We start from the raw sequence: 144179 nt of genomic DNA, 5'->3' as shown, positions 1-144179 counted from the left end.
TGCCTGCACAACACCACGACCGCCTTGGGTGCGCGTGGATGGCGCTGGGACTTTCTTGGATGCGCTGGGACCGCCTTGGATGCGCCTGGACCACGCCGGGACCACGCCGGGACCACGCCCGCACCGCCTTAGTAGCTTCTGGAAGATGCCGGAATTGCCTTAGATTTGCTAGATGACACCGGGACCGCCTTAGCTGCGCCGTGACCGTCTTGGATGCGCCTTGGTTGCGCCTTGGTTGCGCCTGGACCACATTGAGACCGCCTTGGATGCACCTGGACGACACCCAGACCGCCTTGGGTGCCTGGACTACGCCGGGACCGCCTTGGATGTGCTTTGGATGCGCCTTGGATGTGCCCTGGATGCGCCAGTTCTGCCTTTTATGCGCCTGGACGAAGCCCGGACCGCCTTGGATGCGGCTGGACGAAGCCGTAACCGCTTTTGATGTGCCTGGATGACGCCGGGACTGCCTTGGATGCGCCTGGATGAAACCTGGACGACGCCGGGACCACCTTGGATGCGCCTTGGATTCGGTTTGGATGCGCCTGGATGTCGCCAGGATTCTCTTTGATGTCCCCTAGATGCGCCTGGATGACGGCCGGACCGCCTTGGATGTGTTTGGACGACGCCAGGACTGCCATGGATGCGCAGTGACCACCATGGATGCATCTGAGCAACGTCAGGACTGCCTTGGGTGCGCATGGAAAATGCTGGGACCTTCTAGGGCGCCTGGACGACGCCGGGGACTGCTTTAGATGCTCCTTGGATGCACTTGGACGATGCCTTGGATCCGCCTTGGATTCGCGTTGGATGCGCCTGGACGACGCCAAGACCGCCTTGGAAGTGCCTTGGATGCTCCTGGATGATGCTGGGACACTTGGATGTAACTGGACTATGTCGAGATTGCCTTGGGTGCCTAGACGATGCTGGCACTTCCTTGGATGCGCCTCGGTTGCACCTGGACAACACCGAGACTGCTTTGGGCGCCTGGACGACGCCGGGACCGCTTTGGATGTTCCTTGGATGCACCTTGGATGTGCCTTGGATGCGCCTGGATGACACTGGGACTACCTTGGATGCGCCTGTAAGATGATGGAACTTCCTTGGATGCGCTTGGACGACGCCGGGACCGCCTTGGGTGCGCCTGGATGATTCAGGGACTTCCCAGCGCGCCTGGACGATGCTTGGACCGTCTTGGATGCGCCTTGGATGCGCCTTGGATGCGCCTGGACGATGCCGGGACCACCTTGGATCGCTTTGGATGCGCTTTGGATGCGCCTTGAATGGGCCTGGACGACACCGGGACCACCTTAGATTCACCTGGACAATGCCGGGACCGCCTTGGTTGCCTGGACGATGCCGGGACCGTCTTGGATGTGCCTTGGATGCGCTTTTGATAAGCCTTGGATAAGCCTTTGATGCGCCTTGAATGCGCCTGGACGACGCCGGGACCGCATTGGATGCGTTTGGACGACACCTGGACTCCCATGGATGCGCCGGGACCGCCATGGACGCGCCAGGACGATGTCAGGAATGCTTACAATGCGCTGGGACGACGCCGGGGACTGCATTTGATGCGCCTTGGATGCACCTGGACGACGCCGGGACCGCCTTCAACGCGCCTTCAACGCGCCTTGGATGTGCCTGTATGACACCGGGACCGTCTTGGATGCGCCTGGCCGAAGCTGGGACTGCCTTAGGCTTCTGGACGGTGCCAGGGACCGTCTTGGATGCGCCTTGGATGTGCCTGGAAGATGCCAGGACCTCTTTGGATGTGCCTTGGATTTGTCTTGGATGTGCCTGGATGACACCGGGACCACCTTGGATGCACCTTAAATGCTCTTGCACGACGCCGGGACCGGCTTGGATGTAACTGAACGATGCCGGGATCGCCTCGGGCGCCTGGACGATAGGGGGACTGCCTTGGATGTGCTTTGGATGCGCCTTGGATGCGCCTGGACGACGCCGGGTCTGCCTTAGGCGCCTGGACGACGCCGGGACTGCCTTGAATGCGCCTTGGAGGCACCTTGAATGCACCTTGGATGCGCCTGGACCACGCTTGGACCGCTTAGGATGCGCCTTGGATGCGCCTGGACGACGCCGGGACCGCCTTGGATGCGCCTGGACAACGCTGGGACCGCCTTGGTTGCCTGGACAATGCCGGGACCGCCTTGGTTGCCTGGACGATGCCGGGACCGTCTTGGATGCGCTTTTGATAAGCCTTGGATGCGCTTTTGATGCGCCTTGAATGCGCCTGGACGACGCCGGGACCGCATTGGATGCGTTTGGACGACACCTGGACTCCCATGGATGCGCCGCGACCGCCATGGACGCGCCAGGACGACGCAGGAGACTACCTTGGATGTGCTTTGGATTTACCTGGACGACGCCAGGACCGCCTTCAATGCGCCTTGGATGCGCCTGGACGACACCGGGACCATCTTGGATGCGCCTGGCCGATGCTGGGACTGCCTTGACCGCCTGGACGATGCCGGGAATGCCTTGAATGCGCCTTGTATGCACCTTGGATGCGCCTTGGATTCTTCTTGCATGCGCCTTGAATGTGTGCCTGGATGATGCCGAGACCTCCTTGGATGCGCATTGGATTCGTTTTGGATGCGCCTTGCTGACGCCGGGACCGCCTTGGATGCGCCTTGGATGCGCCTTGGATGCGCCTTGGATGCGCCTTGGATGCGCCTTGGATGCGCCTTGGATGCGCCTTGGATGCGCCTTGGATGCGCCTTGGATGCGCCTTGGATGCGCCTTGGATGCGCCTGGACGACGCCTTGGATGCGCCTGAACGACGCCTTGGATGCGCCTGAACGACGCCTTGGATGCGCCTGAACGACGCCTTGGATGTGCCTGAACGACGCCGGGATCGCTTTGGGCGCCTGGACGATGATGGGACTGCCTTGGATGCGCCTTGGATGCGCCTTGGATGCGCCTTGGATACACCTTGGATGCACCTTGGATGCACCTTGGATGCACCTTGGATGCACCTTGGATGCGCATGGACGACGCCTAGACTGCCATGGGAGCCTGGAAGACGACTGGACCGCCTTGGATGCGCCCTAGATGCGCCCTGGATGTGTCTCGGATGCGCTTAGGATGCGCCTGGACGGCGTCAGGACTGCCTTGGATGCGCCTGGACCACGCTGAACCACCTTGGATGCGCCTGGACGACACTGGGACCGCTTTGGGTGCACCTGGACGATGCGGGGACCGCCTTGGTTGCGCCTGGACGATGCTGGGACTGCCTTGAATGCGCCTGGACGATGCCGGGACCGTCTTGGATGAGCCGCGACTGCCTTAAATGCGCCCGGACGACACTGGTACCGCCTTGGATGTGCCTGGACTACGCGGGAGTGCCTTGGTTGCGCCTGGACGATGTTGGGACCGCCTCGGATGCACCTGCACGATGCCGAGAACACCTTGGATTTGCCTTGGATGTGCCTCGGATGCGCCTGGACGACGCCTGGACCGCTTTGGGTGCGCATGGATAATGCCAGGACCGCCTTGGATGGGCCTGGACGATGCCGGGACCGCCTTGGATGCGCCTTGGATGCGCCTTGGATGCGCCAAGACGATGCTGAGACCGCTTTGGATGCGCCTGGACAACACCACGACTGCCTTGGATGCGCCTGGACGACGCCTGGACCGCTTTGGGTGCGCATGGATAATGCCAGGACCGCCTTGGATGGGCCTGGACGATGCCGGGACCGCCTTGGATGCGCCTTGGATGCGCCTTGGATGCGCCTTGGATGCGCCTTGGATGCGCCAAGACGATGCTGAGACCGCTTTGGATGCGCCTGGACAACACCACGACTGCCTTGGATGCGCCTGGACGACGCCTGGACCGCTTTGGGTGCGCATGGATAATGCCAGGACCGCCTTGGATGGGCCTGGAAGTTACCTGGACCGCCTTGGATGCGCCTTGGATGCGCCTTGGATGCGCCTGGGCGAAGCCGGGACTGCCTTAGGCGCCTGCACAATGCCGGGACCGCCTCAGAAGCACCTTGGATGCTCCTTGGATGGGCCTGGACGTTGCTGAGACCTCCTTGTACGTGCATGGACGACGCGGGGACGGCCTTGGTTGCGCCTGGACGCCCCCGGGACGGCCTTGTATGTGCCTGGACGACGTCGGGACCGCCTTGGATGGGCCGCGTTCGCCTTGGATGCGCCTGAACAACGTCAGGACTGCCTTACAAACGCCTGGACGACAAAGGGACTGCCTTGAGCGCCTGAACGAATGACGGGACTGCCATGGATGCGCCTTGGATGCATTTTGAATGTGCCTTGGATGCCCCTGTACGATGCCAGGACCGCCTTGGATGCGCCTTGCATGCGACTTGCATGCGCCTTGGATGCACCTGGACGATGCTGGCACCACCTTGGATGCGCCTAAATGACGCCGGGACCGCCTTGGATACGCCTGGACGACGCCAGGACCGCCTTAGATGCGCCTTGAATGCACCTTGAATGTCTCTGTATGACGCCTGGACCGCCTTGGGCGCCTGAAGGACGCCCGGACTGCCTCGGATGCGCCTCGGATGCGCCCCGGATGCACCTGGATGCTGCCAGGACAGCCTTGGATGCCCCTAGGATGCGACTTAGATTTGCCAGGACGACGCTAGCACCGCCTTGGATGCGCCTTGGTTGCGCCTGGACGATGCGGGGACCGCCTTGGATGCGTTTTTTATGTCTTGGATGTGCCTTGGATGCGCCCGGACGTCAATGAGACTGCCTTGGGCGCCTGGACGATACAGGGACAGTCTTGGATGCGCCTTGGATGCACCTGGATGACACCAGGGACGGCCTTGGATGTGCCTGGACGATGCCGCGACTGCCTCGGATGTGCCTGAACGATGTCAGGACTGCCTTGTGTGCGCCGGGACTGCCTTGGATGCGCCTTAGATGTGTCTTGGATGCCCCTGGATGACGCCGGGAACGCCTCAGATGAGTCATGTATGCGCGAAGGATGCGCGTTGGATGCTCCCGGACGACGCTGGGACCGCCTTGGATGCGCCTGAACGACGCTGGGATTGCCTTGGATGCGCCTTGGATGCGCCTTAGATGCGCCTGGACGACGCCGGGACCGCATTGGGCGCATGGACGACGCCGAGACCGCCTTGGATGCGCCTATGATGGGCCTTTGATGCGCCTTAGATGCGCCTGGATGACGCCATACTGGCTTGAATGTGCTTGGACGACGCCAGGACTGTCTTGGATGCACTGGGATCGCCTTGGATGTGCCTGGACATCAGGACTGCCTTGGATGCCCCGGGATGAGGTCGGGACCACATTGGGAACCTGGACGATGCTGGGATTGCCTTGGATGCACCTGGACAACGCAGGGACCGCCTTCAATGCGCCTTGGATGCGCTTGGAGAACGCCGTACCGCCTTTGATACGCCTGGATGGGGCTGGGACCTCCTTGTGTTCTAGATAATGCCGGGACCGCTTTGGATGCACCTTGGATGCACCTTGGATGCGCCTCGGATGCGCCTGGACGATGCCGTGACCAACTTTGATGCGCCTTGAATGCGCCTTGAATGCGCCTTGGATGCGCCTGGACGTTGCTGGGACCGCCTTGGATTTGCCTTGGATGCGCCTAGACGACGCGGGATCACCTTGGATGCGCCTTGTATGCACCTTGTATGCGTGCTGGATGACGCCGGGACCGCCTTGGGTGTGCCCGGACGACGTCTGGACCTCCTTGGATGCGCCTGGACGATGCTGGGACGGCCTTCAATGCGCCTTGGATGTGCCTTGGATGCGCCTTGGATGCACAAAGGACGACGTCGGGACTGCCCTGGATGCGCCTGGACCACGCTGAACCACCTTGGATGCGCCTGGATGGCGCCAGGACCGCCTTGGGTGCGTGTAGACGGCGCTGGGACCGCCTTGGATGCACCGGGACCTCCTTGGATGCGCCTTGGATGCGTCTTGGATGCGCCTGGACGCGCCTGGACGACGCTGGGACCGCCTTGGACGCGCCTTGAATGTGCCTTGCATGCGCCTTGACGACGCTGGGAGAATTTGGATGTGCCTGGACGACGCCGGGATTGCCTTGGATGCGCCCTGGATGCACCGGGAAGACGCCGGGACCGCCTTGGGTGCGCCTGGACGATGCTGGGACTGCCTTGGATGTGTCTTGAATGTGCTTGAGCTACACTGGGACTGCCTTAGATGTGCCTGGACCGCGCTGTACTACCTTGGATGCGTCTGGACGGCGCCAGGACCGCCTTGGGTGCGCGTGGATGGCGCTGGGACCGCCGTGGATGCACAGGGATTGCCGTGGATGCGCCTGGACGACGATTGGACCGCCTTATTTGCGCTTGGACGACGCCAGAACCGCCTTGTATGTGCCTGGACGACGCCGAGACGGCCTTGGGCGCCTGATTGATGCCGGGACAGCCTTGGATGCGCCTTGAATGCGCCTTGGATGCGCCCTGGATGCGCCTTGAATGCGCCTGGACTATCGCGGGACCACCTTGGATGCGCTTTGGATACGCCTGGATGATGCTGGGACCGCCTTGGCTGCGCCTGGACGCCGCCGCGACTCCCTTAGTTGCGCCTGGACGATGTTGCGACATGGATGTGCCTGGACGACATTGGGACCGCATTGGATGCGTGGGGACTGCCTTGGATGCCCCTGGACGACGTCGGGACCGCCTTGGATGCTGCTGGACAACGCTGGGACCACTATGGGCGCCTGGATGACGCCAGGACCGCCTTGGATGCACCTCGGATGCGCCTGGACGGCACCTGGCCCACCTTGGATGCGCCCTGGATGCGCCTTGAATGCGCCATGAATGCACCACGAATGTGCCTGGACGACGCCGGGATCGTATTGGGTGCGCCTGGACGACGCCGGGACTGCCTTAGTTGGGCCTGGACAACGTTGGGACCTCCATGATTCGTCACCTTACCGTGGTGGAGGGGTTTGTGTCCCAATGATCTGAGGAGCCATGTTGTCGGGGGCTTCATGCCCCTGGTAGGGTCACGCATGGCAAAAGGGTCCTAGGTGACGGAGTAGACAAAGCATGGCTCAAAAAACCCCATATGATGAAAAATATATAGACTCAGATTTCCCTCGCGGGTCACCGAGCCCCCCCCCTGTGGAGCCAGGCCTGGAGGTGGGGCTCGAAGGCGAGCGTCTGGTGGCCGGGCCTTCGTCCATGGGGCCCGGCCGGGCACATCCCGAAAAGGAAACGTGGGTCCCCCTTCCCATGGGCTCACCACCTGTGGGAGGTGCCAAAGGGGTCTGGTGCAATGTTAGCTGGGCAGCGGCCTAAGGCAGGGTCCTTGTAGGTCTGATCCCCGGCTGCAGAAGCTGGCTCTTGGAACATGGAATGTCACCTCTCTGGCTGGAAAGGAGACCGAGCTGGTCTGCGAGGAAAAAAGTTCCGACTACGCATAGTCGGACTTGCCTCCACGCACAGTTTGGGATCCGGTACAAGCCCTCTCGAGAGGGGCTGGACTCTCTTTCACTCTGGAGTTGCCCATGGTGAGAGGCGTCGAGCGGGGGTGGGTAGACTTATTGCCCCCCCAGTTGAACGCCTGCACATTGGGGTTCACCCCGGTGAACGAGAGGGTAGCCTCCCTCTGCCTTCGGGTGGGGGGACAGGTTCTGACTGGTGTTTGTGTCTATGCACCAAACTGCAGCTCAGAGTACCTACCCTTTTTTGAATTCCTTGGAAGAAGTGTTGGAGAGTGCTCCTTCTGGGGACTCCATCATTCTACTGGGTGACTTCAATGCTCACGTGGGGAATGACCTGGAAGGGCGTGATTGAGAGGAACGGCCTCCCCAATCTGAACCTAAGTGGTGTTCTATTATTGGATTTCTGTGCTCGACACGGATTGTCAATTATGAACACCATGTTCAAACACAAGGGTGTCCGTGTGTGCACTTGGCACCAGGACACCCTAGGCCGCAGATCGATGATCGACTTTGTAGTCGTTTCATCGGATTTGCGGCTGCATGTTTTGGATATTTGGGTGAAGAGAGGGGCGGAGCTGTCAACTTATCACCACCTAGGGGTGGGTTTGCTCCGATGGTGGGTGAAGATGCCGGTCCGACCTGGCAGGCCCAAATGTGCTGTGATGGTCTGCAGGGAACGTCTGGCAGAATCCCCTGTCAAGCTGAAGAAGGAGTCCTATCGGGCCATTTTGGCCTGCAGGACTCTGGTGGATGCCGACAGGTACCGGATGGCGAAGCAGAATGCAGCTTCGGCTGTTGCTGAGGCAAAAACCCGGGCGTTTGGCCAGGCCATGGCGAACAACTTTCGGATGGCTTAGAGAAAATTCTGGTCCACCATCCGGCGTCTCAGGAAGGGGAAGCAGTGCGCCGTCAACACTGTTTACAGTGGAGATGGCGTGCTGCTGACCTCGACTCGGGACGTCGTGAGTCGGTGGGGAGAATACTTTGAAGACCTCTTCAATTCCACCGACACGCCATCCATTGTGGAAGCAGGGCTTGGAGACTTTGAGGCAGACTCTCCAATCTCTGGGGTCAAAGTCACTGAGGTAGTTTAAAAACTCCTCAGGGGCAAGGCCCCAGGGGTGGATGAGATCCGCCCAGAGTTTTTAAAGGCTCTGGATGTTGTGGGGCTGTCATGGTTGACACGCCTCTGCAACATTGCGTGGAAATCGGGGACGGTGTCTCTGAATTGGAAGACTGGGGTGGTGGTTCCCCTCTTTAAGAAGGAGGACCGGAGGGTGTGTTCCAATTACAGGGGAATCACACTCCTCAGCCTCTCTGGTAAGGTCTATTCAGGGGTGCTGGAGAGGAGAGTCCGTCGGTAGGTTGAACTTCAGATTCAGGAGGAGCAATGTGGCTTTCGTTCTGGCTGTGGAACAGTGGACCAGCTCTACACCCTTGGCAGGATCCTCGAGGGGGCATGGGAGTTCGCTTAACCAGTCCACATGTGTTTCGTGGACTTGGAGAAGGCGTTCGACCGTGTTCCTCAGGAAGTTCTTTGGAGGGTGCTTCGGGAGTACGGGGTGCCGAGCCAACTGATAAAGGCGGTCTGGTCCCTGTATCACCGATGCCAGAGTTTGGTCCGCATTTCCGGCAGTAAGTCGGATTCATTCCCAGTAAGGGTTGGACTCCGCCAAGGCTGCCCTTTGTCACCGATTCTGTTCATAACTTTTATGGACAGAATTTCTAGGCGCAGCTGAGGCGTTGAGGGTGTCCGGTTTGGGGACCTCAGCATTGCTTCTCTGCTTTTTGCAGACGATGTGGTGCTGTTGGCTTCTTCAAGGCGTCATCTCCAGCTCTCACTGGAGCGGTTCGCAGCCAAGTTTGAAGCGGTCAGGATGAGGGTCAGCACCTCCAAATTAGAGTCCATGGTCCTCGGTCGGAAAAGGGTGGAATGCCCTCTCCGGATCGGGGACGAGATCCTGCCCAAAGTGGAGGAGTTGAAGTATTTTGGATTCTTGTTCATGAGTGAGGGCCGGATGGAGCGCGAGATCGACAGGCGGATCAAAGCAGCGTCGGCAGTAATGCGGACTCTGTACCAGTTCGTCGCGGTGAAGAGAGCTGAGCTAAAAGGCAAAGCTCTCAATTTACCAGTCAATCTACGCTCCTACCCTCTCCTATGGTCACGAGCTATAGGTCGTGAGCGAAAGAACAAGATTCTGGATACAAGCTGTGGAAATGAGTTTCCTCCGCAGGGTGTCCGAGCTCTCCCGTAGAGATAAGGTTAGAAGCTTGGTCATCCAGGAGAGACTCGGAGATGGCGTGCTGCTGACCTCGACTTGGGATGTCGTGAGTCGGTGGGGAGAATACTTTGAAGACCTCTTCAATTCCACCGACACGCCATCCATTGTGGAAGCAGGGCCTGGAGACTTTGAGGCAGACTCTCCAATCTCTGGGGTCAAAGTCACTGAGGTAGTTGAAAAACCCCTCAGGGGCAAGGCCCCAGGGGTGGATGAGATCCGCCCAGAGTTTTTAAAGGCTCTGGATGTTGTGGGGCTGTCATGGTTGACACGCCTCTGCAACATTGCGTGGAAATCGGGGACAGTGTCTCTGAATTGGCAGACTGGGGTGGTGGTTCCCCTCTTTAAGAAGGGGTACCAGAGGGTGTGTTCCAATTACAGGGGAATCACACTCCTCAGCCTCTCTGGTAAGGTCTATTCAGGGGTGCTGGAGAGGAGAGTCCGTCGGTAGGTTGAACTTCGGATTCAGGAGGAGCAATGTGGCTTTCGTTCTGGCTGTGGAACAGTGGACCAGCTCTACACCCTCGGCAGGATCCTCGAGTGGGCATGGGAGTTCGCTTAACCAGTCCACATGTGTTTTGTGGACTTGGAGAAGACGTTCGACCGTGTTCCTCAGGAAGTTCTTTGGAGGGTGCTTCGGGAGTACGGGGTAGCCGAGCCAACTGATAAAGGCGGTTTGGTCCCTGTATCACCGATGCCAGAGTTTGGTCCGCATTTCCGGCAGTAAGTCGGATTCATTCCCAGTGAGGGTTGGACTCCGCCAAGGCTGCCCTTTGTCACCGATTCTGTTCATAACTTTTATGGACAGAATTTCTAGGCGCAGCTGAGGCGATGATGGTGTCCGGTTTGGGGACCTCAGCATGGCTTCTCTGCTTTTTGCAGACGACGTGGTGCTGTTGGCTTCTTCAAGGCGTCATCTCCAGCTCTCACTGGAGCGGTTCGCAGCCAAGTGTGAAGCGGTCGGGATGAGGGTCAGCACCTCCAAATTAGAGTCCATGGTCCTCGGTCGGAAAAGGGTGGAATGCCCTCTCCGGATCGGGGACGAGATCCTGCCCAAAGTGGAGGAGTTAAGGTATTTTGGATTCTTGTTCATGAGTGAGGGCCGGATGGAGCGCGAGATCGACAGGTGGATCAAAGCAGCGTCGGCAGTAATGCGGACTCTGTACCAGTTCGTCGCAGTGAAGAGAGAGCTGAGCCAAAAGGCAAAGCTCTCAATTTACCAGTCAATCTACGCTCCTACCCTCTCCTATGGTCACGAGCTATAGGTTGTGAGCGAAAGAACGAGATTCTGGATACAAGCTGTGGAAATGAGTTTCCTCCGCAGGGTGTCTGGGCTCTCCCTTAGAGATAAGGTTAGAAGCTTGGTCATCCAGGAGAGACTTGGAGATGGCGTGCTGCTGACCTCGACTCGGGACGTTGTGAGTCGATGGGGAGAATACTTTGAAGACCTCTTCAATTCCACCGACACGCCATCCATTGTGGAAGCAGGGCCTGGAGACTTTGAGGCAGACTCTCCAATCTCTGGGGTCAAAGTCACTGAGGTAGTTGAAAAACTCGTCAGGGGCAAGGCCCCAGGGGTGGATGAGATCCGCCCAGAGTTTTTAAAGGCTCTGGATGTTGTGGGGTGTCATGGTTGACACGCCTCTGCAACATTGTGTGGACATCGGGGACAGTGTCTCTGAATTGGCAGACTGGGGTGGTGGTTCCCCTTTTTAAGAAGGGGGACCGGAGGGTGTGTTCCAATTACAGGGGAATCACACTCCTCAGCCTCTCTGGTAAGGTCTATTCAGGGGTGCTGGAGAGAAGAGTCCGTCGGTAGGTTGAACTTCGGATTCAGGAGGAGCAATGTGGCTTTCGTTCTGGCTGTGGAACAGTGGACCAGCTCTACACCCTCGGCAGGATCCTCGAGGGGGCATGGGAGTTCCCTTAACCAGTCCACATGTATTTTGTGGACTTGGAGGTGTTCGACCGTGTCCCTCAGGAAGTTCTTTGGAGGGTGCTTCGGGAGTACGGGGTGCCGAGCCAATTGATAAAGGCGGTTTGGTCCCTGTATAAGAGTTTGGTCCGCATTTCCGGCAGTAAGTCAGACTCGTTCCCAGTTAGGGTTGGACTCCGCCAAGGCTGCCCTTTGTAACCGATTCTGTTCATAACTTTTATGGACAGAATTTCTAGGCGCAGCTGAGGCGTTGAGGGTGTCCGGTTTGGGGACCTCAGCCTTGCTTCTCTGCTTTTTGCAGATGATGTGGTGCTGTTGGCTTCTTCAAGGCGTCATCTCTAGCTCTCACTGGAGCGGTTCGCAGCCAAGTGTGAAGCGGTCGGGATGAGGGTCAGCACCTCCAAATTAGAGTCCATGGTCCTCGGTCGGACAAAGGGTGGAATGCCCTCTCCGGATCGGGGACGAGATCCTGCCCCAAGTAGAGGAGTTGAAATATCTTGGATTCTTGTTCATGAGTGAGGGCAGGATGGAGCGCGAGATCGACAGGCGGATCAAAGCAGCGTCGGCAGTAATGCGGACTCTGTACCAGTTCGTCGCGGTGAAGAGAGAGCTGAGCCAAAAGGCAAAGCTCTCAATTTACCAGTCAATCTATGCTCCGACCCTCTCCTATGGTCATGAGCTATAGGTCGTGAGCGAAAGAACGAGATTCCGGATACAAGCTGTGGAAATGAGTTTCCTCCACAGGGTGTCCCGAGGCTCTCCCTTAGAGATAAGGTTAGGAGCTTGATCATCCAGGAAAGAGTAAAGCTGCTGCTCCTCCACATTGAGAGGAGCCAGATGAGGTGGCTCGGGCATTTCATCAGGATGCCTGATGGACACCTCCCTGGGAATATCCCACCAGTAAGAGACCCCGTAGACGGCCCAGGATGCGCTGGAGAGACTATGTCTCTCAGCTGGCCTGGGAATGCCTTGGGATCCCCCGGGACGAATGGGCTAAGTGGCTGGGGAGAGGGAAGTCTGGGAGTCCCTCCTAAAGCTGCTTGCCCTGCGACCCGCCCCTGGATAAGCGGAAGAAGATGAAGAATACGATGGGACCGCCTTGGATGCGCCTGGATGACGTTAGGACCGCCTTGGATGTACCGGGACTACCTTGGATGCGCCTGGACGACGTCAGGACCGCCCTGGATGCGCCTGGGCGACGCCGGGACTGCCTTAGGTGCGCCTGCACGATGCCAGGACCGCCTTGGATGCGGCTTGGATATGCCTTGGATGCGCCTGCACGACGGTGGGACCGCTTTGGAGTAACCTTGAATGCGCCTGGACGATGCCGGGACCGCTTTGGATGTGCCTGGATGACGCCGGGACCGCCTTGCATGCGCCTGGACATCGCCGGACCGCCTTAGGTGCGCCTGGATGATGCCATGACCACCTTGGATGCGCCTTGGATGCGGCTGCACGACTGTGGGACTGCTTTGGATGCGCCTGGACATTGCCAGGACTGCCTTGGATGCGCCTGGACGATGCCAGGACCGCCTTGGATGCGCCTGGACGACGCCAGAGCTGCCCTGGATGCGCCTGGATGATGCCGGGACCGCCTTGTTTGCGCCTGGACGACACCGGAATTCCTTGGATGCGCCTAGACGGCGGGACCGCCTTAGATGCGCCTTGGATGCGTCTTGGACAACACCGGGACCGCCTTTGATGCGCCTTTGATGCGCCTGGACGACGCTTGAACCGCCTTCTATGAGCCTGGATGTAGACGGGACTGCCTTAGATGTGCCTGGACGCCCCCGGGACCGCGTTGGATGCGCCTGGACGATGCTGGGACAGCCTTGGATGTGCCTCAACGACGCCGGGACCACCTTGGATGTGCCTTGGATGCGCTTTGGGTGCGCCTTGGTTGCGCCTGGACGACGCCGGGACCGCCTTGGATCCACCTGGATGACGCCGAGACCGCTTTGGATGCGCCTGGACAACGTCGGGACCGCCTTGGATGTGCCTGGACGACGCCCGGACCGCCTTGGATGCGCCTGGATGATGCTGGGACCGCCCTGGACGACGCCGGGGCGCGCCTTGGATGCGCCTTGGATTCGCCTTGGATGCGCCTTGGATTAGCCTTGGATTAGCCTTGGATGCGCCTGGACGACGCCGAGAGAGCCTTGGATGCGCCTGGACGACGCCGGGACGGCCTTGGATGCGCCTGGACGGCGCCTTGGATGCGCCTTGCCACTTGGTTGCGCCTGGACGGCGCCTTTGATGCGCTTTGGATGTGCCTTGGATGCCCCTTGGATGCGTCTGGACCAAGTCGGGACTGCCTTGGATGTGCCTGAATGACGTCGTGCCCTCTTTGGATGTGCCTGGACGAAGCCGAGACCGCCTTGGATACGCCTGGACAACGCCAGGACCAACTTAGATGCGCCCGGATGACACCGGGACCACCTTGGATGTGCTTGGATGACGCTGGGACCGCCTTGGATCCGCCCGGACAACGTCGGGACTGCCTTGGATGTGCCTGGACGACGCTGGGACTGCTTTGGATGCGCCTGGACGACGCCGGGATCGCCTTGGATGCGTCTTGTACATGTCCGGACAACGCCAGGACCGCCTTAGAAGCGCCCAGACGAAGCCAGGATCGCCTTGGATGCGCCTTGGATGCGCCTTGGATGCGCCTTGGATGCGCCTTGGATGCGCCTTGGATGCGCTTTGGATGCGCCTTGGATGCGCTTTGGATGCGCTTTGGATGCGCTTTGGATGCGCTTTGGATGCGCCTGGACAACACCAGGACTGCCTTGGATGTGCCTGGACGACGCCAGGACGGCCTTGGATGCGCCTGGACGGCGCCTTGGATGCGCCTTGCCACTTGGTTGCGCCTGGATCGCCTTGGATGCGTCTTGTACATGTCCGGACAACGCCAGGACCGCCTTAGAAGCGCCCAGACGAAGCCAGGATCGCCTTGGATGCGCCTTGGATCCGCCTTGGATGCGCTTTCGATGCGCCTTGGATCCGCCCGGACAACGTCGGGACTGCCTTGGATGTGCCTGGACGACGCTGGGACTGCTTTGGATGCACCTGGACGACGCCGGGATCGCCTTGGATGCGTCTTGTACATGTCCGGACAACGCCAGGACCGCCTTAGAAGCGCCCAGACGAAGCCAGGATCGCCTTGGATGCGCCTTGGATGCGCCTTGGATCCGCCTTGGATCCGCCTTGGATGCGCTTTGGATGCGCTTTGGATGCACCTGGACAACGCCAGGACTGCCTCAGATGCGCCTGGATGATGCCAGCACTACCTTGGACGCGCCTGGACGATGCTGGGACTGCCTCGAATTCACCTGGACGGCGCCAGGACTGCCTCGTATGCGCTTAGACGACAACAGGCCTGCCTGCCCGCCTGCCTGCCCGCCTGCCTGCCCGCCTGCCTGCCCGCCTGCCTGCCCGCCTGCCTGCCCGCCTGCCTGCCCGCCTGCCCGCCTGCCTGCCTGCCTGCCTGCCTGCCTGCCTTGGATGCGCCTGCCTGCCTGCCTGCCTGCCTGCCTGCCTGCCTGCCTGCCTGCCTGCCTGCCTGCCTGCCTGCCTGCCTGCCTGCCTGCCTACCTGCCTGCCTGCCCGCCTGCCTGCCTGCCTTGGATGCGCCTGCCTTCTTTGGATTCACCTGCCTGCCCGCCCGTAAGCCGTACTCTTGGATGAGACCGCGACCATCTACCCGCCTTTTTGCTTGGCCTGCACCTAGATAAAGAGGACTGCCTGGCCTGCATCGGGACGAAGTCATGACTGCCTGCCTTACCTGCATCTGGATGATGCAAGTCGTGACTGCCTGCCTGCCTGCCCGCCTGCCTGCCCGCCTGCCTGCCTGCCTGCCTGCCTGCCTGCCTTACCTGCATCTGGATGTTGCAAGCCGTGACTGCCTGCCTGCCTGCCTGCCTGCCTGCCTGCCTGCCTGCCTGCCTGCCTGCCTGCCTGCCTGCCTGCCTGCCCGCCTGCCTGCCTGCCTGCCCGCCTGCCTGCCTGCCTGCCTTACCTGCATCTGGATGATGCAAACCATGACTGCCTGCCTGCCAGCCTGCCTGCCTGCCTGCCTGGCCTAAACCTAGCCACGACTGCCTCGGATGTGCCTGGACAAAGCCATGACTGCCTCGGATGCGCCTGGACGAAGCCAAGACTACCTCGGATGCGCTTGGACAAAGACAGGACTGCCTCAAATGCGCCTGGATGAAGCCAGGACTGCCTCGGATGCGCCTGCACGAAGCCAGGACTGTCTCGGATGCGCCTGGGCAAAACCAGGACTACCTCGGATGCGCCTGGACGCCGCTAAGACTGCCTTGATTGCGCCTGTTCGATGCCAGGACTGCCTCAGATGCGCCTGGACGACGCCTGGACTGCCTCGGATGCGCCCGGACGACGCCAGGACTGCCTTGGATGTGCCTGGACGACACCAGGACTGCCTCAAAAGCGCATGGATGATGCCAGGCCTCCCTGCCTGCCTGCCTGCTTTGGATGTGCCTGCCCGCCCTCCTGCCTGCCTTGGATGCGCCTGCCTGCCTGCCTGCCTTGGATACGCCTGCCTGCCTGCCTTAGGTGCGCCTGCCTGCCTGCCCGCCCGCCTGCCTGCCCGCCCTCAAGCCGTACTCTTGGATGAGACCGCGACGGCCTACCCGCCTTCCTGCTTGGCCTGCACCTAGATGAAGAAGACTGCCTGGCCTGCATCGGGACAAAGTCATGACTGCCTGCCTTACCTGCATCTAGATGATGCAAGCCGTGACTGCCTGCCTGCCCGCCTGCCTGCCTGCCCGCCTGGCCTAAACCTAGCCAGGACTGCCTCGGATGTGCCTGGACAAAGCCAGGACTGCCTCGGATGCGCCTGGACGAAGCCAAGACTGCCTCGGATGCGCCTGGACGAAGCCAAGACTGCCTCGGATGCGCTTGGACGAAGCCAAGACTGTCTGGGATGCGCCTGGACAAAACCAGGACTACCTCGGATGTGCCTGGATGACGCCAGGACTGCCTCGGATGTGCCTGGACAACGCCAGGACTGCTTCGGATGTGCCTGGACAACGCCAGGACTGCCTCGAAAGCGCATGGATGACGCCAGGCCTCCCTGCCTGCCTGCCTGCCTGCCTGCCTGCCTGCCTGCCTGCCTTCCAGCCTGCCTGCCCTCCAGCCTGCCTGCCTGCCTGCCTGCCTGCCTGCCTGCCTGCCTGCCTGCCTTGGATGCACCTGCCTGCCTGCCCTCCTTGGATGCGCCTGCCTGCCTGCCTGCCTGCCTGCCTGCCTGCCTGCCTGCCTGCCTGCCTGCCTGCCTGCCTGCCTGCCTGCCTGCCTGCCTGCCTTGGAAGTGCCTGCCTGCCTGCCTGCCTGCCTGCCTGCCTGCCTGCCTGCCTGCCTGCCTGCCTGCCTGCCTGCCTGCCTGCCTGCCTGCCTGCCTGCCTGCCTGCTTTGGATGCACCTGCCTGCTTTGGATGCACCTGCCTGCCTGCCTTCCTGCCTTGGATGCGCCTGCCTACCCACCTGCAAGCCGTACTCTTGGATGAGACCGCGACCGCCTTCCTGCTTGGCCTGCACCTAGATGAAGAAGACTGCCTGGCCTGCATGGGGACGAAGTCATGACTGCCTGCCTTACCTGCATCTGGATGATGCAAGCAGTGACTGCCTGCCTGCCTGCCTGCCTATCCGCCTGCCTGCCCACCTGGCCTAAACCTGGATGAAGCCATGACTGCTTGCCCTCCTGGCCTGCGCCTGGATGATTACGTCAGCCATTATGATCTGAATACTTGAGGAGAACAGCAAACAAGTAAGTCATTACTTACAAAGGTCAAACTTTACAACAAGTATTTTAACACCTCCCGGATGTTTTAGTTTTGTCTGAGCTTCATACTAACATACTATGCCAAGAAACCTAGATCATTGTTGCAGTCGTTATAATTCCAATACAACACCAATATTTGAACACAAACTGTGCGGCAACAGTTGTAGGCAGAAAATATAACAATTCTCACGGGCATATATTACATATACTAAAAAGTGATTGAAGCTTAGTCTCATACAAGCCATACATGCCTTTGTGTTAGTTCCTGCCAGCCCTAACAAGACCCCCTAGGCTTTTCACATTTGCCATAACCGAGTCCCGATGTCCTCTCAAAAGTACAAAATTGTAAAAAAAATAAGCCTAAAACCGAGTTCATTACATCATTGCGTGGACACACTGCCCTGTTTGGTTTGAGGCTGTGATCGCAACGGCCTGCATTGGACATCTTGTGGTCCGGCAGCGCCACTCAGAGTTGCAGCAGAAAGATCGTCTCCATTGATTTCCTCATATCGCCGGCTGGAGATCAGCTGGTCCCAAGCAGAGGCAACAAGTTTCGGCTCATCTGCTTCTGTTCGTTAATCACAATACACATTCCACAGCAATCACAAATGTATAATAACAGATAATAAATAATAATGAAATATGATTCCAACTGTGTGTCCGACCCGATGGCAAGAATACAACAATCACTGTTACTTCTTCGGAAAGAAGTATCTGTACTGGAACGAAGGCTGAGAAATACAAGGGAGGCCACCTGGCGAGCATGAGGGACATACAGGAGCAGGTAACGCGACTCACTCACTCACTCACTCGCTTACTCACTCGCTCACTCACTCACTCACTCGCTTACTCACTCGCTCACTCACTCACTCACTCACTCACTCACTCACTTTTTGCCTTGCAGGAGTGGCTGGCGCAGCAAATACGGAACACTACTAATAGCTGGATTGGCCTGCGACGTGCGGCACCTGGGAGCACTGTGGCAGTGGACAGACGGAACACCTTTCTCCTACTCGTGAGTGTCAAGTGAGAAAGTGCGACAAGCTTGTTAGACGGCGAATCACTTGAAGTGTTACTCTTGCGCACTTGTTGCTTTAAATGATGATGATGACTCAACTTGATATATATGTATATATATTGTATATATGTATGTATATATATATTTAAATATATATATAATGGTAATATTCTGCTAAAGCATTGGTCCCTATGTTGTTAGTTGCTTCTTGATTATGTGTAGTCCCTTGGACAAAACCAGTTGCAAATCCGATTATAGTGTTATATAGCTACAGTTTATAATTCGCAAAAAAAGTGGATTTTCCACAATGTCTATAAGCAATGTGGTAATGGTCAAAATTTCACCCGTCAAGATGATGTAGTGGGATCCATGGTAAGGTGAGTCACCTAAAAAATGACAGAACGTGTAGAAATGTCACTGATGTTGCTTGCGATAATTTATCTGCAGCGAGGACTGAAATGGAGGCTGGGGCAACAGTTAAATGTCGTTTGTGCTATTATTACATATTTGTCGAACATTCACATCGAAACCAATTTTAATTATGATTCTGTTCAAATTCTCCGTCAAAATTAATTGACAATTTGAGAAAATGTACACAGTAATCCCTCATCTATTGCGGATAATTGGTTCCAAAAACCACCCATGATAAGTGAGATCCGCAAAGTAGGGTCACTCGCTCATCAGTACATTTTTTGTGCCAATAAATGTACACATATGAAACCATTTAAGTGCATATTTTATTATTAGAACATGAAATAATTGTTCCAAACATGTAAATAATACATTAATAGCAGGGCTGTGGACTCGGTCGGATTTTTGCACCGAGTCCGAGTCCGGCCTCTTGACCACGAGTCCGAGTCCGGCTGTCCATTTTTTCTGTTAATTCATGTGACTGCTTAGTCTTTATTCAAGGCTAATTTAGATCAAAATCTAAATAATTACAACAGTTTTGTGATGGCTTTGTCTTTATTATAAACATATAAACGAATACAATAAACAGATACTTTCAAGTTAGTTTAATCATTAATTACACCATTATAGCTCAGACATTTATCTAAACACAAATAATTAGTGACGACCCCACAACTATCGAAACACATCAATGATATAAGCTGGGTGACATAATCGTCCTTGACATTGGTACATAATGTAAACATTAGCCTAAGTGCAACTCAACGTGGCCGCATTGATCATAACTTACGCTCCGTTTCCCCCCCAAATCTAAAGGCAAAACATTGTTCTCTCGCTGCTCCCGGGTTCTTCCATCTTGGCTGCGCGCGGGGCATTGTGGGTCTTGTACGTGCACGCAGGCAGGCAGGCAGGCGCGGGCGCGCACGCAACAACTAAATTTGTCTTCATAACAAGCAAGCAGGGCTGTGGACAGTATTCCTACGCGCATTCTCAGCAGCATGATGAAAATAAAATTCAATAACGTCACTGAGGCATATTTTAACGAACTCCACTTCATTGTATGGCTTTTTAGCCCGTGCAATGTTCCAAGCCAGTTGAAACAATGCAAGTGTGACAGTTTCTGAGTACTTCGTAATTTTTTTGAAAAACTGTACCTATTTTTCTGCCTGACTTTTCAAAGTCTCCAAACTTGTGCTTGCGAAATTCAGTCCCTTTTGCAAAGTCCTTATCGATATTGGCATGAAGTGAGGTGAAGTGGCGCTGACCATCTGAAGCTTTTAAATGCGCCAATGACGTCCGACATATCAGGCAGAATGGCTTGCCATAGCGTTCAACAAAAAACAACTTTAACTCTGTTAAAAACGTCCTGTGTTCATCGTCATGTATTCGTTTAGCTGTGCATTTTTTCCTTGCCATTTTGGCAAGCGTCTTGTCAGCTTTTCTGGACCTAATGGGCCCCCGTAGTCACAGTCGCCATTCATTAAAAAGCCAGCAAAACCAATCGCTCTGTTTGTCCCTCCTCCTTTGCGGGATTTCCCCTCACGCGCATGCGCGTTTGACCGGTTGGCGAGGTGGCGGCCGACAAACGCCGGCGGCGCTCAATGCTGTCAAGTTCTTTTTCAAACTTGATCGTAAGCAGGGCTGTGGACAGTATTCCTACGCGCATTCTCAGCAGCATGATGAAAATAAAATTGAACGTATTTTTTTTATTGTCGGACTCGGTGGACTCGGTCAAAATCAGCACCGAGTCCGAGTCTGGCAAAAATGACCGAGTCCGACCGAGTGTCCGAGTCCGAGTCCACAGCCCTGATAGAAAATGTTTTATAAATATTGAAATTATAAATATTATACGTGTGCGTGTAACATGTCAACAAGAAGTACTGGGCAGGATAAGGAGTTTGCGGAAATATGCTAATTTGCGATCGTGCTAACACGCGAAAACGGACCTCTAAAGGAATGTAAACCAACATTTGGAGCAATACTACATTGTCCTAAAGGTTAAACATATGTGATCATTCATTTCTCTTGTTAGGAGACCCACTTACGTCGTCAATGACTGCTGTACCACTGTAACATGTATGTACGTACGTGAAGGTGAAACAGGGAGTGGTATCACCTGAAAATGGCCTTTAAAATAAAGCACCCTACCTCAAATCAAAGCACAACTGAATAACATAACATGGAGAATTCTTAACACATACTGTATATATCTTTAGAACAGCTTTTATTATAAAAATTTTTATAACAAGGTACAAGTGTACATACTGCAAATATGTTTTAGAAACACTTTTATTATTATAATATTTTTTCTATAACAAGGTACAACACTGTAAATATGTTTTTAGAACTCATTATTATAACAATTTTTTTATAAAAAAGTGTACACACAATTGTGTGGGCACTCTGCCTTCTGCTGGCGTGTGGGCAACCTTCGTGCCATAATTTCACAATTTAAAAGTTTTATTTTGAATTTTATTTGTTTTAGATTTTAGACAATCGGCGATGTAGTGAAATTGCGATAAACGAACCGCGATGTAGCGAGGGATTACTATATTTCTCTCTGAGGTAGCAAGCTGAAACGTATCCTTTTATTCTCTACTCAAATGCTGTTCTAATGTCAAATCCAACGTGATGCGACACTACCATCTAGAGGTTTATTTTAGTCATAACAGTAGTGGCAAAACATGAATTTCTTAAACAAGCGTGGGGAAGAGACCAGACCCTCTTTCATGTTTGTCCAGTGAAATTGTTGGATTTGAGCTGATAAACAGTGATGGCACGCCGATGAGTCATAAAAGTGTCAAAAGAGCAAAAGATCTGAAAGAATACAAAAAAGCTAAAGCTTCCTATGTGGGATATTGATGGGTAACCCCATGTTGTGTAACTTTAAATGTGTTTCCCACTCCCAAATTAAAGATGGGATGTGGATTTTACCATTTTCGGAAACTGCATGTGAAATGTATGCAAACAATGTAAAAATATGTAACATTTTGTTGTGATATTTTTCCACCAGTCATGTGCTTGCAGCCAGTGACATGCCAGTCCCTCCTCCTCCTTCCTTCTTTCCTTCCATCCTTCCTTCCGTTTTCTTCCTTGTCAGGCAGAGTGAGACGGGAGCGCAAAGAACACAGCTGCGGGAAGAAAAAGGGAATGTTCATTTCAATGATGGAGACAGACGGGACTTTCATCACCTAGCACTCGCCTACCTGTCGGAATGTCCTCCGTGCTCCATCCCTGAGAAGTTGGTTCTTTTTTGGTTGTCTTTTTTGTAAGAGTGTGTGTGTGTGCCCATGCCGGCACCCCGCAAATTCCTGCTAGCCTCCACGTCGCTGCCCCTGCAGCTGGACTGGGGCTGGAATGTGAGCGTGTACCTGGCCATGCTGCTGGGGCTGCTGGGGCTCCTCATGCTGTTGCTGTGGATGCTCATCAAACAGCTGCGTCACTCGGTGGGCAAAGCCACGCTGCAGCTGGCCAGATCTTTCCGACAGACCCCCGCCAACGCCACCAACGCCATCACCGCCTCCTCAGTTCAGGAGCTCCGCCATGTGCTCTGAACGAGATGTCCCCCCCACGACCACCTTCTACTCATGGATGGATGTAAGCGGAAAAAAAGAACAAATGTGATAGACTCCTATTGGCTTGCCCTCGAAGGACATCAATATTTTGCCCTTTGCTTTAGTTCACCAATGTTCTTCTCATTATTATTAAAACATCTTTTGCTACCTGTAAATGTGCCTTTTCTCATTTAATCCTTACAAAAACGCTTGATGATGACCATGGTGGTACCTTTTGGATATTATCTGGATTATTCATGTAATTGTACAGGTGGTGGAAAACTGCCCAAGGGTGAAAAGTTTGGATAGTTAAGCCCCCACCCACACACACCTTCCATTTCCCTTTAAGCTATTGTTTTTTTTAAATAGAACTGAGGATAAGCGGTTGATAAATGAATGAAGTGAATTTCTGTTACATCCATCCATCCATCCATGTTCTGTATTCTTGTATAAATATGAGAATTAAATAAATATAATGCAAAGGAAAATATCCAATAAAAGCCAGTCCCCCAATTTTTATTTGCAATTCAAAAGCCTAATTATATAGTGTAGTTACGCCTCCAAGCGGCCAAATTGGTAAATGCCACTCTCTTTACACCTTTCGATTGAACAATTGTCATAACTTGACCAATTATGATAAAAATACTATTTTTGGCCCAGCTTTAGATTTGTTAGGTTCCCCAACTTGCCCAATAAGCGCAAGACATTGAAATTGCGACCTCTGTTGGGCGCACAAAAAACAAGAAAATGAATTTGAATAAAATTAACAAGAGTGTAAACAAGGATTAATTAGGTGATAAATCAGTTGTGTTTGTTCATCAATCTGCTCCATAAGGTCATTTGTGATTAGCGGAAATTAATCCAGTAGGGTGTGATCAAGCTGCAAAACGATGAGGCTCAGGAGGCTTGATGATGGATAATGGGATTCAATTTACGTGAGTCAACAGGTTGACGAGTGATTGCGTCCATGGCTTGGAAATAGTGTCGCCAAGACACAGCCATCCTAGATCTCGAGTGTCACTCCTACTGCGTGAGTAAGAAGCCAACATTGGCGTACAGCAATACTTTGTCCTTTAACACAAGCAAGTATTGACAATGATTTTTTAGAAATGGATTTGTCTGGAGTTGGCTCATTGATTTCAAGACGATGCTAGATTGAATTAAGACAATTTTATCAAGCATTGGATATTGTTAGACCTTTGCAAACATTGGGTTGTATTTCATTTTCTCGTATTAAAACAATTCATTCTTAAGTTTGCATGATTTTTCATTGTAATTTACTCTTTAATTTTACATAAAACCATTAGATTACAAATAAATATTTAAATCAGAACTAATTGTCATAATTTTACTGAGTTCTTATTATGTTATGGTTAGATGTTAATAAATATACAAAAAAATATTTCCTGCATCCATGTTTATTCTCAACATTTTTTTTCCTCAGAAAATAAAACTATTCCTCACAATATTACACATTTATGGATGGATGGATGACATTTTGGAATATATTTTAACCCAGATAACTATAAAACTAACATACAATACTGTGGCATATTTTATACCATCTCGCATTTCAATGTGAAATGAAGCCACCCGGTGATAATTTTATGACTCTGCATGAAAGACAATGGCACATCGGGATGTGTCCCGCAGAGGATTGACAGAGTCTTTCTTGGATCTTCACTCAATCTGATCTGACTGTTATTAGTTGCCCAGTCGTCTTGTTTATTTGGGCTTGGAGGAAATTGGCTGCATGCTCGCCTGCATGAGCAGATGCTATTCACAAGTCGCTTTAATTAAGGTGCACTGATATGTGAGCTGTGTGTGCGTGTGTGTGTGTGTGTGTGTGTGTGTGTGTGTGTGTGTGTGTGTGTGTGTGTGTGTGTGTGTGTGTGTGTGTGTGTGTGTGTGTGTGTGTGTGTGTGTGTGTGAGCGTGTGTGCGTGGTGATAATGATGCCTATCGGGCCCATTCCTTCGAGAACATGCCTGAAAACTGCTGTCTTTGCATAGCAATTGAGCTGCAACACTAGTCTAGCAGCATGTGTTTAAAAATATATATCCACTCATCAATAAAACAAATGACAATGACAGATGGATGACATACAAGTGGTCAAACGGTAATTCAATTAGATTAAATTAGATTGTAATCAAAGTGTATGCTGCCTATGAAATTGAAAACAAAAATCCAAGGTGCCCCTTTACACAAAAATTAGTCTCAATGTTAGAACATTTTAAAAGTATGATATTGTTTTTTTCAAAAAAAATTCTAAATCTATTTTGACTTTATTCTCAATTTGTTCTACTTTTTGTACTGCAAGAATAAATTTGGAAGCTTGGGATACATTTTTTATGCAAAATTATAATTTTTCTAAAATAAAAAGAATTCATGAGGTATAATCGTTAAACTAACTTTTAAGAACTAATATTTGTCTCATTCAAATAAATATTTGTAATTTAACTTTTTTTTCAAATTGTCCCTAATACGCGTTTTTGGGGGGGAGATCATCATCATCATACAGACAGATTTTTTTTTCTGTAGCGAGTATGATTTTTTTGTTCTTAAAAAGACAATTATTTATACTTCAGTCTTGTAGTATTTACAGTACCTGTACAAGTAAATAAGTCTACCGGCACATTTAAACTTTACTGGGGTTAGAGGCATTTGAAATATGTGTGTGTCTAAACATCCAAAAACTACCACACCCCCAGTTATTTGACGGTGTGCACACTTATGCAACGACAGCATCTTGGTTGTTCCACACTTCCCCTCTCAAAAAATATATATATATTTTTTATAAATCTTAAATACGTTTTAAGTCACCAATGCTTTGAAATGATTGATATTTATCTAGTCCGAAATAAAGTACAGGTGCTCTGGCTTTGGCGAATAATTTATCTTGGTCTCATTTTTCTACTTCACAAAAAACTGGCATTTGAACAGGGGCGTCAAGACTTTTTATATCCACAATAAGTACAGAGTCAAAATAGTTTTGCTACTCCCTCGCATCTTTTTGCCAATTGTGGTAATAAAATATATGGACCTGGTCTAAAACACCGCTTCTCTCATAACTCTCTTAACTTGGTGCACATACCCATTTAATTTAAGGTGGCACAATGAATGAAGACTGTCCTGTGAGGTCATGGAGACGTGGTGAAAGATGACACCACAGGTGGACTGGCCTCGGGTTCGCTTTCTTCACCCGACTCGCTGCACAGATGCCACTTAATGAGCAGCCTGAACAAGAGCGGACACATCGCGGCAGGTAAGACTTTACAATGTCCTCCTTGTCTGTGACCACAACCACAGTACCAGTTTATGATAGATGTTTGCAGGAGAAATTGTTGCAGATTATTCTTATTGTTTTTATTGCATTGAACAGTACTTTACATAACCCAATTAGGCGTAGCAACTGATAGCATGTTGGTTAGGCTTTCAAAATGTACTTGTCAGAATCACGTTAGACATTTTAATCTGCAAGATTTTGGCAAAGAAGCATTCGAGCCTTCTTTGTTTTTAGACTATTCATTTCAGACTTTTCTACGTTTGTTTTTGCTTGTGATTCAAATGAACTTGATCTTGTCTCTTTCAGCTTTGTGCGATCGTTAGGAACAAACATGGTGAGTTCTTCCTTTGGATTTTGTCATGAAATCTTTGGTGTAAGGCATTCAATCACATAGTATCGATCGATCGATCGACTATCTGTCTGTCTGTCTGTCTGTCTGTCTGTCTGTCTGTCTGTCTGTCTGTCTGTCTGTCTGTCTGTCTATCTATCTATCTCTATATATATACATATACATATGTATAATACTTCCTCAGATTTGTTTTAGAAAGAATGTATATGCCAATTTTAAGAACATATCAAAGATGTTATTTCCTCCCTGAAGGCATATCGAGGGAGCGTCCAACCTTTTGTCAACTTTGATGCCAAGCATGACGCCGAGATTCTCCACCGAGCCATGAAAGGACTAGGTAAGCGCTCACCTCTTACACTTTGCTTAGTCGCCATTCCAAACATTAGTTCTCATTTTCATTGTGATTTATTTGCATTGCTAAAAAAGCAGAAGTGTTTGTTTTTAAAATGCTGTACAAATCCCTGTGTGTGAATGTTCTGTATGAATGGTATTGTCTCAAAGGCATGCGTCTAATTACTTCTCCCACTCAGCTCACTCTTTTTAGCATTAGTGTGCTATTGCTGTCAGTGTTCTGCAATACTCGATGCTTCGAAAACAGCAATAGTAGCAAATAGTAAAGATTCACAAGGAGTGGAAGCTAACCAAAAATGTTCTTTTGAACGAATCGTTCACTCACGAGCCAACACTATGGCAAACTGGCCGCCCCATGAAATGGAAAAAAAACAAAAAAACAGGTGAATTCTACTGTTTAACTCATATTCCATCAACGCAATATAAAATAGAATGACAGGTTTGGACTAATGGGGGCAGAAAGAACATTTTCAGCTTGATTTCTTGACTTCTTTGATCACGATTGAAATGTTGACAGCGTTACCTGCGACATTTGTTTTCAAAAACAAAAACGGTGAAACAATGAGTGACACTTTTTTCACAATGCAGCTACCTACTTTGTGATGGTACATATGTTCTAAGATTTTTCTATTGAAAAAACTGTGCCTTCGTCTTAACAAAGGTTGGGAAAGCCTGCTGCACTGCATTTGTACTGATCAATTATGTTGATGTCACTCTATAATGCGGGAGTATCAAATTCTAGTCCTTCTTTCTCAGTGACCCCTGTTGCTTTTTTTTTATCTAGCTAAACTCTTGTTGACTTTCACAAGCCAACACCACCTTCGCATGTTTTTCTCTGTGACCTTAATCACCTTTCTTCTTTCTTGTCGTTTGTCCTACAGGGACGGATGAAGACGTAGTCCTCATGCTACTGGCGGCGCGTAGCAACGATCAGAGGCAGCAAATAAATGAGGCGTACAAAACCGCCTACGGAAAGGTGAAGCTGGTTAATGGAAAGCCGAAGGACCGACGAAGGGAGAGGTGTTGGGGCGGTTTGGGGAGTGGACAAGTCTACGTTTTTCAAATGATATTACAAATGCTACAAAACCAACAAAACAAATTTGGATTCTTAAACTGATTATTTTTTATTTGTTAGGTACCCTTGTATATGTAGAACAGGGGTCACCAACTCCGGTCCTCAAGGGCGCCAATCCAGCCTGTTTTAGGTGCAGCCCTACAACAACACACCTGATTCAAATGATCAGCTCATCAGCAAGCTCTATTAAGGCTGATAGCGATCCTGATTATTTGAATCAGGTGTGTTGTTGTAGGGCTGCACCTTAAACAGGCTGGATTGGCGCCCTTGAGGACCGGAGTTGGTGACCCCTGATGTAGAACATAATATTGTCAAGAAAGTGTTTGACGTGACTTCTCCTTTAAGTTAGTGATGTTTCAAATAAAACACAATCCAGTTCGATCCAAATGCAATTATTTCCAAAACATCATCAATCGTTCTGTTCCCACAGGATTTGGTCAACGCTCTCAAGTCGGAGCTCGGGGGTCTGTTTGAGAGTCTCATCGTGGCCCTGATGACTCCCCCTGTCTTGTACGACGCCATGCTGCTGCACAAGGCCATCAAGGTAACTCTCAAGTCATCAATTTGAACTAGGGTGGGGGGAAAAATGGCAATTGCTAACAGATGACACACAAGTCTTCAAAATGCTCCCAAAATAAATGAACCGAGAACTATAAAGCTGATTTGATGACATCATAAACTTTACCTCTATTTTCAGAAACCAATGCATCAAAGGTAATTTTTTTTAATTTAATTTAATTTAGATTTTACCTTTAACATTTTGGGGGGGACTGATGACACATTTCACTTTCAATTTTTGTTGGTTCAATCTGTGCTGTAAGAAATGTAGCATTTCTTTTAGCAAACCAGCAATAGCGTGTCAACCACAGTGATCATCACGTTCTTCATCACCCAACAGCCAGTGAAAATAAATGCATTGCCAAAAAGCTTTCAAAAAAATGCTGTGCTAATGATGGTGAAATGCATAATAATAATAGCGAGGCTGACGCTGTCAGTTGGATATTTACACCTAATGAAACGTGCCAGTGACAAGTGGGAATATGCACACTTTGTTGTTTATGCTTGACATCGATTCAGAGTAAAAAGCACTCACTGAAAATGAGCAGTCAATAGATTAGCATTCTTTCAAAAGAGCAAGATGTTCTATTTGGGCTTTTTATAATCTGCCATTGAGCTAAAACACAATAAATTACTACTCATTACGACTCTGCCAGGAAGCTCCACATGTAAAATCAATATTATGCATATTACACACTTGTTGTATTTGTATCAAGATGTATAGTTATCAGATATTATTGTGTACTACTGTTGAGGCTAAGAGCTGCTACTTGGGCCCTGATTAATGCAAAGGGATTCCAGTTGTATACACACTGCTGAAATCCTACATTTGCTCAAATTACTTTCAATGATGTTATTATTGACAATTATCAACAAATATTGATCGCTATTATCAAGATGCAATGCTTTGTTTTTCAGGATTTCTACAAGTCTTTCCATTTTCCAATGATCACTTTCTACAGCATTCCTATATAATCACATATCGCACATTGAGAGAGAAAATAAAATGCAATTAAAATTCAAAATTGCCCAGCCCTAATATATGGGGTATTTACTCTACGCTTACTTTCTAGGCAGATGCGGATGTCTAGGGTTAACATCAAGCAGCCACACGACACATCATAACAGAGGCTTTGAGACGAGTGTGAAAAGAGTTAATTAAACACACAAAAGCTGTGATTGAGGGTGTTCCGGGTCGCCGTGGCAACCCGACTCGCTCACACAAAACGGGAAACCAACGAAAAATGTATTATCCTTTTCTTTTGTTTTAATAACGCTGGCGCCATAAAAACCACACCAATAGCTTCTTGATGATTCTTTCTTCTTGCACCGCAGGGCGTCGGGACTGATGACGACGTGTTGATTGAGATCTTGGCCTCCAGGAACAGTCAACGCCTTCGAGATATCGTTACGGTCTACGAGAAAGGTGAGTGGATCGATCAGCGTGTGCTTTTACCACCATTAGCGGTGAATTATTGAGCCATTGGGACATAAACCAACACCGAGCATGAAAAAAGATCACTAGTAGTAAAACATACAAAACACACAACGCCCGTCGATGAAATAAAAAAAAATTATTGATCATGTTACTTTCAAGGCATTTTTTTTCTGAACTGAGGCATGATCTACAAATGTAAGAAACATGACCAGCAAAAAAATAAACTGAATGTTGCGTAATGAGAATAAATTCAAAATACAATGAAATCCAACTATTTGCAGGATGGAAAGTGACCGAGTTCTTCCACAAATAGCAGAACTCCATTAAACATTTCTTTGTAATTGCCTATAGATGGAAACAAAGAACTCATTTTGTCTAAATAGAGCTGCTAAACTCATTTCAAATTGTTTCCTTGGCATCAAGATGCCACATTGTAAAGGAAAATGCAGAAAAAGAAGGATGATAAAATTACCAGGGGGAAAAGCTGTAATATAATATTATAATAATCTTATCTTGCAGAGTTTGGCAGCAAGCTGGAGAAGGACATCTGCAGTGACACGTCAGGATACTACCAGAGACTACTGGTCATCCTTCTGCAGGTAAAGTCCATTTGAAACATTCCAAAGACGTGAAGGTCGAAATGCGTTTTTATTCACATTTACGTGAGGTCGCAATATAAGAAAATACGGAATTTTCAAGTCAAGTCAAATAAAGAAAAAAAACTAAAATAAAATCAAGTTGTAGTTTTTTAACAAAAAGATTTTCTACTTTAAGTATTTTATGATGCTTGTTGCTTGTCTGTGGTTGTGCCAAAAAGGGAAGGCGAGAGGAGGGAGTCAACGAGCCAAACATCAGCAAAGACGCAAAGGTAGGAAGCAAAAATGATCATTATCTGTATTCCCCACGCACCCACGTACGCACACACACACATACACATACACACACAAGGCAGGCTATTGTACAAGGTGTTGCTGGCAGGCTCGCAGAAGCACGGTGTCCTGGGAAATGTTGTTCTTATGTGGCTGGAACATTCGCACTGTGGAAATTGTTTCCGTGGAATGGAGAGGAAAAAGTAAATGTAGTGAGGAAATAGGACATATGTGCTTAGCCCAATGTGTTTAGTCTACAATGATTTCAAACATTAATACCAATTTTTGAGAATTATTATCTAACACAGTGATGGGCTACTGAAACCACTCTCCGCAATTTTAATTTTTTACAAAATACTGGGGAATTTTTTAAAAATGAATTTGCATGAAGAATACTGATGAGCGCAATTGCGACAGGGCCTCAGCAAGACCTGCTGCTTTGTCATTAATAACTCAGAAGTTGTAATCACCAAAGCTGGTTTACCGTGACCACAGGACTTGTATGCAGCGGGCGAGGGCAAATTTGGCACAGATGAGGAGAAATTCATCAACATTCTTGGAAATAGAAGCGCAGAACATCTCTGTAAAGGTGAGAGCAGATTTATGGAATGACGGCTCAATGTTTAACTTGGAATCGCATTATTATTTTTGTAAAATAACTTCATTCATACTGAAAGCGAAATCCTCTTGAACCCTGCTTTTCATGCCTACAGAAAGCGATGGTAGAGATGCTATTAAAACATACCTAGGACATCTTGGATATGGTATTTGTACATCACAGATGAAGCTGGATAACTATTGTAAAAATGTGTTTGTACGTACAGTGTTTGACGCCTACAAGAAACTGTGCGGTTCAGACATCGAGAACAGCATTGAAGGCGAGACCACGGGAAATTTGGAGAACTTGCTGCTGGCTGTCGGTATGACATTTTTCATCTTTAATATTAATGACGTTTGCATGACTCACTAAAATACGTATTTGTTTTCCTCGACAGTGAAATGCACCCGCAGCATTCCCTCTTTTTTTGCTGAGTCGCTGTACAAATCAATGAGGGTAGGGTGTGTGTACTTTCTGTAATGTTATTGGTTTTTTTCCCCACGTAATTGCGCAGCAAAGCAATTCCAGCTGAATGGATTAATTGGAGGACGTGTTCCCCATGCTACTTTTAGTGGACAGATAACCCAACACTCGGGAATTTAGCTCAATTTCATTACTGACACATTTACTTAGCATCATTAGCGATCATGGCGCTAGGTGGAACGTTCACACACACTCGCTGGAAACTTCATTAGCAACATAACTGTACAAAGTAGGCTTTCAATGAATTATGCTCTATATTATATTCTTAAAGTGGCATTAAGGTTTATAATTAAGGTTTTAACCAGGGTTGCGATTTCAAAGTAAGGTTCAAGACAAGTATTATGCTGCCAAATTAGAGTTTCATGACTTGGTTGGGGCTTCAGTGTGGGGCACAAGCTAATGTAGATTTGATAGTGATAGATATAGATTAGACCAGTGTTTCCCAACCAGTGTGACGCGCACACTGGTGTGCCGTGAGAGATGTTCAGTTGTGCCGCGGGAAATTGTCCAACATTAAATACCGAGCGCATTGTAAACAGGATCGCCAAACCACAGGTCAGTTAGCGCAAGGCCTGGTCAGCCACTTGCTAATCGTGCATGCGTGGCAAATCGGAGAATCTTGAGATTTCATGTTGTGGCATCGGCACATACTCAGTTTATGTGTATGTTGCTGTTAGTGTTGGCTCTCATTTGAACACACCCGACAATGTCTTTGGGGACACAAAATGAGAAAAGGTGATACATATCCTGCTGGCAGGATCACCAGGCTGCAATGGACGCAGAGAGAGCACATAAAATACAGAATATAAAAAATCAACCCTGATCTTAAGCTCCCAAGAGGGCAAGGAAAAACTCAAAAAACCCATCCTAAAAAAAAGAAATAGTCGTATTATTTTATTTCATCGTATTTATATATTTATTATAAATGTATTATTTATTTATATAAATGTATTATTTATTCATATAAAGGCCGTCCGCGAAAATATTTCTGACACGTAACCGGTCCGTGGTGAAAAAAAGGTTGGGGGCCACTGCTCTTTGCTTGTGAGCTGCTCCATAAAACCATATATATTCCATGCAATATGAGTGAGGGTTCCATAGTGTAGTGGTTAGTACTCTGGACTCTCACCCGAGCAACCTGGGATCAAATCCCAGTGAGACCTAAGATATTTTATCATAGAAAAATTTGCAACACAGTTGCTCGTGTGCTGCCCCATATAGCCATTGTAACTATTTGCTTGTGAGCTGATCCATAAAACCATATACATTCCATGCAATGTGAGCGAGGGTTCCATAGTGTAGTGGTTAGTGCTCTGGACTCTTACCCCAGCGACCCTGGTTCAAATCCCAGTGAGACATAAGATATTTTATCATAGAAAAATTTGCAACACAGTTGCTCGTGTGCTACCCCATATAACCAACTATTTGCTTGTGAGCTGCTCCATAAAACCACGTAATGTAAGTCAGGGTTCCATAGTGTAGTGGTTAGTACTCTGGACTCTCACCCCAGCGACTCGGGTTCAAATCCCATTGGGACCTAAAATATTTTATCATAGAAACATTTGCAACACAGTTGCTCGTGTGCTGCCCCATATAACCATACACCTCCCTAAAGCTTAGGGCTAGGGCTGGAGTTAGTGCTAGGGTTAGGGTTAAGGTTTGAGCTAGGGTTAGGCTTAGAGCTAGGGTTAGGCTTAGAGCTAAGGTTAGGGTTAGAGCTAGGGTTAGGGTTAGACCTCTGGTTAGGGTTAGAGTTAGAGCTAGGGTCCATAAAACCATATATATTCCATGCAATGTGATCGAGGGTTCCATAGTGTAGTGGTTAGTGCTCTGGACTCTCACCCCAGCGACCGGGTTCAAATCCTACTGAGACCTAAAACATTTTATCATAGAAATATTTGCAACACAGTTGCTCGTGTGCTGCCCCATATAACCATTATAACTATTTGCTTGTGAGCTGCTCCATAAAACCATATATATTCCATGAAATGTGAGCTAGGGTTACATAGTGTAGTGGTTAGTGCTCTGGACTCTCACCCCAGTGACCTGGGTTCAAATCCCAGTGAGACCTAAAATATTTTATCATAGAAAGATTTGCAACACAGTTGGTCGTGTGCTGCCCCTTATAACCATTGTAACTATTTGCTTGTGAGCTGCTCCATAAAACCATATATATTCCATGTAATATGAGTGAGGGTTCCATAGTGTAGTGGTTAGTACTCTGGACTCTCGCCCCAGCAACCTGGGATCAAATCCCAGTGAGACCTCAAATATTTTATCATAGAAAGATTTGCAACACAGTTGCTCGTGTGCTCCCCCATATAACCATTAAAACTATTTGCTTGTGAGCTGCTCCATAAAACCATATATATTCCATGTAATGTGAGCGAGGGTTCCATAGTGTAGTAGTTAGTGCTCTGGACTCTCACCCCAGCAACCTGGGTTCAAATACCAGTAAGACCTAAAATATTTTATCACAGAAAGATTTGCAACACAGTTGTTCGTGTGCTGACCCATATAACCATTATAACTATTTGCTTGTGAGCTGCTCCATAAAACCATATATATTCCATGTAACGTAAGCGAGGGTTCCATAGGGTGGAGAGTCCGTGTGATTCCCTCGTTAAGTGCACCTGCGTGAAAAGTTTTAGGTCCTGCAGAACGTGAAAATGACCAAAATCTTTTCACGCAGGTGGACTTAACGAGGGAATCTTGGAAAACATGTTGGAACGCGGCCCCGAGGACTAGAGCTTGACAGCTGTGACCTTTGACCATGATATTTCCCTAATAAAGTGGCCTGTTATTAGGTACACTTGAAAATGGCGGTGTACCTAATGGAGTGTCCGTGTGATTCCCTCGTTAAGTGCACCTGTGTGAAAAGTTTTAGCTCCTGTAGAACGTGAAAATGACCAAAAACTTTTCACGCAGGTGCACTTAACGAGGGACTCTTGGAAAACATGTTGGAATGCGGCCCCGAGGACTAAAGCTTGACACCTGTGACCTTTGACCATGATATTTCCCTAATAAAGTGGCCTGTTATTAGGTACACTTGAAAATGGCGGTGTACCTAATGGAGTGTCCAAGTGACGTCACAGATCAAACAGACAATCAGGAGGTGGGGGTGAGGGGGTGTGTGGCACTTTTCACTTTCACTTAAGCTTTTTCCCTATTGAAGTAGCCTGTGATTAGGTACACCTCGTGGACACTACAATAGGTACACTACACGAGGTAAAAAAAAGAATAAATAAATAAGAAAGTGTAGTGAACGATTCGATGAACGATTCTTTTGAACAAATATTTTGAGTGAACCGATTCTAAAGATAGTTCACTTAAGAACTGGAATGCACACCACTAGTACAAAGCAGTGCACGGGCTTCCAGGTCGAAATAGCCTACTGGATAATGACACGGGCTCTTGCTCGGTAAGAACTTGGTTCGATCCCAGGTGTGAGAATGTACATAAAAGTGCTTTTATTGTGCAATTACCCTTTATTTATTTATTTTTTATTATCATTTTTTACCTCGTGTAGTGTACCTATTGAAGTGCCCATGAGGTGTACCTACACATATTGTCATATAAAGCAGTTAACCAAATGTCTGATTTTTATGTTTTAATTGGCGAATAAAAAAACAAGGAATAAAACACCAGACAAGTTTTAACATAAATGTTTATTTGAAAATAATAATAATATTAAAAGTAAATTTCAAACCAGCAATCTAATGTGAAATTGCAGTAGATAGATTGGATAACAATATTTAGGCGTATATATGCATACACGTTATTTAAAAACTACTACAAGTGTTATAAAATCAAGATTACCCAAAGAGAAGCATAATCTCCCCGTTGTTGCATAACGGCGCATCCCTTCATGTAATAAAGTTAGCCGTTAGCTTAGAGAAAACGTGCATAAAAGAAGTGAGTGGTTCTTTCTTTACTTGGCAAATCGTAAATCTACATTCTGGCTTACATAGTTCACGCCAGGAGACGCAACACGTTCACTGACTGATCCGTTGATGCACGGGAAGGCAGGATTCGTTCCCTCACTGATCCGTTCACCAACGAACGAATCTATGAGTGAACGAATCAGTGAGTGAGTGATTCGCATTTCCAGTTCACCGTGAGAACGGATCAGTGAGGGAACGAATCCTGGCTTTCCCATTCGCTAACGAATCAATAAGTGAACTGCCTTCCTGTGCATCAACGGATCAGTCAGTGGACGTGCTGCGTCTCCTGGCGTGAACTATGTAAACCAGAATGTAGATTTACGATTTACTTACAGTAGGTTTTAAATAACATGTATGCATATAGATGCCTAAATATTGTTATCCATACAGACAAAGAGAGAGAGAGAGAGAGAGAGAGAGAGAGAGAGAGACAGACAGACAGACAGACAGACAGACAGACAGACAGACAGACAGACAGACAGACAGACAGATAGAGATTGATCGATCGCTCTCGATCTTCTAAATGTGTGTGTGTTTGTATTTTCTGCAGCGTGCCGGGACGGATGACGACACCCTGATGAGAGTCCTGGTGTCCAGGAGCGAGGAAGACATGTTAGACATCGTAGCCTGTTTCAAGGAAAAGTATAGAGCCTCGCTCTACAACACTATTCAGGTACGGTATGCTTCTTGAACTATACATGTCTTGTGAAAAATTATACACACACACACCAAGCCAGGGTTGAGTTTTCAACTTAGGGTTTTTATTATTATTATTTTTTATATTTTTTTAATAATTTTTATTATAATTTTATACTTAATTAATTTATGGTTCCAAGGCAGGGTTATGGTTTCAGGTTAAGGTTTCAAATGAAGATTTCTCTTTGGTACAATTGCTCCAAATAAATCCAGACAGCATATACTGTGAGCATATCCATTTCGATAAACAAGCCCATACATATCCTGTAGATAAGTCCATAAAAGCAGAGTGATGACAAACATTCCTCTTCAGCAGCTCTGCTTAGGTTTAAGATGGAAACACACACACGCACTCACACACAGATTGCAAGAGAAAGTCAGAGAGAGAGTCAGAGAGAGAGAAGAAGAGACAGAGAGATGCAATTTGCGTAAACACTTTGCTCTAAGGATGAGCTGATTCTTTTCAAACATGGAGGAGCCCGACGTAATCCTCCGAGTGGAACATCCATCAGCAAAATCGGTGGGCTTATCACGTCCTCGCTGATGTTATGCTCTTCAAGCAGCAAATATATTTGTGTGTGGCAGCACGGCCGAAAGTGGCTTGTATGGCCGCCTCACAGCCTGGAGCTTTCGTTCCATTATCTTCTTCTGTGTGGAGTTTTTTCACTCTCAGGTACTCCAGTTTCCTCCCACATTGCAAAAAACCTCAAGTTAGGGTTTAAGACAAGTGGTATTGGGCCCATATTTTAAGGCATCGAGTACCACTGCACAACATTAAGTAGGAGCTATATTGTGGCTGTTTGATGGGATGATAGTTTCAAATTGGGGTTTCAAACCACGTTTAGGGTTTGAGATTAGGGTCTTGAAATTATGGTTTTAAAACTGGGTTGGTGTTTCAAATTAGGGTTTCCAGTTTCAAGTCAGGGTTCTGGTGACAAAAGTCAGAACAACCCAAAATTTTTGTTTACAGGTTTAGCCAATTCCAAGGTAAACATTTTGACTAAAATTGTATGTTTGTGTGTGTTTATGCGCCCGTGCATCCATGTGTGCATGTGTAGGAGGACACAACGGGCGCCTACCGGAAGTGTTTGCTGTACCTTTGTGGCTCCAGAGACTGAGCCGAGCTGGCTACCTGACCACAAAAACAAAATCATCAACAAAACACAAAGAAAACACTCCTGATTACTTCCCCACACACATTCACTGAGTTGGCTATTGTCTGACTTGGAGGGAGAAAAAGTTAATAAAGGTTTGTTGTGTGCGCTATTGTCTGACTTGGAGGGGGAAACCGTGATGAAAGCTTGTTGCGTGTGCTATTGTCTGACTTGGAGGGGGGGGAATTAATAAAAGTTTGTTGTGTTTGTGCTTGTGAGATTATTTTGTTGTTGTTGTGTTAAGTACAAGTTAGGGTTTCAGAACATGGAGGTTTTAAAATGGGTACTAGAGCGAGCGAGAGACAGATCGACCAACCAAAAATCGTAACTGTGGCGTTTAGTTGTCAGTTTTATTGAATTTTCCAGCCCAATGATTACAACGTTGTTGCTCAAAATCAGTGCTCCTCAGTGTCACTCAGATTGCTTTCATTAAGGCTCTTCCTGTGGGGTTGAACTGCCAGTGAGGAGGCCAGGTGTTTTTGATGCTTGTACGTTCCTTTAACAGGTTGTAATATTCTGCCACTTTCGGATAACGCTCTGGAGACAATCTGGAAAATGAATAGAAGATTGAAAAAACGTGTTTCTCAATTTTACCTAGTCAGTCGTTGACATACTTACCTATAATAGAAGAGAAAGGCAATAGATGGAAAAACACATACATCAGACAAGGAAAATGTCTTTCCTGACATGAAAGGTCCTGTTGACTGCAAGAGACAATAATTGTTACATACATATGTACAGTAAGTACTCAGTCCCGATTGACCGCTCGAGGCGCGGATGGAACTGACGCTAGCAGAGGCACATCAAGGCAAAGCACCCGTAAAACACGCCTGCGGTAGCCATTATGACATAAAGCCACACTACCCAGCTGGGAGAAGGTGCACAGACGCTACCATCGCCAGCAAATGCACACAGCCACCTACAAAGCAACTCAGCTGGAGAAAGACCAAAATAGGCAGAGCCCAATATGGAAAACAGATAAAGAGACCAATGCCATCTGCTAGGAGAAGACGCAGACGCAACCGTCGCTAGCGGAGGCACACGGCCGTCATACCACGCACAAACCGACAAAGCGAGATGAGCAGTGTTCATCTTCACCTCCTTCCTATATCTTTCCCACAGCTTGACCTCTTTGCGTAACTCCTCGTGGATTTCTCCCATTGCAGAGTCACATTCCTCTTTTTTAGGTACCTTGCACGAGTGGTGGATTATGGCTACTGTAGAATCATGTTAGGGATGTGAGAATTTGAGTCGTAGCTCCATAGAAGATGAAATGTACCGTAAATAGAATCAAGTCTGGCAGATGTCACAGACGAAAAAAACCCAAAACTAGCTTACTTGACTTCTGAAAGAGCACGGTGCCTTCCATCATGCGCTGATACATCATGGCCTGCTCCGCAGGGCAGGACGGGATCAACTTATTTCCTTGCTCCTTGAACTGGTTCTGTGATTAAAAGGACCAGCCCATGTTGGCCCATGCCAACAGTCTCAAATTTGTTGACTTGCGTGCAAAACATTTACCTCCAGGTACAAGCAGGCGCTTAAGGACTCGTTCAAGACTCGGTCTCCATGTCTGAAGGCAGGAACCTAGAGCAAACATAAGACTTTTAAAGTATACACTGTACACAGTTTCAAGTGAGATTTTAGGATAAGACCAGAATGCACTGTAATTTTAACAGCTTCGTTTGAGTAATTTCACCCTAACGTCTTCAAGCAAACAAGGCAGGTTCGCGTTGAAATTCGGTGAACATATATAGTCTGATCCCTCTTTAAACTGAAAGATGCAATTTTCTGAGTCTCCAGTTGCCCGTCCTCATGTTGTTGTATTTATATTAATGTGCATTAAAAATGCATTTTTGTTAGGTCGATATAATGAACTTACTTGTCCTCTGGGGTTAATTGCCATGAGCTCTGGGGTTCTGTGTGCCATATTGGTGACGGAGAGCCTTTTCTGGTGGTATCCATACAGGTTCTTCTCCGCGAGAGCGATCATCACCATCCAGCACGGAGGAGACCCGGAGCACCACAGCAGAGACATGTTTTTGGCCATGGCTTCACTCTGGAGTGTCAACGCTGACTAGTCTGTCACAGGTCAAAACTTGGTTAGCTTGTTTGTGTGATCAAACAAATGGCCCGCTTCATTTGTTATTCTATGATCTAGTTCTTTTGTGAAACAGGCTCAACATTATTTTTTTTTATTTGTTATAATAGTGAAAACGGGGTGCAGGTTAAAATTTAATAAATCAGTTCATCTTTGGCAATGGCGCAAAAAATTTACTTGCATCTCTTTCAAAAAACGAAGAAGAAAGGCACTCATCAACTTAAGACCTTTCCAGTTCTTATTAAACATTTGCTGTAAGCAAACATTTGTACTTACACAACATCACTTCAGGTGTGCCTGTGCTGTCAAAATCTCAAGTTCTTTTTAATTACAGGGAGCTTAAGACACACTGAAAACACGCCACGCTCCACTTTCAACTGTCACTCAAAAACCATTGTGGTTCTAGCTCAGGGATAGGCAACTAGCTTTTAATTGAAGCAAAAAAAAATGTATAGAAAAAAAATATACACACATACACTTATTGGACAAACTTCTTTCAGTCTATGAAACAGTATGTGTATACTCCATATGACCAGCTACATGTCTATTTACTTTCAGCTATAAGCTAAATATTAGTTCGGTATGTGCATTTGTGAGTTTACTCACTATTTTAGTCCCAGTTCAACTTGATAGCTCAATGTTTAGCCGATTCAGCCGATTTGGGTCCGGAGCCGCACCAGTTCAAAGGCTGATGATGACCAAAGCAGGCTGAATAGTCCTGGCTCCAGAGTGCAATTTGAGGCGGAGCGCAATGTGGGGTGGACCTAAACGTTTGAATCCACCCACACGGTTAATCACCTTTTTTTTCTTTACTATTCTTTTTTTGTTAGCTATTGAAAATTACATATGCTCACCAAAGTGTGTTCAGGGGTCATAGAAATCATGTCGCTATGTCTAACCATGAGTGTCTAACCATTGGGTTCAAAAGTTGTGTTCAAAAGATGACCTCCACATAGATATGAGTGTTATGGGTGTAGGGAAGTGAAGGTCAAATTAACCCTCACAGATTCAAATGTAAAATATAACGACCTACAAACAAGCTTACGTAAAGTGTTTGTTTGCGTATCTTGGTGACTGATGAAAGAAAACAGACAGACATGACAGAAACAGCACCGAAGCTGCAGGGAGGTTGTGCAGTCTTTGCTTCTTTAAGTTAGCCATGCAGAGACAAATCGATATGAGCTTTTCATGAGTTGACGTGGGCCTAAGGTTGATCCCCATTCTTTTGAAATTATAAGTGATGTCTGTAAAATTATTTTAAATGGACAAATTGTGATGAGTCCCTTCAGTGACTTCCACCAAATATGGTGGGAACAGAAAAGGGCGTGGACAGACTTCTCATTTAAAAGTGTTTGTTTAAGGCATGAGTTATTACATTGTTTCTCAAAATTGTAATGGTAAAAAAAATTAAAACTGTTTTCATTTTTCCGATCAAAAATACATAAAACAAGCTAATTAGTAAATAACAAGTTTAAAATTCCAACCCTAATTTGAAACCCTACTTTGAAGCCTTAAGCTTAGTTTCAAACCCTAAAATAGATCCGTAGCCCTAGCTAAGGATTTAAACTAACACAACAAAGAAAAGACTCGACAATAATTACAAGCTGAAAGAAAAACTTTATTCACTGTTTACAGATTGAAGAAAGAAGAGTCGATCTCCTACAAATTGGATCCTGTCTCTTTTGCTAGAACCAAATTCCTAAGCCACAAAAATTAGCAAACACATATCCAAAAGCCTTTTGAATTCCTTTCTCAGTAAAAGTTACCCAGGGATATGTTTGTGTTTGCTCTGTTGCTGTATCGACAAATAATGTGGGGAATTAGTATTATTATTATTCAACCGGTTGTTCGTCTCTGTGTGCCCTGCGATTGGCTGGCAACCGGTTCAGGGTCTCCCCCGCCTACTGCCCGATGACAGCTGGGATAGGCTCCAGCAAGCCCGCGACCCCCGTGGGGATACAGCGGTACAGAAAATGGATGGATGGATGGATTATTCAACCGAAGTTTTCGTTTTGTTTAAACACTAACAGCAACTAGCCTGTACATATAAAGTGATGAGTCAGCAAGACATGTTAGCGTTAGCGTCCAATGTACAAAATGAAGAAAAACAAAGTGGAATACATTCTGTTGTTCCAGCTCACTATTAGTTAAATGTATCCATGGAGTAATAATTACAAAGAATGGATAACTAGAAAAAAATATTAGTGGAACAATCCTGAGATCGACTGTACGGCAAAAACATAAATTTGGCTTGAGAATAATATGTCACCTCTTTGTCGTTAAATGTTAATTCACCAAAACACATACATGTTGACGAAATAATAAAGCAAATACATTTTAAAAGAAAGTAATTTCTCAAAAATAGTCATAAGGGACACATTTCGGCTTTTGATTGATTTGTGTGTGTACTGATTGTTTATCTGTGATTGTTCTCCATTTGAGTCATCAATAAAACAGATGCTAAGGTTTATTGGAGGGGTTGGATGTTGATCTACTAACATAAAAAAAGCTTACGTCTTTTTCTTTACACAGCCACATATTTTTTCAATATTGACATCTAATTAGTCATGTTTGATTTTACACAGGAAAAGTCACTCTTTGGTTCAACTGTACTTTTTTTATGTAAATGCAAGGAAAAGAGCTCGGAGGGAAGTTTAAATGCACCGAAATAAAACTGCTGACTTGTTTTTGAATGGTTTAAATATCTTTGTGAACTGAAGAAATTGATAGTTTTTTGGTCCATGTGGCGAGCTCAAGTACTGTTACGAAGGTGCAAAATTTGAACACAATCTGAATAAAACAGTAAACTGTGTTGAAACAGGTTTGAAACACGTTGTGCTCATCCAATGAATCTATCGCAACAAATTAAATAAAGACAAAATGCAGACAAAACAATTTCATCAACATCGGTTGAGTGTGAAGTCAAATTTCATCGTGGAGAGTGGGGTAATATTTGCAGCAGAATAAATTGAGCATACAGCTCTAGCGAAAAAAAAAAAGGGCTCCTCTAAAAATATTCTGGCAAAGTTCATAAACCTTGAAAATGGCGTAAGCACATAGCAGGGCAAACGGTCCCTTTAAAAAGCCGCAAATGCCAACATGAAAGGCAACCAGTCTTTTTGCAAATGAGCCCCAAAATCCACAAGGATCACGTTACTTTGTGTATTATTGTAAACATTTAAAAGTCATGCTAGCTCCAGTTGGTCCATTTTTTTTTATCTTGTTGATACCAACATGCTGCAAACATAACTTTTTCTGTCGTCCTCAAAAACAAGGAAGCAAACATTAGCAGGTCCTTTATCAATCAATGTGTCGTTACCTTCCCATGGCTACTTAGCCACTGTTGTTGTCCTCAAGAAAATGTTGCACTCCCTTTTGGATTTTTGGGTTCTCAGAAATGTAAGCAGTTCGGTGGCAACCCATTGATGTCTAGCAGGAAGGATGATGACAGTCCCAAAGTGCTCAGAAAGTTCTTCATTGTGACACGAAAATTCTGTTTTTGAGAATAGTTTACTTCAGTGTCTTACAAGTACAAACAACATTAAAAATACAAAAAACAAGAACTAAGTCATATTTTTCTAGACGTCAAAAACGTTACATGAATGTTTGTAGAACAGTAAATACAGACTAAGCTTGCCATTAATAGCAAAAGATCAGGAATAAATGATGCTACCCATGTTTAAATTCAAAATCATTTTGATCTCATTTTACATTATTGCCCTAAAAAGAAATAGCTTGCAAAAGATTTCATTGAGAAACTTTCTCCTAAATTGCGCATATACATCCTGCAAAACTTGTTAAATGGCTGCGTGAACAGTGCAGCCACTGAAGGTTTTATTACCTAATATCGATCCAAACAATTGAATGTCCAATGAATCTATCTCAAAAAATAAATTAAAGACAAAGTGCAGACAACTCACCTTTTTTCTTTCTTTTATTAGTTCCAGTGAAGGTCATGGCAGCTGCAAGATAAACATGAGAGAATTATACTTGGGCATCATGTTTCAAATGTGCATCAATATTTGCTCATGAAATTTGGGAGAGTAGAGTAGCTCAACTGTAAAGTGTTAGAAAAAAAAAAAAAAAGATGATTCCTCACGGCCTCAGTGAGGATTTCGTTTAGCCTTTAATCTGCTATTAGCCTTGGGAAAAACATGTCACTCTATATTTGGACAGCTACAAGCTAATAGTCTTTCCTTGTATTAATGAAAAACAGGTATCACAAGAATATTAGTCAACACAGGTTGGAAATGACAAAAATTAAAAAAAAAATACAAAGATTAACAATTAGAAAATAGAAATGAAAATCAGAAAAAAACATTCATCCATCCATCATCTGTAACGCTTGTTCCCATGGGGGTCGTGATTGTGCTGGAGCCTATCCCAGCGGTCATCCGGAAGTAGGCGGGGACAACCTGAATTGGGTGCCAGCCAATCGCAGGGGACACAGATGAACAATCATCTGCACTTGCACTCACACCTACGGGCAATTTGGAGTGCTCAATCGACCTAGCAAGCATGTTTTTAGGAGGAAACCCACGCAGGCACGGGGAGAACATGTAAAATCCGCTCAGGGAAGGCCGGAGGTGGAATTGAACTCGCACCCTCCGAACTGTGAGGCGGACGTGCTAACCAGTGTTGCACCGTGCCACGTCAAAATCAAACATTAAAAATAGAAATGAAAATCAGAAAAAACAAGTTCCACTTTCTATAGAATATGGTTATACGTAGTGTTTCAAGAAAATATTGGTGTTATGAAAAAAAAAAATGCTCCTTTACAAAAAAGTCATAATGCCACCAAAAAATGATCTAACATGGGAAAAGGCAAAATTTGCAGTACACATCTGGAGCAAAGTCTGTTTAATACTGCGGTTTTGTGAAGGCTAGAGCTGTATTTCTCTTGGTACTGCTTCTTCATTGCGGTCCAAAATTCAATGCATAAACATAAAAACACGATCGTTTGGCTGCACGCGGACGTGTTCTCATTTATCTTTACGATGTTAAATGATACGAGGGCTCACTGAGTCATATGCATCATTTATGGAGTGTGAGTGTGTGTGTGTGTGTGTGTTTAATTCAAAAGGACATTTCCATATTGGTCATGTAAAATGGCCCCCCTGGCTCGATGGAACTCACGACACAACATCAAGTTATATGAAATAGGATTCATGCAAAACAAAAGAAAGACAGAAAGAAATAAAGAAATGTCCTCATGCAGCGTTTACATAAAAAAAATAAAGACATGATTATGATTCTCACCATAATGTCACTTGCAAGAGAAGACAGCCTAAAAAAAGTTAGGTTAGTTTGAAGAAAGAGAGATAGGAGGATTACTTGCATAGAAAAGGATGATTAGAGGCGGGTATAATAAAATAAAATGACCAAAAAATTTAATGCTCCCAGAATATTCTTTTGTTATTACGAAAAAGAAAAACCTTTTTAAAAAAAAGTCAAGAATGTCACAAGAAAAGTCATATTTTTACATTTAACAGAAACGTTAGTAGCATAAGGTTGAACATAGCTATAATTTTACAAAACAAAAAGTCAGGTCGACAATTACGCCGCAAAAATACGATTTTGTGAGAATTTGTGTCAAATTTCTACATAAAAAAGTTGTAATTTTGCAGGTTGTCTCATTACAAGAAAATTCACACATATAATGTTGGATTGTTTCGTAGATAAATGACAATTAAGTTAAAGCATTTCAAACATTACTTCAATATTGTCAGAGCATGACATGTAAAAGTCAAAATGTTGAGAGAATAATATAGTAGATAACATACTACAGGGAAAAACAATGTTGGAATGAACTCAGCATTACGAGACATAACGTCATACTTGAGCGGAAAAAAGAAATGTTATTAAATCAGTCACTACTGCCCCAGTAAGAATGGATTTTTAACATCTATCGCCATCAATGAATGAATTATTTCATATTTTTAGTGAAAGAATTCAATTGACAAAAAGACTGATCCATGTTGTAAGAAGATGTTCTTTGAGCCCAAAAATGCTATCAGACATAGCAAAAAAAGTACCTGTCGGGAGCCACAAGAAAATGTGGGCTCTCGGTCACCAGTCGATGTGCCTCGGAGGAGCCGAGGCCCGTGGGAACCTGTTCATGGTATCGTACGTTGGGATGCTAGCACAGGAACAACAACATTAACGACCATACACAGAAATTAAAAAAAATAATAATTAAAAAAACATATTTTGGGAATAAACAAGGCGATCATTAGGCCAGAGAGCAAAACATGAAAAGGCAAGCGTCAAGCACTGCCACTGAAAAACACACTCTACTTTCTTTTTATTTTCCCTTTCAAACTTGATGCCATGAACTGAAAAAAAAAAGTGTTGTAATACAAAAAAAGTGTTGCTTAAAAGAACTTTTTAATTTCATACATGTTTTCATCTACAAACCCTGCCTCTCTTATGATGAATTGTGGCCATTAAGAGACATTACATGTTTTGCTCTCTGCCTGAATTTCTGGGCTCATATTCAATCGTTGAGTATTAAAAAAACAAAAACATGCAGTTATTTATTTATTTTTGAGGTGAAATTAAAAAGGAAAAGAAAAGAAGCACAATCCCAAGCGTTTTGCCATGCTTGCCTCTCTGGGAACAAAAGGATCAGGTGCACATTCATTGGATTTTGGCTGACTCTAAACAAGAGGAAACAATGATTTGATGACACCGTGTTGCAGCTCTGCCACCTCGAAAACAATAAAAAACATTCAGCAGCAACCAAAAGTGAAGGACAGAATTACAAGAATTCCTTAGAGCACTATTTTATGTTATGTTCATGTTTTCTTCCCATTGGCAGTTATGCACTGCCTTTGATTGCTTCACAAGATGAGCATAAGACAGAAAATTGCAAGATCTGGAAAACACTGCATACTCAAAAAACAAAACTAATCCAGATACATAAATGTGTGACTATGCAGCTTTACACTGTCACTTGAATTCCCGCTAAAATCAACAGCCGTCATCTGCTTTAAGTTGGTACGAGAGCCTTTCATTCAATTGAAACCCTGGAAAAAATAATAAGCTAAATGCGCAGTACAGTCTACTGAGAAAAAGTTAAGCGTGTTGAGTGCAAATGTGCGTGCGCATGCTACCGCCACCATATTGCATGCATTGGACTACCAACGAGCGTATTTACCTGGTCACGGGGGGGTTTAGGATGCCTTGTGGGGGCTCGCTATGATAACCATTATTACCACTTCCCATACTGAAAACAAAACATTGCATACAAACAAAAGCATGAAAGATGTGTGATGAAACATGTGGCATGCTTGTGATCCTTGTCAATGGGGGCACCATTTTCTTTTGTATTATTTACAGCAATGCGCATTTAAGCTTTTGTAAGGTCACAATTGGGAGAGCCCTTTAGTGAAAGACGAGGGACACCCCAAAAACCAGCACCGACAATTAGTAGTTGTAAACTCTTCAATAGTTAAAAGCAGAAATGGGTGATTCATGGCAAAACATAAACAAATGTTATATGGAATGCACCAGGAAGTAGCCTTCCCCCTCCTCCCGTTTACAAAAGGAACATGCCTTCAGAGTATCTTTGTAAAGTGCAGAGTGCCAAGAGGAAGAGGAGGAGATGTCAAAAGCAAAAAGAGAGGATGAGGGATGAGCCGGATGATGGAAATAGTAGAAATGGTTATCACAAAGTAAAATGCCAAGTCCCGGAAACGGAGGAACTATGTGGAAGGAGGAAATAAAAGCAGGAAGAAAGCGTTAGGGTTGGACAAAAGAAGCTTGAAAACAAAACGTCAATCTAATCTCCTTCTCAAACTATTGCCAGAAAGCAGCAGTTGTAACCCTCCTGTTATTTTGCTGGTCAAATTGAGCCCTTAGTTGAAAGTTTTTGGGAAGTCTAATTCTGGACTGGCGAGTTCAAGGCCGTTTCTCTCAACAAAAGTCATCTTAGGTTAAAAGACAAATCATTTGAAAAAAATACTGGGGAAAAAAAATCTGTGAATATGAGTTGGGTGGTGGTGGCAGAGGAAACGTTTATAGTATAATACTATATTTATTTATTATGATTTTTTTTTTTCATCAAGGGGCCCCTCCAAGTGTGGTCGTAGGAGTTGTCCATCCTTGATTAGGATCGTTAAACTTGCGAGTCACATTTAACATATCTAGAAAACAAACCTAACAGGAGGGTTAAAGAGGAACTAGCAGTCAAACAGTAAGCATTTCGAATACGTATTTTTACTAGGAGGTACGGGTTACAAAAACAAATAACAAAAAGGCAGCAAAAACACCTACTCGTCATAAACGTCCTCCGTGTCCATCCTGCGGTAGAACTTGGCCAGCTTGACAGCAAACACGATGCTTGGGATGAGGAAGAGCGTACTGCAGCCCAGACCCATCCAGAACACATTCTGCACAAAAAACATCCATTAGTATCTGCAATTAAATTTCATTTAGATGTATGAGTGGGAACATTTTCAAATTTTTTTTTTTGCAGAAAATTTGATGATAGACCTACATGACTATGAAACCTTTTATCATCTCATTTAAAAGGAAAAGCATATTCATTTTCAGCCCCCCAGATGAAAAAAATGCCATATTAAATTTTAGCCCCCACAATTGACACTTAATATTTTTTTCACACTCACTCACGTTTTCTGTGGCACAACTTTAAGAAACCGTGATATTTCTATCTCATTTTAGAAGAATTAATTTTGACAGCCCCCAAAACATTTGAAAATTGGCAAATTCAGGTTTTCACACCCCAAGATTTTCACAAAGTTTTAAAATGGCCGCATCCCAGGTAAGCTATTTATGCTCTAATGTAATTTGAAAATCTAGTCATATATACCTTTTTTAATCTCCAGATTGATTAAAAAAACTTTTCTTTTTTTTTTTTAAATTGCACTCCTTAAAACCATAATCTAACCTACACTCTAGGAATTTTTTTTTTTTAGTTTTTGCAACTATATAGTCATTAGTATCTCATTTGAAAACACATGTATAGCATGTATGCATGTATATTTACCATAGAGTCCACCAGGAAGCTGCAGGTAAAAATTTCCGCTGTGTCCAGCACATTGCTGAAAGGCTTGCATGGCGCCACCTCCATTGCCAGCTGCATCAAGGTGACACATAAACAGAACAGTGTATTGCATATGTTATTACATATTATCAATGTGCTATTACAGTCTTATGACTTACTGATGTCTTGACCCACTCTATGTATTGATGGAAGTAACCCACAATAGTTGATGCATATTTTGTGCTCTCCTGAAGGGGAAAACATTTGTTTGAAATTAGAAATGACATTAATATGGAATATCATGTCTGTAATGGGAGTCATGTTGTTACCTGATTAATAAGATGCGTTGCATTCTGGGAAATGAGATACTGGGTTGCGTTGATGGCGTCTAGTATAGCTAAGACTTTGTTCTGTGGACAAGAAACAAATTGAGAGGCGAGAGATTCATTCTCATGTTTGACTTTTTGCCCATTTCTGTGGGGCTATCGGACGTCTTTTTTGAATTTGGTTGGGTGTGTAGCTCGCTGACTTACTGGCAGGTCTGAGGCCGTTCTCTCCAGGAACCTCATGTTCTGGTTAAGGGAGCTCTTCAAGGGAAACAAAGAAGAATGGACAATCATAGAGCCTGGATTATGATGAGTCAGCAAAAACGATCAAGAGTGACCATATTTGTGATATGTCACAGCATACATGCAGAAGGATTCAGAATGAAAAGAGCCCTCTTAAAAGTTGAGCATCCATTTTCTATACCGCTTATCCAGTCGGATAACGATTGGTTTGATTGGTAAACTGATGAGGACATGCGCTATGTAAAAATGGATGCATGTGGAAAAGATTAAATGGATTATGGTCCTTGCGACTAATTGAGGCAACGGCCACTAGTTGAGGAAATAAAGTGGCTGTGACATAAATAAAATAAGTGACCTTCACTTTCAAAGAGGAGGAAAGCAAAATGTCAAACCGCTGATTGACAAAGGATACTTGTTGCCATTTTGGCCACAAAGTCATTCAATACTACACTTTAAAGCAGTGTGTCCCAACCAAGACACATTTTACATAAGAAAATCTCACGGCACAGCAAACAAAACTAAATTCACAAAAACTAAATACACCAAAAAAAAATACAGTGCTACCCTCTTCTAATGAGTGACTTGACTAATTGCTTCGCTTTTTTCCTTTTTTCTTCTTTTTTAAGCAAAAACAGCTTAGTTAAGAGTGGTCCAGTGAATTCCTCAATAAGATATTGAGAAGATTTGAGATATGTTGTAAATTAGAGTTTTCTGACCTATTAAAATTGAAATGGTTGTGGATGGGAGTCACTGCTTCGAAGGATTTACACCAAGACACACACACAAGCATAAAAACACACACACAGACACACACGCGAAACCCACATTGTGATTGTATCCTTTAAAATGAGATACATTTTTTCAGGTGTGCCATCAGAAAAACACAAACCACTCGAGTAACCAGTTTACACCAAGTAGTGCAGTTCAGAATCGCTTGTATGACCTCCGCCAAGCACAAAAAATACACAAACAAGTGTGTAACCGAGTAAACCAAAAAAATGACATGCCACCTGCACCACTTGTTGCAAACAACGCTTCTACATTGCACAAAGTGACAAAAACACATGATGAACACACCCATGTGCTTGCTTACCCTGGCTCTAACATATTTCTTGAAAATAGAAAACAAGCATAAAGAAGTACATTGAAACAGATGGTGTGTCTTCTTAAAAAGCCTAACAGCTCATTTCAAATGTGAAATGTCAACATAACTAAATAAAGAAGGGAGGGGCTGCAAATGGCGATGGCAAATGGGCGTGGCTTTAGTGGGAGCCTACCATGGCCTGCTGCATGGGGACCACCTGGTGGCTGTGGATCTGTCGCACGGTGTCCGCGTGACCTTTCAGAGACGTTTGCAGAGGACCTCGAGGCTGGATCACACGCAAAAAACATACACACCTTGTTAGATATTACAGTGTTGGTAATATGGCGGCATCGGATCGCCGCATATTTTGCATTGTTATACTAAATGGTGATTGAGTCTAATCTGTCGTTGCATTTGGCTACGAATAACTGTTTCTGCTGTAAACAGCAAACAATTTTCCTAAATAAGGCCCTGAATGGAATTCTCCGCCTTATAGAACACTAAGAGCTCAATTCATCAAGTATTTTGTTTGTTTGTCTCACAACTGTATACAAGTAGTAATTGTTGATTTCATGCAAAGCCCTACTAGGCCAGGCAGAGATGCTCCAGCGGAGACGTATTCAACATGAATAATTGAACGAAACGGACAAACCGAGCGGGGTGTTAAATACCATCAGGTCTGTCTGAGCTTCCAGCTCTTTGGCAAATGAGAGCAGGTCCACCACTGTGACGCCTTTGTTGACCTGCGGGAGAGAAACCACATTTGTACGATTTAGTTACACTTCATTCACACAAAATTTAATTTGAAGATCAATTCGAGGAATGTGCACAGAATTTTTGTCAATTAGAAAAGCTATGAATCTCATTTTGAAAGTAATGCGTCACCTCTTCCAGGTAATCTGCGTAGTTTATTTCCGACAGACCCGCTTCGGAGAAATCCAGAAGGTTCTGCTTGCTCTCCGCTTCCAGCAAGATGATCCCTCTCAGGTCAATCTTCACGCTGCTCAAAAGGGTTACCATGTCCGCTGTGAACTGTCAACAGAGAAAACAAGCCCATCACAAAAAAAGCGGAAATGTTTTATTTACTAAGCTGTAGAAGGGGCATACAGCTTTTTGGGAGAGTATAAAATAAATACGTTAGACAAACAAATTGTGGAACCAACTTTATTGGGTACACTTTCAACGAGCTACAAGTTGAAAATCAAAAATCTGATAATTGTGAATATAAACATTTAAAAAATAAAAATGTGTTGTTTTCCCACCCACATGTCTTCAGGGCATAATTTCAAGCTGAATCGTATGGTACAATAGCACAAATTATCAGAAAATAAATATTTGTATTTTAATGCCCTATTAAATGCTTTCGGAATTTGAATGGCACATTTACATATGTTTTGAGATTTAACATTGAGATTTAACATATTTATTTGTATTCATTCATATATATATATATTTATTTATTTTACAAATTCAGCAAATTCAACATTAATAAAACAAAATGCTAAATGTTTTTTCCTGCTTTTACTAGAGTTTCCACTATTAATAAATTAGTACAACAAATTACAAAATATTAAATTCAAATATCTATATCTTGTATCCCTTGAAAGGAGATACTTCATGATTATTTGTAGTAGTATCAGATATCATCAATTATTATTAATTTTCACTTATTATTACCATTATTATTCTCGCATTAAAGCAATGCCCCCAGGCCACATGTGTTTATATTGATAAGATTCACAAATCAATTAAAAAAAAGCAGCTGTATAGCAGAGTAGTAAGAAGCCATGTTGCATTCACTGACCATTGTGGTGTTGAGGAAAGATGATACATTAAAAACTTTGTCCAGGCGCAGGGCGGAGTAGATGCCTTTGTTTTCTTTGCAAGTGCTGCAAGACACACACATAGGGGACTATTAGTCAAAGCATTTGCTGCCACCCAGTGAACATAACAGGAAGTCGCTAATACACACTTTAGCCTCCTGACAGGAAGTTTATTCTAGCCACTGATGCATGAAGTCTGCACAGTGTAAATCTGACTTCAGGTTTACACCGCTACGTCATGTATGTGGATTTAAATGGACACAATGGAGCTCAACATGTTTGGGAAACAAGGAATGATCTCACACAGCTCCATAGCAAAAAAAAAAAAAAAATGCTGTTACTCCCCCTCCTCTGGGGTAACAAAAACCCTCCACTGTACACATTATAGTGTACCAGACAAATGCTGGAAATATTACTAATCAGAAGTCAGGAGAAAGTCATTTCTGGTTAAGTCACGTGTATGTAGAAGTATATATTTTTGAAAATCAACACTTCATATTTTCACCTGTACAAGCTCTCTGCCGTGAGATCTAGCTCTGAGTCGTTGTACAAGTACCCCGGGATGAAGTTCCTCCACTCAGGATTCACCAGATATGGAGCGTCCACCACCTGGAGATGGGTTGGAAAGCAGTAAGGTGACAACCAATCACATTTAATAGTGTTGAAATATTGTAATGATTGGTCACTTGAGCACTGGCCTTAAAGAGTTCCTTGGTGTGAAACGGCTCGCAGATGAGCTTCTCCATGTTGCCACCCACCAGGAAGATGATGGTCAGCAGGCCCATCAGAATCCAGGAGAAGATGAAGCTGAAACCCACACCACTGGCAACCAGGAGACACATGATTATGACAATAATGATAAAAACAAATCAAGAGTAATGAAGAAGCAGGGGAACGATTTTTAAAATGGGGCATCATATTTCTAGGACCCCCAAAGTATTTTTTTGTTTCAAGTGATGTCAGTCAATATTAGAAGCGGTGCTATTTTTTTAATGTCCAACAAACAGCTTTCAGTCAAAAGTTGGAATATTTTTTTAATATGCAGAATTATTTTTAAGGCCAACTGAACAATGTTTTTGTTACTCGTATCAGAAGTAGGGATTCGTTTTTCAACATGGTCTCTTTGTTTTAGGCCTAATAGCACTATTTTTTTTTATTATTTTGTTAGAAATGTCAATATCAACAGTGTCAGTGCGGCTATTTTTTTCAGAACTACATTTTAATATTTATTTTGTTAGAAGTGGTGTCAAAAATGGGGATCCTTTAAAAACATGGATTACACTTATGTCAAATGGAAATATTTTTTGGCTGTAGTATAAACATTTAGGATCCGGGTGGACAAAGTATAGATTTCAGTTTCTTTTTATGGTTATGTCCAATAAAGCAAGTTTTTAATTTGAGATGTTATCAGAAATGAGGATCTATTTCTTACGCCATGAGCATGGTGCCTCCCGTGTTGGAGATGCAGCCTCGCGTAGTGGGCGAGGCGTGCTTGTCGTATCCTAGTGTACCGCACAGTAAGCCCAGGTAGTTGAAGGCCAGCACCAGTACCAGAATGCAGCACAAAGCCACGCAACCCGTCCACCTGATGCACCCACATGCAACACAAGGTGCAAGGAAATAGGATCATTGAAATGCAACACGCACACATCAACCTCCATTTGTGTTATAGTTAACATGGATGCAAGTAGTTATTTGTTAACTGTTTATTTCCACCCATCCATTCTCTGAACCATCATCACAAGGGTCACGGGACTATTAATCCATTTTAATTATTTTTACATGTTAATCAAGCATCCTTTAAATTTGGGTAATCTTTCACACACTGATGACACAAACAGCAGCGGTCTGACCTGTAGAAGTCCACCTTGTCAATTTCAGGGTACTGGTCCTCAATCTTGGCGTGGACGTGGCTGATGAAAATGGTGAACTTGGACAAGGAGTTTTGTACGGGCAACACTTTGGACAGGTTGCCTATGTTCTCACCGATGTTCTCCACTAAACTCTGGATTGCTAATACAGATTCAGTGAAAGCAAAATACAAGAGTTTTAGTGTACATAAAAATCAATCACATTAATTTCAAAATTTTCAAAAATCCCAACTTTTTCTTTTTTACTTACGGTCAACAACAGGCCGGGTCTGTACCATCACCATGTAAGGCGTGTCGTTCAAGGATGCGTAACCCTAAACGACGAAACAATTATTATTATTTTTTTTTAAATGCATATTTTTATGTTGTTTTCCCCAGAGGTCATCAACAACATCAATGTCAAATAATGATAAAGACTTTCCATTCACCTTGTTGATGACGGTGCTGAGGTCCGTTTTTAACACATCATTCATCTTCTCCAATTGAGCATTTACGTTGGGAAGCTGAAATGATAAAAAAATAGAATAGCCACACATGTCATTTGGGCAATTGCACTGTATTCAATCAGACATTCATTAATTAACAAAGCACACAAAAATTCATTGAGACTTATTTCTGCGAAATTTTGTTTGTTATATAAACACCAAAATACATATATTGAATTAATGTTGAATGGAATTGCATTATTTAAACGACAAAACGTCAATAGCGTTGGATTCATTTTAGTTAATTAAATGCAAAAAAATGCACGGAATGCTCTGTAATCACAAAAGGTAATTCCGGCTAAATGTATTACGGCAGTGGTTCCCAAAGTGGGCGGTACCGCCCCCCTGGGGGCGGTGGAAAGCTCTGGGGGGGCGGTGAGGAAGAAAGGGGCGGTAGGGGGGCGGTAGGGGGGCGGCAGTCGATTTGTACACAACACGCCGCTCTGGCCCAGTCAGATCCGACTGCATAGACTACAAAAGCAAAAGCTCAGGTTTGTAATTTCAAGCTTGTAATGTTCAGAATTTTATCTTATAATAAAAACCGCATTCTGGCGGTCAACATCATCTTGAGTTCAAGTCAACATGAAATTGCGGACTCGCCAGAACGCGCCGTGTTGTGTTGGGTTGAGCTGGTTAGGGCAGTGGTCCCCAACCACCGGGCCGCGGACCGGTACCGGTCCGTGGGTCACTTGGTACCGGGCCGCCAAGCCGCACAGAATTTTTTTTTTTATCGACGATCAATTAATTCAGGTCAAGACACTCGTCCCGGTCACGTGACATGTTTCCCCAGTCGAGCCCGCAAAGCTAATATGTGGCGACAGGCTAACTAACCAGGCAGTGAAGCATTCAAAACTGCTTCAACACATGGAGACCAAGCATCCTGCAATAAAAGACAAACCTTAAATCACTTCGGGTGTCATTGTCTCAGATTACGTCTAGATGGGACCGGCTCGTTTCTGAGAAACAAACTCAGTGCTCCCACTAATTCAACGTAATGGTAATGATATTATAAATGTATTATTTATTTATTTATATAAATGTATTATTTATTTATATAAATGCCGGTCCTTGGGGGGGGGGGGGGGGGGGGCGCTAGGAATTCACTGGGGAGCCAAAGGGGGCGCCAGCCTGCAAAAGTTTGGGAACCACTGTATTACGGTATCTAAACAAACAAAAACAATTGTTTGTTCATTTTTGTACACTCACTTGACGACATTCTAGAGATATTTCTTTAAAATGAAGGTCAACATTTGTTTTCAAATGTTAACAAATACATGTATTTTAAGAAATACAACTGATTCATAAAACATACAAATATTTAATCAATATTCATAATGAATAATACATTTAATTAAAAATACACGCATACTACATGATGAATCAAATGTTTAAAAAAAGTCTAAAATTCAAGAACGTTATATATTTTGGATCAACGTTGACACCTAATACATAAATCTGTTTAAAAGGTGTATGCTTGGTACCCGTGTGAAGTTGGCGCTGATGTGCAGCTGCTCGAGCGACTGGCGAATGCCCCGGCACAGCTGGGCCGAGGTGGCATCTGACGCTTCATCGTGGCAACCGGGATCGTTGAGGGAGCGCTTGATGTTGGCCCGGACCAGGCTCAGGTTAAAGTCGAGCTTGCCCGTGGCCTCCTGCAGCACTTGCAGGGACACGCTCACATTCTCCAGGGCCTCCTTAGTTTCACGCATGGCTGCAGAATGAGAGCACCACGTTAATATTACCAAATGAAAATATTTAGCTAGCTAGCTAACCTATCGTTGAGAAGAAAAAAAAAATAACGTTGCTCATTTAAATTGCTACCATGTTAGAACCTTCCATTCATTACTTTCTGTAGAGTTAATTCTCACTTCTAAGGGTAAATTTAAAAATGTCTTTATTGTCTTTAAGATATTTTTGGGGGCTCTCAATATAAATAAATGATCTATTTTAGGTAGGTCATATTTTGGCAAACTAATGTTCTGGCTATCCTGCTAGTTGTTGATGATAAACTAAAAGATTAACTATCCAGCGAGCAAGTTTTAGAAAGTGAATGGAATAATTAACTCTGCCTCTTCATAAACAACCACTCTTAGAATAGTGCTAGTGCATGGGCATCGGCGTGAATTCCGGAACGCACCCTCCATCTTTAAATCAATAACTACGATATACAATATAGTTATCTTGTTTTTATCTGTCTCTCGAACCATCTCTAAATCTATGTCTTTATCTTTCTTGACCATATTTCAGGCTAGGTAGGCGAGCGAGTCAATCAGATATCTTGCTATTGATGTATTTTAACCATTACAATATCGTTACATCTTTAAAGAAGTATTGACATATTGTTTATTGTTGCACTATATATCTATGCAGCCCATGTCCTTTTATTTAATTATTTATTTATTCAAAATGCTTTTATGTCTTCAAGGTACGCTATGAGCGTTTGTCTTTGTGTAAAAACAAAAAATGATAAATCTTCCCAGCAACTATTTGGACGAGAATGTTATGAAAAATAACATTTTAATAGCTTTCAAATGAGATGCAAATCTTTGTTCCTGTCCTTGTACATGGGGCAATTAAAAGTTTAAAAGCACCAGGGGACACAACAAGCGAGCGAAGGGTAGGAAAATGACAAACTCGCCCTTTGGCGATTTTACAATGGGATCGGGCATGCATGAGTCTTCTCGCATTCTTGAATGTACTCAGCATGCAGGGAAATAGGAAAAAACAGGAACTGACGTTGATATTTTTCAGATTCATTATTCATAAAATTGAATTAAAACTGCACCAAGCAGAAATTCTCAAGCTGAGTTTTCAATATTTATCATTCCATCTCCCATTAGGTCAATGTATATTCAAATTAAAAACATCAATATCATTGAATATCCAAAACAGCATCCTTTATTGACAAAACGTTGCCCAAATCTCACTGAGAATCTATCTGGGCAGGGATTTGCCCTTGCAAGAAGCTAACTTGAAGCTGACTTCATCTTCCCTCAATCAAACAGCACACACAAAAAGCTCGCGAGTCCTCGTATCTCCTACTCCTACTCCTTCGTGTCACACAACACAAAGAGATGCATGATACCAGTCACAGAAGATGGAAATTGAAGTCTCTAAATTATAGTCTCTATTTATAGACTTGATAAGCTTGTGCTAAGTGCAGTTTTAATGTTCAAATGGGTCTTTAATTCGACATAAGGGGGCCATGAAGGGGGACCGAGGGTTGAGGTTCTGGGGAGGGCACACCACCAGGGGAAAACCAGACTTGAGGTTCAATTGGGGGCGGTGGTTCAATTCCTTTTACCTTTAATGGCTCGGTCGATTTTCACTTTACAACAATCCACCGAAATGAAAGAAAAGCAAAAAACAAGAGGCTAAACTATGACATAATCAAAATGTTATCACAGAATCATTAACTGATTTTGATTACAGCAGGCACCATTTGTTACTTGAAAAAATACACAACAACAATCTCTATAGTTACTTCTTTTTAGTTACTTCCATTATTTAAAGAAAAAATCCCTTCACTTTTTTTTTATTACATGCGCTTTTTTCACGATTCATTTTATTTTAAACTTGATACAATTTATTGATTCACTTGATTTCTTCATTGTTTGATTACTTTTTATTATTTTACTATTTTACTTTATTTTTAATCTTTGTTGTTATTTCACTAGATTTTTTATTACTTTGGTTAATTTGTCTATTAAAAATTGTTTCATTCAAGAATTTAACTCGATACTTTTGTCAATACTAACTACATAATATATTAAAAATATATGTTATTAATTATTCTGTAAGATTTTTAATTTTTAATTATTTTAGTTTTTTACATTATTAGCTTTTCAATTGTTTTACATTTTAGTGAAAAAACTTAATATTTAGAATATTTGACCTGATTTGTCTTTATTATTTTAACAGTTTTCCCACAATTTGACCTGCATTTTAAAATCATTATTTTACTTGATACTAAATTAAAAAGAAAAACATTCTTGCTTTTTTTTTTTTAAATATATTTTTTAAATAGATTGAATCTATTATTTTACTTGATACTGGTTCATTATTTTTACTTGATTTTTTGTTACTTTACTAATGTAGACTTTTTTTCCCATTGTATATATTTGAGTATTTGTGTTTAGATGAATTCTCCTCACCATCCCTTCACAAAAAGAATACGACTTTATTTGTATTGCTGCCATCCTGATGGTATCACTACAGGATATGAAACTGGGAGCTCATACGCACCTCCTGTCATTTTTAGCCCGGCGTCCAAAGCCGGGTGCACCTCCTGATCCAATGCGTCGCGTATCCTTCCACCTAATAGCGGACCTATATCTGTGCAGCAAAAGGAAATAACAAGATATTAAAAGAAAACACAATACAGAAGGTCATTAACAGATAATCTTTTGGCAGTGCTGTATGATTTTCAGTTGCTATAATCAGGAACAAAAAGAAAGAAAGAAGAACATTTTGGCAAACATCTTGGCTTTAGGTTTATGTTCTTGATAATTAACTATAAAGTAAAAATGATGACAAATATTTATAGTAGGCAAGGAATCAAACATATTTGGAAAACTCAAGTTAAATTGGCTGCCTTTCTGAAAGGCTCCAATTCTATCAAAATGTTGTTGCTTTTGACTTCTTAAGGATTAGATGAAAAATTCTTAAAAATAAGGAATCAAATCATATTTTGGGATATCATTCCAAGGTATTGCTTATGTTTTCAGTAGTAATTTAGAATCATTGTAATATGTGGTTATGTAGCTTGCCACTAGAGGGTGGAGTTAGACAAGGAGGGGACTTACTCTCCACATCGTGGAGGACTTGGTTTTTGGCGATGGCATACTGTGAGGTGAGGTAATCGATTTGCTGCAAAAAGGAAGCACAAACAAACGTGTACTGTACATCACTATGTATTTAAGAGGTACCGAACACCACTCAACAGCGCAAAAAGTATATAAAATTCAACCCGACACCAGTTTCAACGTGGATCGAACACAAGCGGACATACGAAAATTCGCAAGGAATTTATAAAATAAAAATGTTCAGACCAATGATTGGAAATTGAATCATTAGAGCGAGCGGCTGCAAATCGCAAACTTAGTCAACATACAGCACATGACTGACAAACATGGACGGATTTTTTTTTTTTTTTTTTTGGTGTCTTATGTTCAGTCTGCTACTGTGTGAAAGTGAACATTTTCATTTAATGACTTGAAATACGGTGTATAATTTTTAGCATGGCAGGATACTTAAAAAGCCTCGAGAACGCGCGTCAGAAAGACAAGAAGTTGGTTATTTTAAAAGTTTGGCTATTGGGTATTTTTAATAGAATTTCAAATCCCAGGGCGAGACTCCTATAAGGGGAATTTTCCAAATGAGACCTGATCGAAAGCAGGTTACGTCATGTAACGCATGGAGTCAAATTTCATTTTGAGAAAGTGTAGTGAACCTGCCAAAGTTGTCATCCTACCATTGGTGTGTCGTTGGCGAAGGTATGCAGGTCCCTCATGTTGCTGTTGACCAGACGTCGGATGTTCTTGACCTGAGCGCTGAGAGTCTGGTTGGCGGCGTATGCGCACAACACACCAATCCTGGCAAAACCAAGAATGACAACACATTGCCTGTGAGTGGGAGCAAGCAAGCCCCAGTACGTCATCACCTCTACAGTCTGCACACGCACAATGAGCCGAACATTAGCCTCTTTCAGGCAGTTAGGGTTAGCAAATTTGCTGCATAATAAAAGATCTATTATTTATGTGCTTGTCCCTTTCACGCAGAACCCCATTTCCGCCCCAAAAAGCAGTGTGCATCTATTACAGTGTTTTATTCTGAAACCTTGTCATCATATATAAAGGAAACTTGCAGTCCTTTTGCCCTCATCAGGCAGACCCGAGCGGCTCGTCTCAGGCTTAATTAGCTCCGGCAACATCAAGGCGACGGCAGCCCATAATATTAAGCTACTTTCATGACTCACCTTCAATCCCTGCAGAATTGTCAGCTCAGCAGCTCACAGCTAGGACGAGATATCTACGTGTATTTATAGATTAAGCGTGTGTACATGTTTCCGAGCGCACAAGTTGCAAACGTCCAACTTTGATCATCTTGAATCTTTAGGAAGGATGTAAAGACTATTGTCTTTTTCTCTCCGAAGGGGTACACAATGTGCAAAGCGAGGCCCGGGCCTTTCTTCTGTTGTTAATGAGTGTACAAAGCGCATTTCATCTTTTCCAGTCCTGAGATGAACACCCTGCAGGAAAATCCCCGTCTTCCCCTCTGTGTTTACAATCCCATTCATGCAACGTGTATAATCCTGTAGATGCTGTCGCCGTTCAGTCAGGGTGAAACCAAACAGGTGCCTTGTAACTCAGATCATCTGAATCATCCGCCTATCTCCTTTTGGATGTCAAAACTCTACACACCCCTGTTGGAATGCCAGGTTTTTGTGCAAAAACTTAAACCAGAGGTAGCGGGACTGGATGGAGCAATTGGAACTTGATGCTCTCTATATCTGCCTGTTTAACACGTGCACTCGTCTAGGATTCATACATAGACAATTTAATAACTGATTTAAAATCGTAGATGTGAGGATATCTTATAATTGAACTATCTCAATCGACCATTCAAAATGTCTACAGGAAATAAGAAATTAATTATTAAGTCACAAAATTAAGTCTTCTTGTCCTTGCCAAATCATCCACTAGAGGGGGCAACATTTACCTCCACGAATTTAAGAGAGGCTATGCAATTCCCGTTTGAATCCGAGCCAACAGACCCATGTAAGTCAGAAAATGAAGAAGAAGGAGGGCATCAAACTAGTGTGAATGTAGGCCACTATTATGAGTTGACACGGTCTGCCGGTTCTGAAACTCGGAGCCAAGCTGACAATGGCCTGCATTCAGCGGCCGGGCTCCCCTCCCTGCTTTCACTAGAATGGAAGTAAACCTCCATCGTCATCTGTACACAACAAGACAATAACGAGCACAGCCACATGGACAGTGCAGACCTCTGCCAAGGCTGGCTCTCACAAAGAAAGGTTTTCAACAATAAATCCCCCATTTGCCAAGATACCATCACTGTCACAGGCTTGCGTTTCTCCCTGAAGGAAATGAATGGAAGAAGAGTTTCATATTCAGGTAAACACATCAAAATTGTTACTCAGTCACGAGGGATCTCGACAACGATAATATAAAATCTACTGAGTGACCAATAAACCTTACCACAATTTCAGACTCGCATGTAGAAGCACGTATGGTTATACCGTACGTGTAATGAGTTTATCTTTTTTTTTTCTCCACCTATTCCCATTGAAAACAGAGTTGGCGGCAAATGACGTCACGCCGCTTCTCGTTAGTATTCCCATTGACGCCATTTTACCTTAACAGCGCTCAACGAGTGAAACCACTAAGTTTGACCCGAAGTACTTTCAACAAGTTTTCTTTTTTAAAAACAAGTGCAGTCAGCCGCTTTGAAGCTGAGAGAAAGAGAAAAGTAATCCCCAAAGAAAAGGATTGTTGGAGTCAGAGATGGAAGAGAGCGCAAAAGTCAAAGCAGCTTTTTCATTCCGGGTTTCTCTTAATCGCGGACTCAAGAAATAAAAGAAGGATCAAATCGACAGTATATTCTATAGTGAAGCTATTTATAGAGACAGAAATCTTCTCGGCCAAGAGAGATGAAAGATCATTGCTTATCCGTCACCGACTGGGTGGCGCTCTCAACATTCACTTTTAGAATTTGTTTCATGAAATCGTGCAGGTGACTTTAGATTTGTTGGTGTCAAATACGAATCATCAAAACATACTTGATCAATTGATGATTGTAAACAAAATCATATGCATGTTTTATTAAATTCATTTTTATCAAGGGTCATCAACCTTTTTGAAAGTGAGTGCTAGTAGGCTAGCAATATACGTGCTGGACTTTATAAGATTGCCGTCACTGAAAAGCATGAACAGAAAACTACGGATGGCTCTTTTTTGCTTCACTGTGCTCTCCCACCCCCCTGCCTCGCCAGCACACTCCCTTTTCCCACTATCATCTTTTATATTTTCCTCTCTGCGACTATTTTCTGCCTACGCTTGGACCCCTTGCGGGCGTCATTTAGTAGATTTCACCGCCTCCTGTTAGTCAATTTATCACGTTGTGAGTCACTGGAAGATGTTTGTCCTGCATTTGCACGCACAGATGACCATTCATCTGCAACGCTAACATCTTATTGGAATCTTTCATGCACTATTGTGTGATTGCCGATACCATTTCCACTTCCCAAGACCTGTACTTTTTTTTTTTTTTTTTTGTTATTGGGGAAAAATAAAACAGACCCATTCACATGAGCTCATTCAGGACACTTTCTGAGCTACTTTTCACCAATTATTTTTTGTGATATTAAAATAATAATAGTAATGTCGTAGTTTGATGTTCATCTTGGATTACTACGGGGTTCAATGGAGGAGGCATTTAATGGATTTGAGGATGGGCAGGTGGCGTCGACATTATCATTAATTAGACCCCCGTAGGATTGTTGTGGTAGGGGGTTCGCCTAACTCGTCATGCTGCGACCTTTTGGGCTAATGGTGTTAGACAGCCCTTGACTAAAATAGAGCGTGGAAATGCATGCTGGGTAATGACGTGAGACAAGTTGTCTTTTGACGCATTTGCAAAAATAACAACAATAACGTTGATGTCATTACGGTCTAGTTGTTGGAATTTCTTCAGTCATAAGAGGCAAATTAGAGCAGAAATTGGGTTGTGCAATTTGCACATAAGCACTATATTCAATATATGCTCAAATCTGGATATTTTTGGAATGGTTTAGCACAGGTAAATATATAACATCTCGTATGTCTATGTGAGAATGTGGACATTTCGCATGGTTTCGTACCAGAAAATGCATATCCATTGCATGTACTGTACTCTTGGGATTAAACCATTCCAAAGTGTGCAAACACATTCATATGGATCTTCTGTTCCAAAAAACCATTCCATCTTTCTGTCTATAAAAATAAAAAGATACTATGCAGTCCCAAAATGTCAGCTGCTGTGTATAAACACATGGACGGCCATCCTGATGCATTTGCTGCTGCTAAAGCATTCCAAAATGTTTACACTCATAAAACAACAACACACTGATGTAGTTTTTGGTATTAAACTAAAATATGCCCACACACACTAACTCATTTGGATTGTAAAATGACCATCCGCATCAATTATGTATAACCTGCATGGGTATGCAGTTTTTGGTTCTAAAAAGTTCCAAAATAGCACACGAACATAATCTAGTATACTAGCAGTAGCTTGACTCGCGCATTTAATTCGTAACCGAGCCTGTAACTCAATGGATTTAATTTATCCGTTCCAGTCAGGTGTTGGAGTCAATATACTTGAGTGATGGCATAGTTGAAGCTCGCAACTCGCATTTTGTCTCACGAAGTTAAAAAAAAAAAGAACGATTGCCTGTAGCTTGAAAAATGTTTAAATTCCACATCCATACACACTGGTAATGTGTTCTGGTGCCTTTTTGTCAGTGGGAAAAGAAAGCGTTGCCATGGCAATGCGGCAGGGGTGTATTTACTTTGACGAGAGCTGACTTTCCTCCGTGATTGGAAAGAGTCTGACTTATTGGAAATTCCAAAGCACGACCAGAAGACACCAGGGAGCGTCATTACTTATTAAATCTCCCCAGTGACCGGAGGAGACGCTGGAGTGAAAGGAGGCCCGAAACCAACCTCATGGCGCCTTTTTTGATTTTTTAATCATCCCCACTTCAGACTTTGAATCAAATTAAATCTAGATAGAACCAGAAACACCCAGAGTAAAAGTGCATGATGGCCAGATGAGTAAAACTTGAATTTCTTTACATTCCACTGAATTATGTAATCAGTGTCTGTTAAGGACAATAATGTAGAATGCTATTGTTCCACATTACAACATTTTTTGTTGCACTTGATATGTTTTGGGAGATTGGAACAGATTAATGCCATTTCCATTTATTTCAAAGAGGAAAGAAGATTTGAGATATTAAAGTAAATAATAAAAAGTAAAATAAATCCATACATGGATTAGAATTTTGGAAAGTTTTACAACCATAAAATGTATGTGCTTATATGTAAATGTGGACATTTTTGTGACATTTTAGCACCCAAAAATGCAGCGCTGTGTAATTCTGTGGATACTCTGTGATGGTTTAGTGTCGAAAGACTTGCACTTGATGTGCACTGTTTTTACGCCATATACGTAGCACACTCACGTGATGACCAGCGAGGTGGAGAAGAGCAGAGTTCCCAGCAGCCCTCGTCGACAGTCGGCGTTCTTCCTCTGCCGCTGGTGCATCTCGCCGCCGCAGTTGTCGCAGCAGCGGCACAGGCAGAAGAAGAGGCCCACCACAGGCACCAGGACGGTGAACAGGACACCCACCGCCGCACATACCAGGAATCCCACCTCGTAGTAGAGCGCCTGGGGGAGCGAGTCAGGGATGACAGTCAAGGAGTAGCCATTGAGTTGTGTACAAGAAGAGTGGTTCAGCACCATCCAGGTTTCGGATTATTTGTTGGAATGGTTTAGCGCCTATTGTTGTTATGCAAATACGGACAAATCTCTTTAGCACCAAACAAAACATAGCCATACAGTAAATACGTGCGCACATATGGATATTTTAAATTGTTTATCACCGTGTGTTTGTATACAAGTGGAAACATTCTAAAATGGTTTCGCACCAGCAAATCCAAACGTGCACATCTACAGGTGTGGACATTTTGGAATGGTTTAGCACCGGAATATGCATCCCCCCTATGTGCTTATATACCAGTATGGACATTTCAGGATGGTTTATCATCTGAAAACAAATATCCATTTGTGTTTGAGTGCAAGTGAGGAAAGAAAGGAGGGACGATGCAGAAAAGCTAGAGGCGCTTTGATGAATTAATCAAATGGCATCTCTATTGTGAGTACAAATGGGATTAGCGTACACAGTGAAAAATTGCTGAACCTGTAAGAAAGCAGTAATAATGAACCATTCTGCGGCGTTATTAAATATGATCAATGCCATGCAAAGCGCATTATTGTCGGCGCACGCCTCGCAGATCAATGCATGCATGTATCCCTGTGGTGCTGCCGGATCACTAACGAAGGCAGCAAGACAGAATTTTTGATGAAAGGATGAACTTCCAGCTGAGCAACCGCAGAGAAAGTTGGACTTAAATATAAGGCTCAAAAAAAGAATAAAATAAAATAAAACCCATCAAATTTATGGAATGAATTGTATTGTAAACCATCATACCAAATCAGAATTTTCCACTCACTGTCTCATCTTGTCATCATAGCAACAAAAATTTTCCCCCCTTCGTAGCTTACAGCTTTTACTATTTTTGGACGATCGCTTTGTTTTGGCGAGAGCCCGAAGGAAGAATGTGACCTTCTGCAAAGATGAGGTGGCGGCGTGTCGCTGTAGTTAAGATTTTAAAAATCACCAAAACAGCCGCTAGTGCGTCCTCGGGCGGGAAGAAGGTTCCAGCTTCGTGCTCGAAGCGAACTCATTCAAAATCCGACGACACTTTGTTACAATTTGAAATAGTTTATCTCCATAAAAAGCATATTTACAGATTTTGTTATGCATAAATGAGGATAGTTAAGAATGGTTTCTGGTCTGGACATTGCTGCAGTGGTTTAGCACCAGAAAAGTGCAAACCCAGAAAGAGTGATGTGAAGATGACCAGAAATGCAGATCCATATGTATTATTTCTGTGCAAGTGAAGACGTTTTTGTAATGGTTTACAACAAAAATGCATGCCCAGAATGTTTCTGCGCAAATGTAGATACTTTCAATGATTTAACTTTTGAAAAATAGCTTAAAACCCCCAGACTGCAAACTGGTAAGCGCTTTTGCACATATTTGGACATTTTTATTCATATAATATATGCATTCGTGCAAATAATTGTTGACATTTCTGGAATTTCACAAATCAATATTCTGACATATTAATTTGCAAAGTTGGATGTTTTGGAATGGATTAGCACATGCCATGCTAGAAAAATTATTATTGCATTATGGAATATTTCAGAATCAGAGAATTCAAATCCAATGTTTTTCTTAGACGGGGGTCGTACATATTTGGATGGTTTAGCACAATTGTTAAATGTTACATAGTAGTGTGATTTAAAATGTCAAAATCATGAAATGAATGACATTAACTTTGTGTTAGTCAATCATTTATAAGTTAAACATAATTCCTTTTTGCACATACGATTGTGACTTGGAATATTGCCTGTGCAGTTAATACACGCAGTTAAACACGCATTACAATATTCCCTCTGGTTAAAAAAAAAGTGATTCCATTACATTTGAACAGTTAAAACAATATATCACTCCCTGTATGATGTTAAGAAGAAGAGGCATTAAATGATTTGCTTAAATGGATGAAAAGCATTTCTTCGTTTTATGGATAACAATGTAAAACAAAGGGAGTGCTTTTCCGCAAGGTGAATAGTGAAGTTTGTTTTGAGCTTTAAATTTTACCTGCAGGCTCAGCACTATGTTCTCTGGCTGAAGGAGATATCAGATGGTTTCACGAGAAGAAGAAGAAGATGCATGCAGAAGACAAAGAATTAAAGCACAAGCGTCAAAGAAAAAGCAGGCGCAAACACAAACAACAACATCAACCCAAAGAGGAAATCATAAAAGCAAGAGAAATATGGCATGGCGTGCAGGGAAACAAACTTTGGGGAATTTCTTTGACGCACTGCGGGGAAAAATTGGCATGTGGATCAAGTTTGTTTACGTCTGTCTACTCACCTTTTGATATTCAGTCTGAAGGGCTCCAAACTTGTCCTTGGCCAGTCTGATAAGAAGATCTGCAGGACATCATGGAAAGAGATTGGTCATACACAGTGAGTCAGAGGCCGTTGCTTCATTCAAAATGTCGACGTTTTCACATAAACATGAATATGCATCTCTGATACATAACCATTACAAAATGTCCCACCTTGTACATAAATGAAATAACAGGACTCAATAATACATTTCGGGTGCCAGACTATTTAAAAATGTGTTTCACATAGTTATCAAACAGATTTTCTGGTGCTTAATGCACACATGGCAGTGTTTGGGAAAGGTCAGTGTGTCCTATTGTATGTGGCAGTTTTTGTGCAACTTTGTATGGCAACTTTGTATGGCTTTTGTCAGTGTCTATTGTCGGCTTGAGGCCAGGTGTAAAATGATCGTGGCTTTGGGAAGGAAAGGGAAAAAAAGGGAATCTTTGAGCCTTTTGTGTGATGGCGGGTTTCCCCTACAATGACAAAACAATACCAGTGTTACCTAACCTGCAATATGGAAAATCAACCAAATAGGCAAGAGGCAAAGTAAGCCCAGGGAAGGTGAGGCAGCATTATTTCTACATTCACAAACCAAACAGTTAACAACATTCAGAAGCAAAGCGGAGAAAAGAGAAGTAGCTTAACAAAATTATCAAAAGACTGGATACTGACAAGATTAAAAGACTGGAGCTTTGTTTTTTGGGCTGTTCTAATTTAAAAAAGCATGAATTGACCTAAGCAAACAAACAGAAGAACTTAAAATAGCTTTACAGTAACAAAAATTAGTCTTCTTTGTATTTTTATTTATATTTCTAACCAATTAAAATTATTGAATACACATAAATGTACTTTCCCACTAGGGTTTTATTCTGCGCTAAATAATTGAAAGGAAAGACACACAATAACAACCATTTTAAAATATTCCCAAATACATTTTAATATCACTAAATGGAGAAATATACAAACAAGACAACACAACCTTGTGTGCATAGAGGATGAATTGACTGAACCAAAAATTCCTCAAGCTTTCAAATACTGATGATAATCATTTAAAAAGATTTTCAACCAACAGTATATTCAGCTACTATTTTCTGATGATATTCGAAGACCTCAAACGAGCTCAGCTCAAACATAAAATTAGCATAGCGACGCTCAAAGTGCTGAACATGGCTCTTCGGTGTTAGGACTGGGGCTTATCCTCTCGTCTTATGACTCGCTCGGCATTAGCCCCCATGAGCTAAAAGGCTGAAAGTGTACCAAAAAATAAATAAATAAAACAGGCAATTCAGACCGAGGGAAGAAAAAAATGTCTGTGAATGTTCTGGATGGCGGATGAAGAAAAGCAGAAGCAGGAGGTGAAACACGACATGAATGAATGGATGGATGCGCAAGGAAAAGTAAAAAAAAAACTAATCAAGTTGCTCTAAACGCCACCAGACTCTAATATCAGCCTGCCCGCTAAGCTCCGTACTAACCGGCTTACGGAACAAAGTCAGGAGAAAATAAATATGGAATATGTAAGCCAGGCTGGGACACGCTGGCACGCCGCTAAACTTCATTCAGCCTTGCGTCGCTTGTAAGACGACAAAGCAAAAAAAAAACGCTCGGGGATTTCGGCTGCGATGTTATCTCTGCCAATTTGATGTTTGGAATCACAATCCACGTGGAATTGGACTGTGGGAAAGGAAGACCGCTCGGCATAAACCGGCAAGTTTGCTGACGCTCTCATTTTTTTTCCAATCCCAGAGAAACTTTCGAAAAGCACAGACTTGAGGCTCTAAACGCCACCAGATTCTAATATCAGCCTGCTCTCTCCTCCAGAAAACGAGTTCAAAGGCAGGGGCTGAGATGTGGATCTGTGACAAAATTGTGTCAGAAGTGGGACCAAACATTAGGTTGGAAACAGGCGAACAGTCGCTTTAGTTCGATGGTCAATGTTTAGGTGTTTCGAACCACTAAATTTATGATCAAATTCAATTTTGAGGTACTCAACTTTCATTTTTATATCGCTGGTGTCAGAAGTGGGTTCTCAAGTAGATAGGCCGTTTGTGGCAAGCCTAGTTTGAAATTGGAGACCATACTAAAACAGCATATTATAGACATTACATAACAGCATATGAGTACGAGTGGTAGCAGTATTTGGTATTGTTAATACGCGTACTGGTATAGGACTGAAAAAGAGTGGTATCAAAGTCTCCTAATCAATGTTTACTTCAATGATAATGAAACATCTATCAATAATGGCCGAAATATGAGCGAAAAACTCAATTCCGAGAGTCATTGGACAATGGCCTCAACTAAGCAAAACCATATGAAGCAACAATTTGCCACTCTGCCACCAATACAAGGAATAGCGCGTGTTTCAATATTCCTCCTCTGCTTCATGAGCACTGCAAAATAAACACCTCCGCACAAGGTCAGAACTGTTACCATAGAATCTGTTACTATGGAGAGACAATCTGCCTTTTACACAACACAAGTTTTTTCCTACCTAGCAATGGGACAGATAACCCACAGTCCGTCTGTATGTCGATTTTTGCGCCACGGTTTTCAATACACCTATTTGTGCGTACAAAAAAGATAAACATTTTCAATCGAAATTTTGCTTTTTAACAGGACTTCTTTAAATCTGGGATTTATTTAAATAATGATTTCAACACTTTGAACCCTAACTTCTTACCCTCACACAACCATAACCCTAGTAGACAACCAAAGTTTAATTTGAAACCCTAGTTTGAGACCCTAACCCTAGTTTGAGACCCCTCTACAAAACCCAAACTTAAGTTGAAAACCATACTTCGAAACCCTAACCCTAGTTTGAAAAGCTGGCTTTAGTTTCAAAGCCTACTACAACGCTTAACCAATAACGGCAACGCTAAACCCTAACCCCACCCTAACCCTAGTTTGAAACCCTAACTTTAATTTGAAACCTTTACATTAGTTTTAAACTCGTCTATGAAATCCAAACTCAAGTTTAAAACCATACTTCAAACCCCTAACCCTAGTTTGAAATGCTGGCTTTAGTTTGAAACCTTACTACCCAATTCAAGGCCTAGTTTAAAACCCTACTTCAAAACCACAACCACAGATTAAAAAAACTGACTTTGGTTTGACACCGTATTAGGAAATGTAACCAATAACCCTCAAATTTAGACCCTAACCCAATGGCTGGACGGACCCACCTTCAGTTACAGCAAGCAACGAGAGCGCGTGAGTGCTGACCCGAGCACCACAGCAATTGGACATGACCTCACAGAGGAAGACGGGCTTTTTACCAGCTCAGACAGGCACATACACATACACGGTGGCCTGTAAATTCATCCGTGTAAAATACCAAAATACCGCGGTCCATAAAGGCGTATTGTCATGTGCATCGCGGACCAAAGGGTTCAATATTTTGCCGTGGACTGTCGCACCCCGAGCACTTAGCATGTTCACCAGATGCGTCCTGCCTCCCGTGTAATAGTAAAAAAAAAATGTGCTCAATTGCGCAGCTGCTAGTGCGCTCGGCTGACCGCATGAGCATCTGGGAAGGAAGAAAAAAAGAAAACGGTGGCATGTTTGCGGCATGACAGCCTCCCCCTCGAGTGGGAATCACATTGATGGGCGTACGCACTGCACACACACACACACACGAAGACGAGCTGCCATCCCGTCAGCTAAGCTCAAGCGGGACACTGGCTGTGACATGGGTGCGAGGTGACACATCGTAGTAGCTGCGAGTCACTACTTGCTATGATGCAACATTACAAACCAATGCAACGTTGAATGAACCCATAGGCCTCAATGCAGGGCTACGCTACCATACAAACAAACCCAAGATGACGTTAAAGAGGTTGAAAGTTGACAAACGGTGTCAGAAGTGGGATCATTAGTGGTGAGGTAGGTCATCCATGGCGCTTCCAGTTGTCCAAGCTGGTGACCTGGCTCTCAGGCATCATTGTTAGAGGTTACGCATTTTTCGAACCCGAAATGTGGGTTGGGGTTTCACAGAATCCAATTTTCTTGTGTTAACAATTTACCCCCCTCCCCACCCATTTAAGTTATTTGTTTAGTTCAACATCCTTGGCCTCAATTCAAGTTTCTTGGACCATGTGGTTGGCGCATCCAAAAAGGAAGCGGTTTTGGTGACGGAGATGAGTCAGGCCGTTTATCGTCCACTAGTGAAGAGAAGGCGCTGCACTCGCCAACCAAGCGGAACAAAGGAAGCAGGAACGCATGACTTGCTATCTACGCTCGCCTCGGCCGCCTCGCTTCTCCTCCGATGACCCGAATGCAGCCCCCCAAGCCAACAACGATGAAACAATCCTCGGCAGCACCCGGAGGAAGGGTCCGATCTTTCTGCCATTTTGAATGCATCCGTTAATTGAGTCGTCCCTTTGCTAGCTTTCCTATTTGTGACGTCGTGATCGAGCTTATTTCTGTTGTGGTTGCTCCGATGGTCTTTTGTCTGCTACTAGGGCCCAACCAATGGCAATTTATTCAAGCCGATGTCGAATCCCATGTTTGGCAGAATAGAATTGCAACAACCGATTAATCGTCCGAATAATTTAAAAACATACAAGAGAGAAAATAATGTATTTTTGGGGGGCCTTTAAAGTTTACAACAATAAAGCTGTGAGTTACATCCAGAAAATTTTACAGGTATATATTATGTTATCAAAGGCTGTTGTGTTGACATTGTACCCTGACTGATAATGATGCAATACCATTTCATGGTCATTATAAGATACTGATATCATAACGTATGCTGCGTCTTTCCCAATGATGTTACAATATCTACGCTGTGACAGGCAAACACAAAACGTGACATTAAGCAGCATTTAATTCACTGCTGGATCGTGTGAACCGCCAAAATAGCCTCTAGTGATAGAACATTGTTCCTAGAGAAATGGATCCCAATCCGGGATTAAACTCTCACGGACGGGCTCATGTTTAGAGCAACCACAAAGATGCAGTGAAACTGACTGAAAAACAAATAGGCTTAGCTTGGTTTTTCAACCTTATTGAGCCTACGCCTCATATTTTACAACATACAAAGAAAAAGCTCCAAACTACACAAATAAGTTTACGGTGTTCTCAAATTTACAGAAATAGTTGTTGTTATGACCACATGCTGTTTCTTGTATACATGTGTGTTGCTGCTCTGCGTGTGTTAAAAGATCGGTTGTTCAAAACTTTATGGTTACTGTAAAAATAATTCCCATTAGCCAATCAATGGCTTTTCACATTATATCTTAGCATTGAGATGGCATGGTGGACTTTCGTTTCACGAAATCTTATGTTTTGGTTCAATATAATGGTTTTAAATGTACTCTGTCAAATTGTCTTTTGGTTTTTGTCCATTGCGAGAGTCTGAAAACAGGTGCAAAGGAATGCTTTTAAAAAAGTTTTTTAAAATAAATTTAAATGTGTTCAAACAAGTTAAAATGTGCTCAGAAATGTACGGTGGTGGTAGTGGTAGGGATCTATGAGTTTATGATTAGTGTTATGCGATACTAAAATATTTGTTATTGTCCGGTACCAAGAACATTCACAGCCTGTAATGAATTTTCATGACCGTCAAGTTTTATTTGGACTTGTTTCCTTTGGATTATATTGATTAGTCAACAACTAGGAGAATAGTTCAACAACAATAGCAACATCATAGTAAAAACTTCTGTTCATTTTCCCTAACTAAAACCAAAGTGTTTTCATTGTCAGTTACAGTCGTGAATGTTTGACTTCTAGTATTTCGACAAGACTTCTCGACACAGTATGTCAATTATTGATATGACTGCACTAAGTTGAGGGTTAACACCAAAAGTTACAACACTGTGTCGAGACACGGCAGGAAGCCGTAATCAGACGGCCGAAAAGGTCGGAACCCCCTGTTGCCTTAACAGCTTGGCACTCCGGCACCGCTTGTTTTGACTGATTGTGCCTCACCGTGGGAGTTTGTCTGAGAGAATGCAGATAGAAATGTCAACGCTCCCTTGTCTGATTGCTGCAAGCTGCTCATCTCTGTTCCGTGAAAAGGTCGCTTTGCGTTTGCTATCTGGAGGAAAAAGATAGCTTTGGTCGCCATATGGCCAGTGCAGGAATATCACAATGTTGAAGAAATTCACATTTGTGACTATCAAAATAAATTAGTAGTCTAGAACAACAGTGATATAAGTCAGATTGGAAAACCTTTATAAAAGAAGAAAAAAAATATATATTTTATTTTTCTCAAAAATGTCTGCAATATTAATATGGATTGTGAACATCGTAGTCACAAAAGACACGCTGTTGATGCATTCTAGGCTTCAGGGCAGCCAACTATTCAAACAGAATTTCTTAATAAAATCATCAACACCAGCCTGCTTTCCCTCTCTTCCCCTCAGGGTTAAGTGAGCATCGTTTGCCATATGAAAGCGAAGGAAAAACATTTGTTAATGAATTATTGGTTAACGACTTGAAATAACTAGAGCGTGTCGCTCAAAGTTGAATCACAACCAACACAACTAATGACAAACTACTTGGACCGTTTTAGGACTAAACTCTACAGGGGGACATTAAAATGAGAGATGACTAGATGATGTCTTGATATCAATATTTGATGGTGTTGTATCGATCCTTTACTATAATCAAATAGTGATATCAATATTTTACAAAAAGATACCGATTCACCGCACTAACAATCACAATAATATCAGATACAGTATATCAGTACTAGGGCTCCATAGATGTGAATTTCCTTTAGGATGAACCATATTCCAATATTTGGCAGAATAAAATTCCAATTCCAGATTAATTTTACAATCAATAAAAAAATAAAATGAATAAAATAAGTGTCAGTACGCAAACCGCACGTTACGTATCAATACAAGTCGATTGATATTGCATCTTGAGAGATACTCATACAATACAGTATAAGCAATACTGATAGTTGACGCTGGTACGTATATCATAGAGCCTTCGAGATAACTATACGCATTGATATCAGTGCTTCACAGATCTAGGCTGATCTGGAGTCAGATCATGTGCAGGAATGACTGAGTTGCTTCCTGATGATGGTAGACAGGCCAGCCTGAGGTAACATGGAGATGGATGAAGGCACCACTGAATATTTGGGCTTAGTCACTCATACACACTCACAATGGAACAGTGGGCACACTATTCAATGGCTCAAGCAGCAAACAACAACAAGTCCCACTCGTACATGACATGAGTGGTCATTTGTAAAACAAAACCACAAGCAGCTATTGTATGCAGCCACAAAGTGTTGTGTGGCTTCCCGCGGTTGCATGCCCCATTAGCAAGCACATGGATTTTTCAAAACACAAACCAGGAAATGCTTTCTTTTTTTTTTTTTTTACAAGAATGATTATTTCAAATCAAGGCACAAATTGAGATACTTTTTTTAAACACAAAAAATATGGTGATACTATGTTTAAATTTGCAATGTTGATATTCAATGCAGGTGTATCATTCCTGTAACCTGAGAGATAACGATACGGTACAAATTGATAGCTAATGACGGCGTATGTTAATTCAGTAATTTGCGATAATTAATTCTTGTCTAGCGATACTGTACCCCGAAAGACAAAAATTCATGACAAGACTAATAAAATCCTAGTGTATAGGTACTATTCTCTGAGATATTACAATACAAATCTATATCAAATACTAGTGTATTGATACTGTCTTCTGAAAGCTAATAGACGATACATAATGATAAGGCTACTTTCCCCTTAAAACTAACTATAATATTAATATACTTTATCAAACTGGTGTATTGATACAGTACCCCGGAGGATAACAACAATACAATATATCGGATGTTGATGTTATGATAGCAATATATGAAAATATGACAATACTGTCACGTGACAGACGATGATAAGATACATTGTGACATTGGTATTGAACAGTATGATAATTTGTCAGTATTATATCTTGAGATAAGATTTCACTACAAAATCAATAGCCAAATATGATAGAGCTAATGATAAATGATTGATAACTAATGCCAGTGTACAGATAGGATACATGGTTACCTCATATATTGAGATGTGAGGATCCAAATACTGTATTAGAAAAGTCTACCATTATAATATTATGTACTTTCGATCACAGCGTGTGTGTGTGTGTGTGTGTGTGTGTGTGTGTGTGTGTGTGTGTGTGTGTGTGTGTGTGTGTGTGTGTGTGTGTGTGTGTGTGTAGCACTTGCATGGAATGAAGACTTTAAACAGCATATGGTGCAAGGCATTATGAGATTTAGCCAGTTAACAAGGTGACTCACCGAGCTGCTAATCTGCAAAATGTCCTGTAGATTTAGACAAGGAGGGCATTTTTGTACATCCCCAGACCCCCATTAAACACAAACACACACACTTTCAGCATGATTAAACACATACACATGGAGTGTGTGTGTTTAATTGCATTAAGTGCAAACTAATAGCATCACGAAAAGAAAACATGTTACAATGAAGGGAGTGAGATGCAAATGTTGGTGAACTGAAAACTCAACTCAATGTTATTTATTTATACGCACAAGAGCTAACCCCTGTGCCAATGTGCCACGAGATCAGCTTTTTGTTTTCCTTGGCCTCCATGACTAGCATTTGCAACAAGCATTTGTAATGAGCCTCTCAAACACAAAATGCCACATTTTACAGGTAGATGAGCACATAGCTTTTATTGCTATGTTAGCATTGAGTCATGACGAACAGTCTAATTAACCCCGTGCACTACTCTGAGAGAATTTTCAAAAACGTTAAACCAATCAGCAATTTGTGTTTTAACTCTTTCTACTTGTAGTGCATTGTACGTGTCCCCAGTTGGACCGCCTACGTTTTGGTGCACTGTGAATAACCAAATGGCGTTTTAACATTGTTCTGAGTTTCAGAGCAATCTGAGTGAAGCAGTGCACTCAGAGTGTATTTCTAAAAATGCATTGTTATTTTAGCATTATCGGCTACTCAAGCTTGTTTGTTGGTAACCGCCATCAGAAAAGTATGCCACATGGTTCATTGGTCACAGTGTTGGATATTTCTAAATGCACTATTTGATGAAACATTGAATTTGTTAGATTCAATTTATTCAATTCAATTCATGTTAGACATGTTAGATTAGCCTCTGTTTGCTGTGTTAGCATTAGTAACTACTAAGGTGCATCCATTTACCATGTTGGTTTAGCATCATCACGGGTAACTAAACCTGTGAAAATTACAAAAAGGCGCAAAAAAATTCAATTAAGAGAGTTAAGATAATTCAGTACATTTGAGCTAAGCCTTTGTTTAGCCATGTTAGCCTAGCATTACCAGCTAATGACTCAGCCTGTCATTTTATCTAATTATTTTTATTGAAGAAAAAAAAACATGTATCACTAAACATACATTTCGGGGCTACTAAAAACAAATAAAAGTAGGCATGTTGACAGTGCAGGTGTTATCTAGTTCTGTTTTAACTTTTTTTTTTTTTTTTAAAAAAACGTATTTATTAGTTTAAAGTGTAAAAGTTTATTATTAAAAAAATTTGAATAGCTAATGCTAATCTAACATGGCAGTTAGAGGCCAACAACTGCTGGCACATTAGTGCTGTTTTTATATAAAAGAAGAGAGTTGTGATTTATAGTCAGTAACATAACCTATGGAGGTTAACAAATGAAAAAGTTGATATGTCGAGACATTAGAGCAGGGGTTAATTAGTTTCTGTTTTTTAAAATAACATGGCACTGGTAGGATAGCATGGCAAACAGACAAAGTAAAAGACAATGCGTAGAAGTAGCTTTACCTTTTTTAAAGCAAACAAGTGGCTAAATACTAACAAAAATGAGAAAAAAGCTGATGGACTGATGCATTCGAGAACAGGTTCTAGCTTTCCGTTTTTTAATTAAATAAACTCAAGCTAAAATGGCAAAGCAGAGGGTCTGGCAGTCATATTTTAAATACGGTTTTATTTATTTAATTGGGGGGGTGCGTTAAAAATTTAAGACTTGTACATTTGGCAATGGTTTATTCAAGGAACAAAACTCAGGATTCTTGGTCTCAATCCGTCCCACCCCTTTCACATCAAGTTCACTACTAAAATAATTTTGTAATTAAAAATACTGCATAATGACAAAGTGTCTTGGTGCTTACCTTTCGGGAAGTCGTTGGGCTGGACCGCGCACAGGAAAGTGTGCACCATGTGAAACAGAATGCCGATGGGTCCTGGTTCGTAGTGGGCCACCGTCTCGTACACCCCGGCGGGCACATAGCCGAAGTCCAACTTGGCTGGCGGCGGTGGCAGCCTTCGTGGCTCCGGTTCTTGGAGCTCCCCGGAGCCCAGCAGCATGCAGAGAAGAACTAGAGTTCCGCTCTTAGCCATCGTGAGTCCGCTCGAAGGCAGCGTGTACCTTCCGGGTGGTGGCTCAGGTGGACGGGCTGAGATAAGAAAAGGTGTCCGGGTAGCAAGCGCCGGCTACCGGCAATTGGGCATCGTTGTTCCCCCCGATGTGGTCTGCGTCTCCACGCCGGGAGATCCTCTCTCCGCTGTCTCCGCTCCGCTTCAAGACCCCACACAAGCACGCACTCGCAATGGGTAGCGCGCGCGCTGCCGGCCTAGCAGCATCCGTGCGTGCGTGCGTCGCGGGTGCGCGCGGCGACTGAAGGAAAGGGCACCACCTGTTGAAAAGAAAGGACACTGCACAAAATTTTTATTTGTCGAGTACTTAGTTAGAACCGATTCTATCCATCCATCCCATTATCTGTACCGCTTGTTCCCACGTGGGGTCGTGATCGTGCTGGAACCTATCCAAGGTTATATATATATGTATATATAGTAGATATATATATATATATCATAGTTACAGCTCACACACAAATGCTGTACACCTTCCATAAAATGTCTGTGGGAGTTGAGATTGTATCACTTTGGAGATCCCAGCGCATTTGACTGAAAGGACCTTGTCTTCAGGGGGCCCCTGACCTCCAGGGAGCAGACAATGATATCATTGTGGCTCGTTCGCAGGTATTGGATGTCTATAGCTTCGCCTTGGGCTGAGAGTGATGCTCACGAGGAACATGGGAAAGCAGAACTGAAAGTTGGTCATTAGCACAAAAACATACTTTGTGGAGTACGCAAATGCTTTAAATCCAAACTGTCTAAAGTCCAGCCTTGGGGTCATTTGCGGACTCAAGAATGTTTTTAATGGTCCACTGTACAGTATATATATATGTAACTATAGAACACTACCCGCATTAAACGTTGAAAGATATGTATTTTTGTTGTAACAAAAGTTAAATATTATCACTTTTGTAAAATGTATTTTTTTTTAATAAATGTTGAACAAAGACCTTTCTTTTTGACTCAGATGATGATGTGCCGATGCGTTGAGGAGGACTTTGTTAAAAAAAAATCTTTTGGCATCTACAGCTTCCACAAGGACCCAATACCTATAAATAAGGCTGGGATCAGACTGATTCTGATACCTGGTCTTGGTACTCGCCCATCTCAACACTTTTGATTTGTCACCAATGAGGTAATGTAGATACTATATTTGTTTAAATGTTTGGACGTCCTTGCTTTAAACGATCTCGACGTGACCGTCCTCTCATAAGGAGCTTATTGGTCATCTAATAAGTGTTAGCGTACAGTGTGACACACAAGTTCGTGGGCCAGACAGGTGAGGTCGTCTGGGGGGTGAATCTCAGCTTACTGGCACTTGTTGAAAATAAATGACACTGCTAAAAAGGAGGTCAATTTTGCAGGGTTTCTGTGTGAAAGAGGCAGGATAATCGCACAATATCTGCGCGAAACAGGCAGTATTTCTGTGAGGTCTCTATGCAAAAGAGGAGGTAGTTTTTGTAGTTTCTGTTTTAAAGTATAAAAAAGGCAATAATTTGGCAGGATCCCTGTGAAAGGTGTACATTTTACTATTTTGTAATTTGCCAGATAACTGATCAAATAAGTAAGAAATAGAATGTTTTTGTGTAAAACACATCAGTTATGCACAATTCTGGTATAAAAAGGTGATACATTTTCAGGGTCTTGCTGGGTGTCTGTGAGTGAGGAAGTAATGATTTTGCAATGTTGTCGTGTGAAATCCTGATATTTCTGTATGAAATTAGTAAGCAATTTGCATCGTCTGTGTTGACGAGGAAGTATGAGTTTTGTTTGTGACAATGACATAGCTAAATAAAAAACAAGGTGCTAATCATTCAATGCAAGACAAAAACGATACAAAAAAAACCAAAAGATCAAGTGAAAACATATTGTGACATTAGGGAAGTATTTTGTGTTTTATTGCAAACGGTATGCCAGGATCATAAAAGAAGCTGAGTTATAATCACATCACAGGTGGCACTTCCGCAAAAATATTTTATTTCATTATTATAAGTACAACAAAGGCAGTAAACCATATAAACTTTCTCTTATGTACTCGCCCTCGCCGACATGGTGGGAAGTACCTTAAATAAAATTAAATAAATCAATAAATCACACCTGACATGTCACATCTTATATGTGAATAAAAGAGGATAATTCATATTTCTGCAGGGAACAAACAATAATTTCATTGCAATCAAAGTCAAATCTGAAAACATTCCAGATCAAAAGGCTTTCATTGTGAAAAGCCTTCTGACTACGACAAGGATGTAAACATGGCAGTGAAGGCTAAAAAAATGGCAACAAGCAAGTTTGCTCCATCAGTGCTAACGCTATATGGACAAAAGTATTGGGACAGCAGGCAGGACATCTACATGAAGGATCAGAATTGGTCCGGCTATTTTGGTTCACTTCTGAAAATCGATTGCTCTTTTGTGATTTGTGCACTACGAAGCAGAATCCTTATTATCAAAAAGGGTGGGTGAAAAAGGCATTTTCATTTTGCAGAGTCTCTGCGTGAGGAAAAATATTGGGGGGTTTCTGCGTAAGAAAGACAGTCTTTATGAAGGATCTGTGTTGGAAACTGACGTATCACATTACGTGAATATGAAACCAATTTTGCAGGTAATTCTCATGGTGATTTTTCAAGTGTCACGAAGGCTATTATTTTTGCATGGTTTTTGTTTGTAGGATCTCTGTGTAAAAAAGGCTGCAATTTTGTAAAGTCTTTATGCAAAAGCGGTGGCCACTTTGCAGATGATACCTGCATGGTCTTTGTATGAATCAGGCTAAAATTTTATTTTCTTTGTTTGAGAAGTTGTAATTCTGTATGAGAGACGGCACTGGCAAAATGTCAGCGACTAAGGCTCTGACTTTGCAAGTTGTCCGTATGAAAGTGATGATCATTTAGCAAGAGGTGTGATTTTTTTTCAGGCTCTCTCTGAGATAATGTTTGCAATACTGCAAGATCAGTGTGGAAAAAAGGTAGTAATTGTGCAGGGTCTGAGTGAAATAAATTCCTAAGGTTGTCTGTGTAAAAGGGGCGGTTGTATTCAAAGGGGTGAAAGTGGTCCTAATTTTTCTGTATCTGCGAGAATAAGGCTGTGATTTTTCAGGCTCTCTGTATTAAAGTTGTGGTAATTTTGCAGGATTACCGTGTTAAAGAGGTAATCATTATGCAGGGTTTCTGTTTTAAAGAATGACGTATTTAGCGTGACCTCTGTGTGAAAGTGGCTACAGACATGCGAACTGAACTCAACTCCTTTCTCGAACGTTAGCTCATCTTTGAATTTGAATCAAGAAAAAGCAACAACATAGGCTTTACAATTATAAATCGTAAAACCAAAAGAACAAGCGCAACATTGTCTTGGTCTTGAGGAAGTTGTAAACCCCATTTTATGCAGCATTGTGACAATCAGGACGGGAATCCTTTCTCATGGAGTGAGAGTCCCCCCTACACCTTTTGTGTAGGCTTTAGCTGTGCTCTTCCGTACCTTTAAAGGTTCTTTCAGATCCAGCTTCCCTGCATACTGATTATCAGCTCGCTTAATCTTCCTGTCATGAAACGTCTCAAAGCGACAGGAAATGCCCATCCAGTAACTTACTCGTGTCTTTTCCCTCAGTCTATGCGGTTGCCACAGATTGTGAAGCGGTCAATCTCCAGAAGGTCCTTTTTAGGAGCCTTGGGTCTAACCTCGGGTTCATGCTCCTGCTCCACTTTGGGGGGCAAGGGAGCAGGCTGCAGGGGTTCGAGTACAGGAGGCGGCTGGTCAAGAGGAGGGGGAGGTGGCGATGCAGGCGCTGAGGCCGAAAAGTCGCCAGAAGGTGGAGGAAAGTCCCACCTTGGTGCTGGCTGAGTAGTCACTGAAGAAGAGGAGGGTGAGGAGGAAAGACGGACGGAGGGCCGTTTTGAGTTCGACTTGGTGTCATCTGTGGAGAACAAGACGGAAACATAATGTTGTGGTTCCCCTTGATATGGAAAATAGCACAGCACACTAAAACCACGATAGAATTAAAATTTTATGGATCAAGACTATGTATGGCGGCGCGGTAGAGCACTGGTTAACAGATGATTTAAAAACAACAAAAGACAGGCACTTGAATATAATTGTGCGGTGGTGTGGCACTTAAGTAAGCAAGAGGTTGAAAGTGAGGTGAACATGGTAGCTGACGTTGTGGTTTTAAACTCCAGCTGAAAGATGTGGCGTCCTGTCGCTTCTGTGACTCTAGGAAACGCTGACTGGAAATGACACGCCATCAGGATCTTTCGTCACTTCAAAGCTCCCGTTGAGAAGTGTGGGTGGGACCACGCGCGGAGGTGAGAACTGAGGGGATTTGACTGCAAATGACAATGAGATGGCACCACCTCCAGGAAAACGTGACTGGCGGTGTTTGGCCTGATGACGTGCGTGTCGAAAAGCAACAACGGCCCCAAACTGCACCATTTGTGCAGTCTTACAAGAAGAAAAGCAAGTGTTAGTGGGCGTCCGCCACAGTTTGTTGTCATGGAAGCGATGAAATGACATTTAACGCTTGGTCTCGTGTTGACGTGGGCCGCTGTGCCGAAGAGCTGGTCATTTAGTAGAGATTTCCGATGAAAGGGGTTGTCATTTTAAAGGATGACCTTGTGGAATAGGTTTTAGTTTCATATGGTCTCTGTGTAAAAGTGGCAGCCATTTTGGGGGACCTGTGTCAGTGTGGTGGTTAATTTCCAGGATGCTTTGAAATGTCTCTGTGTAATTCTTTTTAGCATTGCTGCGTGAAAGAGGCGGTCATTTTACCAAATCTCTGTATGAAAGTCACGGCAAGTTTATTGGATCTCAGCGAGAAAAGTGGCAGTTTGACACAATCCCTGCACGAAAGAGATGATCATATTCTGGAATTTTTACGTGGTTACTGCATGAAAGAGTTACAGTAGTTATATCACAGAGTTTGCTCTGGGGTAAATCGCATCAGTGATAAATGCATTATGGAGAAGAAAAAAAAACAACGCTGTGTATAGAGGTGGCTATTTTTCAAGATCTATGTGGCAATAATTTTACAGGACCTCTGTGACCTCTTAAATGTTGTTAGTCACCTGAATGTTGATAGTCACTTAAATGCTGTACAGAAGCTGAGATCAACCGGAGTCAAATTCCTTGTTTGGCATGCACAAACTTGGCCAATAAAGTTGATTCTGATTGCACACAGACCCTTCTAAAATGACAGACTCTGTCATTTTAGAAGGGTCTGTTTGAAAGAGGCTACAGATGCATGAATCCAACGGTATCCAGGGCTGTATTACCTGAGGGTGTCGTGGTCGTAACGTGGTCGGCCTTCTTGTTGGGAGTCTTGGCTGAGGAGGACGAAGGTGCGGCGCGTGGCTTCTCGAACAATTTGCCCTCCATGTTGGCCCTCTTGACGTACACGCATGATTTGCCGAGCAGCACAATGCTGTTCAGAACTTTCAGTGTGACCAGTCTGCGGAGAAAGAAAGGTCTATTTTATAGGAACTCTGTGTGAAAGATGCAAAACAAAACAATCAACTTGCAGGGTCCGGTGAATGAGGTCAATAGTTTTGCAAGGTATCTGTGTGAAAGTGGCTGTAATTCTACACGGTCTATTAATATGTTAACATACCAGGCAGGTTCTCAGTTCGTTGTTTATGTGTCATGTAACGTTAGCATACCATACAATTATTCAGCCTGTTGTTGCCTCTATTCTATTTTTATTTTAAATTGCCTTTCAAGATCACATGTCTATTCTTGGTGTTGGATTTTGTCAAATAGATTTCCCCCAAAAATGCGACTTATACTCCAGTGCGACTTATATATGTCTTCCTTCTTTATTATGTATTTTATGGCTGGTGCGACTTGTACTCCAGAGCGATTTATAATCAAGAAAATACGGTAATCAATTTAATTATCCATGTAAAAAGGGGGACCATTTGACAGGATTTCTGTGGGAAAGAGGCAGTAATTCTGAAGGGTCTCTGCAATAGAGACAAATTTACAGAGTCTCTCTCTATGGAAAAGGCCACAGATGTGGCGCTTTGTGTAAAACACACTGTAGTTTTCATATCATTTAAACAAATCAAATTTGGGGAGTTTCCCTTAATTTCGAAGTGAATGAGTAACAAATAAATATTGGTGGTGATGACTCAAATTAGGATTATTTAGCCTTCAGTGAATCAAAGGTTTGTGCTATTTTCCCCTTGTCTAAAGTGTACTAAAATATGTAGTGTACCACTTGCTCACATTTCTAAATCCATCCGTTCGTCAATTTTCTGAACCGCTTGCTGGAGACTATACCAGCAGTCATCGGTCAGTAGGCGGGGGACACCCTGAACTGGTTGCCAGCCAATCGCATGGCACACAGAGACAATCAACCATCTGCACTCACAGCAACACCTAATTGGGAATGTTCAAATCGGCCTACCATACATGGTTTTGGAATGTAGGACAAAGCCGGAGTAACTGGAAACTGGAAACCCACGCAGGCATGGGGGGAACATGCAAACACCACACAGGAAGGATTGAACCGGCAACCTCTGCACTGTGAGGCGGACGTGCTAACCACTGCCTCACCGTGCCACCCCATTTCAAAATCAGGTAACCGAAATATATTGGTTCTTAGTATGAAGCTAAAAGCTATTTTGGAGCTCTTGAACGCATGTTCAGTGGTGTGTATTACTCCCACTGGTTCCATTGTGATACATTTGTGGTCCAAGTGTGCCATCATCAGGGCTAAACGGAGCGTTGCTGATGACGGGCAGACAAAATTAGGTCTGCGGAGCTGCTGCTGCTGCATGTGATGAGGTGTTAAATGCGAGCGCATGTCAGTATGGCTGAACTGTTGCCAGGGCACGGCAGTGTGTTCCAGCAAGGGCTATTTTTAAACCACCGAGATGCCAGCCGAGATGACAACATGGTACTGTTCACCCCGAAGGGGAAACTCTTCAATGGCGCCGGGCCGATGGGATACGGCGAATGAGCACAGGGAGAACGCGAGGACAAAATGTTGATGCTTGTTTAACTGTGTAGTCTGTGAGAATATTTGAGTCAGTTTGATGACATACATAAGTGTGCTATGATTAAAAATAGATGCAGATACAAAATGTGTCAATGGGCATGCAAAAGCTTCTACTGCATAACGGGAAAAAAAACAGCTCTCTGAGAAAGAGGCGGTCACTGTGGAAAGAGGCGGTAATTTTTCGGGATCTCTGAGATGGGGTAATTTTGCAGAGTCTGCATGAAAGGCGTAGTAATTTTGTTTTTAATCTTAAATGTGAGTAAACCAGGCGGCCTTTTTACAGGGTCTTTGTGTTAAAGTGACTAATTTTGCAGGATCTGTTTGAGAGGCAGTGATTTCACAGGGTCTCGGTGTGAAGGAGGTGGTAATTTTGGGGGATTTCAGTGAAAGAGGTGTTCATTTCCCAGTCTCTGTATGAAAGAAGCTTTAAAGGCTCTCCAAGTACAAGAGGCGCTACTTGTGTGAGAGGAGTATAAATTTTCAGGATAACAGCGTGAAAGAACTGGAAATGTCATTGGTTTTAAGAAAGACATGGTAATATTGACACTATAAGAAAAGTGGAATTTTATAGGACTTCAGTGTGAAACAGGTGTTAATCTTAAAGTGTCTCTGTCAATAAGGTGGTACTATGTGAAAGGGACAGTAATTTTGTAGCATGTCTGTGTGGAAGAGATGGTACTCATGCCTGTTCTCTGTGTGAAAGAGGTGCTTCCGTTTGAAGTGAGAGGTCCTTTTGCCGGATAGCGATGTGACAGCGGTGGTCAATTTGCAGGTTCTTAGCGTGAAAGAGTTGATACTCTTGCATGGAAGCGCAGTATTGAAAGAGGTGGTACCGTGTGAAACTGGCGATAGTTTTGCAGGATCTTAGTGTAAAACATGTTGTTCTTTTATTCTATAGCTGTATAAAAGAGGTGGTAATTGTACAGAATGTCTGTGTGAATTTTTGTGTCATTTTGCAGGACCTGTGTAAGATTTTATAATTTTACAGGGTTACTGTGTGAAAAACTTTGATTGAAAGATGTATTTTTATCTTAACCAAAAACAAATTTCATTTTAGAATTGTTTTAAACTTTCCAAGCATCTTATAGCTGTGCTAAATTGCACACTTGCAATAAGAGCAGGTTTAGTAAAAGTGTGCTCCGAGAATACTAGGCGCTCAACAAGTGCATCAACTTCAGACCATTACTTATTGCTTCAGAGAGAGAACACACATTAAAGATAATTGGATCTTACCCGAGATAAAAGAGGAGCACACACGTGTATGACAGGGCTCCTTGCACCTTTACTGAACTCATGACCACCCGGATAAGCTGTCCAAACACAGAAGACAAGGTGTTGACATAGAGTATTTGCAGGTCAACAGCATTTAGAAGGTGCGGCGTCTTACTAGCACGGCCAAAGGCAGCGGGATGAAGCCCATCCGGCGGGCCACCGAGTCACTGTAGTCCGTGTAAGCCTAACATAGAAAATACTTGATGTCAACAGATTGGGGGCGTGGTCGGAAGAAGTCATTGCTTACGTTCTTCTGTCGACTGCTGACGAGATCAAAAGCTAAGCTGGCTCTGTATTCACTGTAAACCTGTCAGACAACAGAAGAAGACGTCAGAGGAGGGAGACTTATTAAAAAAAAAAAAAATAAATACAGTCCTTACATCTGCCGTGATGTCATTGAACTTGGTGATGAAAGCGTGTTTGATGGCGTCAACCGCCACTTCGGAAGTGAGGACCATGAAGACGTCGGGGAACAACACCCACAGGTGCTCTGCAGCAAAAGAAACAAGCGCAATCACTTCATCGGATTGATTAGAAAGTGAATTGCTTGTAAATGTTTCTGTATTTTTCATATTGCCTTTTTTGTGTGAGATGGTTTTCAATCACATTTTTGTTATTTACGTTTTAATCCCAGTTTTCAGACATCCCATTGTTTTTTTGTACAAAAAAACATGACTAAGCCATTCATGTCCCAGAATCGATGCACATTTAGCTAATTCATCATCTTCCTTGCGCTATGACGACAAGGCACCGAGACAATAACTCTCCCGGTCTGATCGGCAAATCCGGTCAAAAATCAAACCTTCAAAATAAAAGTATTCAGTATAACAACAGTTTCACCACACAAAGGCAGTCATTTTAAGAAATCTTAGCATGAAGGAGATTGCAAAATTAATTTTACGGGCTCTTCGTGTGATAAAAGTGGAAATTTTGCTTGATTTTTTTCAGTTTGATGTTCATCCACGATTTAAATATTAGAAACACCCCAGTATGATGCAGTGCATCACAAAGTAGTTTTAGTATGAACGTATTTACATGCATGCATCCACTATAACACTTTAAACATTACTTCACAAGTGTAATGTCTCTACGAATGCAAAACCTTTCCTAGTAGGAGACATTCTTAATAAGTCTTCAAGGGATGTTCAAACCGCACTACAAAGAAAGTCCAGTAATGTAGTTTAATAATAAGCTTCATGCCCATTTTTCACAACGAAACATTTGACTAACAACACGAAATGTGCTTTGAGGCTCATTCTGAGAAAATCTTGTTACTAGCTCATCACAAGCAAGTATTCGGGAAAGCAACAGTGACTGATGGAAAAGGGGCTGAAATGAGCGCGGCGGTGTCACAGATTGGTTGACAGGCTGCGTCTGTCAGTCAGCGCCCACGCATTTGCCTTCAGGGGCGTCTCGGGGAGATGACGCTTGTCATGGAGTTGTCAATCGGGCTGTCACGCTGTCTCCGCTCAAGAGGACTCCCCCTGGAGGGTATAACTGCTCACGGTGCAGCAGGATTGTCCCAACTGTCCAGCCATTCGCTGACTGCGTATGACTTCTCTGTAATATTTCATGCATGTGCGTGCTTGTGTCTAAGAGCTAGAATGAGGTCAAGGTTGAAAAAAAATAAGGTGCAAATTTGGAATGGATCTTGCGCAAAGATTCTTCAACATGGTTAGAAGGGCTGAGGATCAAGCCCACAATATTTGGGTTGGGAGATGACCACGCCACCAAGTGAGCATCCACTTCCCCCTTTTAAAATTACAATGAGGTATACTTGGATAAGCCCCACCCTAAGTACAGTTTTCAAGATAATTACCGAGATTCCATGAGAACTGCTCCATATTCCTCAGACACACGATGAGCATGAGAACATAGCTGGTGAAGCGCTCTTTGATATCTGGCAGAGAAAACAAATGACATGTGAAAACACGACAACAAGTGCTGCTAAATTCTCAAGCTCATCAAACAAAATGTGATTTGTTTACTTTTGCCTTTTTTGAGCACAAGCTAGTTTCACACAAGGATAAATAATATAACATGAGGTTATTTTAGAACATATATTAACTTTTATCTGTTCACTCTTGATAAGATGCCAAAGCACATCTTACCACTGTTGGACATTTGGAACAGGTTGTTCTTTTCAAATTTCTTGAAAACGCTGCCTTTGATCTCCACGAACTGTGAAATGAGAAGCAGTTTACTTTTGTCTTGCCCAATGACTTGAGTGTGTGAGTGTGTGTGTGTTTCTGTGTACTAACGTTACTGGACATCATGATGGTGAGCAGAGACTTGTTATGCGAGTTGAAGGCGACGTTTAGCGTGGAGGCTTGGACCATGATAAGAATGGCGTGGAGGACTTTGGTATGTGATGCTCAAGAAAACAAGTTCAGCAATGAAAGACATAAAAAATGCAATAGTAAATGACTATGTAGTCCTTTAAAAAATATCTGTATCCACGTAAGGGAATCAAAATATATCTCCCCTCAGAATGGTCCCCTAGCCTACACCCAAAACGTGAGAGAACGTGGAAGGATACAAACATATAAAACAGCCATGAGGAAGTGAGGGATGACTCCGATGCTGTCCCTCTTGCGCTCTTTAGGCTCTGTGGCTGTCCAGTACAAAGCGTCCAGGATGTCTTGGCCGAAGGAGGAGAAGAGGCGATCTGCCACCTGTTGTCACGGGTGAGAAAACAACGGAAATAAATCAGCTTTAGTCCAAGGTCCAATTGTCACCAAACTTATAACCAGGATAGAATTGTTAACTGTCACAATACAAAAAAAAGCTGACCACTATAAAACGCAAAAACAATAAGTCTACCTGAATATAAATCAGTCTTGATGACTCATGGCCCATCATTTATCAAAACCACGTGGCGACGAATAGTATTGATTGGTGAATGAATATGAAATGAACCAACTTTGAGAGGTTTAGCCCTAATGCCAGCAATATGAAAGACGGATAATTTTCTCTCAATTGAATCACAAATGTACTTTACTCAAATCTGTGCCTGTTTAATTGAACTCAAATTGTGTGCATTTCCTGTTTTGTGAATAACACAGCTCATCCTACCTCCAGCATGTTGTAGATGAGGTAGAGTTTGATGACGGACTGCCCTCTGATCAGGTGGTACATCATGGCGTAGTCCACGTAGTGCATCATGAAGAAGCACAGCACCAGGATGAGTCCTTTCAAAATGTCACACACCTGCGCCGGCTGCAGCAGCCTCGATCCACTGTAGAAGCACACAATCACTTCATTGACTTACACTAGATACTACACAATACATCCAGCATCTATTCCACTATTCCATGAAGTCCTGCATGCCAGACATCAAGATACAAACTACTAAACATGCATTTTTGAACAAGACATTTTGCAAGCCCAGTGTGACGATGCCTGCTTACATTTCCAGTGCTTATGGATCAAAAATGCAACTTTGCAAACTAGCATTAAGGTGCTGTGACAAATATAGCCCAAGGATTTTTGAGACATCACAGGTGAGTAGAATTCCAGCATATCAAAGGCCAAGGTGTTTGTTGGTGGCATCTGTGTGTAAAAGATGCAGTCTTTGAATGACGGATTATGATTTAAAAAAAAAAAAATCACTGACACGCTCGTATTATATGTGATAATATTTGCAAAAGAGACAGCCTTGGTATGTCACCCGTGGCAATTCATTAAGATTTACGTAGGTTTTGAGCATAGGCCCTCCCACCTCACATTATTAATACTGCCTGACTCAATTCTGTCCTGCTTGCTACTCATCACATCACTTCCTCACAGGGTGTATGGAGCACATATAGATCTAAAAGGGACGAAGACTCGCTGATGCCATGCTGCTCTTATTTCTAGGGCAAACAAGTTGTGACTAAAACAACAGCGCCTCTTGTTGGTTGTAGCCAAGTAGTGCACGCTATTGATCCTCCTTGTTTTTCTTTCGTTCATACAAGCAGCATGTTTGTTGTGTTTGAGCAAACACGGAGGATGAACATGCACACTCGGCAAATCTCCGCTGACCTGGTTGAAAACAATACCCACGATGATAGAGGAACAAACCACTAAGGTGGAGCATGATGATGAGCAGCTGAACATCTAAAGGACAAGTCTAAAGGACACGATGGAGATGAGGATGCAGGTAGAGAGCTGATTGGTTGGCGCTGGCGAGTGAACATGAATAAAGCCGGAGGGAGCATACCTGCTTCTTCTGCAGTAGGGGCATGTGCGTGCCCTACAGTAAGAAAGGGGGGAGGACGGAAACAAACATGGAGTACTTGCTATAAGATTTACTGATTAAATTTTTTAAAAAAAAAATAATAATAATAATAGCACATGTGTACCTATAGTTCATGTAATATTTTTATAATAATGATAAGAAATCGGAGGTATTGGTTATTGTTTTGTTATTTTTACTTTAATTAATAATTTACAGCTGTTTTAAATATTTTTTGCAAAGTGCACATATTCAAAATGTTTAGTTTTTTATTTTAACATTGCAATAAAAATCTAAATATATTTTATTATCTTACATCCCAAAAACATTTTCATTTATTTTTATATAATTTTTATAAATGTTATTAATCTTTCATGTTTGTTTTATTTTCTTTCCATTAATGTTTTATTGCAGTAATGCACCACCAATAAACACTTTTTAAAACAGTAATATATACAAATAGGCTTACTCTTGCTTTTAAGTCAATACAATACATATTGGTTTTATTTGTTCATGTTATTATTTTAAAATTGTAATTTGATAACTATGTAAAATTTGTTGTTTTTATTTTTGAATAAATGTTTCAGTCAGTGATTATTTTTTTAGTTCTTTGTAATTTATCGTGGGGTTCAAGGAAGTGCATTTGCATCAAGATAATTACACGAAGAGGACCAACAAACGTTTCATTGCTGCTTTGGTTCTACCGTGAAGCCAACAGCAGTTTCAGCTCTGTTTTGGTTCTACCGTGAAGGCAGAGCGACTTCATACAATATGAACCTGTTAGTGTGCGTGTGTGATGTTTCTGACCTGAAGCCAAAGCAGGGCAGAGTGAGGAGGCGGAGCAGAGCGAGCAGCACCCTGAGGGGCAGCAGTGTGAACACGTACAGGAAGGCGTCCACGCACAGGAAGAAACCAAAGATCATCAACTGCGGGGAAAAAAAACAACAATGACAACAATTGAGAATGAGTGACAACACAGATACAAGTAAAGCAACAATCTAAACTACGTACCTCTACATGTGCCCTTGCTAAAAAAGTCATTTTCTCCTCACTTTGGTACTGTGCGTTAATGGCGTCTTAAAAGTAAAACAACATTGCAGTGTTCGAATTGAGTGAGCTGTGAGCCTAGTGGACCCTGGTGGGAGGGTTTCCCTCTTATTGGTGGAGCCCGTGTGAATTTTCATGGAGCAAATAGTAAATATTTTTATAGAAACACTCAAGGAAAAGAAATAAATGAATGTGTGAGTCAAACTGTTCGACACAGTGAATGTACAAGAGATCTTCTATGTTTGCACAAATTCCTCTCCTGCCTTCCCGCAGTTGGAACTACACTCAAAACTGCCATCTGGTGGCTCAGGACAGAAACAGCAAAAAAGTTAAAACTACAGCTGGTCTCATTTTTCCACATAGATTTTCTACCCATCAACAATGACAATGATATATAAAGACTTGCCCTGAAGTGTCAATGCCTTGACTTACAAGTTTTTAAAGATATGATCAGAAATTGGAGATACAAGTGTGCTTTGGACCTGCGCTGTCAGATGGTAGCACCAAAATTGGCAGGATCCATCCAATACCTTTTCCAACTCCTTGGGGATGCGCATGCACGTGTACACCCTCTCTCGACGTTCGGTGTACTTGGCTTCGTTGTGCTCCAGGAAGTAGCCTCGGGTCAGCTCCGTGCAGATAAAGCGGGTCAGCGATGAATCTGGAACAATGCAATGAACACAGCTGGCATTGTCATGTCTGCTGTCGTGACAATAGCTATTCACACATAAGGCATGTCACAATGACAGTGTTAGAGGGTATTATGATTCTGGTTACCATGACATGTGGAACTCTTCTACGATTGAGTGGATTCACATTTGACTTGTATGAAATAGGGCTCATCTGATGTTTGTTTTTTGTTTTTTTTTTGGGGGGGGGGGGGGGGGATGCCTATCCCAGCAGTCTCTGGGCAGTAACTGAACTGGTCGTCGGCCAATGGCAGGGCACACATAGACAACCATTCATGCCCACAATCTTCCCTGTGTGGAGTTTGCATGTTCTCCCCGTGCCTGTGTGGGTTTTCCCCAGGAACTCTTGTCACCTGCTAAAGTTTTCACAAAGCAGAGATCCTTGATGAATGAAAACAGACCATTATTTGGCATTTAACCTTGAACCCCCTTGGGAGTAAATGCAATCGAGCACTTGACTGAGACTCTAAGAGGCACAAATCGTCTTCGACTTAACCTGTTTATATGCAAATAATGGCCACCTTTGGGATCCTATCGAAGCAATGTACTTAATAAAACACCTTTTTGAGTGACACTTAACGTGTTTACACTAAGGCGATAGGAGAAGCAGAATAAAATCATCATACATACATGCCATCCATCCTGTTTTCTCAATTGCTCTGCATTGGTCAACTGACGTAAGGCTTGCTTGTGTCACCCAGGAGTACAGGCAACGAAATTAAAATCGGTTTCACGGTGCGTTTATAAATTACCTTAAAGGTTACTATTTATCAATCAATTCGGTTGATCAAATTTGATAGACTTTGACAACTTTGCTCATTTATCTTGCTAAACGTTTAAGGAGTATGATCATATGTGAAATGTTAAAGTTTTAGTGTCACAGTTGAAAACCAAATAATAGTGTGTGTGGGGGGGGATGTTTACCTGCCGAGTGGTCCCTTCGCTCGCGCCTGATGTCAGCGCTAATGTCGTAAAAGCCCAGCGTCTCGGGCAGGGGTGAAGAAATAATGCCTTTTCCCGACTTGTTTGCATCCTGCCACACATGCGTCTGTTGCTTGTTTTTGCGATCGGAGTCCGATTCTTTTTCTTTCTCGTCTGACAACTCTGTCCCCGACGTGTCGGCCATTTTTCCCCGTCAGTCAGACTTTTCTATGTCGCATAGTTTTGACGTCACGACACCAGCGTCGACCAAGGTAAATACGTGAGAGGTAATACAAAGAACTTGATGACGACGTATTTATTTAAGCGAGTTGTTTTTATTATAAAGCAAATATGTGTTTTACTGTAGTTTTTACCCTTTGATGTTAGAGAATTAATCACAGCGCTTGTGCTAAATGTTTTTGACACATGCAAAATTATTTCTTTAAATAAAGTTTATCAATTAATTTTTATGGATTTTTGTTAAAAGTTTACTTTAAATATAAAAATGTAACGTGTCGTTTGTTACACCGCTCATGTCATATAATTTATTATTATTTCTTTTACCGATGAAGTTCGACAAGAGAGAATGAAAAAGAGAGAGAGAGAGAGAGAGAGAGAGAGAGACTAAATGTCCCTTCTGGTTCTGTTCACAAATTATAAACAGTATAATAATGTTGAAAACTAGAAATATATTAATTCCAATTTTCATAACAGTGACAGTAGAGTAAAAAGTAGAAATTGTGTATGCAATGAAAATGTTTTGCAGCAATACTCAACATAAGCCACTTGGTGTGGCTAAAGATCCACCGACTGTTCTTCCAAGTCAATTCTACCCGACAACAGAAGCCAACCCAGAAAATCCACGTGTTGTAGGGTAGAAAGTGCAGGTTATTTCAATTTAAATGTGAAAATACTCACACTTATTTTTTCGTTTACTAATCCAATGATTGGAATTTTAAATTTACTTCCATATTGGTTCCTCATTCTGGCATTTACCCAAATTACCAGTTTTAAAAGCTACAAAATAGCTACATTACATTGTTAAAAGCCATAACCCTATCCTCAAAATGTTGCTAATCAACATAATCTGCAGGAGAATCGTTTCCAATTTAGTTGCAAGTTGATTTTCCACCTTATTAAACACCTTATCTGCTTAGAAGGAGTCGTCCTCCGTGTTATTTGTAAGCACGGTTTTATTGGCACAAGTTAATGGTAAAGCATACATACCAGACATCAGATATGACACAGAACACCTCTGCTATATAATGTACAAACGGTGTCTAATAATACTAGCCTCAAACATATTCAGAAATGTATGTGTTTCGCTTCCTCACAAAAAAAAAAATGCACAAGTAAATAAGCAGTCATGTGAAGACATGCACCTTTTGTCTTCTTGGGAAAAGTTCAACCGAGAAGCCTCCTTTCATATGGAGAGCCTGCAAAATGGCCAAATTGGAGCCTTAGCAGCGAGATATTATTGCTGCGGTTGTCTGCGGTATCCTGCGATCTGTCGGGTTTCTACCCTCATTTGATGTTGGTGAGAAAAAAAAGCCAGTTTTTTGTATTCAGTGTACAAGTGGGCTACTGGTTCACAAAGTTAGCAAAAATGTAGCCCGTTTCAACACAAAGATACTGCAATATTTCAACATCAGAGCTACAACAGATAAACTGACAATTATCCGCTTTTGGTGTTTAGAAGAACTGCGCAAAGGTGGGATATTGCCACGAGCTTCCGCTCCTGGACCACAGAGATGTCGTAACAGAGCTGCCTTTCCCTTTTACACATAACCCGGCAACGATGGCACATGTTCATGTGTGTACGTGCTGTTATGGACCCGATTTTACCTGCAATAATGTAAACTTGCCATTTCATTATGTCATTCTTCCGCTTTTACAGAATAGAGACAAAAAAAGGAGGTATAATTCAGCTTTTAACAGGCCGTGTGAAAGAGGATACTGGCTTATAAGCTTTGCTTTATTGTATCCTCTTTCACACAGAGATCCTGCAAAATATCATAACAGCAGAACCGATTAGGTTGAATGATGGAACCCAGCAAAAACTGGAAGTTGTGGTATCCGGTTTGTGTTACACTGGTGTGACGTAAAACAAACTTGACAATTGCTTTTAACACAGTGAACCAGAGAAGTGGGCATTGGGTGTTAAACTTTCCAACCCTGTCCCTCTGTACAGAGTTCCTATACATGTGCGTCGTCCCGTCTGTGTTACGGCTCTGTTGGTATATCGTAAAGGTGTAAAAATTGTTGTCCGAAAGTGATAATTGCTTTTAACACATCTATGTGGGAGAAGTGAGAGTCGGACATTCTGGCGTGGCGGAATTCCCCTACACACAGCCGGCGACACGTCTGTCACGGTTCTGATACTATGGTTGAGGGGGGGGGGCTGGGGGAGAATCCTAATTTTTGCAGGCAGAGTAAATCGCCAAATTGAAGAAGTCTTGTGAACACAATGAAAGGGACAGCGTGGCATTTCTGCAGGATGGCTTTGCTTTGATATGCACCTGCGGCCGTGTTGTATTTTTGCTTTGGTTGTGCACTAGCTAAAACAGGTTGGCGGAGGGTAGGATTGGGGGCATTTCGACCCATCCTGGAATAGTTTGGAACCTTCCATAGAAAACAAAACAGCTGCTGTTTCCCAACTGCTTTCAAAATAGACTTCTATTTACACTTACAAACCTTGCCAAACTGATAGAGGACAATAAGATTGTTGCATTTTTTTTTAATATAAAGCACGTATATGAAATTAACAAAAATAATCAAATCAAATAAACCCTATAAAATCATGCAGTTTGGAAGTATTAAAGGGAGAAAAGCCCATTTTTTAAAGACAAATCCACAGAGTGGGAGACCCAATCCAACTGCTTTGCATGGAAATGGCGGCAACCATTGTGTGTATGGGGGCGGGGCTACCCCAGCTGACTTTGGGCGAAAGGTGGGTTACACCCTGGACTGGTTTCCGTCCAATTACAGGACACATATAGACAATCATTCACACCTATGCTGAATTTAGAGTGTTCAATCAACCTAACATGCATGTTTTTGAGATGGCAAGATTTGAATCCAAGCCTCAAAAATGCGAGGCGGATGTATTACGTGCTCTGCTGCCTAAACAAAGGGACTGTTCTTTCCTGCTAATTTGAAACAGAAAAAAAGCAAGAGTGACTGCAGTGGCTTCAAACAATGTCAGCTGGTGCTTTTAAAAACAACAAAACTTTCTTCCAGTTCCATTTTGTGATATCATGTGACGCTAGTCCACCAATCACAGCGGAGATAGTCCACACCTTGCTATTTTTTTACATTTACATACATTTTTTAAAATGTCCTGGCAGGGTGGCTATTGCTGCTGTCAATGTTCTGCATGTGTCACTTCTACTGCGAGGCCTGCGGCGCTGCATTCTCCGCTTTGCCGTCGGGGCCGCCATTGGACGCTTTGCCGCTCCATGGCCCGTTGTTGGTCAGTGCCGGCGAGCCGGTGAAGTCGTCGTCGTCGTCCAGGCCGTTGGTGGCGTCGTACTGCGTGTTCTCCAGACGCGTTATCAGGCGCTCGTCCTCGTCGCCGAACTCGCCGCCCATCAGCGTGGGCTCGCCCACCACCATCACGTCCTAGAGATGATGCAAAGAAGAGGGATTGAGCTTGTTCCATCTTGTGTGTGTCCTATTTCCATAATTTAAACCAGTGATTCCCAACAATTGAGCCAATTATCAGAGATGTCAGGTAAAAACTCCAGATTTTGTGAATTTGTTTAAAAATAAAGGTGACCTTTTCACTTCTTTTTGTGTACTTTCTGCAACACCCTGAGATGCCACACGATAGTGCTAAATTCCACATTAATTGGTGTCAAGAAAGTAAGCTGATGTGATACATCTGGACCAGGGATGGGCAACTGGCAGCCCGCGCCCATACTAGGAGTGGCACTCAATTTAAAAAAAAAAAACCAGTTTTCAGCCGAGCAGTTTAAAGCTGTAATAACAGTGTTCACCACTAGATGACAGACATAGTCCAAGATTGTACTTCTGCATCAGACGAGAAGAGAGTTGCTGTTAAATGTAAAACATATTAAAAAGAGAAACGGCAGCAATTAAGATTGACTAGACGTTTTGATGGGAGAGCAAGCCATGCAGAGATTCAACTATTGCATGCAAGCAATTTAAAAGACCATTGTCTAAAATATATTTATTTCAATCAAAAGGATATTCAGATACTGAAAACCCTACCGAACAGCGGCTCCACTACTGTAACCCGGGTGGGGCGGCACCACTAAATAGAGCGCATGCTTCAGTAGTCATGTGTGTCAACGCCGCCTGGCTCATTGCACTACACATACACATACACAACACAACACAAACATGTACACGACCAAAGATATGCCTGCCGATGCAATCTTTTCATAACAACAGAAACAAAAGAGAGGCAAAAGAGCACCGGAATGCATATTTACACACACTTTATTTATCACGAACCATTTCAAGTACCGCTTAATCTCATGAGGGTCACGGGTGAGCTGTAAAATATCCCAGCTGATTTTATAGTACACGCACATGCATGAGTTTGGAATGTAAGAGGAAGTTGGAGTACTCTGAAGGAGAACATAAGAACGGCACAAAGGGCAAAGGGTGGAGCTGTGATTCAAACCCTGTACCTTAGTACAATGAGGCCAAAGTGACAACCACTTGTCCACTATGCTTGCTCATCCAACCCCCTTAAAAGAAGATTCCCTGACAGAAACCGTTTTTCCACCCAGCTATGCCTTAATCGGGCTAATTCATTTAGGTGAGCTTTTCAACTAAATGACAATATCCACACTGATTTGTCCATTTGCATAGCTAATTAAGTCATTAGCTCAAAAACACGCTGATTGCCAACAAGCGCGCCGCGTTCGCCATCTGTTCCCATGAGGAGGCCCGTCAACCTTCCTCTGGACCCCCACCCGCCCACTGCCAAAAACTCCTCTGACGATAACAGCTGGTGGCGAGTGCGAGACTTGGCGGCGTGTTAATTGCGTGCTAATTACCGCTGCCTACTTGACTACTCATCTCGTTAAGAGTTAGCCTTGGTGCTAGTAGAGGCAGAGCGCCCGAGATTTTGAATGGGCCCACACTATTTGTAACTACTGGCTCATTAACATGTTTTTTTATAGCAATTACCTTTAATTTTGCAAAGCTTTCAAAGGAAGAAACGTGATGATAACCACAGAACAGGAAATAGACTAAAAAGTGTCATGTGTCTGAGCATTGTGGCTAGAGTTGCATTCTACTTCCAGATCCCAGAGTGTGTGTGTGTGTGTGGGGGGGGGGGGGGGGGGGTGTATATAAAATAAGCTCTCTTAAAGTCAAGAAAATGTTTTTCACTCATGGAAGCAGCTATACATAAACTATATTGTGTGTCTGTGGCACAGGGGCACATCACCACCGCTGCCACATCGTCAAATTCACCAAGCAATCAAGACGCTTATCAGGCGCTAACTGTTTTAGCTAACATTAATCTGTGCTTCCCCCAAAAATCAATGCAGCTCTGCTCCCTGCTATTAAGTCACGTGTGGGAAAAGCTTGTTTAAAATGTCTCCTCTACAAATACTAACCATTCAATGATGATGTGGGAATGGATTTACTCAATGTAATCCATTTTCCTTGCATTACAGGAGGAACCGAGGCCTGTCTCTAATAATTAACGACCCTCATAAAAATGTTTCATATTGCCTATATTAATAGTTCAAATGGTAAATATACCACAAACTAAGATCTGCAATTACATGAATCTCATTTCAAAATCAACTTTACTTTTACCTACAGCAAGCACTCAATGGGTCGTTGTTGCTGTGTTCACAAATGGAGTAGCACATGTAGACAGATCATATAGCAATACTCACAGGCATATATTATTTAGTGGCCAAAGTACGACTAATATTGCTGCGGCGAAATGAGGAGCAGATACTCCTGTCTCCACCTACATTTTATCCATGTCTTTTTGTATTGCCCCAATTTTGTTGACTAGAATGTATGACAGCAATTCTATTAATTTCAAACAGGAAAGATGATTTGAGAACAAACTAAACTCAAGGCACCACTGTGAATTTCTGACTATATTTTAGTACTCCCTACATTATTATAAACACGCCACTAGAGATCACTGTTGTACACTGTAGGCACCCTTTCTTCAACACACACACACACACACACACACACACACACACACACACACACACACACACACACACTCTCACACACACACGCACGCACGTTCTCTACTCTAGCGACTGCGCAGCACCCCCCCCCCCCCTATTCCCCCATTACTCCCCTCCACCCCCACCAACAGAACCCCTCACCCTCCTCCCCTGGCGAGGGTCCACTGCTTGTTGTCATTGGGCTCACGTAGGCTCGCGCTCAGACGCACGCGTGCACGCACACATATACACGCACACACCAAAAAGCCCAACAACTTCTCAGACAAAGACACCAGGCGTGCAACATATGTATCCAGCGTGTTAGCATCCGCGGTGCCAATGCCTGCGTGCGTGTGTGCGTGCATGTGTGTGTGTCTGTATGTGTGTGTGGGTGGGTAGGACTGTGGTGGGGTATGTGAGGCAGTAGATGGGATGGGGGTGTGGGATGGGGGAGGTTCACATAGGCAGTAATGAGAGCTGGCACCAATCCAGACTGCCTGTTTGAGAGAAAACAACTGCACGCCTAGTGTGTATGCATGTGTGAACGTGTGTGTGCATGCATGTGTGTGTGTGTGTGTGTGTGTGTGTGTGTGTGTGTGTGTGTATGAGACGCCTGTACGAGTGGGAGAGAGCGACGAGGGCAACAAATGCGAGAAGATGACGAGACAGCAAAGCGTGGCACAGACAGACACGGCAGCGAAAGCAAACGAGGACACAGTGTGTGGGAGACAGACGGAATACGTTTAGGTTTTTTCTCTCTCCTCATACAGCAAGCGGCAAGTGAGAGAGAGAGAGAAAAAAAGAAAAAAGTGAAACAAAGATTTGTTTTAGAGCTCCAACTTTGCCAAGAAAAGTTTTCTTTGTGAATTTATATTTAGTTGACTGTGAGTCAGGAACACAGAGTGCAGAACCTGTGGCCTGCTCAGTGGCGTGAAGTAGGGGGGCCAACGGGGCAGGTGAGGCCCCAAGCATCCACATAATGAATGAGAATTCACAGCAATCACCACAGTTGAAAAAATTACACTGCACAGCAAAACGTCCTCTGTCGAACAATACACCAGACACATCAAACGGACAAATGTGTCTTGCTACATTAGACATTTTGTTTTCCTTTTTAAGATTTGTTTTGAGTGTCTTGCCTTGACTCAACCCAATTACTCGTTGATTGGTAAAAGTGGCAGCGGGGGCTACTTCTAACTTTTGAAGAATCTTTCCTAGAAATTATCAACAAACTGCAACGACCACATTAGCCTGACACAAGCAAAACAAATTCTTTGTAATTTGTTTCATTATAATTTTGCATTGTACATTTTTCTAGGACAGCTATCACCTTTTAACTTTCAGGAACTTTCAACTTGCCATTTGCTGCCACCGTCAGACAAAAAGAACGCTACGAGGAGCAGCTAAATTTCCGAGCAAAAAAACTACGCTGTCTTCGTACAATTGCGCTGGTCCAACAGTATGAAAACAAGCTTGTTGGAGATGAGCAGTTAGCAAGGCTAACGGGCTATTCTGATAGAATATTAAAATATTTGGACTCACATGACCAAGTCAGAGGAGTGAAGTGAAGCTATGTCTTTGTTGCCACCTGCACCTTACATGGCTATTTTTTTCAATAAAAGTTGGGAAACACTGGCTTGCACAACTGCCAATTAACTTCTTCAACGACATTTTTGTTCGCTTTCTTATGAAAAAAAGTAAGAAGAAAGAGTCAAACCAGGATGGAGTCGATGCTTACAGGTACCTGACTGGAGAGGCTGAAGTTGGTAGCCGGGCTGCGCTTCTTGCCTGTGGCGGCGCCCACGCTGCTACTGGCGCTGCTGGCTGAGTTCTTCCGTTTCCGCCGCTTGGTGGTGGTCTGTCGGGCGGGCTCAGCTTTGGCGCGACCAGCAGACACAAACAGAGGCCATGCCAGGGACATAACGCATACAGCCGGGTAAAAAGGGGACGGCGGCTGATACCATGCAGAAGCTTTCTAGACAAAAATCTTCACATGCACTAATATATATAGTATATACATAGCTATATATGTGTGTATCGTAAGGACGTATATTTTTGGATTGTGTTGAGACACAGGTGACATTCATGCTTGAATCTGCTTGTCCGTTATTCTGTGTCTCATCATGAGCTTTTAGGAGATTCCATCATGCATTGAGTTATGTATATTGCAGCCCTTATTTGAACATGCAGCAAGGTCAAGGCGTTCGACGGGCAGGGAGGCTTTTGTCCAACTGGGAACAAAAGATACCTTTTTTGTGATTGGTGGGGAATATTTCCGTTTTGAAGTTCTGTGGGTGTCCAGCTGAAAGCCAAAATTGTCGTGATTTTTACCGTGTAGATATTTTATTGATTCATAAAAGCATTGAATAGAGTGTGAGTGATTATCTAAATTCATTCAACTTATTGTCAAACTAAGAAAGGGAAAAAATAGATGCGTCATGCACATCTGCATCATGTATCTTTGAATCAAAACTAACTTTGACTGTTTTTGTTGCTTTCGTATGGATAACGGTTAACGGCTTTTTTTTTTTTAACACAGGTAGTTTAGAAGGTCTGAATTGTTATTTCAAACATTGCCTTCACAGTTACCGGTAGGTTATTTTTTTTATGATGACTTCCATGATTTCCTCCGGGAACAATGGTGACCTTACAGCTTCCTTGTACTGTACTTGACTTCTTTTTTTTCTTATCCGCATCTTTCCTCTTTGCATGGCTGACATTGACAGATGCGTGTGCGCCACGGCAAACCATTGTCACAGATTTGTGGTATCCGACGGCTTTTTCCTGCGCCACTGACGCAGGGCAATCACTTCCCGTTTCCCCCCCGGAAAAAAAAAATCCCAAAAAATAGAAGACTTATCAGGGAGCGCAAATGCTGCGGATGCTTCCTTCCTGGCGCGAGAAACATGGAAAAGAATGGCAGGAAAGAAAAGGGGGGAACAGCAATGTGGAAGCTGGAGGTGGACGTCTTCAATTTTAAAATATATATATTTTTTGGTTATGGGATTGTATTTTGTAACATTTTAAATCATACCTATTAATAATAAAAAATATAATTAAAAAAGTACTACTACTACTACTACTAATAATAATAATAATAATAACGGCGGCACACTGGTTAGCATGTCCGCCTCACAGTTCAGAGGATTCGGGTTTGATTCCACCTCTGGCCTTCCCTGTGTGGAGTTTGCATGTTCTCCCCGTGCCCGCGTGGGTTTTCTCCGGGCACTCCGGTTTCCTCCCACATCCCAAAAACATGCTTGGTAGGCTAATTGAGCACTCCAAATTGCCCCTAGGTGTGAGTGCGAGTACGGATGGTTGTTTGTCTCTGTATGCCCTGTGATTGTCTGGCAACCAGTTCAGGGTGTCCCTCGCCTACTGCCCGATGACTGCTGGGATAAGCTCCAGCACGCCTGCGACCCCGTGGGGACAAGCGGTACAGAAAATGGATGGATGGATAATAACAACAACAAGGCAGCGATTTATTTTAACATAAAATACCAGCAAATATTCTACTAACATTTGCATCACCAATTATCAACTAAAATTATTATTTAAAAATACTGGATCTTACTCTGGATAATACTGTCCACATCACCCCAAAATAAATCTACATCGAGATGGCGGTAACTCAGAGCCTTCAACTAAAATTGACTTGACAATGTAAGTAGTATTAGTGGAATAATATTATCTTGTCTTGTGCATTCCCAAGATCGTTGAATGGTGAATTTAAGACGCAAGCTAATTCATTTTGAAGAAGCAATTTTCTTGATGATTATTCTCATGTGGGCTGTGTGTGTGTGTGTGTATTCCATTGAGAGCACAAAGTGTGGCTTACCTGGTGGCGCCACCATTCTCTGCCACTTTTGGAACAGGCATGTCTTGAGACAGTCGCGTGGGCTGAGGTTGTACGTCTTGTGTCGGGACATGAGCTCCTGCATGGGCTCCAGGATGACACACAACTAAAAGAAAGACCCAAAAATGCTCATAAATGAAAAAAGAACATGCAAATGAGCCACGTGAAGCGCTGCCCCCATTAAAAGAAATCCATAAAAAGGCAGGCTTTGCTGCTCTGCTCGCTTGATGTGTTAATTGCCCCATAAATCAGACTTTTATTCGCGTTTATGAAAGAGTTGGAGGAAAGGAGTTTATTGTCATGTGCACCGGAGCAACTCGGAGTCTGTTAAAACACACAAATAAATGGCGCAAGACTTTTTCTTATTTTTATTTTAATCTGTGCAACCTTTGTTAAGCTGTTTATACATTCAGATTTTATTATTCATCATTTAAAAAACGGATTTTTTCCCCAGCTGTATCAGATAAACAAAAATAAAACCAATATCCATCCATCTATCCGTCCATTCGCCCAGCCATCCGTCAGTCCGTCCAACAACTCAATAATTCTTCTGTTAGCTATGAATATAACTCAAATATCATTAACTTAACATATTTAGTTTTGTTAGCTATGATGTCAAAACAGCATTGGCTCTCATTCTGCACCCCGTGTCTATTTTCAGAATGAATAGAAGGAAGCACGGCTACATGCAAAACATGCTGATGTATTCCCAAAGAGAAAGCGACAAAGGGAAGGTGTCAGGACATTTTCCCCGGCTATCGTATGAGGAAAGGGTGTATTGTATGGCCTACCGAACTAAGATAACAGAAGGGAAGCTAATGTTCATGTGGCATGGTGGATAAAATGGTCTACACAGCAATAAGAGCCAACCAAACGGGAAATGTTTGGTGTACTTTTGGCCAAATTTTGCAATTCTTACGGTTCTCCCATTCACAAAAGATCAGCCCCTGAAATCACTTGGCAACATGAATTTTGTAAATATGTCTATCATAAGCAGACCTACAAAAAAGTCTCAAGACACAGGAGGGGGGGGGGGGGCACTGTCATTTTGGCTTGAAGTAGACATCTTTCTTCTATTGACAAACTTGTGCTTGGGATTTTTTTTAAAAACAATTTTAATAACCAGTTGTTCTTGACAACAAAGCGATCTTGTTTAATTACTACCAAATTTAAATCAAATACACTTGACAGATGTCTAACCCTAAATTCCTAAATAATTAAAGGTTTGCGTTTATTCCTCAAAAGCAGCCGTAATTGGACAAAAAACAGTTGTGTTGCAAATGCTTTTGTGCAATGCCAATTATTGTGACAGAAAAAAAAGCATGCAGCGGCGTATAACCACCTTGCACCCACTCCACCCTCCCCAATTCCTCCATTCCCCAGCCCTCTTTGTGTCTCCCTCAATTGGGTTATTATAAGCAGCCGAGGTGCCCTTACCGCCTCTCCCGACCCCTCACCAACACCCCCCTCCACCCTTCCCGAATTGCGTGCTGCCATTTCGCAATTACGCGTCTCAACAGGGAGCGTTCATTAATGTTATGGTAATTTTCTGTATCCAATTAATTCCTCCGCCTCGCGCTCACTTGCTTTCTCGCCATTTGGAAAAATACGAGCATGTCAGTCAACAGCGGAGTTAAAAAAAACACACACACACACACACACACACACACACACACACACACACACACACACACACACACACACACACACACACACACACACACACACACACACACACACACACACACACACACACACACACACACACACACACACATACAACCTTCCTGTTTGTGGTTATCATATAGCTTAGACACGCTACATAAACAGGCATAAGTTAAGAAGATTGTCTTGTTTTTCCACACGAACCAGCAGAAACTTGATCTAAAGAAGAGAGGAATTATATTCCTTTTACATCAGCAAGTGCACGTTAATATTATGCCCAATAAAGATTTTGGAATATTATAAAAGAACATTCTGTTTTATGCTCTGCTGCAATACACGTTATTTTTCATATAATCCGAATAATACATCCTTGTTCATGTATCAATTGAATGCTCTTCCACTAGATGGCGCAAGGTATAATTAACAACATTCATTATACAATTATTGAGGACATTATTATTTGGTAGTGCTCGCTGAGATTTTTTTTCCCCATTTGAAATATGTGTCTCGGCTCAGTGACATTGTACACATACAATATACACAAAATACATTCACCCCCCCCACGCTTACCCTGAGGTAGTTGAGGGTGAAGTTGGTCAAACCCATGCGCGTGATGTTTTTAGACAGTTGCTCCAGCACCTGAGGGTCTTGTGCCTGCAGTGGAAAACGCATGCAAACAGACTTTAAAGGCCACAAACAACCTAATACAACACAAAACAATACTCACTAAAATAATCTAAACACAAAGCAATTATCCGCTACCAATTAGGCTGATTGGCATTCATACGCATTTGACACACTGAAGTAAAAAATGTCACAAAAAAGCACTCAACACAAGTGTTGTCATTTAACGCCAAGTAGATCTTTTTTTAATGTAACACTAATCAAGCCATATAATTCATATCGTTATTACATCCTAATCTTGATTTTGTTGACTGATTCCCTAACTTATGACTGCCACCTACAGGACTGGAATGCCACTGATGCTTTTGATGTAAAAAAATGTTTTGATGTAAAAATAGTTCAGTTGTTTGCCTTACAGTGGTATTCACGCACTACATTTGTTCTTTGTGCATTTGCATTTTTCACACTGAGCAAAGCCGCTAACACTTACTTAGGTCATGATTTATTTGACTTTATGGCTACTGTGCATTCCCACGCCACTAAACAGTCATCGCTTAACAGCTTTAGGTACTCTCACAGAACATAACGTACATTGTAAAATGTGATTATAGCCATCATTTTCTTATTCTGAACCATAAGTGGATGCTGCACTGGGTAACTTGGGGTGTATAATCAAGAGTATTAAAACAGTTACTTTTCTGGCTAATCATTCATAACCTTGCATAACATAAATAAATGCAACAACTACAATTTAGTAATCTATAAAGCTGAAAATAAAAAGGCTGACAGCACTGTGGGTCATGTGTCATATGATTAATGTGATGGCTTCTCTTGCCAAAAGCAGAATGACTAGAAAGAAATTCCTAGAGTCAAAAAAGGTCCACGTCTCTCGAGTTTTAGACTGTTTTAGACTGATTTCCCAGCGTGCGCTGTGTTTGTGTGTGTATGTGTGTGTATGTGTGTGTGTGTGTGTGTGTGTGTCTTTGCCTTCATTAGGCGGCGCAGCCATCAAAAAGAGTGAACACTGCAACAAACACACACACACACACACGCACACACACAAGCACGCAAACACAAAGACAAACACACAGCACCCAAAATGCACCTCTTCAGAAATTAGTGGAGTAACACCCAGAGGGGCTAATTTATCAGTGAGGTAAAATTCATATAAAGATTTAGCCAAAAGAAACACACACACACACACACACACACACACACACACACACACACACACACACACATCAACATGTCGGCCTAAAGTATTCGGACAAGTGCCACCTTTATTTGGATAAAAGTAAAATTGGTGCCTTTGCCTTGAACTGACTGGAAATGCCATTAACCTGTTTGTACTCCTTCATTCACAGAGGTGGTGAAAAGACATTAGATTATCCAATTATTACTGCAAAAGTCAATCAAGGATGATAAATTCTGAAAATATTCTATAGTAGCAGCCCTAATTGGGACACATGCCACCTGCAGTAAATTTAATACGTACAACATACTGGCAAAAGAATATTTGGACACATGCCACCTACTGGTGGTGAAATATAAATTACAGGCATAGGCACTGGGACACATGCCACCTACGTGAAGAGGAATGCAACATGTGGCTAAAAGTAATGGGACACCAAAGGTAGTGGGACACGTGCCACCGAAAATATTGGGACACAAACAGGTCATCCCAAATGTGTTTAAGGAACTTGGCTTTTCCATATACCGTAATTTTCGGACTATAAGTCGCGTTTTTTTTTCATAGTTTGGGTGGGGGGGCGACTTATACTCAGGAGCGATTTATATACATATATATGGTTTTTTTTCACTTTTTGGGCATTTTATGGCTGGTGCGACTTATACTCCGGTGCGACTTATAGTCCGAAAATTACGGTACTAAATTCATCCTAGCACGCTCTCCTCGGACCTTGTTTTGTGCAACAGAATAGAAAGAAAATGGGCCTTCTACAGAGCTGGAAGCATTGAAAAGTCAATTAATGTCCTCTTATGGACTTTTGATGAAAACATTTTTTGATCAACAAAATTGTCAATACAGAGTTAAAATAGTTTGGTGTGTTGCAATTGTGGAGAATAATTAGGTTTGTGTGTGCGTGTGTGTGTGTATGTATGTGGTGGACAGCTTGCACGTCTAGACAGTCACCAGATAAAGGGACTGAATGTCACTTACTCGCATTAAGCCGATTATTATTATCCAACCTCTCCATCAGACAATACCTCTCCCTTAAAAAAACAATCTTTCTGCTTGGATGACCCTGAATGTACGTGTTGTGTTGCAGTCATGTGTGTGTCTCAATTCAACTCACATGCATGGCCAGTATGCTGCGAGGGATGAGCTCTCGGTACTGCCGAATGGTAAAGTGCCACGTCTTGATCCTCATCAAGTCGTCAAAGGCGAACTCTACGATCAGACGACCTTCCGTGCAAACCTGCCGTTAACATTGTTATTTGTTACATTCATTCAGAAAACAAAAAACTTTGCCAATGCTTCAACATTGGTAAATGAATTAGTCAACGACTGTAAATCAGGATGGAAATATCCAAAAATTAGGATGTCTAACAGTCAACACAGTCAAGAAACCTATTTATTTACAAAGAAGGCAGATGGAAACTAAAGTGGAAGTAAAAAATCGGCACACCTCTGTTAAAAAGGCAAAGGCTTTTTTTTTAATCTTTTTTTTTTTTACAAGTATTGATGAATGAAGAAAAAAATAGCTTCAGGCAAAGAGCACCTTTTCACCATCCAGCCAAAAATGGACTGACTGCTACTTGAGTCAGTTTAACCGAATTTTATTTATTTATTTTGTACAAAAGTATCAAAATTTTGGGTTGCTAAATGGGGGTTCAAATTATTCAGAGAAGTTTTGACCCGTGATTGGGTTATTTTTGACCCAACTGACCTTGACATAAAACTTTAATAATTGATCATTTTAAGGATTCACAATGGAAAAGGAACCATATTTATTTCTACCTTTGACTAATTATTTGTTTTGAGTATGTGACTGAGGCATGGCGGCACAGGGTTGGGGTCCATGAGGGGTGCAATATGGCCAGCAGCATCGTTCTTGTTGATCCTCAGGAGAGCATCTGCGCTGGGGGGGCATTGATTAGAGCGAGTGTGTCTGCTGGGATTACATCTTGGCCGTTGCCATGCCGACTAATCAGCTGATTTTTTTTCCTCCTCTCTCTGGCCCTCTCTCGGCTGCCGGTTGTCACGGCAACGCGGCGCGAGGAGAAGCTGGAGCGAGCGAACGCCCCGGCGAGCGCTGGCTCCAGCTAAAGGGGGCTAGAAAATGTTCTCTTCCTTCATTGTTTCTCTCCCTCTCTCTCTCTCTCTTGCTCAGTCGTTCGCTTTCTCTCTCCTAATTGGCAACTCTGCCTGACCTGAACTTCTTTTGTCTCGGGCGTCTGAAACAGCCTTGCTGGATGATATACTGTTATTTTCACTTTCAAATAAAATAAAATCTTTTTCCGGGAAAGCAAGGAGGAGGAGGCCCACACGCAACAAGAAAATTAGTAATTTCATATCTTGCAGCACAAATAGCTTCATCTTCTTTTTTTTCATATTTGTATTGATCCAAGTTAAGGGTCACTTTCTTCAGCAAGGAGAAACGTTGTAATAAGCATTTTTCCATTTTGCTGTTGTTCCTAAACACCACTGACATAACTGACTGTGTTACATTAATGTTGGGTCAAGTTTTGAAATGATTTATATGAGTCTCACTTCTTAATTGCACAAAACGCTGCCATTTGAAGAGGGGTGTGTAGACCTTTTACATCAACTATGCATATGTCTTCATGCACTAAAGAACTCGTTTGTAGTTGGCCAGATTAAACGCTTAAATTACACTGTGAAAATAATATCATATTTTTCTTAATTTCAAAAGTTATATTAAGGAAAGTACAAAATAAAATTAATAAAGAAATAAAATAAATCCCCCAAACAGGTGGGACAAAATCTACAGCTCTTACCAAAGGTTTTAAAACAATGAAGCCCATTTTGAAAATTGCCTTTAAATCAATAACAATACATAATTTTGAATCTCACTTGATGTATTTTTTAATGCACAACCAATAGGACTGTACTCAATTAATTGTTTGAAATCATCTTAGCTCTTTTGAATGAATTTAAATGGTATTATTCTATTCCAGCTAGCTGAAAAACACAGATGAAATGTTTGTATTGTCATAAAAACATGCTGAACTGCAGCTCTAATTTTATGAGTGGCATAGACAAAATGTTGGTAATTTCGCAGACAAGCGCAAACTGGGAAATCTGGAGGAGGAAGGATTACACTGGTGTGGGAGTGAGCACAGCTGACTGCAAGCATGGACAATCAAAGTGGGACCTTTCATTGTCTTAAAACGTGGCAAGACAGTTGCGTACTTGAGTCATGACACCCAAGGTATTCTACATCTGTGCTGTAAAGCGGAGCCCCAACAACTAAACAAAAATATTTCTTCTGAATGCTAAAAAGAAAAAAACCCACCCTCGTATTTTGACAATTTGGGTTACTCGTTAGTTGAGGTACCACTTTCATTGGTGTATTTGATTTGAAATTTACAACCTGACATGTAAACTTAATCTCCGCTAGCGCTTTAAACGGCCACACAAAAAATGGCCACAGTGCTTAAATCTGAATAATTGCCCAGTATAATAAAGCTGCTTGAATTCTTCTTGGTGCCACTTTTGGGCGATATATCACGCCCTTGAATGGAAGCTTTTTCTACCAAATCTAGCATGGATCTGATCACACGCTCATATATTTTTGTCACGGGCTAATGCACAATGCTTCCCAATCAATTTATCTCACGATAAATAGTCATTGAAAAGTTGAGGGAGAATACCCCAAACTAAAAAGCGCTCTATTTAACAGTCGGGGCCCCCTCGCAGACCCCCCCCCCCCCCCCGCTCCCCCTTCCTATTGATTTAGGAACGAGGGGGTCATAAATCTTGAGCACGGCGGCGCTGAGACGAGGGCATCTCCGATGCCGAGGAGCGCCAAAGGACAACACGGCGACGCTCAATCAATTAGTGACACGCGAGCCGAGTGTGGTTAAATCAATTTGTATGATGGCAGACATTGGCGGCGAATACAAATGACAAGACAAAAGTTGACGGAAATGCATAACAGTGGCTACATAATCTTGTTTGATGATATTGATGATTTTAATATTTGCAATGTGCAAATTAGAGGAATTGATGAGTGAATCTTAAACTCAAAAATATTAAAAATGAACATGTACCGTTTTTTTCCATGTATAATGCGCCCCCATGTATAATACGCACCCTAAAAATGGCATGTTGATGCTGGAAAAAAGCCTGTACCCATGTATAATACGCACCCAAATTTTGACTCCTACTTAAGTCCGTAAACGTAAACTTATTTCAGAAAAAAGATCATCTTTGGGAACAACCGGATGTTATTCTGCCGGTCAGTATCACTGCGCATGCGCTAGCAAACTCAATAGCGAAGAAATGTTTCGGATTTGTGTCGGGTACATTGTGACAGCAAATGAGCAGGTGATCGAGCAAGCGTCTGATACGAGAGCATTGTGTTCGTATGGAGCGTGTTTGAAGTGAACAGCAGAGAAGAAAGCGCATCTGTAATGGCGGCCTCCGTATGATATCCGGATTAAAAAAAAGAAAAAAAAAAAAATTTAACCATGTATAATGCGCACCCCAGATTTTAGGACAATAAATTAGTTAAATTTTGCGCATTATACATGGAAAAAACGGTATGCTTCTATGTGTAATTAGATGCAGTAATTAGCATTGATGAGAACATATTAAATAAAAGAGTTAGCAAAGAAATTACAGCTATGCAGATTTTCTATGCAATTTAGGCTGGAATTGGTGTGCTTTTATTTTAAGAGACATAAAAACATGCGTTACGTACGTTTCCCACCAATTCAAGCGTTTCACATAGGGTTGAAGTCAAAAATACGTTTTGGGCACTTTTTTTGTACAAGTTATATACTATACATTGAAAAAAATATTTCAAGTTCACTTTAAAAGGTTTAATTTAGTATAAGGGTTATTATTATCATGTTATCACACACGTATTTTGCCAGTATTATTATAGTTTACAAACACTGTTGTTACCATTGTTATTTAGGAAAATGAGACCGGCGTAAATCTCAATAAACCTCAAAATGTGATCGTCCCATTAGTGTGGAATTGTGTGCGAGAGACATTCAAAGAATGAGACAGACAGCGAGAACGGGCAAGAGAAAGAGGGAGAGAGAGCGGGTGGAGGAGAGGAGAGAGCGAGATGGGAGCTGGGGATGATTTCTCTAGGGATGAAGGATGCATGTGTGTGCGTCTGAGTATGTGTGTGTGTGAGTGAGTTGAGGGAGGAGGGGAGGGGTGTAGGCGGCGGGGGGGGGGGGGGACGTTGGAGGAGAGAGCGAAAGGAAAATGAGCGAGCAAGGCAAGGGGATGAGAGGGGGGGGTTGAGGTAGGGTTGGGGGGGTGCCTTTGCTGGTGGGGGTGGGAGGGTGGGGTGCGTGAGGGAAAAGCGAGGCGAAGCAGAGCTGATTGAGATTCGGGCCTCCGGAGCTGCGAGGCTCAGCGGCGCTGCTGGGAGCTGAGGGAGAACACGCTCGCTTATTGGAATTCTTCTTTTCTTTTTTTTCTTTTTCCTAATAAATTAATTATTCTCATCCAATTTAGAGCCAGATGAAAAGAGCGAGAGAATCACGACGGGCAGAAAAATGTAGCTTTGTGTTGACCGGGCCCGCGGCGCCTTGCTCGTGTCTGAATGGTAATGTTATGTATTGTGTTATTTATCATTAGATAAAATTGCTGCGTCGCCACTATTCTCAGGCCAAATGAAAAGCCATTTTGAGGGCTACTCCAAAACACAAGCTGTTTATTCATGAATCAAACCCCAGATTTCAGAATTTAGCTTCCAAAGTGAGTTTTAGATAGCAATGTAAAAATTGGTAGGCTTGTTGATTGTGGGTAAACTGACAAAAAAAGTTCTAAGAAAATTCAGCTTTTGAAATCACTTTCATTGGGCATCCTGAAATTTGGTAGGAACATCTATCATGAATAGACCTATAAAACAGTATCATGAACCCATGCCAGAAAAGACCGGGAGTTTACCATTTTGATTTCGAGACGTCATTCCAAAAGAAATTCTAATTACACATTATGTACTATTATTTGAATGGAACAAGAAAAAATAATGAAGTGCAAATTGTTTTTGCCCCTGGGAAAACATTGTTTCTCTCATGAATCAAAATTAAAGGCCTCTCAAATTCATATATTAATAATGTGCAGGTGTACATTGTAAACAGCAGCAAAGTGAAACACGGAGGAGCAAAAACACACAGCATTGAAGTTCAACAACTTAAAGATTATACCTGCAGTATAAAGAAAAGGGCATCTGGGTTACAGATAAAGCGACTAATTCGAAATTCATCTTGATCGTAACCTCGTCGACTGTTAAATGCTTTTGCAATAGCAGGTGTGCCAAACCTATCAGGAGTTTGCTGTACCTTGGTGAACATGGGCTTGCCATGTTGGGTGACCATGGTGCACTGGTCGCAGTCCAACGTGATGCACGAGTTGTGGAAGGACTCCTTGGAGTGTTTGAGAATGTAGTGCAGCTCGCTCACGCCACCCTCGAACACCGTGCTGAAGTAGCGGGGGATCAGCGTCCGGCCAATCGCTGCAGCAGAGAAGGGTACAGAGGACAAGGAAAGAGGTGGTCAGTGAATTTCTGTGTGCAGGAGGCTCACATGCGAACACATGTTAACACTTATAGAAGCTAGATATTATCTGGAATACAAAAAAATCAAATTGGATTCGACACAATGTTTTGTCCTGTAATTAGAATGCTATTAGTTGGTATGAATTGAGAAGTCTTATTCAGACAAAAGTAGTGCTTTGCCCGCGTGTGGTATCTTTTTGCTTAAAGCGAGTTGAGAGCTTCATTTAGACAAAAGTAGGCCTCTGATATCAAGCCGTGGCATCTTGGTACCAGAGAATTATGTACATCAAATTGAGGTGAGAAGCATCAGTTAGACAAAAGTAGTGCTCTTCTGCTCTTGTGGCATCCATAGGAAATTAGGGGCATCAGTTACTGATGGTTTTTCACTACTGGCGGCAGGCCTTGGTTGGGCATGCTGTATAGAAAGTGTTGGGATTAGGGTGCGCTGTAATCAGAAATTCAAAGTTTGACATCAAACTCTGTAATCCGATACCCTTTTCTCAATGAATATGATGCTAACAGTTGCTATGCTAAAGTGACATCTCATTCAAATCAGTAAGACTCCAGCATCACAATATGCTTAATAATATTCTTTTACGGCGGTGGCGGCTATACTTTTACTTCAAAACAGATGATTTCCATTTCCAGTGTTACATATGGTAAAAAAATGTGTACCTATGCATAAATATGACTGGCATGTTTTTCCAACTCAATACAGTCAGGCATGGCTAAATAACACATACAGTGTTTGGCACCATGAGCAGCAATTGGACACTTCACTCTCGTTCTCTCCATCTCCATAACCCTCTCACTATCTCTCTTTGTGTCTCCCTTGCTTGTCCCGCACTGCAAAACAAAGTATGTCTCATAGTGGAGCTGACTGCTAATGAGCAGGAGCTCCGAGGTGGGGTGGTGGGGAGGGTTTGGAGGGTGGGGGGTGGATGAAAGATGGAGAGAGGGAGCGGTAGAAGGAGGGAAGATGAAAAAAATAAGGGATGTCAGCGAGCAAGGGAAAGGAGGAGGTGGCGAGGGAGGGATAGAGATAGAGAAAGAGAGAGAGCGCCGTGGCAAGGTGGAGCGAGGCCTAGAGTTTGTCTTGCCAAAAAAAAGCGTCCCAATCAAACCCAGCGTGCGTCGCCAGGGGTGACAGAGTGATAGATGGCGAGTAATGGCGGCCATGCTGGGATCGTTTCAAGCGTTGCGGTTGTCGCTTGGCTCCGGTCGGCGTTTTTATTTACACTCGAGACGGCTGGACTGAAGAACGAGCAGCTTGGGGTTCCTTGTAAAAACGTGTAGACTGTTGACAAGTCAGCTGATGTCCATTCATGGACGTTTTTACACCAACCGCTAAAAGTGGTACGTTACTTGATACCGAAACCTCAAACTTTGAGCATCACGACTAATAATCCCAGATTTTTTATGACAAGGTTTATAGAAATAAAGTCAAAACATGGGAAAAATACAGTGTTTTGCGACAGAAGACAAAATACTACAGAACATATTTCATAAAATTAAAATAGAATTTTCAAAATAAATGTCATTTAAATTACATTAAACACATTTGTAATTTCTGACAATAAAGTAAAAATATAACAAAAAATATTGAATTTTACAGAAATAAATTCAAAATTTAATGCTAAAACTAATTAAAAAAAACACAACTCAAACTTCACAACAGTCAACACCAATTCGTATTATTTTCCTTGGAGTGGAAGGAAAATATGAGTTGATGGCGCATTAGCGCAACCGTCATGACGCCCCAAAGTAGAATAATGAAGGACAATACATTAAGCTGATGTTTTCGGTATTTGCAGGTCATGTGGAGAGTAAATGTTGTTACTGTGTGTTTTTATACAGTACGAAACTTTTGAGGTTGTTGTGTGGGCTGGAACAGATTAATTGCGGTTCCATTCTATTCAATGAGGAAGGATGAATTGGGTATATAAGTGTGGTCATGGAACGAATTAAACTTGTATCTCAGGGCAGCAACGTTGATGATATTAATTAGATTGGTAGAGTACATCTCACTTTCTGTGTAGTCTTTCCTCTGGCTGGCTTTTGCTGGCTGGCACGCCTTCAGAGATGCGCGATAGCTGGCACAGGCTCAGGAGGGAAGACAACGAGCGGCATATGCCTCTCAAGTAATGTGTATCCAAACATGCAATTTACAAATAATTAACGCCGTGTTAATTAGTCACATTAATTCACGCCACTTTGTCGAGATTGTTCCCCCCAACACCCCACCCTACCCTACCACCGGCGGTGCCCAGGACTCCTGCCAGCAATGCCAGCCAGCCAGAAAAGACGTCAGGAGCTCTTTTTTGTTTGTGCTGTGAATAAAGGGGGGCCGCTGGCGCGAACGCTCAACACACACACAGTCACAGACACACACAGACACAGTCATACGCACACAGCACACAAAAGCTTGCACATTCAGTGCACATATAAAGTGTATGGAAGCAGAAAATTCCAAAATAAACTGAGGCAGGTACACAGAGTCTCCCTGCCAACAAATACAAATCATTTACAGAGATCTGTTTACTGTATAAAATGTGTTTGTTCAATTAACTCATTCGCTGCCCATCTGAAGTAAATGAATAGTGGAAATTAGAATTTTTGTTTGGTAGCAGTCTGACTAAATAATCAGGACATGGTTTTCATTGCAGCATGGCCAGAAATCATATCAAAATGAGTATTTCCGGGATCAACATCTTTCGACTTTTTGGTGGGTCTCCTCATACTGGACATAATATATTCCTCGCGTGACGACAAAAAGTACATTTCCACCACGACACTCCTTTGCAAATAATCACTACTTACCTAAAAGCCAAACATTGGAAATGAATAACTGATATCGTTATTGTTGTTGTGTTGTTTCTTTGGGTCTTTCTGTCCTTGTTGTTGTTGTGTTGTTTCTTTTGGTACTGTATAGCTGTCCTTGTACTTTTGCCTTTGTTTCTTTTTAACCATATATGGACATAAACAAGCACGCACAGTGCAAAGACCATCGTTAACGCTATACTAATGCTTTGAGCTGCCCACACAGACCGCCCACCACGCGCACACATACACACACATATAGGTAGAGACGCACACATCTATGGGATGTATACATTTAGAGTCGTAATGATGCACAGAGGGAGAGGGAAGGCTTCTGGGCAAACAACAAGCACACCCACATGCAAGAACCACATCAAACACCAAACTGTACAACCCATAAGACACAGTATAGTTTGGAATTTATCCCCAGATAAGATTGATTTTTCCCAAACATCTTACTATTTGTATGAATTATTCGTGACATATTTTAATTTGTAATATTGTGCCATCATGAGGGAGTCTGATCGAATGGACAATTTTGAAGGATTTGGCATAACAATTAGACATAATGTAAGACGAGATGCCGAAACATTGCTTTTACAAAAAAACGAAAGGTCACAGGCATACAAAGATGAAGAAAGATTATTCAGAGTATATAATTTTTAGATTAAGGCGAAATATGATAAGGCAGAATAGTTGGGTACCACTGATCGAACAATGAACTCCAAAAGTGTGCTTGCTATTAGCTTGGCTTTTTGGGACATTTTCACACCATACAAGTTACTTTTTAGATGTTTTGCTAAAAATATCATACAATGAGAGCAATACTTTAACATCAGTGAGATACATAAATTCTACTAAAATAACGTAAATAGCATGTAGCTGACAGCATAATGGCTAATGACTAGCATCGACTTATATAAGCAAACGCATTATAGGAACAGGAACAACAGAGTGGATCAAGCATCTGGCTGAGCTCTATTGATTTCCTTACAGTGTGCGGCGTTGTGTACAAACCCGCGCTCTGCTCGACCTACGGTGTGGCCCGTGATCAATATGCTAAGCTAAAAATACTATCGCAATCGATGATTACCCTTTGGCGTTTGCTAGTGTTGATGATTGGCGAGACGAGAGAGGCACAGATGAAAACCAAACTGACATATTGATCAGCCCCGGCTCGATCATTGATTAAAATGGTTTCGTTGTCGCGGCTCAAAAGGGAAGAAGGGTCTTAGCGTCATTGGCAAAATAATTAAGTGCACTCAAGTTAAATGTCTTTCCTGCAGATGCGCGGGCCATCAATTTGGGCCGCTATAGTCCGGCCAAATTCAATTTTAAAAATGAATGTCTTAGAATTAAGCAAACATTTTTTATTTGTTACCAATTGTGCAATATTTGATCCTGAGGGACAAAAAACCCTGCCAAAATAACAGTGGAATGACTTCTTGAGAACTTAGGATGGATCATAAACAAGCTTACCAAATTTCATGTTGCTTAGTAAAACTGGCAATTACACAATAGATATTCAAAATTGTGGCGATACTAAGAATCTCAAAGTGACCCTAAAATGGCTGCTTCAAATCTAAATGGCACACTTTCTGTGTCTTTTCACACATGGCTTCAGAGACTTTTTTGAGCCTCGACTCATGATAGACATGTCTACAAAATTTCAAGTGGTGAGATAAAACTGGCTTTGGGTGGTAACATTTCATTTTTGTTTTTAAAATTTTGCTATGGAGAAGAAAACCTCAAGTCTGGAGGACCATTGCCAACTACGTAGTGGGGTCTTCTTCTAACACGCACACACACACGCACACACGCACACACACACACACACACACACACACACACACGTGTGTGTGCGCAATATATGCACCAGAATGTGGGAATCACTGCCCAGAACATGAAATATTCATGGGTGATAAAAGTTTAATTCCATCTCTGGTCGTCCTCTCTGCATACTTCCTGCCATCAAAGCTGGAGTCTTGTGTTTTTTGTCAGCTAAACAACTTTCCTGTTGCCTCCCGCCGTGGAAAAACAACAGCGGCTTTAATTCAACCAATCAGAAGGTTTTCTTCTGTACTCTGGATGGTGACTTCGTTCAGACAATCACGACATCAGCACTAGAAAGAAGGATATTTTTCTTCATTAAGTATTATCAAATATTTATATAATAAATACTCTGGTTTGAAACCTTAACCTAAAATCAGAATTAGTCTTGAAACCCATGTTGAAATCCTAACCTTGTCCTGTAACCTTAAAACTCAAATTTGAAACCCTAACCTTGATTTATAAGAATAAGTTGAAGCCCAACATTAAAACCGCACCCATCCTAAAAATCCATATTTAAGTCATCCCCCTGATTTGAAACCCTACTCTGGGCTAAACCCTGTTTTGAAACCCTTAATTTGAAAATGTAATAATCCTTATATGAAACCCTAATCTTGCATTTCAATATTTTTTTTTTGGAGAACAGCTAATACAAATGCAAATATTACAAAACTTTTTTGGAGTGGTAACTGGAACAGATTCACGCTATTTTCTTCAGTATTTTTTGTCATTAGGTCCTGCGAGCTGTACATTTAAAGGGTTTCTCAAGGGTTAAATAGCACAACCCACGTTACTGACAAGTTTCATTTGAGTGGACCAATGTCGGCGGAAGGGAGGGATGAGGGTGAAGTTGTGATGAGGGAAGGAGAAAATAAATGTGAGGAAGAATTGAAAATCGGGGGTTAGGCTGGAGGACAGAGGATGAAGGTAAAGTAAAGTGTGTGTGGGGGGGGTAGTCCCCTCGAGGCCAGCCCTCATCCCCTCTTCACCTCCATCCATAATTCAACAGTGTGTGTGTGTGGGGTGGGGGGCTGCTGCACTAACCCCCAGGGAAACAGGAGACATAGACGCACCCCTGCCTTCCCCCCCCTTACCACCTTCCCTGATAAGCTAACAGCACCACCACCCAAAAACTGTAACAGCATATCACTTTCCCCATAAAACAGACATTGCGAAGGACTGCTGTGATGAGGCGTCCCCACGCTGTGTCGTTCAATACCAATGACACACACGCACACATATCAACAGCACACACGCATTCCTGGGGAGTCCGAATCAATGGTAATGAGCATCGCTTGTCTCTGTTTGGCCTCTGATAATCAAGCTCTAATCTGAAAGGGGCAATGATACCTGGAGTCCGACACCTATTTAGGGGGGGGGGGGGAGGTCTCGTGTGTGTGTGCATGGGGGGGGGGCAGTTCATTTAGTAGATGAACTGCCGCCGTTTTCCCCTGAATCAGAAAAATATTAAAATTAAAAAAAAATGCAACAATGTTTGCAGGCAGGCCAGCTCGACATGGTCAACAGTGTTAGTCATTACGGTAACCACGGCAACACAGGTCAACATAACCTTTCAGGAAGTGACGCTGTAAAACCACACGTACACACAAGTTTGACTCAACCTGACTTGGCCTCGAAACCCTAATTGTGAATGAGAACTTTGCTTTGAAACCTTAACTGAGATCCTAACACAGGTTTTAAACCCTGATTTGAAATTATAACCAATGTTATTTGAAACCCTACCTTAAAAACGCTAACCCTGCCTTAATGCCCTCATTTCGAACCCTAACCCTTGCTTGAAACCCTAACCCAAGTTTAAAACCCTAGATTCAAAAACCTTAACTGAAAATCCAAACCTACTCTTGGAATAATCCATAATAAAGCCTTCATTTGAAACCGTAATCATGTTTTGAAACACCAATTTCCCAATTTGTCTTAAAACCTTTATTTGAAAGCCTAATTGGCAGCTGTTGCAAATGTCAGCAGAGGATTTATTTTTCAACAAGTATTGCTACATGTTTGGGGGGTACCTTAAAGAAGCCTTAGATGACATAAGTAATAAAATGAAAATATAATAAGAATAAACATTTGTTTGTGTGAATGTGTTTTTGTGTAAAAGGCCCACATAAACATTTAATGCCTTAAGTAAACCCTCTCCCAGACCGGCGAGGCTGATGGGTCTCCTGCACACTGTATTATATATAAATATGGATTTGTCTTCCATGTGTCAATAATTCCGTGTGTCTTGTGTATCTCTTCCCGCCAGTGTGTGTGTGCGAATCTTTTCTAGGCGGAACGTGTTGCCGTCCGACCGACCGTCCGTCCGTCGGCTTTGCAGATGAAGCCGCTATTCATTATTAATCCAGCTCTCGTCTCGGTGCGCTCGCCTGGCCGACCTTCCGCCGGAGTCTTCCACTGTTAAAAGCTCAGCCGCTGCACTTTGCGCGTCACTTTTTCATGAGCGCCCTGTTTGTCGCTGTAAAAAGCGCCGGGGCTAAATTACATCGATGCACGAAAAAAAAAAAAAGACGAACAAAAACAAAATGGCAGATTTGTTCGGTAACGGACCTGCTTAGGCCGGATGCTTTCAAATAGAAACGTGTGCTGATAAGCATGTTGTGTGTGGAAGCAGCCGCACACTGACACACACTCTTATTTTCCCAAAGAGCAATATTGCCTGGGCTACATTTGAATTGAAGATGATGGGACAGCATGGTGGAATGCTGGTGAGCATGTCTGCCGAGCACTTCCAAGATTCCGCATTTGCCGTTCCTCCTATTTTCTTTTGGGGAGAGGGTAATATTGTATTTTTGTAAAATGCATCATCAAGTCTTTAAAATTGAAACATCAATAGTTTGTTGTTTTTGGAAAGTGTAATATTGGTAGTTTGTCTTCTTTAGATAGTCAACATCAACAGCTTGACTTCTTTGCAGGAAAGAGCATTATCAAATTTGTCTTCTGTTTTAGACGGTGCTAAATGAATGTCATTTTCTTTCCCTGGATGGGGGCTAAATGCATTTTTTTATTTTTGGAAAGTACAACAGTAGTTTGTCATTTACTTTGGAAAGTTCAACATCAATAGTTTGTGTGCTTCATAGGAAAGTGTTATGTAAATACCTTTTCTTTTTGAAAAGGGCAAAAATGATAATTTGTCTTACTTTTTGGAAAGTAAAAGATCGAATTTTCTTTTGATGTCCAAATCTTCAATGCAGCACATTCAGCGAGCCTTAAAAGCCTCATTTTCTATTCAGTGAGCCAAGTAAATAAATACAGTCTCACATCTTAATAGAGAAATAAAAGTGAAGCCTGATATTGTGAACTTGAAAATGTATGTGTAACAAAAACATATATCTATATTTCATCATTCAAACTATCATTCAGGTTGATGACATCTTTTCCAAACTGTTGTAAGAACTGGATAAACCATTATAGAATCCGCAAATAAATTATTTACGTCTAAATTAAACTGTCCAACTAGGTGCTGAAAATGATCATTTTGCTACAAACTTTCAACTTACATTCTCTCCCACTCCACGGCAGAGGCACTTCGTGACGCCAGACATCCTCTTTATGGCTCTACTTAAAGAAATGTGTTAAGCAGGATCGCCATTGTTTTGCCACCCACCCTTTTGCAGGTCAAAGGGTTCAACACTAATGCTTGGGACATACACTTTAAAAACTCATACAACTTGTGATATGAAGAAAGTGAGCGCGTTCACACTACTTTGACGCGCGGCTCGCCACTTTTCTCGGCTCCAGATGGCCGAAGAAAGTGCGGCAATGACGGGCAGAGAGGAGGAAGGAGGCTTTGGTGGGCATGTAATTGATCCTTTTGCCGCTTTCTCCCCTTTCACGCACTAATTCACTCGGGAGATTCGTGTCGGTGACAAGCCTCCTCGCCGCTGAGCTCACTTGTTTAATTGGCCGGAAAAGACGCCACCGAGAGGCCGAGCGGGACGCGGCGGAAACGACCCACGTCATACGAGCGCGCGAGTTACTTTAAATTAGGCGTGTGTGAGTGTGTCAGACATGGCACACTTCCAGCTAAGTCACTCTAATTTTTATAGAATTAAGATTGGAAACATGTCAAACCAAAAGGAAGGACTGAGTGAGCCGAACTTTCCTTCATTAGGATTTACAGTAAGTCTAAAAAAATTGTTAGGAATACACGCAAAAAAATCGGCAGCAGGTCATTCTGTATTTAAACATAAATCATATCAATAGTAGTGGTAAATCCTGCTCAGAAGCACTCACAGATCACAAGACAACATTTTTGACACAAGATGGTCAAAATGATAGAAATACATTAATCAACCAATTGTTAACCCGTCTCTGACAATAGCTGTTTTTATGAATGCCATAGTGCAAGTGCAATGGTTGATAATCACACGAGCATTGATTTACAGTAGGCGACTGCGTATCCAAAAGGGAGAAGAGTTGCAGGAAGGACGACGAGCGTGCTGGTGTTGGACTCATCTATTGTTTGCGAGGCCACTATTGTTTTCGAGTCGCTTCGGCAGCGGGAGTGAGAAGCAGGAAGCCTGAGGAGCGGCCCATCCTCGCGGACGGCTGGCGCCCTCCGATAGCCGCTGCCCACCTTCCTGTTGGCACCATTCCCACCCTCTGCCAGAGGCCCACTTCATTAGATACACTTTAGATGTCATTTGATTGAGTACAACAAGAGGTAATACAAAGTTTACATGTCGAATGATAATTGTCGCATTAATGCAGAGCGGCATGCTGAAAGACTTTTGTTGGTGCTGCTGCTTTGGTTTGCAATAGAGTTCAAAGGAACTGAGCAGTTAACATTTAACCCGCTTCCCCTTGCGAAGCACCGTGAAATGACCATTATACAATCGCATCGTGAAATGGACTTACAATTGCTGACCATTATACAATTGTAGACAAACGTGTATGGATTTGATCCATAAATTGTTATTGTATATATGATTTTATTGCGACAATTTGAAATGTATAGATTGATTGTTTTATTTCAATTGATTGTTTGTCATCTAAGCAGTCGCCTTCTTCTTGGTTAGGTGTCCTGAAAAGCTGAGAAAATAATTCGACCTGATGCTAACCTGGATTCAGGGAAAATAAATATTCCTAGTGTGCTCATGTCCACTTGAGTAACGCAGGTCGCATGAAAAAATCATCAGTCAACCCGCATCAATTCGAGCTTTTATTATTGATTGGCAACACTCCAGAAAAAGACTCATGTCTCTTGTCTTCAAGCTGACTGGATGAATTGATCCATGATAAAGCAGGAATTTGACTTATTTATATGCGACATAAGATGTCTGATGTAGTTGCGGTCAAAGGTTAAATCTGTACACCTGACCTTAACTCAGCAGCAACTCTCAGACAAGCATCTTTTACTATTGATTTTGAATTGGACTTTTTATGATTGTCTTCACAATATTTTCAGACAACAAATCCTTTGCTTTCCCATATTGATCAAAGGTCACCCAAACAATCAGCCATGTTTGTAATGTACTATTACCACTCTGGCTCTCCTTTCGCACATGTGAGGGCATTACAGATTATCACAACATTGCTGGTTGGTAACAAACTCAAACCAGGCCACAAATGGCCTCCAGGCCAAATTTTGGACAATTTTCACATGGAAGCATCCTCAGCCCAACACACCATCATCGAAAGGTACACAAAGCTTTCTTTTAGTTAACTCCACCCCCATTCGTAATCTTCCGCCGCTGTGGTAGCAAGGATGAGCTCGGCTGTCAATCATCAGTGAGGAGAAGGGGGAGAGGGGTTACATCTCCGCTCTGCAGCTGAGCCGCCACCACTACCGCCGCCGCATCATCCCACCTGTCAGTCATGCCGTGGATCTTCAATCTCTCCCCCCGCCACCTCCTCTTTTTCAAAACCACCCTCCACCTTTTCTCCACTGCTTCAACATGCACACTCCACCAGCCGATTCAATAAAAACACCTTCCGTCCCCGACACGCTTGCCGCTGTCAATTCTTTGATTCGCCAGAAAGGGAATCGGATGGCGGCCTTCATCTCTGAGCTCCACCAACGCCCCCCCCCCCCCCTTCTTTCATATTTACAACTCCACAAAATGATATTTTCTCATATTAATCACTGATTAAACACCAGCAAACGTGTTAAAACCTGTGTTTGGTAAAATATGTAAGGACAGGACTAACACATTTCTTTTTTAAGGTTTCACACATATTGACTGTGCAACAGTGAAAAGATACCACCACAAAATGTTTTTGTAAAGTGGAGTTCAATAAAACAAATTACAATACTTTTTGTCCTAAAAAACCCCAGATAAAAACACTCTGAAGAATCAAACAGTTGATGGGTGTAGCTGGAGCCTGTAAGAGGGAGCACATAACCCCAAATCTGACCTTCCTCTACTGGCTCCCACTACATTTTGCAGTGCATTATAAGATAGTTGTTTTCAAATCTTTAAATGGCCTCACCCAAACTTACCTTTCTGAGCTTCCCCACATGTCCGTTTTTTTGCTATAGCGAGGGTTGACCGTAGTACAGTACTAATAACTCTAAAGTTCCACTGACTCCTTAATAAGTGGTCATCTTCCTGGTGCAATGATTGCATCAAACATTGTTCTTGTTTGGGGGAAAAGGAGCCTTGCTCTTTGGTTGCATCACGACGTTTTCATCAGATGCCTCAAGCCAGACGAAGGCCTTGGTGGCGACTGGCGGGGTGGTGTGTAATCGTCTGTGTGTGTGTGTGTGTGTGTGTGGTTGTGTGTGTCTGTGCGCGTATGTGTGTGTGCTGAATATTCGGCACAATAATTGTCTGATGGAGTGTTGTTTGGCATAAACAACATACCCATCGCACACTCCCGCCAGACCATTTTTGACACTCAGGCAAGCATTAAAAATATTAGCAGGAACAAAGCAATATCGCGTCATGGCTGTAAAAAGACTAATGTGCTTTCTTACGACGTGAGGGAGACTCTACGCGAACCCCTGAATTGTCTTTTAAAAGCAAGACGAGGACGGCTGTAACGTGATTGGACGAGCTGCTGGTGTTATTACTGGATATGTGCAATAAGTGTACGAAAGTAAATAACAAGTAGCTACCTACTAAATGTTTTAACAGATATTCGAGACAAATGTGAAGGGCTAATGTTAGCTAGTTGAAAATAAAGGCATTCAATTTGATGTTAACCAAATATCCAGTACATAAGCTTGAGCCGTTTCTCATTTGCCATTTTTATCTGTTCTTCCAACCGTATTATCTCGTAAAACGCCATCAATTGCGGTATTATTTCATTTGTAAGTACAAATAAAACGTACGTTGTCAGGAAGATCGTTTTTGGCGAGTCCACGAGACTGTATTCTGCATTATTCATATTAAGATGCTAGCTTGTCTTCCTATTTTGGTCAAGTCAAATATTTGTTTTTATTTATTTATTGAGCGCTTAATCACAATAGTTCAGAAATATGTAAAGTGAAAAGCTCTCTTTTGCCATGATTAGTAAAATGCTGCTACCGCTGCGTCTCACGCTGGTTTCTCCACAGGTGGATACGTAATCGGAAGCTGGTGAGCAGCCGTGAGTCATTTTCCATCGTGGCTGCCACTAAGTTTCACACTTCTCGCAAAGAAGGAGGTTTCTGCTTCAACGCGGTTTGTTATTTTGCTTATTTTTACATTTGAAAAGCAAAAGCGAGAGAAGCCTCGTTTCCTCCATGACGGAGCAGAATCACACATACACCGTACCCTTATCTGTGTCAATATGTCTGCAGCATGCAGATGAGACCAAGTGGGACACGATATCAAATAATAATCACAACGCACTACAGGTAGCCTCACCTTTTAATAAATGATGAACAGTCGTATTTCTCCACATTGTGGGGCAACCGAGTAGATTGAAAGTGGAGTTTGAAACGAAATAAAAATGACTATAATTAAAAAAAACACCAGGAGTGAACCAGCCTGGATTGAACAAATAGGTTTTGCATCTTCCAGGAACATAAACATGGGCACACACAACATTGTGGAGCAGGCACCTGCTGGCGTTAGTGTGAATATGGAATCGGTGCTGCTGTTTCGCTTAGCAACTGAGAATTCTCTTACTGTATCTCTTTGGTCCATCTTCTAGGCAGAAGGACAGCGTGAGCATGGCGTCCTCCTCGAAGAACTCTGTTGCAAAGGCGTCCCACCACAAACTGTCGCTTTCCTGTCCACAACATAATCGAGAAGCTGCATTAAGAATCTATTCATTGTGTAGAATGTAAGTTGTTGAGTAAGACAATTGAAAAATGGATGCAAAACACATCTGGTTCATTTAAGACCAAATTGTTATTGAGTTTTACAAAAACATATCCCTTAAGTTAATTGAAGACGTCAAAATGGTCCCTTAATTATCTTTCATGTTTATGTAAACATTTACGCTTGGTTAACTGATGACTAAATTGTCTTATTTTACAAAACACACAAGTTCAATTATTTAATGCTCAAATGTTATTTCAGTGAGGCTAATGAAAAGGACATTGATTTATTGATTTTATGACTAAATTGTCTTATTTTACAAAAACACGTATGTTCAATTATTTAAATGCTGAAATGTTATTCCAGTGAGGCTCATAGTATGGACATTGTAATTAATTACAATTAATTTGATATGTGATTAAATTTTGCCCCTCTACATGTACATTACAAAAATATACAGTGGGGTCACTGAAGACCACTATTAACTGAACTAATATGTTGCGTTCATGGAAGCCTGAAATGTTTTTGATTTAAAGAAAAATATTTTAGGTTCGACTTGTCAAAATGACTTTGATGCTTCGTTAGTTTTATTGAAGATGTCTTTGAAGTTTACAAAACATGGACGTGAGGTAAACTTAAAACTAAATTGCCTTTTTGCTTTTTCAAAACACGTACGTTAGTTAGGCTCATGGAAAACTGAAGCACCTTTGATGTTTCTAAAATCACGCATGTCGGGTCCATTGGAGACTAAATTGACTCTGATAAATACCAAATCATGTATGTAAGGTTCTTGAAAGTCTCTAAAATCTCTTTGATGGTTTCTTAGACTCATGAAGATTTTTAAAAACTTGGAAGAGTACAACAACTTGTCTGTAAGGTTCATTGGAGGTTATGGTTTGACTGTTTATATTTGCACACATGCATTATCTTCATGGAATACTGAATCATCAATCACTAAAATGTCCATGTCACACACACTGGTGTAAGATGCCACAGTTTCGCCGCTTTGACTATTCTTCATCGTGGTCTTTGCCTTGTGCTTTTAAAAATCGTACTTAAGTCCAGCCGATTTGAATGCTACAAGCTTCACACCAGGGGAGGACGCTCTGTCCTGTCTTAAAACACACACACACGCTTAACTATTGGTTCTCCATCCTGTATGCTTGTCATAAATAACACTCCACACGCTAACATGAGCTTTAATGATAATGGGATTACGTCGGAGACTGGCAGCTCTTCAGTGTTGTTACATTCATTCCCAGCAGTCCAGATGGGATTTACTGACTCTCTCTCGTCGTTCCCCCCATTTAGGACTTAGCATTGATGCTAATGTGCTCTGACAAGTTATGACATATCACCACCTTTCTTTAAGCGCGCCGAGCACTTCCCACATGTTGACAATTAGCCAGACCGCCATCCAGATGTGTCCGACAAGCTTGGCCATCATGCATAGAGAATGTAACTTCCACATATTAAATTAGCGTTGGGCATCGCCTACGAGGCCCACAAAATCATTGGAATGGCCCACCATGAATTTCCAAAACCAAACATTCAGTCCAGCGTTGACCTTGTGAGTTTCCTGTTTTTCTGCGAGTCAAATTTCACCAAAATTCTAAGCCCACACAAGATGAAAATTGAACATTTCATAATTTGATAAGGTCCATTTGTCTATCATACTTGGGGAAAATTTGCTATCAGTTTGACAAAGCTACTTTTAGTAGGACAAAATTAAGCCAAAACTCTGCTTTAAATCAAAATGGCAGCCCTGTGTTTTTTAAAGGTTGGCTTCTTGAGACTTTTTGAGGGTCTCTTCATGCCAACCAAATTTGATGTTATCAAATGAAACTGCTGTTGAGCTGTATTCAAATTTTGTTTTTATGACGAGTCGTGCAATTTTCACTACATTACTCCTTCCACTTAAAAAGACTCTTGACAAGTTTGAAAAGAGCCAAAAGTACTCTAAAATTCAAACGAAAATGGCAGACTTCCTGTGTGTTTACGGGCATGGCTTCCTGGGGCTTTTTTGGGGGTCTTCTCATAATGGATGTTCCTGCCAAATTCCATGCTACTAAGTAAAACTTAGCCTTGGCAATGAGTCACCAAATTTCAAGATACTTAATACAGAACAATGACCCCAAGATAGTCTGAAATTATTTGTTTATTGCCAATGCAAATAAAAGGTTTTGTTCCAACGTCTATGCCATTTATGTATATTGCCAGGCAAGACAAATAAAAGCTCTTTAGAGATCTCTGCACTGAAGAAAATATAAACACAATACTTTTGTTATTGCTTCCATTTTTTTCACAAGCCAAACTTTTCCCATGTACACAAAAGGCCTACTTTTCTCAATTATTGTTGACAAATGTGTTTAAATGTGTGTTAGTGACCATCCGTTTGTTGGAGGAATTTTAAAATTAAATGACTAAATAAAAGGTATGGACAAATTTAAATAAATAAATGATACAAACAGCTTTGTAACATTTTGGAGCGTACAAATTCTGATCTACAACTACAGCACCCCCCTAAGGCCAGCTGCTGTCATCAAACCAACACGGTCATTTGTAAATGATACATTTAGCGTAGTCCAAGATCCCCGCGGCCTTGACGTGCTGAGGTGAGCGGCGCCGCTCGCCTCCCTGCAGCTGGCTGACAGACAACATCCTCCCTTCATTCACGCCTTCAGCCTCCCTGACGAGTCGCGTGCCGTGACCGTGTTTGTTGTCATATGCTACAAATCAGGCACACGCACCCGCCAACTGGAGAGAGTGAACCCGCTCGGTCACAGGCGGACACGGCGACGAATTCAAAACAGAATGCGCCCCGACAGAGTGCGTCATCTGCTCAGTTTTCATACATTTGGAAAGGGTCACTACCAAACTCATCCACCTGCCCGTTTCACTCAACCGTCTCATTTCCTGGAATCAAGCTCCACTCCAAACACCTCATGCACAACTTTATAGAGTGTTATTTTGAGTCAGTGTCACCCCACACAGAGGTGGAGCTAGAACATTTTGGGTGGACTGGCCAGAGTGACAACATTTCATTGAGAGGTGGCACGCATGAATTCACATGCTCCTAATGCGCACTGTAACTGAGAAGTCATTGTTTATGTTTAATATACTGAATAAATCATGAAAATACCCAACACATTCGTTCAAGGCATATCCAGAACCTTGCTCAACCCATTCACAATGCAAGCAGGATCAACTCAAAGCAAAAAGTAGCCTTTTGTTAAGCTTAATTCACTTGATTTTATTAGTCCTTGTTTGTATTGATATACGGTCTCAGAGTTTATATATAATATACCATTTTACCTGTTAGCTTTCATTAGCCTACGTGAATATATTTTTTCCTTGCGATTGCTTGCAGCCTCTTCCAAGAGAGTAGTGTGGGCGTTTTCAAGGGCTGTGATCTCTGAGAAACATTTTCTGAAAGCCTGTTTGGCTCCCAGTTAGAGTGCAGCAAAGCGACCGGTGAAAAGCAAGTTTGACTGAGATTCAAGAGAGCCTCGGGTTATACGCTACATATGGCATCATTACGCGACTGAATGGCAAACATGTACAATGATTGTTTTGCAAGTCAGCCTATCTGATGGTCTTTAAGGACAACACATACAGGTAATCTATTCAAATCTGGAGTCACCAAAAATGTCTGGGAAAAAAAAACGGCAGTAATTTTGGCCGATAAGAAAACCATATATAAACCATATAGGAAAATCGTATGTGAATGCTCAAGGTGCAAAAACGACAATGGTAAATGAAAACCCGGAAGATGACGATATAATGAATTATCAAGCAAGCACTCAAATTAAACCATGGCTGGAGATAGTTATGTCATAACTCAGGACATCACACCAGCAAAACGGCTCTGGGAAAGGCCAATTTTAACAGTGCACTGAAATGACCCACATGCAGTCGAGAGGGATTTCCTTATTGTTGATGTGACTGTCTTGTGACTGCCACGCTCATCCAGAAGCTAAAAAATGAATTGATTGAATTGCTACACAAATTTGCGACAGAATTGCTACAAAAATGTTCACATAAGCGGTAAACTTCAATGCCTCCCAATGCGTACTTGTTTGCACCTGACTTTTTGTTGCACTATTTCAAGAAGCAAAAACAGCCAGACTTATTTATATCTCAAGTATGATAAATCACCTTGCATATTTCAAGATCTCCCACAATGTGCTAATTACGTATAACACAGCAATTTACTACAATCCTGCTCGCTCCTGATAGGTTCCACATCTCACCCTAAATAAGGAAGGCAAAAATGAGCAGTAACACGTCAAAAGTGAGATTTAAATATTACAATTCATGTTTTAAGAACCACTGTGCGTCCATTCGGTGGTCCTGAAACTGCTATGTTTTCACTGCCCAGTGCTTTAATCATGTCCAGATGTTAAGCGAGTTTTAACCCTTTTAGCCCCAAAATGTTGCTACAGTTGGCCGAAGCGCAGCCGCCACCACAGGCAGTCGTGCATTATGCAAATGAAGCTAAATTAATGCAGGAAAAAAAATAGCGCTTTGCCCTTGAAAAGGCTGACTTTCACCTGAAAGTCGCAACATAAACATGACCGCACACAATATGGAAAGACCCATCCCATCCTTAGTGGTGCATTCGTTCCGACTGAATCTCCCTGTTCTTTATGTGATATGTGGTGTAGCAGAGCCAACAAAAAATTGCCTCGTATTGGGCAACTATGCAAACATTTATTAGATGACCACAAATTATCTTTCCTGATGATTTCTGCTTGGCACCAAATAAACATCCCCAAAAAACTGACAATACCTCCATTTCGTCACCAAACAAATTCTGCCTAGCAACAAGTGACCTCGGAAAAGAACCTCATCACAGATTAGCCCAATGAATTCTGTGAACATAATGACCACTCACCTACCAAAATGTGTCTAAAAGTTTGAAATGTCCACTTTGGCCAAATGAAAAGTTTGACATGACCACAAATGATTTTGCCCAATGAATTCTGCATGGTAACAATTTTGCTAGTTTGTCATGACCACAAATGATTTGGGCGAACATGTTCTGCTGATCAATAGCCACTGCACTAGTTTTCCGTGAACAGGGTTGATTTTGCACTGGGATTTCCACGGAGCAACACAAGAAAGCACAGAAGTTTGCTAATGATTTCAGCCTAGCAAGAACTGAACGCGCGGACGTTTGACATGGACGCTAATGGTTTCAGACAGCTATTTCCACCTAGCAGCAATCCACCAGGCTAGTTTGCCTGAAACACGAGCGATTTCGCCTAGCAAATTCCACCCTGCAACAAGTGACTGCGCAAACGTTTCACATGGGCCCCAATGATCTCACCAAATAACATCCGCCTAGCAACAAGCCACCAGCACTTAACTTTCCATAAACACGAGTGATTTTGGCCAGTAAATTCTGCCTAGCATTGATCAAACGAGCAAGTTCAACATGGTCACTAAGGTTTTCACAAAACAACTTCTGCCTAGAAATGAGCAAATGCACAGAATTTTGACATGACCACAAATCAATTCCGCCAAGCAACCATGCAAGTTCGACACAACCACAAAGGATGTTTAGCCAACTACCACTGCCTGGCAATAAGCAACCGGGGAAGTCTGACATGACCACAAAATGAATCTTTGTCATTTCTGTCATTAGGAGAAACATCTTCTTTCTGTCATAAGGAGAAATTGGACATAAAAATAAAACTGTTTTGGGGAGTTCACGCTCATTAAGCGTTCCGAGTGTGAGCTCCAAAATAAATAGATGCACGGGAGGAAAATAAACAGTCGTCAGCAGCCATATTCTGCCCCCTGTTTTTATGCAGAAGAGTTCAACCGAGTTCATCTCCACAGAGAATATCTGCAAAATGATGAAACATGCGGAAAGTGCAAGCCGAATGCTAACTAACCTAAAGCTGCTTTTTTTTTAATGATGAAATATCATCTGGTTGAATATTTTACATGACAACATATGAAGTGGGGTGGGGATTTGGGGGTTGGGTGGTGTGGTTGGGGCGGCTACTGGGTTCCAACTAAATCTCCAGCAGCTAGTTTTATGCGTGGGCAGAAAAGGATGAATAAAATCTACTTTTTCCCTGCTAATCAGCTTAGAGAAGTTAGTTCTGGCTAGCATGTTGGGAATGTAAAGCATCCCACCACACAGCAGCTTCCAGCTACTTTTCCTACAGGGGGTGTTGGGGTCCTGCATGGCTTATTTTCGCAATCAGGACGTGTATGCAAAAAAAAAAAAACAAGTAAATAACTACAACACATACATTTACACCAGGACCTAGCCCGAAGTCTGACGTGATATTGGATTGATCCCAGAAGACTGTGTCGGAGCGGGAACGGAAAAAGGTGCATCTATTGTGTGAGCATCCTGCTGCTTTTTAGGACTTTTTGTCGGAATCCTACCCTGGAAGCATCCTCAAAGGTGACCACCTTTGACTGACACAGAGTAGTGATGCTTTGATCAGCTATATACTGTATTTTCCGCACTATAAGGCGCACCTAAAAACCTCCAATTTTCTCAAAAGCCGACAGTGCGTCTTATAATCAGGTGCGCCTTATATATGGACCAATACTGAGCCACTACAGCAGGCGTGTCCAAAGTCCGGCCCGCGGGCCAAATGTATATCTTATATCTGGACAAAGTTTTAAAATGGGCCATTCATTGAAGGTGCGCCTTATAATCCGGTGCGCCTTATATATGGACAAAGTTTTAAAATGGGCCATTCATTGAAGGTGCGCCTTATAATCCGGTGCGCCTTATAGTGCGGAAAACACGGTACACAGATAGTAAAAAGCTATCACAATACCACGCTAGGAAAGAATTATAAGTATCGTTTAAAAAAAAACATATAGATGCACTTTGTGTCATCTGCAATTATTATGCCTATTATGGTCAACAGTGAAGGGGGGACCTAAGTGTTCAAAAAGCATTAAACATGTCATTTTTTTCAAATTTCTATTTTAATCAATTTTGAATTGTTGTGTCAGCTATTATTCCGTTAATTTGCTCATGTTTTAAATATTAATATCTGTACCAAAGTACTGTTTTAGTTGGTGACAGACACCAAATAGACTCAGCACTTAACATTTTAATGTCCATGACAATGACCTAAGGTTAGAGTTACTAGGTGTCATTTTGTGGGAGGCGTTTATTCCCTACTTGATGTAGATGATCTCAGGGGGGACATTTTTTGCTCTCTCGACAGTCCACCTTAATCCTTCCAGTTCAGCTTGACCCCACATTGTAAGCCCTATTGGTGTCAATGTGACGCTTGTGGGAGGGCAGGGGGGGGCACATCCACTTTTAGCCATGACAGGAACAAGGGATTTGGTCGTAATGAACACTTCGCAGAAGTGCCAGACGATGAGTCAGGTGGCTCGTTTGAATGCAGAATATTAAGGATGGTAATATGACGGGGAAGTTCCAATACAGTCGGGTCAATCTGTGCCCACTGAGGGCGAGCATTTGAGCATTTAGCACAATTGGTTGCTTTTGATCACACTCACATCTCTAATATCTGGATAATATACTTATTTGTTGTATATTAACTAGTAAAGTACAGTTTGCATGTTCTCCCTGTGCCTGTGTGGGTTTCCTCCGGGTACTTCAGTTTCCTCCCTCATTCCAAAGACATGCATCACACTACAATCAATATTTATGTAGAGCTCGTTGTTCACATCCATACACAGGGTCGTTATAATTTTTGTAGTTGCCCCACTAATAATGGCTAATTCAGAGTCAGAGCGATGTGTCATAACAGCGCCCCCTCCTGAAAAAACCCCAACAAAACCCCTGAGGCTTTTGTCTTCCTGCATTACTTACAGCGTTATTGTGCTCGTGCTGCATATTAATACCCTCTATGCTAATGGCCTTAGCGCGGTGGAGGTCGCAGCAAGCTCCTCCTCTGAATGCTAATCCACTGCCTCATTTGCATACGCTTAAGTGTCAAATTTGCCCCGTAAATCAGCGCAGAGAGAGAAACAACAACGTGGCGGCGTCGCATCAAAGCCACATCAAAGCCCCGTTTAAGATTTTCGCGGGTCGCGGCAGGGTCGCGGTGGTCTAAAATGAAGGTAATGGGATAGTGGCGGCGGAGGTGGTGTGCGGTAGTACGGACGGCAAGTAATAAGCACGGACTGAAGCAGTAATAAGACGACGATGGAAACACGGCCGCTGTCATCATAGGGCCACAAGCTCTTAAGTCGTTGGGGTTGGAAGGTCAATCCCGACAGGAGCCCGACACTTTGGCTTTTTGCTCTTTTCATTTCCATGTGAGCTTTTCCAATTGCCGCTTGAAATGACTGAATGTGTCCCACTCTGGAACAAGAAAGTTTGATTTCTTATTTCTTTGAAAAATTCAACAAAATTCAGCCCCCCATGCTGGTTTCACCTAGTAAAAGTTTGGTAGTCATGTCTATTATGAGTAGACCCACAAAAAAGTCCATGAAGTCATGCCCGGAAAGACAAAGAAATCAACCACTTTGGTATGAAGCCACGATTTTAGGATTGTTTTGAAATTCTAAAAGTAAGAACAACAAAAATCAGCCCATGAAGCCAATTTTGCCGAGCAATATAAAATTTGGTAGGCATGAATAGATGCACAAAATGAAGCTTTGCCCCAAAAAGACACAGGAAGTCTACCATTTTGGTTTGAAGCAGTTATTATTGGGTCAATTTGAAAATTGCAAAAGCAAAGACCAATTTTCCTAAAACATGTTCAATTTCCAACAAGCAAATTGATGGCTGACCTTACACCTCTTGGTGTACATGTTAACTCAATAAAAAGCATTCATTGGGAGATGTGGATGAAGGCGTTTAGGCAAAACGCGCAACAAACGACACATGGCGGTGACGCCAACCATACTCGCCGAGACGATGGCGTTCTCTCGGGAGCGAATGAGAGTCTCCTCCAAATGTCAAGTCCTTGAGTGTGCGCGGCAGCCGAGTGCGTTCAAACGCTTGCTCATGAATAAGACAAATGGGAGGGTTTCTATCAGGGAAGGGGGGCAAGGGGCTGAGGGGGGTTGTGGTTGGTGTGACTTGAGTCGACTTTCATACAAGGTGGCGTTGCGTTGAGGTCGGTCACCTTCTCCGGTTAGAGATGCTTCAAAGATGACAGAATAGCTAACAAGTTAGATGTTTTGCTTCAGTGGTCTGTTGGCCAGGGAAGAAATCAGCTCAGGTGGGTCACAAAAAAAAAAAAGAAAATGGATGGACTTTTGCGGTTACTTGTTTAAGCCAAAACAATTGGTGAAATAAATGGTTTGCAAAACGACCTATAAAATTGTGTTGCTTTCTACATGAAAAGAAACTGAACCAAAAATAATTAAAAAAAAAAAAAAAGGTTGTTTGACAAGTTATTCACTTTTAGCCGTGTTTTTGAACAAAAAATTTAAACAAAATATTCAATTAAACATTTGCACTAGTTTTCTTAAAAACACAATAAAGGAAAAAAGACTATGTTATGTTGAATTAACAATTTAGTTAAATATAATAAATGATTCATTTTAGTTTTTTTTAAAAAACAATTGAAATGTAATAAAATACAATGGAAATGGAATTAGTTTTATAAAAATGTAATTTATCTAAATGGAGAATGGATATAATTACTGTGAAAATAATCATCATGACGCAAAGAGTATTATTTTATCACTTAAATGGACAATTATATTTTAGTTTTAAAACGCTAGCAAGAGGACACAATATTTTACTATTTATCTTATCGTAAAGCAATATTAATTTTACTATCATGCCACAAAATTATCAAATTAATTAAAAACAAATGTTTTATTTAATGCATTTGTATTAAGAACAACAACAAAAACTGTAAAAGAAAAATAATGTCAACAAAAGAGCAGACTGAGTGTACAAATATGTGCCATAGACACCATAGTGGAGACGCAACACTTCAATTCAACTGACCGACCATTTATGTGTTGTTCAAATGGGCTCAGCAGATAACGCTTGTCAGCGTGTGAATGATAGCATCAATGAACCACATCAATGGAACAAGTGAGAACTAGGTTTAGTTCCAAACTTGACACTTTAGGCAATAGTCCATTATTCAGCAACTTTTTTTTTCATTTATTCATTCATTCATTCATTCAAACCCACGCAGGCAGGGGGAGAACATGCAAACTTCAGTGTAAATGACTGTTATGCATTTTCATAGATTTATTCAATAAAGTGAATCTCATTTGCAAAGCTGACCTGGCAGTACATAAACAACAGTTATTTGTTTGCATCTTTAACGAAACGGTCAGGTTTTGATGGCTTGTTTGGTTTTCGACCAGTATTGCACGAAAAACATTTAGTGGCAGTGATAGAACTTCAGTCTCTTACAAAATGGCAAAATATAGCCCAGGGCCCCAGCCTCTAATCCTTTATAAAAAACATACATAACATAATAAATTAAATAGAATGCAAAAACAGTTTGTACATGGTAATTAATTCATTGCAGTTCCTTCTGATGGCCAACGGGGGCAGTACAATACACTCACACAGACACATAAGGACGACTTTCATAACTACTGGACGTGACTCAGTAACTGAAGTCATTTTTTCACAGAAGAATATGAATATAATGGACGTATCTGTCTACGTGTGTTGCTGCACCATTGAAATCCAGTTTCCCACAGGCTTTGTGTATTTCATGATGACGTGAAAGAGGAATGAAACACATGTACAGAAAAAGTGTTCATTTGAGTCAGCAGGGGGCTCATAGACACAATTAGAGTGTCCATGAGCCAGGTTATTTAACATCTGCCACTTTTTTTTCCCAATGATGGTAAAAGCGAGGCGTTTATTTGGAAGAGGTATTTATTTCCAAGTCTTTCTGACAGGTGTCAGTCAAAATCAAAACCTCTGCATTATTATCTTTGTAAAGGCAGGATTTTTAAATATATCTCAGACTGTCCGCACACACAAGCGTGTTTTATGGCGTATGCGTGTACTAGGTTGGTGCGGGGGGTCTAGCGGGAAGGGGGTGGGAGTTAGGGGGGCTGCTCGGACTGAGCGCTCTGCGATATATATGAATAATGCATCACGCGGCTACAACGCGCCGCCTCGCTTGGCTTTAAGTTCCTCTTAAGGGGGGGGAAAAAAGTCACCATCTGCAAGCTGCTGCTGCCTGGCTTTAAAATTGAGTTTACAAAAAAAAAAAAAAAAAAGTACCACAAGCAAATTTCTTTCAACTGCAACCATAATGAAAATTATACATAAGGAAGGCTTATAAGTTAAATGTGCTCATTGTCTTTCATTGGGCACCAACGAACATTTATTGACAGTCGCTCTTAATTGGATAAGTAAAAGGTTGACAAATAATGGGCAAAGTGTTTCCATAAACTAAAGGCATCATTCGGAATTAACAAAGGGTGCATGAAAAAAGTTGTTCTGCATGAGGTTGTGGTTTGTTTGGTTTAAAAGAGGGCAAACATATATGAAACATGCAGTTTTGTATATAAATACATGCAAATGAAGACACTGCGTGTGGGGAATGTGACTTTTAATTGAACATTGTGAGAAAAGAATTGTGCAAAATACTTGAATGGAGTCAAATAAATTCCATTTTAATTCAGATGCGAGATGACTAATTGGGTACTTGAAAGCATCATACTCACCACTTTATAAATTCCGGTCATTACAATATTGAAATTCAAGACTTCTGCACACAACTCCCTCTAGTGGTAAACAAAAGAAACACTGAATTGTTCAAAGTATACTTACAGTTTAAGTGCTTTATTTATTTATTTATTTATTTATTTATTTATTCATTCATTCATTCAATCTATTACAGTACATTGGTGGTTACATGCAATTTGGTTGTATTTAACTTTTAAGGACAATAATTATTTTTGAAATGTTTGTTTATTTAGGAACAAATGTATACTTTTAGGTGCAATATACTTTAATTTTAATTGAATCTTTAAGCAAAGGCTTTAATTTTCTTATATTTAAGCACAGTCATAATTTCTGTTCAAAGTAGCATCAGAGTATTTTAAACATTTGCCAACCACTGCTGAAAAATATTCAAATGTGGTGAGATTCATCTTGAATGAAACTAATTGAACACTTGATTGCGTCATACAATTACTTTGTTACATTCAACTAGAGTTTAGGATTCCTGCACACAACAATACCTTCAAATATGAACATACATGTGGATTCCTTCAGTAAACAACATAGTATGAGTAAATCACTGCAATTAAAAAAAACACTTTAAATAATCTGAATTATTATAGAAAACCTAAAAGGAAAACTGAAAAATACTAACCACACGGAAGGAGAGTGCAAATAAAAAATACTTTCACCAAATTCAGGTGCATCATTCTTTAATTGGGTACGCCAACCTTACTATGTCCCGTCATCCCAATAAAAGTAAAAATGGAATTACTGCCTTAAAATATGAAAATACAGTGTGGTTTCTGGAGTAAACTATACAATAATAGCAGAAAGTTCCAGAGTTAAAAAATCTTATACATAGTATGTAAATTCTTATAAATATAAACATAATGGGGTAAATAGTATGAAAGGTTGCATGTAATTTGCAACACTATCTATGTTTAAAGTCTTTAAAAAAGACTTTAAACATAGAATTTATCAAAGAGGACAATTTTCCATCCATCCATCCCTTTTCCATACAGAAAAATACCATCATCATAAAAGAAAACTGCATAGGCCAACGACTACATCTAGTGGTGTCAGAGTCCAAACAAAACAAATCTCAATCGAAAAAAGTGGCTTGGCCTCGTTTAGCTGCATTTTGAATCTAATTGGCTACTTGAAAGAATCCTTTCCCACTGTGAAACTTCAAACTGGGGATTTCTGTCTTAAAATGGGGTAGAATTTTTTTTTTACACAGTTTAAAAACTCCTAAGAGAAAAACTTACTTGATGAGTAACACAAATAGTAAGTCTGGAACGAGAGCCCAAACACATCAAAGCTTGAAATCCTGATTCAGGGTACTTGAACCCATCTTATCTTCCCCATAAAACGATCACCTTGTGATTACTGCCTTTCACTTTGAAAACAGTCTTTTACAGTTATTTGAGAAGCTAATGTGGAAAAACTAATATTACTGCATATTGATTTACAAAACAAATGATCCCCAAAACGTCTTAGTGTATTTAGAATCCAATTGGGCAAAATTGCTGCCTTTATTATGAAGACGCAGCATAAACTCTGAAGTCAACTACTGACAAAATCATTTACACCGTTTTTAAAAAGCTGGTACAGAAAACTTGTTTGGTGCACAGTCCAAACAAAACAAACCTTTTTTTTTTTTTTTCAAATCTCCCGCACCCCACCACAATTAAAATCCACTAGGCTACTCGGGATCTGTGCATTAAAATACAAAGAATGATTTCCGTGAAAAAAAAAGTTTTTGAAAGCTTAATTCTTATGGACAAGTTTATAGATGCGGGTTCACTACAGAGAATCCATACAAAACATATTTTATTCACCTAATTCAGGTACCTCTTCATCCTAATTAGGTACCTGAACGCGTCTCTCCCCCAACCTAATAAAACAATGAATTCTGAATCCTTGCCTAAAATTGTTAAAATACACCAAAAGTCCACAGTCGAATTCCGTTCGAAAACTTTATAAATGACGGAAACTAGTGCTGCTGCGCATTAATACGCAATTGGCAAATCCAGGTGAAGCCAACTCATTAAGTCAACTAATTGGTTACGTGAACGCAGCACTCCAGCGTCACTTTTGACATCGCACTTTGACTCCTGCATCTCCGGACATCTGCAGAGCACCGTTACCCCGCTCCAACGCCAAGCCGTGACATGCAGCTCGCTGGCCGGGCACGGCGGCTCACTCACCTCGGTGCGCGTCTGGAGCCGCTTGTTCATCTCATAGATCCGGTACTCGGGCTGCACTATGTAGGGCGAGTGTCTCCGGTAGAAGGGTCCGAAGGGGGACGAGTAAAAGGGGTCGTGGTTAGGATTGGACATGGTCAGTTCCGTGCTTCGTTTTGATGGAGGGGGGAAAGGGGGTAAGGGAGGGGGGACAGGCGCGATCTCAGCACGCAGCGGACACGCACATGGAGGCTGGCGGGCGGGCGGGCGCTCCTCTGCAGGGACCCCCGGCGTCAAGCGGCAGCCGCGCGGTCGAGGCTGAGCGGCACTCTGCAACTTGGCCGCGCTGCTCGCACGAGGAAGAGGACGAGGAGGAGGAGGAGGAAGAGAGCGAGGGGGGAGGAGGCAGATGTGGAGGAGTGTGTGGAGGAGGAAGTGGGGGGGGAGGGGGCGTTTCCTGCAAAGACCCCCCCTCCCCATCCAAATCGGAGAAGATTTCCTCTTGACTTTTTTGCACTCCTACAAAGTTCACGTGCGCCTTTATGGTTGGGGGAGGGGCAAAAACTTGGTTCATTACCAGTCGTTTCTTTACTCAACTGTAGGTGGGGAACGCGTTTGCTGACAATTTTATCACTTCTCACTTATTCTGTGTTACGCATCCCCCGAGGAGGAAAAAGATTTTTGCGACAAACACCCCCAACTTCCCACTGTGACTATAAATAGTATTATTTGTTGATACAATTGTGGTCAGTACTCTTCTGCATAACATTGTATCCTTAACATTAAAGAAAAACCAAAAAGAAATATAAATCTTCTGAATAACTAATAAAAATGACTTATACTCCCTGCACACACTGACAATCAGAGCGCCACTGCCACCTAACGCTGTGGATGTGCAATTACACTTTATTATAATACAGAAAAAGAAAGCTCAGCATCGCAAACCCCCCATCAGAGGGACACCCCACTGTTTGAGAGACTGTTTATAGGATTCCACAAGTACTGCTGTTTTGTTTAGCAACAGAGTTCAACCTGAGCATGTGGTGTAAACTGGCTCTGTCATGTCCCTTGTAATCACTTGAAAATTCAGCTCCTAAAACTGGTTTAATGTTGTAACATGAAATTTGGTAGGCATGTCTATCACGAGTAGACCCACAAATAAAGCCCCTACAAGCCATGCCCAAAAATATACAGGACGTCTGCCAATTTGGTTTGAAATGCACATTTTATATTCATTTGGGTGCTTTTCAGGTGTCCTTTAAAGATGACAAATTTTGTCCATTTGCTACCAAATTTGGACTCTACCAGACAGATTGGACAACCTAAATAGTGAGTTTTGTGTCTTCGTCGTTTCGTGTGGGCAGGGTATGGTGGAAGTTTGATAACACTTGAAGCCAATACCTCCACAAGGTGAAGATGAAAAAATTCAGTGCCTGAAGGCAGTTTTTGATAACAACATGAAATTTTGTGTTATGAGAAGCCCCACAAAAAAGCCTAAAAAAATCAATCCCCCCCAAAAAACTCAGTAAGTCTGCCATTGTAGGCTCTTTTAAGAAATTTCCAGGGTTCCAAAATTGTTTTTGTCAAATTGCAACCGATGATGACCATGATGATGAAGAGAAGCATATGTCTAAAAATAAACAAGACACGTGCAGACTGATTCGCACATTCAAATCGCTCACACTGGGAATTAATGAAGAGCATTCATGAAGTCTGACTTCTAATCCGAAACGGCGGAAAGAGGGAGGGTGGTGTGCATTCGGTATCGAGCAAGATAACTGTTGTAATCCAAACGCCTCGGGCATCTGCTAGAGTAATTCATAAAAAAAAGAACAACTTTTGAAAAATCTATTAATAAAGCTTTAATTAAAAACTACATATTTTAATATCTCAAGACCTTTTCAATTGACATTTTCTAACCGGATTTGTTCACTGGCCTCGAGCGCTTTTTTCACACCAGTGGTGACGACATGCGTTCAACTGCGCAGGCCCTTTAACACATTTACATATCATATTGACACCATTGTTTCGTCTCTCCTAAACCTGGATGTTGACGTCAGTTTGGATCCTCAGCCTGATAGCAAACTATTCCATAACATCACTAAGATTAGACACAACTGTCATAGTGTGTAGCCCTAGTGCACAGAAAAAAATTACAAGTGTGACCTTTTTTACGACCTTTTCATTTAAGTTGGGTCAGATAATTCACCCGCAATGGAAACCATTACTGGGTTGTTTAGACCCAAATAGTCATATGATTCGGGGAGGAAAATGTTTTAGAATGTATACAACCCCTCCTTGCAAAAAATTAAATAATTAATATTTGAAAATGAGTGAATTTAAAATGGGGGGGGGTTAATTGGTTTGACCCAATTTTGGGGTTAATTGAAAAACCCCAAAAGTTGGGTCAAATTGACCTAGACTAGCTATCATTCAAAACCAGTGCTGAGATGTAACAAAGATACAAATACTCCGTTACTATACCTAAGTACTGGATATTTCAAGTATCCGACTTTATTAGTTGTATTAATTTTCGGACAACTTTTGACTTTTACTCTCTACGTTTGAAAACACAAAAGGCTCATTACCTTTTCAAACCTTGGCAGATCGCAACATAAAATAAAAATCATCTTTTGCAAATTGAGCATTTTATGTTCGTTTGTTGGCAAACTGAGCAAAATTAGGGTTGGTAGGCATGAAAATGGCGCCAATGCTAGCAAACGCTTAACAGCATACGACATGTAATGTGAATTTCATTTTTTTTACATTAAAAAAGATAAACTTCTATGTACAGAGTCCCCCCCCCCCCTCCATCATGCCAAAGTATCAAAATAGGGGTTGCATATAATTAACAAAAAAACTTTAATTTTACTTTTGAACATTTCAGACTTTGTACTTACATTTACTAAAGAAATGATTCGGTACTGCTAGTTCTACCAGTTTTTTTTTCAAGTATCTTTGATACTTTATGTTGTAAAATAAACTGTTCAATAAAGAATAATTTTCCTTTAATATTCACAAAACCATCCAAGACTGTATATTGGGTTCACTTGAAGGAAAATAGTCTATAGATTTTAGCTGAGCAATTGTGTAAATTTGAACATCACAATTAAACCTTTGTGCGTTCTCGCACAAGCAAGCATGCATCGACAACTTTTTCAGGCGGGATGATAAGGTGCGTTGAGGGCACAGCAGCTGCTGCAGCGATGCGTTCAGGTGCAAAACCTGTGGCTGCCGAGTTGTGCGCGTGTGTTTGTGTGTGCGAAAAGCAGGTAGTGTCGGAAGAGATGTTGCCATGGTAACACAGAGAGAGAAGCGGTTTGTCTGTGCTCGTGTCCTGACCCATTTCCTTTCTCAGCCACAAGTGTTTGCCGCCATGTTTTACAACTCCTCCTCACTCGCAACTCCAAAGGTACATTGTGCTTCCCGTCCACGAAAGCATTCAAGTGCCCTCACAAGAAATAAAGTTTGGGGTTTGAACCTGCATTGGCTTTGAGATTATGTTCCCTTCTGCCGCCCATTATCATCCACAATTGTCAGCAAAATTGTCCCGGATGTTATTGCAAATACATTTCGTTCACGAAAGACAAGAAAGTGTCCAAATTGCTTATCATTTGAATTATACATATCAATACATATCAACTGTATTGATCTGTGGGCCAGTTAAGACAGGGATGCAGAGAAAGGAAATAAAAAAATAAATAATTAAAAATAATAATAGTATATGTACACATTTATACACTTGTATGTGCCATCATGTGCCTGCCTGTCACACTCACCTATTTGCATTTCCTGTTGCTTTGCATCACCATAAGATGGGGCTCAATGTCAGGTTAATGGGGTAAGTCGTATTTGGTGTCAAGGAAGTACGTATATAATTGAAGTGATACTTCGTATGTCGGGAAAATCTCAATTTGAAAATATGCTTTGGTTTGCTTTAAATCTTTTAGATAGTATAATGTACATGCTTTTGTACACATCAAATATACTTTAGTCTTACCAGTAATCCAATTTAAACTTGTGTTTCAAAGTACAATTAACAATTTAAAGATGACAAAGACTCTTAGAATGAAAGTATAGAGAAAATTATACAATAAACTAAGTTATACAACGCTGCATATGTTTTATTTTATAATTTAAACTTATCATAACTAATAAAACAAAGCAAAAATTGTACTATGTTGTAAATGCTTACTCGTTCATGGCAGAACATCAGCTAACATTTATTCGTGCTGTCATTGCACCAAATTAATTACAGTAGAGCACAATTTTAATGCTAAGCTAAAATGCTAAGCCAAAAAATAGCTACAGTAAATCTTTACTTGTGGGTTGAAAGTTCAAAAAACTAGCAAGTAGCGCATTGCCTGTTTGCAGCACATCCGAATATGGATGAAATATACTCCGAATACCGGAGCAGCAACTTCTTCTATGGTGGAATCTCATTAACATCGTAATAGCTTCCAGGCTCATTTGCATTTTGCCGTGAGAGATTTTTTTTTTTTTTCACCCAACTCCCTCCTCCTCCTCCTCCTCCTCCTTTTCTTCTCACCCTCTTAGCTTTTGGCTGCTGGCTGTAATAATAATAATAATAATAACAGTAATAATATTAATATTAATAATAAAGGCACGGTGGGGCACTGGTTAGCACGTCCGCCTCACAGCTCAGAGGTTGTGGGTTTGATTCCATCTCCGGCCCTCCCTGTGTGGAGTTTGCATGTTCTACCCGTGCCTGCGTGGGTTTTTTCCGGGCACTCCGGTTTCCTCTCACATCCCAAAAACATGCTTGGTTGACCGATTGAGCACTCCTAATTGCCCATAGGTGTGAGTGCGTGTGCGGATGATGGCACAAATAATGGTTGGATGGATGGATGGATGGATGGATGGATAAAAATAATAAGGACAAATTCAAACTTTGAACGAGCCCTCTTTTTTCCCTTGTACCAAATTATTTGTGTTAAACAAATTATAATTGA

General features: G+C 42.6%; 5 protein-coding genes across 21 annotated transcripts; 1 reads left to right on the top strand and 4 right to left on the bottom strand.

The window, feature by feature from the left end:
* The first annotated feature begins 25567 nt into the window (after window positions 1-25567).
* On the top strand, window positions 25568-37453 carry anxa5a (annexin A5a). Its single transcript, XM_037261616.1, has 13 exons — window positions 25568-25706; window positions 26034-26061; window positions 26329-26413; window positions 27309-27403; window positions 27933-28046; window positions 29396-29486; window positions 30018-30097; window positions 30316-30366; window positions 30863-30956; window positions 31192-31287; window positions 31363-31421; window positions 35943-36065; window positions 37147-37453. Exons 1-13 carry the CDS (start codon window positions 25660-25662, stop codon window positions 37204-37206), a joined length of 1023 nt encoding a protein of 340 aa, XP_037117511.1. The 5' UTR covers window positions 25568-25659; the 3' UTR covers window positions 37207-37453.
* Window positions 37435-40809, bottom strand: LOC119128818 (glutathione S-transferase A-like). Of its 4 annotated transcripts, XM_037261617.1 has the most exons (7): window positions 39950-40792; window positions 39125-39324; window positions 38764-38829; window positions 38581-38686; window positions 38341-38459; window positions 37861-37946; window positions 37574-37790 (listed from the first exon to the last, which is right to left on the bottom strand). In XM_037261617.1, exons 2-7 carry the CDS (start codon window positions 39290-39292, stop codon window positions 37658-37660), a joined length of 678 nt encoding a protein of 225 aa, XP_037117512.1. In that variant the 5' UTR covers window positions 39293-39324; window positions 39950-40792; the 3' UTR covers window positions 37574-37657. The 4 variants fall into 4 exon arrangements, 3 of the variants coding, with proteins under 3 accessions (XP_037117514.1, XP_037117512.1, XP_037117513.1); XM_037261618.1 differs by lacking the exon at window positions 37861-37946 and having other exon boundaries at window positions 39950-40797; XR_005099082.1 differs by having other exon boundaries at window positions 37728-37790; window positions 37861-38459; window positions 39950-40809.
* Window positions 40810-41792: 983 nt separating this feature from the next.
* prom1a (prominin 1a) lies at window positions 41793-77541 on the bottom strand. 10 transcript variants are annotated; one of them, XM_037261610.1, is made up of 29 exons: window positions 77096-77541; window positions 66970-67028; window positions 66694-66720; window positions 64429-64634; window positions 59656-59776; window positions 58988-59051; window positions 58428-58517; window positions 55664-55893; window positions 54126-54200; window positions 53948-54011; window positions 53680-53839; window positions 53259-53411; window positions 52525-52648; window positions 52332-52435; window positions 51808-51892; window positions 50889-51035; window positions 50675-50746; window positions 50197-50289; window positions 50013-50030; window positions 48884-48937; window positions 48680-48760; window positions 48530-48598; window positions 48354-48443; window positions 47621-47736; window positions 46503-46571; window positions 45379-45482; window positions 44603-44640; window positions 43264-43305; window positions 41796-42836 (listed from the first exon to the last, which is right to left on the bottom strand). In XM_037261610.1, the coding sequence occupies exons 1-26, from the start codon at window positions 77322-77324 to the stop codon at window positions 45413-45415; spliced, it is 2670 nt and encodes an 889-aa protein (XP_037117505.1). In that variant the 5' UTR covers window positions 77325-77541; the 3' UTR covers window positions 41796-42836; window positions 43264-43305; window positions 44603-44640; window positions 45379-45412. The 10 variants fall into 10 exon arrangements, with proteins under 10 accessions (XP_037117508.1, XP_037117505.1, XP_037117504.1 ...); XM_037261609.1 differs by lacking the exon at window positions 44603-44640 and having other exon boundaries at window positions 42561-42836; window positions 77096-77540; XM_037261611.1 differs by lacking the exons at window positions 44603-44640; window positions 46503-46571 and having other exon boundaries at window positions 42561-42836.
* Window positions 77542-79291: 1750 nt separating this feature from the next.
* tapt1a (transmembrane anterior posterior transformation 1a) lies at window positions 79292-92702 on the bottom strand. Of its 2 annotated transcripts, XM_037262094.1 has the most exons (15): window positions 92481-92702; window positions 91398-91528; window positions 90628-90746; window positions 89806-89838; window positions 88680-88842; window positions 88144-88279; window positions 87866-87963; window positions 87716-87785; window positions 87424-87504; window positions 85985-86094; window positions 85852-85911; window positions 85720-85788; window positions 85566-85642; window positions 82606-82781; window positions 79292-81251 (listed from the first exon to the last, which is right to left on the bottom strand). In XM_037262094.1, the coding sequence occupies exons 1-15, from the start codon at window positions 92680-92682 to the stop codon at window positions 80941-80943; spliced, it is 1836 nt and encodes a 611-aa protein (XP_037117989.1). In that variant the 5' UTR covers window positions 92683-92702; the 3' UTR covers window positions 79292-80940. The 2 variants fall into 2 exon arrangements, with proteins under 2 accessions (XP_037117989.1, XP_037117990.1); XM_037262095.1 differs by lacking the exon at window positions 89806-89838.
* Window positions 92703-93652: 950 nt separating this feature from the next.
* ldb2a (LIM domain binding 2a) lies at window positions 93653-139580 on the bottom strand. 4 transcript variants are annotated; one of them, XM_037261697.1, is made up of 9 exons: window positions 139231-139580; window positions 125260-125362; window positions 112317-112489; window positions 107117-107239; window positions 104748-104831; window positions 102495-102618; window positions 100905-100958; window positions 100401-100531; window positions 93653-96098 (listed from the first exon to the last, which is right to left on the bottom strand). In XM_037261697.1, exons 1-9 carry the CDS (start codon window positions 139360-139362, stop codon window positions 95865-95867), a joined length of 1158 nt encoding a protein of 385 aa, XP_037117592.1. In that variant the 5' UTR covers window positions 139363-139580; the 3' UTR covers window positions 93653-95864. The 4 variants fall into 4 exon arrangements, with proteins under 4 accessions (XP_037117592.1, XP_037117590.1, XP_037117591.1 ...); XM_037261695.1 differs by having other exon boundaries at window positions 100401-100543; window positions 139231-139579; XM_037261696.1 differs by having other exon boundaries at window positions 100395-100531; window positions 139231-139579.
* Window positions 139581-144179: the final 4599 nt, after the last annotated feature.

Source organism: Syngnathus acus, chromosome 10 (genome assembly GCF_901709675.1).
Source record: "Syngnathus acus chromosome 10, fSynAcu1.2, whole genome shotgun sequence".
Lineage (NCBI taxonomy): Eukaryota > Metazoa > Chordata > Actinopteri > Syngnathiformes > Syngnathidae > Syngnathus > Syngnathus acus.
Note: the sequence above shows the minus strand (reverse complement) of the source record. Positions and strands in the feature narration are given on the sequence as shown.

Bases quoted from the DNA above. Each gene is read 5' to 3' on its own strand.
- anxa5a (XM_037261616.1), top strand. From the start codon at position 25,660: ATGCCACTTAATGAGCAGCCTGAACAAGAGCGGACACATCGCGGCAG. The intron at 30,957-31,191 runs GTGAGAGCAGAT...TTGTACGTACAG, and splicing joins CGCAGAACATCTCTGTAAAG to TGTTTGACGCCTACAAGAAA. The intron at 31,422-35,942 runs GTAGGGTGTGTG...TATTTTCTGCAG, and splicing joins CGCTGTACAAATCAATGAGG to CGTGCCGGGACGGATGACGA.
- LOC119128818 (XM_037261617.1), bottom strand. From the start codon at position 39,292: ATGGCCAAAAACATGTCTCTGCTGTGGTGCTCCGGGTCTCCTCCGTGC. The intron at 38,460-38,580 runs GTAAGCTAGTTT...ATGATTCTACAG, and splicing joins CGTGCTCTTTCAGAAGTCAA to TAGCCATAATCCACCACTCG. The intron at 37,791-37,860 runs GTAAGTATGTCA...TTCATTTTCCAG, and splicing joins GCCTTTCTCTTCTATTATAG to ATTGTCTCCAGAGCGTTATC.
- prom1a (XM_037261605.1), bottom strand. From the start codon at position 77,324: ATGGCTAAGAGCGGAACTCTAGTTCTTCTCTGCATGCTGCTGGGCTCC. The intron at 59,052-59,655 runs GTAGGATGACAA...TCCTTTTTGCAG, and splicing joins TCGCCAACGACACACCAATG to CAAATCGATTACCTCACCTC. The intron at 55,894-58,427 runs GTGCGTATGAGC...CTCATTCTGCAG, and splicing joins CGGGCTAAAAATGACAGGAG to CCATGCGTGAAACTAAGGAG.
- tapt1a (XM_037262094.1), bottom strand. From the start codon at position 92,682: ATGGCCGACACGTCGGGGACAGAGTTGTCAGACGAGAAAGAAAAAGAA. The intron at 90,747-91,397 runs GTATTGGATGGA...TTTTCCCCGCAG, and splicing joins TCCCCAAGGAGTTGGAAAAG to TTGATGATCTTTGGTTTCTT. The intron at 85,789-85,851 runs GTAAGCAATGAC...TTTCTATGTTAG, and splicing joins TCAGCAGTCGACAGAAGAAC to GCTTACACGGACTACAGTGA.
- ldb2a (XM_037261694.1), bottom strand. From the start codon at position 139,362: ATGTCCAATCCTAACCACGACCCCTTTTACTCGTCCCCCTTCGGACCC. The intron at 102,619-104,747 runs GTAAGCGTGGGG...TCTTTCTTTTAG, and splicing joins TCACCCTCAACTACCTCAGG to TTGTGTGTCATCCTGGAGCC. The intron at 100,544-100,904 runs GTATCTTTTGTT...TTGTGTCTGCTG, and splicing joins CCCCACCAATCACAAAAAAG to GTCGCGCCAAAGCTGAGCCC.